Here is a 144,179-nt window from a genome sequence, read left to right on the forward strand (position 1 = left end):
GGAGAGCAGAAGAGAGGGGAGGAACAGAGTCAAGGAGAGTGGAGGAGAGTCGTCGGTCGGTTGGCGGAAAGGCTGACGGCAGGTCGCACGTCCGGTGAACCCAGTCTCCAGTGAGACCATGGTGGTATGGCTCCCCTACCTATGGCTCCGTGGATGTTCCTTTTTGGCCTCACCATATCCTGCGTTCTTGTGTGGGGAGCAGGAGCAGAGACCCCACAGGCCGCCCCGCCTGAAAAATGGCGCGGCGAGCAGGCCTCCGCGCACGACAAATGGCTCAGCGAGCAGGGTCTCCCGCACGACAACTATGTATAATAAACTTTGCTCACGTATAACCTAGAACATGTATATATCCAGTATATTGCCAATGACCTTCCTTTCAGCATAACCTAAGCCACATAGTCAATAGTAATTTTCATTTCAGTCACTGTAAGGCCATCATTAAGTGCATCATAAGGTCATTTACCAAGTACATTTGAACGTGAGATTTACCATGACTTACTCTGTCTGCAATGTTCTTTCATTACGATGAATAGCAAAGATTGGCATGGAGTAACTGGTGGTATAATAGTCACATACCTTTCTAGGAATTTATTCAATCAAGAGTATTTAGTAATACCTTGCCAGGATTTACAAAGGCCCCTGCAGATCTGGAAGGAAAAAATGATAAGGAGGACAAGTAAAACTATCATTTCAAATCTATAGAGACAGTCTTTGTTTGCCATATTTTCAATTCAAAAGCAAAGAACTTATCCAACCATGCTGAAGTCCTGAAATTCTTTTTGCTCACTGTTTGTGCATATCCACATATCCTGGCTAAGATAAGAAAACTCCAAGGTCCAGGCAAGTTTATTATGGAGTCAGACAGTTACTGATCCCTTAACCAAATTCCTTGCATTTATCTGGGCTCCAGGATAAGTAGCCTGTTTTAAAAGAGGCAATCAAGAGCTCCTGCCTTTGAACCGTGTGCACTCAGGACCATCAATCTTCTCGTTAAAGAGAAGCCCATGGTATTTCTGGAGCTTTGTGTAATCAAGACTTGATAACAAAGGTTAATTTTCACCAGATGAAATGGGCTGAGTTTGCTTGACATTAAACCTGAATTCAAAGAAATAATTGTGGGTATCTTGACTTCTTTTAGGGGTAAGCTCAATTTTGCGGGGGAAGCCTAGTTTTGTTCCTGACCAGGCTCCCCGCCTTTTAGCTCCCTCTTTTAGTGTTGAAACTAATGACACACTTGATGTGTCATAGGTGAATGGCAGTCTGTAAACGCCAAGGACAGAGGGACAGGTGGAAAAGAGTGCTCTTAGGGAGATTACTGGTAGGTTCAAGATCAACATAGCAGAGCTTAAAGCAACCCTCAGCCGAGGAGATTAAAGAAGTTTCTGTAAGAGGGAATTGGCATCTCAGCCAGTTTTAGTGCTGAGTAATCAAGATAATTCACACAAGTGTCTGTGGTTATAGGGAGCAGAAGCTATCTTCCCACTTATCTTCTTCCTACTCTAGTTTTCCAGGATGGAGTCATTGAAGACAAATTACTAGAAATGTAGATGGTTTTAAAATTAGTGCCAAAGATGACCTATTTATTTTTTAAAGCTCTCTTATGCAATGTTTCAGTTTTGATTGTGGCAACAGAAGAGGGTGTGAGAACTGCCTCAGGTCTTTCATTCCTGGGGCTGTCAAATGAGTTGTGGGTGGAAGTGCCCTTCCTCATGACCTCATGGTCACATGTGGCTCTGTCAGCCATCTGCCTTGGCATCTGCGCTGGAGAGAATGACTGACGTCCTGGGCTCCTCCACGGAATTACTGACCGGTTTTGTTGGCTGGGTTAACTGGGGTTCTCCCTAGCAGAAGGAGCTCGGATAATGAAGAGGGACGTCACTGGATATGGAATTCATACCTGAAGATGCCTTCCTGTTTAACAAGGGATCATTTTATGTGTAAATGTTTGATGTATGTTAACTATTTCTTCTCCTCTTTCTAAGAAATGTATTTGTTATCTTGTTGCCATCACATCATTATCAATGAGCCTCTCCCAACTTTGCTTCTTATCCACTCTGACTGGTCCCCTGGGTATCCTCTGCCGCCCTGGTATTCCTTGTCACCTGCCTGCACTCACTGAAGCTCCTCCCAACCGTGAGTGTCCTCCCCACATGCAATCTTTTCCTTCCCTGAATACCACCCATATCTGCGATCCTACCTTACAGCTCAGTAAGTAGTTGTTCTCCAGTCTAGAACACAAGTTTCTCGACACGGGGAACCAAGGGATACAGTTGGTAAAGAGACTAACTTTTATCCTTTTGTATTATTTGAGATTTCTTTATGTTGTACATGTATAACTTATCAAAATGATTTTTTAAAATACATGTCCCTTCCTGGTTGCATATATTGTAAAACATAAGCAAACAAGAAAAATTCATATAGATTCAGAATGGTAACAAATAAAAATCCATCTCACTTTGATAAGGGCTGTTTGTTCTGAAGGGAAGACACAAATAAATAATACTGATAACAGTTAGCAAAACAAAACAAAACTTTTCTGGCTGAATGCTAATAATAATGACTTTACTTCATGTAAGGGGCTTCCAGATCAACATAGAAAAAGCCTTACTGCATATTCAAACCAGTGCTATTTACTTAGCTATTCTCAAATGGGAACAAGCAGACATCAGCTATCAAGTTTCTAGCCTGGAAAAATCCACAAAGGCAACTGGACGCAGACACCATGGGGACATCATGCAGACAGTTCATAAAAATAACTTGTCCAACATTTTTGGAAACTGATGCAAGCCGTACTTGTGGTTCTGTTTCCTTCGCTTTATCCAGTAACAACTGAAAAGAGCCAGTTACCAGGGCTTAGAGAACTTGGATGCGACAGCACACACCCAGTATTCCCCATCAGGGGAGGACCAATCAGGTGTTATGTGAGTACACAGAGTAAAGAACCAGAACTCACTCTAATAACCAAGAAGAATGCATCAATCTACTCAGAAGTATTTATTGTGCACCTAATACAGGCTAAGCATTCTAGAGAATTCAAACATATACCAGTTATTACCTGGTTTGAAGGAATCTGAAGTCTACCATATTTCCTCAAAAATAAGACTGGGTCTTATATTAAATTTTGCTCCAAAAACGCATTAGGGCATATTTTCAGGGGATGTCTTATTTTTTCATGTACAACAATCTACATTTATTCAAATACAGTCATGTCATCTTCTTCTAGAACATCGTCATAGCATATTAAATGCGTCCGTCTGGCTGACGATCTTAACTGGGGCTTATTTTCTTTTCGGGGAAACACGGTAGTAGTGAAACAATACTGTTGAGAAAATAACACTGTATTAGTATCATACAATTTAACCATTCGGAGGGTGGAGAGATCTCTTGTAGTTGAATGATCAGAGAAGACTCTATTAGAGAAGAGGGCACTTGGAACAAATGTATGGCTAGAAAAAAAACCTTTTTATTAAAGTACAACACACATTATAAAAAAGTACATATCGTAAAGACTACAAGCTAATTGAATTTTCACAAACCGAACCCATCACTAGTTATGTCACCATACAGAATAAATAGTACGTACTCCAGAAGCCCCTTCTGCCCGTGTCCTCCTCCAGTCATTCTTGGGGGATGTAGGATTTTGTTAGATGAATGCAGACAGAGAGAGCATTCCTGCAGGAGGGCTCAGCATGCAAAAATATGTGGAAATGAAGAGGCAAGACCCGTGTTTGAGGGATGGGCTGAGGTGTCAGTCAGAGTGTCAGTCAGAGAACAGGGTTATTGTAGAGCCTCACAGGCCAGGTGAAGGAATTAGATTTCATTCCTTAGCCATCAAAGGTCTTTGAGTAAGAGAGGAATCATCTATAAGATTTTTGATGATGGTTGGTAATTTATTGGTAATGGGACAGGTGAGACTGGGTGGTTGGGTGACTGGTTAGGAAGCTTCTATAATATCAAGGTATGAGATCATTTTGGCTCTGCAGTGGCAGGTGATGACAGAAAGTAACCAACCATTCCCAGACACTAATGAGCCCAGAAAAACTGAATGGCTATGGATCTTGAGGAAGGAGATATCTAAGAAATTTCCTTCTATAGAACTAATCAAGAGAAAATTGTTATTTACTGTTTGTCAAGGGTTAACACACTCTTTGAATGCTGTCTCTTCAAGAGAGTTCTGAAAACTTTCTTAAAGTTAGGAGGTATGATAAAAAAAATACAGTGAATGTTTAAGTTAAAACATATATTACAGTAAAAGACACATTGTATTAATCCTCCTCAAAATACTCCCCCTCCCCCTCTTCGAACACACGTATACCTCATTCTTGCCACTTTCTGAAGCAGTTCTGGAAGTCCTCTTTCGTGAGTGTTTTTAGTTGTTCTGTTGTGGCTGCCGCAATGTCCTGAATCGATTGAAAATGTTTTCCTTTCATGGTCATTTTGACTTTAGGGAAGAGCCAGAAGTCGCATGGTGCCAGATTCAGTGAATAAGGTGGATGAGGACACACTGTAATGTTTTTATTTCACAGAAATTGCCCTACCAGAAGAAATTTGAGACACGGAGAATTGTCAAGATGGAGGACGAAGTAAAGACACTCACGAAAGAGGAATTCCAGAACTGCTTCAGAAAGTGGCAAGAACGATGACATACATGTGCTCAAAGAGAAGGGGGAAGTATTTTGAGGGGGTAATGGCAATGTGTCTTTTACTATAATAATTTTTTTTTTTTTAAACATTCGCTGTATCTTTTGACCACACCTTGTATTTGAATAAAGCCTTGAGTTACTCTAAGGGAACTCCAAAGAAAGCAACTGACCTTTCAGACAAAAAGAGTTCTTTGTTAGTTCTTTGCATGTTAGAATAAACATTTTGCTGGGAAAAATGGACTCCAGGGAAGACTTTTGAAGATGTCACATTAACAGCAAAATATTGAGCTTTGCTCACCTGCTTTCTCACCCTTCCCTTAAATTATTCTCATAATACAGATTTCTGAATAGCATAAATTAATTTCATTGTATAGTTTTACCTGTAATATTTCTACAAGAAACAAAAACTTTTGGAAGTAAAGGACATAGTATTTGTCTCTTTGACAGCTTCTCATATCACTTTGGCCATGTGGGTCTTTTTTTTATTGAAGGCAACCCCAGTCCCCCCATTCCATCTCTTTTCCTCCAAAACAGTGGGTTTTTGATTCAAGAAATAATTATTGAGCACCTAACCTGTGCTTTGATTTACTATAAGATCTTTCAAAGTCTGTTCTTAAGTCTTCGTTCTTCTGTACAACCAGCACCTTATTATTCCTACAGGCTGTTTGTTTCTGGAGTTATTGATATATGTGGTTGTTTCTCGTACAGGGATTTGTGTAGTAAAACATCAGCAGATGCAAGGGAAGTGGCTCTTGAAAGCCAGTGTGTGTGGAGGTAACCTGGAGTCCTCTCTGGGACCAGGTGGCAGGAAGGCAACTTTACTTGGGAAGGAGCACGTGGGTGGGAAGAGGAAGGGAGTCCTGGAAGACGAAAGCTGGCGTAGGCTGGACCCCGTGCTCTCTGCAGACCTGAGGCTCCACCATCCAGGTAGGCGGGTGCCGGTGGTTTGGAGCCTGGCTCTGGCGTCTTTCCATGCCGCTGGCCGCCCACCTCCGCCGCTCGCCCAGAAGTTCCAAACTTTTCCTCCAGCAGGGAGAGGAAGAGTGTTATTAAGTTAGAAAGGGAAGTCCCTCCCCCTTCCCGGATTCCGATTGGCCGAGTCCGACCCCGCCCCCGCCCGGGCCGCGGCCGTATTGGCTGCCAGGGTGGGGGCGCCCCGCCGCAGGCCCCAAGCCATCGGCCGCTGGGGGCCACCAGGTGGCAGGTGGGGCCGCGGTCGCCTGCGCAGCCGTCTGCTCCTCCCCGCGCGCTCGCAGTCCGCAGACTTTGAGGTTCGCGCGCGGGGCAGGCGCGTCGCGTCCGGCAGGATCGGGACTGCCCAGAGTTAACCATGAAGAGCCTCAAGTCCCGCCTGAGGAGGCAGGACGCGCCCGGCTCGGCGTCGTCCGGCGCCGCCGCCGCCGCCAGCGCGGTGAGTCCCGCGGCCCGTGCGCGTTCCGGGCTCCCTGCGCTCCCCTCCCGCGGAGTCCTCTCTGGCTCGGAAGCGCGCGCCCGTTCCTCGGCTTTCCCTCGGCGCGCCCGGCTCCGTCGGCCCCGGCGACTCCTCCCTCCGGCGGGCGCTCCGCGTTGGCCGGGAGACCCTGGGGACCCTCCTCGCCGCTGCCCCCGAGCCTCTCCGGGCCCTTTCCTGGCCCCTCTCGTCCAGGTCTCCCAGCTCCTACTGCTTCGGAATCAGATCGCACCCTCCTCCTCAGTCCGGTGTTTCTGGGTTGTCTCCAACCCCCGGCCCTTCCCCGGCGAACCCCGGGGCTTGCCCTGCTCCCCACTCTTGCTCTGTTCCCGCCCGGCTCCGCGGGGGCCGAGGGGCGCCCTTCCGTCCCCGGGGCTGCGGGCCGGGCAGGGGCTTCGCGCCCCGCAGGCATCCAGGTGGGCAGGACAGCGGACCCGGAGCCACCCGGCGGGGACTCCGGACCTCCTGTGAGTCCGAGACTCGGAGCGCTGGGCGTTACGGGGCTGGGTGGACGCCCTGTGCTGGCCGCTGACTCCCTGTCACTAGGAAAGTTTGATTTCTGAGTGAGGCAGATGGAATCGGGCATAGTTTTAAAGGCAGAACCCCAAATGGGTGGGTGGTCCTGGAAGTGGTGGTGAAATTGGGAAGGTGGTTGTCCTGTTGGGCCGCGTAAGTCTCACCTGTGGGACAGGCCCGTATCACAGGATCAAGTCTCACTAGTGGGACAGACCTCTCCATTCGGTGTTGATGTGCAGCGCGCCCTCAGTGTGCACGCTGAGAAGTACTCAGGGCCTCTCTCTAGTTGGCAGGAGAACAGAAATCTTGAGAAACAGCCTGACTGCAGATGTTGGGATTTAGATAATTTGGCAAATTAGAGGAATGGCCATATCATCAAAATTCTATATTATTGAAATAAACGTTATTCAAAAAGTCTGCAAGAGTCAGAAACGTAAAAGAAATGTAATGTTCGGGCTGCCTAGTTGCCCATTTAGAGTAATTAAAACGGACCTCTATACTTTTACATAGATTTTACCAAATGATTATATGCTTTTTATGAGAATATGAATTAATCTGCTTTTGCTTTTGAGTTATTTCAGAATTGTGCCTTTCTCTCCACCTATTTCTGGGATGTTTTTTCTTGGACTTAAAGGAAATTGTGTATTATCAGACGCCAGTTTGCATTTTATATATATGGAACGTGAAATGCATCTTTCTGATCTTTGATCTTTAGCACTTGCCAAACTGAGCATTTTATTATTTTTCTCAAAATAATGGCATAAAAATAAAGAGAAATACCTGGTATAAAAAAATAGAACCTATGTGCTTAGAAAAAGTGAACATCTTTCAGTGTAAGTTAAATATTAGAATACGTTTTGTAAAGTATTAAAGGAAAATAAAGGAGTGATGACTAATAAAACCAAACCAAGCATTGACAGAATAAAATAAATGTGCAGGAGGAATGGGTTCCTTCTGCTTTTCAATCTATAAACCACACGTGGCTTAAGATTTGAAAGGAACAAAAATATTTACCACAAATAGTCCTTCCCTAACCGTACCCTTCAGCTACCCTGTCCCCTTGCCTCAGAGGTCACTGGAGTAATCAGTTACTTGCATGTCCCTCCAGAGAAAGTTTAGCAAATACGAGCAAATATTTCTATATATTCTTTATAGAAGTGGTAGCATACTGTACTCACTGTCCCATGTCTTTTTTTTTTTTTTTTTTTGGCTGTAAATGTCTAGGCCTACTCAGCGCATCCCTCTTCGAGTCTTTTGCTATAAAATACGGTGCTGTAATGAATAAGCCTGTATGTATTTCAAGAGTGTGTATGAACATTTGTAGGATCAGTTCCTAAAAGTGAAATTGCTGGGTTAAAGGATACATGCATTTGTAATTTTGTAGAATGTTGTTAAATTTCCTTTCATGCGTCATGTACCCAATGTGTGAGAAATTTTTTTTTCATGCTTTTGTTTAAAGTCTGATTTAAAATCTGTAGGTGTTTTGATCTTTGCGAGCCTGATGGTAAATGTGGTATCTCAGGATGTTTTAAATTTGTATTTCTCTTATTATGAGTGAAGTTGAGCATCTTTTCATAGTTTTAAGAGTCTGTTGCATGTGTTTGTGAGCAATTTGTCCTTTCCATTTTTCTGTTGAGTTGTTGATTGTTTCCTATTTATTTGTATATGTATCAGGGAAGTTAGCCCTTTTACTATAGATAATGTTTTTCATTAATCGGTTATTTGTCATGACTTTGTTTATGGTGGCTTTCGCTATGCAGAAAGTGGTTATTTTTATACAGTTGAATTTATCACCTTGTTTATTTTGTGACGTTTAGGTTTACATTATATCTTGGCCTTTCCATTATGCAAAAAAAAAAAAAAAAAGTCCCCCTAGTTTCTTTTAGTTGTTTTTTCTTTTTCTCCATTTTTAAATCTTTGATCCATATAGAATTATCCTGATGTAAAGTAAGAGGTATACATCTTGGTTTCTTTTTTCTGCCCCCTTTCCCTCCTTGGCTACCTAATTTGAATCTTAAAGTGTTCATTTAATTGTCATGGAAATGATCACAATTTGTTTTCACAACTTTGATTTGGGGGAAAATTTTTTTTGAATGTCTATTTCATAAATTGTATTTATTTAAGCTTTTTATCTGGAGACAAATTAGAAATTGACTGAGGTATATGAATTTTTATGATGTTATAGTATGTGAAACATATTAGTTTAACATGCTAAATTATAATTATATGCAGATTATGTGCAGAAAAAACATCATTTAAAATATTTTGAATAATACCATAGTTATAAATACACCAATGAGTTTAGAGCTTACTAAGTGGATATGTGTTTATACACATAGAAATAAATAGTTCACAATTGCAAATTGTGGGTAAAACACGTTTGAAATTTTCTTACTAAGTCTGGAGATAGCTGCATCTTTTAATCATAAAATAAGACAATTTTTGTTATATTTATTTTTAATTTATTAATTAAATGTGTATTTAATTTATTTATATATTATATTATTTAATTATAGTTAATTATGTAATTATATATTATATATATTTAATAGTTAATAGCTATATTAATTATTAAATTGGAGCTTCAGATTTCTGAGATAATTAAATGACTATAAATGCTGTTTTAGATCTAGTCGATTACATGTACAATTACGTGTATAATTATACAGTGAGAATAGGCTTATTCCAGTTTCACCTACTTCAGATTAGGAAATGTGAGTAATTAAAATGAAGGGACTATAATTCCAGAACTGGTGGTAGCACTGCAAGCCAGTATTGTCTGCAGACATTTGGGAAGGGAGTTCCCCTTTGAACTGTACCTGTGCTCAACATTTGTAGCTGAGTAAATTCTTGCTTTAAAGTCATCTCTGACCTGGGATGTTCTGCAGTGATTACTTTTGCTGCCCTTTCTCTAGGGTACTCTTAAAATGGGGCAATGAATTTTACAAATCAGCAACTGAATGTGTTCTAAAGCACCTTATTAATGTCTCAGTACTCTGAGAAAATATTGGTATTTCTAAAAGAATTTAGAGTTACAGGTATAGCAACTGCAAAAAATCTTCAGAAAAACTTCTTGTGATTCCCACTAAGAACAAAGGTTTGAGATTATTAGAAAGCATAAAAGATTAAATATGATTTTGTTTTAGTTGTGATTTTTTGAATGAGATCTTGGTGTTTTCCACTCAGGGATATGGGTGTGTTTGAAAAGATGTTAATGTTTTATTGTTATTATAACAATGATTTGGGGGTAATGTGAATAATTAAGGTCATAAATTGTTATGTTTAGTTTAAGCTCATGATACCGAATTGAGCACTCTTTACTCATTTTCATGAAAGATGCCAACCTTTAATTAAAAATGCCTACTTGAATAAAAACTGTGTTCAGATTGTTTCCTAGGGTTATCCCTGCATTGTATTTCTTGTGGTTCTTGAAGGAAGATCACAGTAGAGGGGCCCTCTTTTTATGCTTTCGGATTTCAACCCAGCCGCAGTTTTGCTCAGGTCCTGGTGCTCATTTGAATTGCTCAGTTTTTGTCTTTTGCTATATAATGAGTCCTAGAACTTAAATGACGAGTAGTCAAGGATTTTAATCACTTCTTTTACTAAGAGTGGAGTAGTGATTGTATGTCGTTAGCCATTGTGCCTCTGCACAGGTTTCAAATTGAAAATTATTCAATTTTAAGTTTGCTCAGCAGTGGCCTTATTTATTAATAGTTTGAAAAACATTTAGGGAACGCATAAGTGGCCTAAGAATGAATTAATTATAAGGTCATCTTTGAAGAAATGGATACTTCTAAATTGGGAGCCGAAAATGTGCAAGATGAGCCTGGAATCCATTGTCACGCTAGAAAGCAAGGAGGCTCGCAGGAAGTCGGACTCGGGAGCCAGCTTGCAGCAGCTCCCAGCTGACCAATGATGGGACAGTGTGGTCACCAGTAAGGATAATACAGCAGTAGCCAGAAATCTTTAAATCTATGAGTTCATATAATGATTACAAAAAAAAAAAAAAGAAAGAAATTTGTCACTTTTGGGGGATGTTAGGTAACTGATGTATTCTTTGAAGATCCAGAAAATCAAGAAACGAATGAAACATCATGCTTTTTCTCAGGGTAATCAAATATTCGATAAAGGGAAGTTTCTCTTGTATGAAAACTATTTTATCCTAGCTAATAGATGAAGATGGGATGATAGAATTAGTATGTCACAATTTTGCAGCTCCTCATGAATTAATGGATCTGGAGTCTAGACAGTGAATATCATTCTAAGAAAGAAAGACAATCAGATCTCATTTATTTCCTGATGGAAATCTTCATTACTATTAACAGTCTTGTCTGAACAAGCAAACCGAATATGACAAGCCTCTAGATCTAAAAACCATTTCACAGAACATTCAGGAGACATAGGAATGTGGGCATGCAATGAGCAAAATTCTGATCGTGGGAAACTATAGAACAAATGGCCTGATTTCTTCCAAAATAATTATAAGAAGGAGAAAAAAATGGAGGACAAATCTAGAGATTAAAAGAGATTTAGAGGGTGGCCGGTTAGCTCAGTTGCTTAGAGCATGATGTTAATAACACCAAGGGTGCCAGTTTGATCCCCGCATGGGCCACTGTGAGCTGTGCCCTCCTTAAAAAGATTTAGGAAAGATATTAACCAATTGTAATGGTAGGCTTCATTTAGACCCTGATTAAATAACTGTAAAAAATGAAAGTTTATAAGGTAATTTAGGAAATGTAAGCACTAACTGGATACATGGTGATATTAAAGAATTATTATTTTAAAAGATTTAAATGTGACGATGGTAGTAATGTGCGTATGTTTATATAAAGTTTTTGCTTTTCAGAGAAACATTTAGAAGTATACTATTTACAGTTGAAATGGTATGAAGTCTGGAATTGGCTTCAGAATAATCTGTGATAGGTGGGTGGGAGAAGTGAGTGGGGAGTATAGTTAAAATAGAATTGGCCCTGAGTTCATTGTAGCTGGGTAGGTCATGATACCATTATTTACTTTTGTGCTACTGTTGTATTTTGTATATGTTCTGAAATTTCTATAAGAGAGATCAAGTCATAGGCTTAAATAATTTGAAGATTAACATCCATCATATCACTCATCAAATCTGTTTTTAATGAAAAAAATTTTTAAGAGCTAGACATAAAATAACAACAATACAGTATGTTAAGAGCCATCATAGAGGTGCATATAAATTGCTGTCGGAGCATGGGTGTGTAGGGTGGGGTAAGGGAAAAAGAAAGGCAAAGCCTGAGCAGAAAGACAGCTTGCAGGGCTTTCCAAGCAAAATCACAGCGAGTGCAGTGGTGTGGATCTATGACGTGACATGACCCACGGAGAGAGCACCACGTTTGGGAATGAACTTGGTTGGGTGTTATGGTAGGGGTGGTGCAGACAAGTGAAAGTAAGCAGTTGGGGAGGGCACCTTAGGGGATATAGTCAAAGGAAGGTTTCTTTTTTTGTTTTTTAACTTGAATTAAAAGTTTGAATTCCTTGACAAATTTAAACCATTGTTTAGAGAGATTTCTCACTGGAGCTGTGAACTTTCATCTTCAGAAATTATTCTATTCGTGAGTTAACAAATTCATCCTCCTTTTCCCTTTCCCACCAGAATTAGTTGATAGGCAGCAAAATTTTGTTCTCATCAGCCCTGTTTAACTTGCAGTTGTATCCTTGGTGAGGAAATCTAGATCAAGGATGTTAGATTTAAACATTGTTGACCCATGTATTCTTTCATCTCTATCACATGGAAGCCTTTACTGTCTTGTTACAGATTATGCAAATGTTTGTCTGTCCTGACACCTAAGGGATATATAGGAAATTGTTGAAAATTTCCACCTGCGTGAGCGTTTTCATCCAAGGGAAGTCAAATTGAGTTCTCTAGGGAATTTGCCTAAAAACGGGTGGTTGAAATGCACTTCCTGAAATTATGAATGGAATGGTAGGATAGTATATGAGTATTCCCTCATTTTCCTAAATCATAAAACAATTAAAAGTTTGTTTTGCTTTTCTCTTCTAGGCTAAAAAGTGTAGCACAAAAACACAAGAATAAATTCACGTGTTTGTAGTCACAAACAGTCTGTTGGACTCTTTATTATCAGGAATCCTACATGTTACTGAGAGTGACTAATTTGTTTGGAAGTGTTGTCGTCTCCAAGACAATATGCAAAAGACGAACTGATAGAGTTGAGTGACTGAAGCTCTGACAAATGATGGGATGAGATGAGCTCTAATTATGTAATTGAATCAGACCTGGCAAGTGCCCTTGAGAAAGAGTTGTGTATGACTGAGCCAGTTAGGATAAATGGCTATCTTGTTTTAAAAACCTTTCTCTTCCTCATAAAAGTCATACAGGTTCATTGCAGAAAACAAAATGTAGTTGAAGCTAAAGGATAAAACAAGTCACCCTTCATGTTATTCCCCATGCCACAGTCCCCTGCTTATGCTCTTTTTAAAGATTCCACACTGCGTGGTTGTTTTTCAGTTAGCATTTAATTACCTTGACGCCACAGTAAATGATATTACATATGTATAGAGAAATTACTGATACGAAATCCCAGTGCCTATAGCCAATATTTATTGAACATACATGCCTCAGACATTGTTTTAAGTGCTTTACATTAACTTAATGCTCACAGCACCCCTAAGAACTGGATACTATTGCCATCATTTTACAGATGAAGTTAAATCATTTACTTGCCCAGGTGCCATAGCTAATAAGTGGGGAGCCACATTGGCTGACTGGATCCCATTCCTTAACCACTGCAAACTAATATAATTTAAAGTTTAAAGCTATAGGGTTTATACTTTAAGCCATACACCAAAAAAATTGGAGGGAGGGGTATTTGGGGGGAAGGAAAGCCTTTTATTGTTAAGTCTGAAGACCAATTTGTGTTCATTCCAGATGTGTGTAAAATTGTTGTGTTCTCTACACCCTTAAAATAAAGGATACTACTATTTAAAATGTCTTTGTCAACCTGATAGAAAAGATTATTGCTTTAATATGTGGTTTTGATTTCTAAGGACTGTGAACCTATTTCTGTGCGTATTACCACTTTCACTTCTTGGTTTTGATATTATCTGTTCTTGTTTTTTGACCGTTTTTTCTATTGGATTGGGGGGCCTCGTTCATATTGATCTTTAAGAGCTTGACATCTTTAGTTTTGCTATTTGGCCAATTGTAGATTAGAGAGCAGTGTGTATCTCTCCCTATAGTTGTGTTCTGTGACCTTCCCTTATATTTCAGATAGTTTTTGTTTGATGTGCTTAATTTCATGATAGTTGAAACATTGAGGTTATGGCTACTTTGTGGTCATTTAACTAGCGGTGTAACTAGCTGTATAAAAGTCTCTGATTTGTCCCATGCTAACATTTGTCTTGAATTCTACATAATTTGTCATATTATTATCCCTTTTGCCTTTTTGTTTTTCTGTGTATGTGTCTGTTCTCCCAGTATATCATCTTGGGTTTTAGATTTTTAGGAAGATATTTAGGTGAAGTAAGTCCTGAAAATCCAAATCTACAAATTATTGGCTTAATTGGGAGGGAGGGAGGGTGTGTGTGTGTGTGTGTGTGTGTGTGTGTGTGTGTGTGTGTGTGTGTGTGTGTGTGTGTGTGTCTACAGGGGTATACACTTTTTTTGTGGGGTGATATGTTTTTAATATTGACCTTTTGATATGTTGTCAAAGTTTAACATTACTTCTGTAGTAAGGTTTACCCTTTCAGGTGCACAAATATCTCTATCTCTATCTCTGTATCTCACAAAGAATTTCGGTTAGTGTTTTTCTTACCAGATTGTGACATTATTAAAGAGAGTGGAAAGATGGGGAAGGACATACACATCGTACTGTCTGAACTAAAACAGGCGGGTGTGTAATAATTCTTCCAGCTTGCTTGTGTTATTCCATGGTTTTGTCACCTGCAGGGTACTTACCCTGTGCAAAGGTTGGGGTGCTATGGAACCGAGTCTCCAGTGGGGAAGCCTTGTGGGCGTGGTTCCAGTGAGGCCGCCAGCTCACTCCCATCTGTTCAGCTGAGCGAGGAATAGCCCACAGTCTCTTGCCAATTTCATGTTTCTAAGTGGGAGATCTTTTTTATGACTCATCTCTTTTTTAAAAAATTAACATTTTATATTTTAAAAAACATTTTATGATATAAACAGCATTCATAGCAATACAGAAGTGGACAAATGTGGAAAAAGGAGTATTTTCTCAGCCTTAGAAAAAGCAAATTGTGGGCCAAAGAACGTGCGTTCCTAGCTCTCGGGGCGTATGAAAGGGCAGGGGAGTAACGTGTGGTGTGACAGGGTCAAGCTCCGCAGACTAGGCGACTGTGGGTTTGAATTTTGCAGCTCCCAGTAACCAGCTTTGTGACCTTAGGCAAGTTTCTTCAATATATTTGTTTCCCCATTTGGAAAATGGGGAAGTAGTTAAGAACTCAATAAATGTGATCTTATTATTGCTGACTGAAAAGCCTCACCGGAAGTCATCTCATTTTTGTCCTTTATGACCAGATGAACAGCAGTCTTTCCCGATCTTTTCCTTTTCAATTACTATGTGCCGTCTTGGGCTTGTATGTCACCTGGAGCCTCCAAAGAGCATCTGCTCTAGCCTCCTGCCCCAAGGGAGGTAAGTGGGAGCTCTGTTTTTCATTTATTTAAAAAAAACATTTCTTGAGGGCCTAGGCTTAGTGAGCACCAGGGCATGAGACGACAAGGCCGGGAAGAGACGCAGAGTCTGTGGGCGAGCTCTGAAAGCTAAGGCAGCAGCTGCTGGGACAGGAACGTGCAGGTGCGGACTGAGTCTGCCACTCACGGGTCCGTGAAGGTGTTTTTGCTGGATGAGCTGTTGCTGCTTTCTTTTTTTTTTTTTTTTAATTGAGGTGAGATTCATATAAAATTAATCATTTGAAAGTGAGCAATTCAGTGGCACATAGTATAGTCACACTGCTGTGTAACCACCATCTCTGTCTAGTTCCAAAACATTTTCGTCACCCCACAAGGAAGCTGTGCCCATTAAGCAGTTGCTTCCCAGCTCCCCTTCCTCCAGCCCCTGGCAACCACCAGTCTGCAGGGCGAGTGTCTTAATCTGAGGCTGATGAGAAGTGGGTAGGAGTGATCCAGGAAAGGGTGCAGTTCCGTTGGGAGGGAACCGAAAGAACAAGGGCTTGCAGCTGAGAAATGGCACAGAGCTGGGGGAGGGAGGGAGCAGTTGGATTGTCAGCTCGGTTTCTGTGGATCCTAGAATAATAAGCAAGAGGATTGGATGGGAATGAGGCAGGATGGGAGGTTGGGACTAAACTTGGGGAGGGCTTAGCATCTGTCTTAAGAGTGTTGGACTTCGTCCTATGTATCCAGAAGTGAAGAATCACATAATCGGATGTGTTCGATTAGGTGTGTTACTATGACAGCTCCGTTCAGGATGGATTTGACTGGGTCAGGCCTGGAGGTGGGTTGATTGTTTACGAGGCTGCTGCAATAGTAGAGGCAAAAATTAGTGAGGGCCTGAATCATGACAATGCTGGAGCCATGGAGAGGAGGGCACGTGTTAGAGAAACGTGGGTCACCTGAGACCCGGAGAAGCTGTGACTGACAGTCACACACAGTCAGCAGACAAGTTGTCACAGCCCTTGCCTGCTAGCCCTGAGTGACTCCCACTGCGGCCTGGGCTTGATGTCGTGTATGGACGGCGCAGTCCTGACAGGAGGTAATTCCCATCTGAGTGAGAGAGCGAGAGCGCTGTCTCCATTTCCTGTACATACACCAGCAGTAAGTTGCTGCTTGTACAGTGATCGTCTAATTTCATTTTTTGGCACATGGCTTTCCAATTTTCCCAGTTTGTGAAGAGGCTTTTGAGGAGGCTTTGTTTTCTCCACTATATGTTTTTTGCTCCTTTGTTGAAATTTATCTGCCCCCGTGTGTGTTTATTTCTGGGTTCTCAATTCTGTTCCATTGGTCTGTGTGTCTGTTTTTCAGCCAATACCATGCTGTTTTGATTATTGTTGCTTTGCAGTATAATTTGAAGTCAGGGAGTGTGATACTCTGGCCTTGTTATTTTTTCTCAGGATTGCTTTGGCTATTTGGGGTCTTTTGTGACTCCATACAAATCTGATGATATTTTTTGTTCTATTTCTTTAAAAACTGCCATTGGGATTTTGATGGGGATTGCATTGAATCTGTATATTGTGTTGGGTAATATGGCCATTTTAACTATGCTGATTCTTCCAATCCATGAACACAGAATACCTTTCCATTTCTTTGTGTCTTCTTCAGTTTCTTTTAATAATACTGTGTTTTTCAGTGTGTAGGTCCCTCACATCCTTTGTTAAGTTTCTTCCTAAGTATTTTACTTTTTTTTCTTTTTTTTTAAGATTTTATTGGGGAAGGGGAACAGGACTTTATTGGGGAAGAGTGTGTACTTCCAGGACTTTCTTTTTCCAAGTCAAGTTGTCCTTTGAATCTTAGTTGTAGAGGGTGCTGTTTAGCTTCAAGTTGTTGTCCTTTCAGTCTTAGTTGTAGAGGGTGCAGCTCAGCTCTAGGTCCAGTTGCTGTTGCTAGTTGCAGGGGGCGCAGCCCACCATCCCTTGCGGGAGTCGAACTGGCAACCTTGTGGTTAAGAGGATGTGCTCCAACCAACTGAGCCATCCGGGAGCTCGCTGAGCTCAGCTCAAGGTGCCGTGTTCAGTCTTAGTTGCAGGGGGCGGAGCCCACCATCCCTTTCGGGGCTCGAGGAATTGAACTGGCGACCTTGTGGTTGAGAGCCCATTGGCCCATGTGGGAATCGAACCGGCAGCCCTCAGAGTTAGGAGCATGGAGCTCTAACCGCCTGAGCCACCACGGCCCCCAGTATTTTACTCTTTTTGTTGCAATTGAAAAAGGAATTTTTGTTTGTTTTTTCATTTTTCTGAAATTTCATTGTTGGTATATAGGAATGCAGTGGACTTTTGTATGCTGATTTTGTATTCTGCAACTTCACTGTATTTGTTTATTGTTTTGAACAGTTTTTTGGTGGAGTCTTTAGGGTTTTCTTTATAAAGAATCATGTCATCTGCATATCAAAATGGATCAAAGACCAAAATATAAGACTTGAAACAATAAATTGCATTAAAGAAAGCATAGGTACTGAACTTATGGACCTTGGGTTCAGAGGATTTTATGAATTTGACCTCAAAGGCAAAAGAAGTAAAAGCAAAATAAATGAATGAGACTGTATCAAACTAAAAAGCCTCTGCACAGCAAAAGAAACCATCAACAAAACAAAGAGGCAGCCAACAGAATGGGAGAAGATATTTGCAAACAATGCCTCTGATAAGGGGCTAATATCCAAAATATATAAATAACTCATACATTCAACAACAAAAAATAAACAAGCCATGAAAAAATTGGCAGAGGTCCTGAACATACACTTCTCCCAAGAAGGCATACAACTGCCAACAGATATATGAAAAGATAGTCAACTTCCGCTATTAGGGAAATGCAAATCAAAACCACAATGAGATACCACCTCACACTTGTCAGAATGGCTGTTATCAACAAGAAAAGTAATAATAAGTGTTGGCGAGGATGTGGAGAAAAGGGAACCCTCGTGCATTGTTGGTGGGAATGTAAATTGGTAGAGCCACTATGGAAAACAGTATGGAGGTTCTTCAAAAAATTAAGAATATAATTACCATACAACCCAGCAATCCCTCTTCTGGGTATCTACCAAAAAAATCTGAAAACATTTATCTTTAAAGATATATGTACCCCTATGTTCATTGCAGCATTTTTCATGGTGGCCAAGACATGAAAACAACCAGTGTCCTTCAGTAGATGATTGGATAAAGAAGATGTGGTACTTATATACAATGGAATACTCTTCTGCCATAAGAAAAGATGAAATAGTGCCATTTGTGACAACATGGATGGATCTTAAGATTATTATGCTAAGTTACTGAGATAAGTCAGATGGAAAAGTTAAGAACCATATGATTTCACTCATATGTGGGATATAAAACTGAAAGCAACTGCTGTTGCCTGTCAATACAGACAACAGCTTAGTAGTTACCAGAGGCTGAGGGGGTAGGGGGAATGGTAGAAGAGGGTAAAGGGGGTCAAATATATGGTGATAGAAGGAGAACTGACTCTGGGTGGTGAGCACACAATGTGATAAAAAGATGATGTATTATAGAATTGTACACTTGAAACTTATACAATTTTACTAAGCAATGTCACCCCAGTACATTTAATAAAAATAAAAAAAGAAAAGTGCACTTATAATCCATTTGGATGAATAGCTCAATGTTCTGATGATGGTTGAAAAGCACATTTGGAAGTTTAATTTACTGTGCTAATAATCATTACAGTCACAGATTTTTAGCAGATAACTACTTTGTTTTCTCCAACTTTTTATTATGAAAAATTGAAACATACATTACATGAGAAAGACTAGCACAGTGAACTGGGATCCACCTGCTCACTACTTGTATTCAGAAGTTAGTTTTCTGCTGCCTTTGCTCTACATATGTTCGTGTATGTATGTATAATACACACATGTTCACTGAACCTTTTGAAGGAAAGGTGCAGACATTATATTTTACCTTTAAGTACTACAGCATCCATCACTTAAGAATAAGACATCTTTCTTGTGTACACTATATTGTAGTAGTGATATTTTAAACTGTAGCTTGTATTTATAGGTGAGGAAACTTAAGCGTTACATGACTGATGAGGATGAAACAGAGTTGGAAGAAATTATGTTTTCCAGTTCCTCAGACTGCTGTATCTTACATTGTACATGATAACACTCTCTCTCAAACTTCAGGAATATGTGTATTACCTTAATGATTTTTGTCACATCCATAGAACACTCCTACTAACTTAATATTCTTTTGGAATGACTTACGTTAAAACACTTAAATATCATCATATTTATTTAGAAAGGAAACTATCTGAGAACAGGAAGCAGAGGGGGTGCTTAGGGGTCCTCTGAGCTACAGGAATTATCGGTGACGAGCGTCTGTCGGGAAGGAGCACAGTGAACAGGTGCTCCTTAGGGCGAACAGGTGGGAGGAGTCGTGTGCAGGCCTGGGCTGCAGGCTCCCGTGAGTACTTGCACTCCACTGGGGCTGACATTAGGTTCAACCAGGGACCAGGACTTTGCAGCTCCTGTTGGGCATTTTTCTTCTTTCAGTTCTCCCTTCATGTTCCAGCCCCACTGCTGGATGTGTCCCTGCCACAGGCTGATATTAAATGATTTGGAAGCTTAGAAGGAGCTGTCAGGAGACTGTGTCCCCCACACGGGTCCTTGTTCCGTTGAGGTAATGTACATCTGTGTAGTGGTGTACAGAATACACTCAGAGAGATGCTCAATTTCAGTGTTCTGCTGCTACCGCGTTTCCCCGAAAATCAGACCTCGCTGGACCATCAGCTCTAATGCGACTTTTGGAGCAAAAATTAATATAAGACCGGGTCTTAAGTTATACAAGACCCGGTCTTATATTATAGTAAAATAAAACGAGGTCTTATATTAATTTTTGCTCCAAAAGACGCATTAGAGCTGATGGTCCAGCGAGGTCTGATTTTCGGGGGAAAACACAGTAAGTAGATATGTTGTGGATCGATTTTTTTAAAGCTTTGCTTTATAGCTAAGAATTATAATTTATTGAAGTTCTTAATAAGTCATTATTATTTGGCTATTTAAATTGGAGAATGTACATTTTGAAAAGTCAGCAGATACTCTTTAGGTACTATATGCCAGGCAGTGTGTTACCTAGGGAATGGAAACAAAAATTCAGTGTGTATTCAAGGTTATTTGATGTTTATTTTTCTTCAGTTCCTTTTCTCTAAACTTAAAAATCACGGGGAATTATATTTAAGAATATAACAATACCATTTTTGAGGAGCATGTAAGTTAAATATTCAGTGGCTTATATGAGTGTGTAAATTATTAATGTCTCCAAAATTTTTATTTTACTGTTAAATATTCTTTATTTAGACTGTTAGATACATGGCCATTTTGTTTTTATTGGTTTATTTCATTAGGATTTTTATAAAACCAATTTATATGTTTTTCTTTAACATAAACTTTTCTTTTTCCTGTACAAATTGAAGGAAAAATGTAATGCAATTTTCAAAGTATCTTCTTTCATTTTAGTGTCAATACCATTTAAATAAGCAAAATAGGCAAAAAGATCAGGAATGACAAGATGTCAGAGAATCTGATTTGAGTCCAGGCTCTTCCTACTGCAGAGCTCTGTGACCTTGTGCAAATCACTTGATCTCAATAATTTTCAATTCTTCCTCCTGTAAGATGGGGATAATACCACTTGCCTTTCAACCCTACCAGAGATTTTAGGTACTTAGAATGAAAACCTTTTAGAAGCTGCAGAACCATAGAAATAGAAATTTAAGCAATGATTGTTATCTAGCGCGTAAACCATTAAAACAGTTTTTATTAGATGTGCCTGAAACTGTACTGAATCAGCTCGAAAAATATAGAAAATGTTGCTTACGTCCTTATGAGGTGAAGAATAAAGTTTATTGTTTATATGTAGAATGAAAAGATGTTCTGAATTGTAATTTGAATTGCTTTTCATATTGATTGCATGAGGGGAGAATTAGAAGAGTACAACTTTTGTTTTTGTACAAAGGAGTTTTGAGTTGGTTAGCTGAGTACAGCACAGTTGGGATGGAAAAATCCTTTGTAAGGTGACAAACTACATATTTTCCTCACTAAATTTTTATCATAGAAGAGAGCAATGAATGGGAAAGAATGTTTTGCAAGCTGTGGAAAACATTACGCTTGTGCATTTGATAAAGAGTTGAATCTGTTGTCAGTATTTTATATTTATGGCTGTTATGAGCTTCTCATTCCATGGTATCATTCACAGCTATCAATGTGCTCTTTCTGCTGGTTAATACCAGTAGGCAGAATCCTGGCTTATTTTGCTGGGAACGAGTTTTAGGCTTTGTGTGGAGGGACGCTGTATTTTCTTGTGCATTTGCCATTGTGTAAGTTGTAATTACTTCGAGACAAAAAAATTCAGAAAAATTCAGTTCACTAATATTTGGCAGACCTTTTTTTCTTTCTTTTTTTTTTTTTTTTTGGTGTGGTCTTAACACTTCTATTGTTTGCCTTCATTTTCTTCTGTCATTCCTTGGAATTGTCAGTTTCAGCCTGTTGGCAGGTTGTTGATTGTTTTTAGCCTATCAGTAGCTGAGCTTTAATATGAGTTCTCTTCTCTGTCCAGGGGGGTGAAGTTCCTGAAGGCTAACAAACATATTTATGGCCTATCACATTTTTACGTAACTTCAACAAATATTTATTTGGCACCTACTGTATGGCACTTTCTTTTCTTCACGAGAGGTTGTGACTAGACAATTGACCTCCCAAAAGGTGACAGTTCTGTAAAAACATGATATTTTGTGTTTTTCTTAACTAGGGGAAAGTTCAGCTCCCTTTCTGATTTAACTTATTTTAAAATTCACATTATTTTATATTCTTTCCAAGTTTTAAAATAACCTTCCATTTTATTTCTTTAACGTGTTTAAATATAGATTTATATTAGGTTGGTGCAAAAGTAATGGCGGTTTTTGCAATTATTTTTAACCTTTTAAACCACCATTACTTTTGCACCAACCTGATAGCATTTTAGGGTTGGAAAGGACCTTAAAGTTTTCTAGTTCAGTGGCTAGATAACTTTTTGAGTACAACCCATAGTTAGAATACATTTTCTCCTGTGATGCAGGGGTGTGATAGGCAGAATTCTAAAAATGCCCCCCCATGATTTCCCACGCTAATCTTTGGGATTTTCAATATAATGAGATAACATGTCCATGATTATGTTACGTTACGTGGTAAATGAGATTTGGTGGATGTAATTAAGGTTACAAATCACTTGGTTAACCAAAAGGGAAACTGTCCAGGTGGAACTGTTCTAATCACCGAACCCTTTAAAAGCAGATTTTTCTCTGGCTCGCAGCAGAATGGGAATCCAGGGAGTCCTGAAGGGCAGGAAGGACTTGTTATGTTGTTGCTGGCTTGAGGATGGACGGGGCCACGCGACAAAGAATGCCTGTGGCACAAAGAATGCCTGTGGCCTTAAAGAGCTGAGAATGAGACTCTGGGCTGGTTAGCAGGGAACAGGGACCCCAAGGAAACCGGGACCTCAGTCGTCCAGCTGCAGGGAGCCGCCAGCCACCTGCTGGGCCTGGGAGCGCATCCCTCCCCAGGGGAGACCAGCCGGGCTGGCACCTTGATTTTGGCTTTGAGAGGCCCTAAGAAAAGAACCTGTTAAAATAGATTTATATTAATATAATTTATAATAAACTTACTATGTAAAACTAAGAACTTAGTTTTATTTGAGAATTTATTACTGAGAGCATGCATGTTCGTAGTCCTAAAAGACTGTTGCTAGCAAGGGTTACACGTGAGAAACTTATGAACGTTTTCCCTAAAAGTGCTTACTCACTGAATATATCATTAAGATAATTGGTATCAAGAACCCGAAGGTCATAAAGCCCTGTATTCCTTATCATTCATTAATTTGTTGAGGAAATAGCTTTTGCTGTCCTGTGTTGAGGAGATTACACAGGCCTGTACTGTTTTTGAAAAGACATTTTGTGTAGAGCCCAGGAGGGGCCGAAAGGTAGATTTAAAGTTGCTTGTATATGGCCTGTGAAGATGTCAGACGACTTGTGCCTACCGTGTTTCCCTGAAAATAAGTCCCAGCCAGACCGTCAGCTCTAATGCGTCTTTTGGAGCAAAAATTCATATAAGACCCGGTATTATATTATAGTATAGTATAGTATATTAAAGACTTGGTCTTATATTAAAGTAAGACTAGGTCTTATGTGAATTTTTGCTCCAAAAGACGCATTAGAGCTGATGGTCCGGCTAGGTCTTATTTTCGGGAACACACGGTATTATGACTCATCTTCAAGACACTTTACATAATGAGCCTTCTTAAAGAGCTTTATTGCAAGGGGTCCTATAAGTTAAGCTTTATTAATTAGAGCTTTTTCTATACACACATTGAGGACATAGAACAGCAGTTTTCCTAATTGCTTAGATTTAATTGCATTCCTGCTGTGGAACTGTTTTGATGTCGTGGGAAAGGGTGAGTCACAGAAGAGGAAGGAACTACACTTAGGACCCACTATAAACACCTTTGGGTGTGGTGGTGTGTTTGGGTGTACTCTTAAGACAAATGAAGTGTCTCATTTAATGCAATGAAGCTGTCATGTAGGGGTGTTTTTGTTGTTGTTTCTAACGTATAGGATAAACCTGTGTCTGCTCCTGACTGCTCAGCACTGAGGATACTCCTTAAAGACGGCCATAAGCCGGGAAGGAGTAGTATTGCATGGTGAAGATGAAACCCTATTCTGTAGTTATTTTTGTATGAAACTGAATTATTAAAACTTACATTCCTGACATATGGTGTACTGTTGCTTTTCAGTGTTCCGGGTGATACGATTGATTCAGTTAAATAGCATTAATTGGAAAGATTGACTAAAATGATAATATTTCTATTGAAAGGGTGAATGCACACAAGGCCAACTTTATACAGGGCAGAGTTTTGGAGTTCCTAGAATGCCACTTTCACAATTTAAAAGCTTAAGTGGTCCAAAGGTATACGTTCGTGACTTTCCTGTTGGGCTCCCCATTCTGTTTGGTGCCATCACTCTTTGGCAGGCGCTGTGGTTCTTGGAGGGGACATGGAGATGATGACGAGTAAAGGTGTAAGTGCCCAGGCTTAGTACAGGACAGACCTTGGGGATACGGAAATCCGGGTGCTGTTTTCTGCTAAGTGAGGTTCCTGCTGGACTGCGGGTGGGAATAAAACAGATGGCGCTTGCCTCATATGTTGGCTCATTGCCCAGCCCTGCGAGTGAGACTTTCCTTAAATTTGGTGCCTTAAGCACTTAAGTCCTCTCACCATGGTCCCAGCTCCGCTCATTGGTGCATCACTGGGTAGCAAATTACCCTGTTTTCTTTTAAGGAGAAGCTATTATTTTTCAGCCAGAGAATCCAGAATGAGGGTCTTTCAGTGGGTTCTTGCGTATATGACTTCATTTGGCCAATTCTATCACAAATTTGTACCTCAGTGTAAGCTAGAAAATATTTCGTTTACAAAGATTACAAGATTTCCTGTGCATTTGTAGTGGTTTGATTTATAGCTAGCTTGCATTTCAGGTACATGAGCATTACGAGAACAGTTTAGATCAATCAGTATTTCATAACTATGACTGCTAGATTTTCCAGTATGTTTCCTATTTTTTTAAATTGTCCAGGGAATATTCTGATTTGTTGTTTTTCTTCTTTCTGAAGAATGCGTTCTACTCCTGTAATTTATTGTAGAGGCTTTCTGTGTGTGTTTCACATCTATAGTTGGTGTTAGAGTGAGAGGTGGAACTGGAAGGTAAATTGCCATTGTGATGAAATGGGAAGAGAGGTGGATTGGACATGAACTGTAGTTTTGAGCCAGAGTTTTATACTTGGAAGTTGAGAGAGAAACAACACTGCTTTTATGTATTTATTCATTCAAAAATAAAGCTGGGGCTTATATGTGCACCACATACGAAATTCTAGAGCCAGTAGTATTAATTTAGTTTAACTTCTGACAGAATTATCTTCTTTTATATTGACTTCAAAATATGGTAATATTTTTGGTTAAATTTTATAATTATATATATTTAGGAAGCAACATTGGTGTCCATCAATAGGTGAGTGGATAAAGAAGCTATGGTATATATGTACACCCCCCCCCCCCCCCCCACACACACACGAGTATTACTCAACAGGAAAAAAAATGAAATCTTTCCATTTGCTACAACATGGATAGACCTAGAGGGTATTATGCTAAGTGAAATAAGTCAGACAGAGAAAGACACATTGAATGATTTCACTTACTTACATGTGGAATCTAAAGAAATCCAAAACAAATGAATAAACAAAACAGAAACAGACCCATAGATACAGAGAATAAGCTGGTGGTTGCTGGAGGGTAGGGAGGTGAAAAGAAAAAAAGACATTTCATTTAATATTCATTGTTGATTGATTAACAAAACATATAAATTATCAGGAATCTAAGTCTTGTCAATGAATTTTTGAATTTTTAATGTGTAAACTGCTAAGAATTTGGTATCCATCTTACATATCTATAAGTAAAGTTTCCATTTTAGAATCATTTGAACAGCCTTTTAAAGTAATTTAGTTTATATTGGCAGGAATGAGACCAAGTTGTCTTTACCTTAATTCATTCCTTTATAGCAGTGGTTCTCAACCATGGGCGATTTTGTTCTCTAAAGGACATTTGGCAATGTGTGGAGACACTTGTAGTTGTCACAACTTGCGGGGTACTCCTGGCATCTAGTGGGTAGAGGCGAGGGAAGCTGCTAAACATCCTACAATGCCCAGGGCAGCCCCACAACAAAGATTTATCTGGCCCAACATGTAACTAGTGCTGAGGTGAGAAACCCTGTCTTATACAATTCATAACAAGGTATAGTTTATGTCGTCCTTTGTATTTTTCATCTTTCCCTCATCTTAGATAAATCAGCGTTTTAAAATAGTGCTCTTGCCATGTTATGTGGCAGATTGATCACCAGAAGGCCCCATTCTCCACGCTTGTCTGCATCCATAGTCTTTGCAATGTGACTGTTTTCCTGGCTCTTGAGTAGGTTGTACTTGTGCCTTGCTTTGGACGAGAGAATGTGTTAGAAATGATGTTCAGCCGAGATCTTCAAAGGTCTTTCATGCTTCTGTTCTTGCCTATGAACAGGTCCATGCTCGCCTGGCTGGCCTGCTGGTTACTGGTGCCCCTATTGCCCCACCTGCCAGCTCGCCGATCACTGGGAAGGAGGCCGTCCTAGACCAGCCAGCCCCAACCATCTTGGCCATTTCACTGTAGACGCACGCATGGCTTTAGCCACCGTGACTCAGTCTGGCCCAGCACAGCAGAATTGCCTGGTGGACCTATATGCGCATGGCCAATAATAAACTATGGCTGTTTTAAGTCAGTATGTTTTGGTTTTGCAGCAATAGAAAATGGGTATGTTGATATAGTAGTGCTTTGCGGAGGAAAAAGCCCTATTCAAATTGTCTACCCACGCAGAACAGTAATCATTTTAAATCACCAAACTGTTCTGGATCTCAGATCTGCACGTGTTAAACATTTTCCACATCCTTGAAATTCAGAAAAATAATGTAGTGGATAAGAGACGCACCCATACCTAAGGGTATTACTAGTCAACATTTGAGAAGCAGTGAGTGGAACCTCTTGTTTCCCCCAATGCCTCCCGCTGCCGTTAGCAGTCGTCAGTGCTGCCACTCGGCCAAGAGGTGCAAGCAGAAGCTTTTGTTAGCTATGATTGGAAGAAGTACCTCAATACAGATAACTGCAGTCCTCTGTTAAGGTGATTATGAAGATAGTGAATGTTAAGCTCCATAAATTCTCAAGTGCGGAAAGTATTGTTTGAAAGCATGTTGAATATGTCAGCATTCTATTAAAATCAAAACAAAATATTTTAATTCCAATTGTATAGTAAAATATAATTTGCTATAAATAGGAATTTGACTATAAAAATAAAATACAGAAAGCATACTAATTAATATGGAAACAACTTATTACACCATGCCAAATTCAATTATTCAGATACATCTATTTGATGTAAAATGTAATGTGAAACATTCAAAATTGCTTTTAAGATTTATAAAATATTTCTAAAACATGAAAACTAATTTAATTAACCAGTTTAGAAATCTGACAGTTAACTTCCAAACTCAAACCAAGGGTATTTCTCCTAGGGTATCTGCCAGTATATTAATATTATAATCCCCAGCATTAAATTCTAAATTCAATTCAAAGTACTTGAAATAATAATAGCAAAACTGAAACATTTGTTATTCATTCCTTTAAAAAAAATCTATTTTCTCTGTAAATCTTTATAAATTATTACTTAGAATGTGAGAACTTTCCGTATTTACTTATATGTGACATGTCAAGATATCCAAGAAATATTTATTCTGTGAAAAGAGGGAGCTGGAAGACAGTTTATTAGCATACTTCTAGTTTGGTTAGTGGAGAAAGTGTTTTTAGTTGGAAAAATTTACACCAAATTCTTCACCAGCCTCTTAGAAACAGTTTTCTGTATTTAAGGGGTATAGGAATATGGGGTCCTCAAACACATTCCTAGACAAGATGGGTTTAGAGGATGAAGAGTGGGGTCGGGCTTTGACTAAACACACACGCCAGGTCATTCTGATGCAAATGGACAAATGGACTGCCCACTGCAGTGGCTGAGCTGCTCTGTGTAGTGTCTCAGACAATGCAAGGACAGGGGAGAGAACAGCCAGGAAAGGGCCCTGGCTTTTAAACGGAGCAACTCCTCTTTCTTTGTTTATTTCAAAGAAAGTAGTGATTTCTTTGAGGAAAATTTCTGAAATTAAAAAGATACTAAAACCATCATCTGAGGTAACCGTCCATATCAAGAGGAAGGTGCAGGGCAGTTTGAAGGTATACAGTAATGAAAGTCTTAAACATCAATACCTTATGTATGATTGGTGGTTTTAGTTTTTGAGAACACTTGCTCAGTTATTTTCCTTTTAGCCAATTTAACCTGTACAGGACAAATGAAAAGTGTAACAGGAATTAAAATATTTCTACCATGATGCAGTATTTCAAATAATTTTTAAATAGCTTGCCAATCTAAATTTATCTGCTCTGTGGACCGTAAAGTTCAGAAAAATATCAATTTAAAATAGAACCAACCAATTAGAGTGCTTCATATTGTTTCTATGTGATAATGTCACATAATTTTAAAGTAATGTATTTGTTTTGGTTATGTGCATTTTCTAGTTGTCATACAATAATTGTTTTTTTAATAATAAAATGAAGAAAATACTTTATAGATATTGTGCTTCGTGAAGTAATATATTTATGAGTTTTAGAAACATAAATGTAAATTTTCCTTTTGTAGATTACCCCCCTCCCCAACATGTCAGGGAAGAGGAGGGAGACTTCTTTTTATCAACCCTTCTCTGTAGTTAGATCTTTCTAAAAACCGTGCACACATATTCAATTCATAATCTAAAAAAGTAAAATTCAGTCCTTAAGCAAAAGCTACCTGTTTTCCTAAGCTTCTTGTACCTCAACCACAGCCTGATACTTAAAATGAAAGAAATTTGGCATTTAAGGTGGAAGCAGAGAAAGAACGTTCACAGCCGATGGGGAGGGGAGAATGTCAGCGGACTGGAGGTGAGTAGTGTGTGGCACAGAGCACTGATGGGGAGGCACTTACACTGTCTTCGTGAGGTTCTCAGGACAGAATTGATGCCCTGCCACCCTCTAGCTCCAGACTTGTCGACGGTGGTCCCCATTATTGGTTTTCTGTTAGAGTTCCCTTGTAGCCCTTAATATATCTTTATGAAAAATCCTATTTTTCTTAAGGCAGCTGAATGCGTGTTTCTTACATGTAAAAAAGCCTGCCTGAACAGAACAATACTCATTGTAGGAAATTTAGAAAAACGGGAAAAATAAAGAATTCAGATCTCCTTTAATCCCACATTCCGTGGCTGTTAACTGATTATTTCCTCCCATTGTTTTTCTGAATGTTTATTTCTTAAAATTGTCATCTTACAACCTTGATTAATATTTGCATATCTTTTCGATGTACGGAGCTCTGTGATCTTAGCTCTAGTTCAGGTGACAATTAAAGCTAAGTGAAACGAGAATAATTGAGAAACTAGCGGATATGTACTTTTAAAACCTGAATTTTGGAGAGACTTCGATTCATTATGAAAAGAACAGCAACGGACATGCTTCTAATCTAATGAGAAAATCAATGCTGTTTACAGTTTTTATAATTCCTCTGTGCTGCTCATATGATACATATCTTTAAAAGTTATAATTGAAAGTTTTGTTAGGGGAGAGTCAAGTTCCTGTTGGCCAGGGAAGGCCTTCTGTCGCCCTGATCAATTCACTTTAGGCTTGTTTAAGACGAAACTCCATCTTGATTGGATTCCAAGATGCTGAGTTACACTGAACGTTCACGGAGGTATTAAGTGTCATCTTATGAATGTGTAATGAGAACTAAATAGCTGACTAGTGGGCGGGATACTTCATCCAGTCTCTCCCTATCGGGAAGCAAGTTTATCAGAAGCTTGCTTGATGAAGGTAGTAGCATCAGAAGAGTGGGAAAGAATGATAAGATTCCAGTGTTTGAAACCGTGGTGTTTTGGTGATTTGGTGTCCTGTCATCTTCCTTGGATTGTCCCTGCATGGTCAGTGTCAGAATTCCTGACATGCACCTCTGCTCTCATTCAGGTTCATTCATAGGTACTCCAGTTGCGTTCCACTCTTGGGTCCTGTTTCTTGGTCCAATGATAATGTAGGAAATATATTACTAAGTCCGATCACAGGCCATCCACCTCCTTGAAGACTGGCGAATTTAAGAGCTCTGTCACCAGCAGTCCTTAAGGTTGGAAGGACATTGTGAAAGTTGAAAGATTTCCTTTTCAAACAGGGAGAAGGAGTGTTTACCATTTGTTGGCTACCTCCATTCACCGCCATTTGCAGCAAACGTTCCCTGTGACAGTTAAAATGACGGTGCTTTTCTTAACATTGTTGACTGTGCCTGATTGTCAGGGACCAGGGGTCTGTGAACATACTTCTTGGTCAAAAGGCAAGAGTTCTGCTGCTGGCCTGGTGGCTCAGGCGGTTAGAGCTCCGTGCTCCTAACTCCGAAGGCTGCCGGTTCGATTCCCACATGGGCCAGTGGGCTCTCAACCACAAGGTTGCCAGTTCAATTCCTCGAATCCCGCAAGGGATGGTGGGCAGCGCCCCCTGCAACTAAGATTGAACATGGCACCATGAGCTGAGCTGCCGCTGAGCTCCCAGATGGCTCAGTTGGTTGGAGCGCGTCCTCTCAACCACAAGGTTGCCAGTTCGACTCCCGCAAGGGATGGTGGGCTGTGCCCCCCACAACTAGCAACGGCAACTGGACCTGGAGCTAAGCTGCGCCCTCCACAACTAAGACTGAAAGGACAACTTGACTTGGAAAAACAGTCCTGGAAGTACACACTGTTCCCCAATAAAGTCCTGTTCCCCTTCCCCAATCAAATCTTTGAAAAAAAGGCAAGAGTTCTAAGATTGATTTCTCCATGTTCCCCATGGGAGCGGCCACATGTAATGCTAAGTATTTACCATTTCTGGACTGGGTGACCTCCCCCTCCAAGCACTTGATTCTATTATATGTGAGATGTATTTTAAAATTTAATTTCCTTTAACATAAGAAAGGAAGAAATTAATTTTTAGATTTTCTATACATAATAATGCAGCTTGTGGGGAAAATGACAGTTGCTGTTTCAGAGTCATAGAATTTGCTAAAAATCTCAAATAAAGATCAAAATCTATCCAAAAAAACTGTCAAATATTCTATCTAAGATCTGAATATAAGAAATGTATTGCAAATCTTGTTGCCTTTTTTTTTTTGGTTGAGTGGGGCTTTCCAGATCTTTTTCTGGTTTAAATGAATAGATGAAAAACCATTTAGGAACAAAATTCACTATGTACTTGGGAATGCTACTATGTATAGAATGAGTTTAATCTATAAAAAGTTCACACTCTTTAAGGCAATCACAGGTAGACCTTGGTTTTAAATAGTGAGGTACGCATAGTCCCCAAAGGAATCATGAAGCATACCGTTTAGCTGGTTACTGTTAGCTCTACTAATTTATTTACCACAGATTTCCTTGAAAAGTAACACCTACACTACAGTATAAAATACTCAGTTTCTGACAAATTTTCAGTTGAATATTTATTATAAAAACAAACCACATACATAGTAAAATTTTAAAAAATTTAAATCAGAAGTGTTAAAGGGAATATCGTATATTTAGGCTTCTGCCCTCTTAAAAATTCTTCTCTTTGAAGGGCACGCCTTTTTCTGTGAGTGTATGTGTTAAAGACATTTCTATGTATGATCTTCTGTCAAACTTGATAAACACCCATTAGCCTGAGAAACAGTACCAAGCAAAATATTTGTAATGTTATTTTACACTTGTATGGCCACCTTTTATCTGAAGTAGTCAGGTGTAGAAAAAGTTCTTTAATTTCAGTACTTGTTCTTTTCAGTTTGTTCACTCACTCAACAGATACTTAAGTGCCTGTTCCATGCAGACAAGTGGCTAGGCTGTGAGCACACAGTGTGTTCCTGGTCTTGAGGAATGTGTAGACAAGCCAATGGGAGGAGACGGTATGAGAGCGCCAACACACTTACAGATAGAGCCACAGCTCTGAGCCACAGCTCTATGTGGTGAGATGTGTGAAGGAGAGCCTTACTCGGATGTATCCTAGGGAAGGCCTGACGTGGTCTGGGAAATCAGAGTCTCCCTGAAAAAGTTGAGCTGAGAACTAAAAAAATGAGTCCCCGTTAAGGAGCGTAGGAGAAGGGACTGCTCTTCCCCGGTACCCTGTGAGGGAATTTGGTACTTTTGAAGAACTTCACAATGAAAAGGGATTGGAGGGCTGGAGTGAAAGTATCCAACTTCAAGTTTCCACTTCAGAGGTCAACAGGGGCCAGACTCTGAAGAATCTTAGAGTCATGTTAAAGATTTTGATCTTGAGAACAATAGGAAGTTACTAAAAGAGTAAGTACAGTAAGTTTATATTTTAAAAGTTAATCTGTTTGGATTTGATAGCTGTACGAGTCTAGTAATTCTTTAATAGTTACGCTACCTAACCAAACTCAGCATCTTGATGGTTGTGTGGTGGTAGCAGTAACACTTCTTCACTGCCATTTATTTTGCACTTACCCTGGGCCAGTACTCAAAGTGGAATATAGGAACTCTAATTCTTATAACTAATGAGGTAGTTGATATTAGCTTCTTTTACAGAGGAGGAAACTGCAGCTCAGAAGGATTAAGTAATTTAATCCAGGGTCCTTAGCAAGTAAGTGACCACGCTGGGAACTCAGTCCAGGTTTTTCCGATGATCCCTGCTAGTTCATAGGAATTCACTAAAAATTGTCCATCGTACACTTCCTGGCCAAACTGTACATTCAGACAGGTTCTTAAAGATGTTTTTAGTAATGATAAATCAGTGCTTCTCTGACTTTGATTTTTCAAACTGAATTGAATTTAAAAAAGCTTCTCTCAGTTGCCAGCAGAGGGAGCCAGAAAGATTATTTTAATAAGCTTTGGAATTCTCTTAAGTTAGGAATATTCATTCATAAGCAATTCTGTTAAAATCATATTAAGAATAATTGTTTACATGGAATATATGTTTAATATGTTCTCATTTTGATTTAAAAGTATATGTGTATGTAGGTATTGTGAAGAAGTCTGGAAAGATGTATAACAAATTGTAAAGTTATTGTTAGTCTCTTAATGGTGGTTCTGCTAAGTTGTCTTTTCCTCTCCCTCCCTTTTTTTGGAATACGTATTAGACTTGTCTAATTTTTTTGCTATGCATATGTATTATGTAATAAAAAAAATAACTTTTATTTGTAGCTTACACGAGTAGTGTAAGTGCTATTAAATGGTTTATAAAGTGTTTGTTCTTTTAGTCTAAAATGTATCACCCATCATTTTAATGCGTTATTAATTTGCTTGGGAAATCTTTTTCATATTGACAAGGTAAATTTAAGCCATCACTTATCTGAATCTTCAAAATTCTGAATCACTATAGTCAAAATTTAAGAAAATTTTATAGAGTAGAAATAGAAGATGTATTCTTTTAGCTTCTTAGTTGTCACATTAATAAGAAAATTTTAGAGTTTAAAAGAAAAAATCATTATGAATACTATATTTAATAGGATTCAGACTTAGAACTGAGTTCATAGTATCAGGTTTTTCTTGCATCTTATAGAATTGGTAAATAGTATAAACTTATCACTTTTATGGAGTGATTACTAAATAATCTGGCCTTTTGTGATAGCATGGTGTAGAAAAAAGCTGAAGTTTAGAATTAGATCATCCTGAATTTGAATTTGAATCCTGTCACTTGGTAACTATTTAATTTTGGCAAGTTTCTGAACTTCTCTAAGTTTCTTTTTACATAGAAAATGAAGATGGTAATATAAGTCTTTTTTGATTATAGTTGAGGACTATGTGAAGTCTATGCGAAGTGTATATTATTAGCAATAAATATTAAAATATCAGTTTGCAACCTTAGTTTTATTTTCGCCACAGCACCACTTCCAATGACTAAACTGAACTGACTTGTTCTTTATAGAATCTATATTTGCCCAAACCCAAAGTCTCTTTAGAAATGTAATCCTTCCCTAACTGTACTCATCTACAACCAGAGGCATCTGACACTATATTCAGCAACTAAACAATAGCTATGCATCACATAATTCCTCCCTTTTTTACCTTTTGTGTCATTTGATTTCTGTATTAGTCAACTTTGCTGCAGAAACAAATAACCCCGAGGTCTTGGTGGCTTATAACAATGTTACATTAATGGAGACTCTGAGCTGCCTGTGCAGCGTAGCTCTGTAGCTCTCTATTCCACACGTTTTCATTCCAGGACCCAGGCTGAAGGAGCAGCCCCTATCTGGACCTGCCGTTTGCACGGTAGTGAGAACTCAGAGGGCTGGCTGGCTGAAGCTTGTGATGCCTCTTAAAGCTTCTGCTCAGGTGTGGGGTGCTTCATGACTGCCGAAGCATGTCACACGGCTAGGCTCAAAGTCAGGGAGGCAAGTATTCTTCCCACTGGGGGAATCTGGGCGGGGATGTGTAAGCCTCTTTCAAGGATGGAGTGGTAAATAGAGAACAATAATGTAACCGGCTACAATCTGTCCCCTTGATCACAACTATTATAGGAACTTTCTTTCCTTCTGCATACAAAATGTATCCATCCTTTCCTCAAGGAAGAAAATACCTCAAGAATTTCTTTCAATCACATGATTCTTGAAGTCTAGACCCTCATTAGACTTTCTGCATCGTTTACATATGTACATTTTCTTTATCCAAAGACCAGTATCTCCTACCTTTCAGGTCTCCAACATACCGTAGTGGAGCAGGGAGAGGCTATCCACAGGAGACATTCCTGCTAGGAATGGGGAGGAATGGAGGCACACAGCAGTCACTGGTCCCTGGCCATTCTAAAAATCCCACTGGGTACATGTAAGGAGGGCGCCTTTCCTTGGCACTAGGGGGTGCTCCTTGGCGAGGCCCTGGTTTTGCTCCTGTGTGTAGCTCCCTAGTCCATTGCTTTCCATGGCCCTTGGCTGTGCCCTCCCTGGGGTGTTGCCTGCTTCTTGCCAGTAGAAAGCTGGGGGTCCAAAGGTGATTTCAAAGAGGAGCAGCCATTCACTCAGGCGGGGGGTGATGTGGGAAGATTTTTGTCTTTATCTGATTTGAGTCAGACCCACGTGCAGGCTGAAAACTACCTCCTCTATTCTTTGAGGTGTGCATTTTTCTCTAGACGTCTGTACAGTTATCTTGAGCGTATTGGGCTTCTGTGGGTCCACATCCGTAGTCCCTTCCTGTGGGGACTTCCCCTCCAAATCTGTGTGTACCACCTGAAAGAGGAACGTGTTTCCTTTGCTCAGTACTCACCGAGTGCTTTCGTACTCCAAGTGTGTGTGGGTTTCTCCACACCAGGCAATTCTCCAGTCCTCAGTGGGCACCGACCTCGTGTTCTCCAACTTAACTCAATTCTGGCACCAGCTACAGAGAGTTAGCTCAGACCCCACAGGTAAGGACTCGGTCCCTCCGACTGCCCCCATTCCACTTCAGACGCCAATCACAAGTCCGATCTTTTCACCAAGGTCTGATTTTTCACGCGTAACAGTTTTAAGTAGCACGACGTTGTGTGGTTTGCCATTTTTCAATCTCCAGTGACAGTTTTCTTGCTGTCTGCCTTCTGACTCCAAAGCTTACACCACCAAAATTTTTCATTTTTTTGGTGGTGGTGGTTGTAAAGGTGGCACCCTACTTACGGCACCAATTTCTGCCGTGTTCAGCTTTGCGGTAGTAGTTGCTTTGAATTGTAGTGGCTTCTCAAAATAACAGAATTGTATTTCCCACTAACTGTATATCGTAAACTGTAGGTCAGCTCTGTAGAAACAGCCTGTGGCTCCCCTCCGGAACCAAGGCTGAAGGAACGGTCCTTACATGAGATACGCCAATCTTGATAAGGTATTGAAGCCAGAAGGCCGGTCCAAACCCAGACTGCTGTTTTAAGATTTTGCTTAGATGTGATGGATGTCACCTTTGTTCACATTTTGTTGGCCCAAACGTATCACACGAATGATCCCGAAATGGATAACCTAGGGATGATTTCTTATATATATATGATTATATTATATATAGAAAATGATTATATTAATGTAATGTATATGTATATAATCATCTTGCAAGGAAGCAAGGAGTGAATAATGTCAGATAATAATTCTCACAGTTTTGGATGATACACAAAAAATCAGAGCATATCCTTTTTAAAATTTAAGGTCATATTACATTAAATGACCATACACACACACACACACACACACACACACCTATGAGAGATATATTTAAGGAAGTGGCTTATGCAATTGTGGGAGCTGGGAAATCTGAGATCTGTAAGGCAAATCGTTATAGTCACAAGACAGAATTGTTTATTCTCTGGGAATCTTCAGTTTTTGCTCTTACGGACTTTAGGTGATTCAATGAAGCACCGTTATCAAGGGTAATCTTTACTTCAAGCCAGTGGAATTTAGATGTTAATCATACCTACAAAATACCTTCAGAGCAACATCTAAACTCATGTTTGACTAATAACGGCACCATAGCTGAGCCAAGTTGACACTAAAATTTACCATCATATTTGCATAGTGTTAGTTTGCAGATCGTAGAGTATGAATACAGACAGTACTTTCTAATAGCTCTCATCGTAAGGCAGCAAACAGATTTGCTGATCACAGCTAGTGAACGAAGTGTGTTTTGGCTAAAGATCATTGGACACCTAAAATAAAGGTTGCCAAACTATGGCCCACTTCCTGTTTTTATAAAGAAAGCTTTATTGGAACACAGCCATGCTTGTTCTTTATCCATTGTTTATGGCGGTTGTCATTCTGCAGTGGCACCGTTGAGTTGTTACCAGCAGAGATTGTATGACATGCATATCCTAAGATATTTACTGTCTGGTCCTTTGCATAAAATGTTGCCAGTTCTTAAAGAATACACAGAAAAGGTGCTGTGGTTTTTGCTCTGCTATGGGCCCCTCCTCATTCAGTGTTTCCATTCAAATATGAATGTATATTCATCAAACATCACAGTAACAATGTTTTATTCTTTAAAGCCACACATTTTATTAGTCATAAAAATTAACAATTTCTTATTTTTTTATTGCACAGCCATTCAGATTTTCTTTTAGATTCCACGGGGAGTTCAGTTTTTGTGGCTAAAATGCATATATATGAATGTTATTAGTTTTTAAATGAATACTTGCGTATCTTTGGGGATGAAAAAGTACTTTTTCTATAGAATTTTATCAGCTTCAGGTTATTACAATTACAAATTTCAATGTTTGGATCTGTTTTCCTTTTAAGGCAGTGAAAAGATATATTCCTGTTTTTAGATAATGGATATAAAAATGTTTCTCAATTTGATTGTTCTTGTCTAATAGCTGTCAGTTGAATTAGATTACAAAATGTATATGTTTCCATACCAAAGAGTAAATTGCAGCTTTAATTATTGGAGACAGTGTAGGCTCTGAATTCAGAGAGTCCTAGGTTTCAGTGCAGTGGCTTAAAACAACAGCTATTTTATTTGCGCTACTAGCTCCAGGGGCCAGCGATTTGGACAGGGCTGTGCTGCACGGTTGTTCCACTGGTCTCGTCTGGGTTCCTCATGTGGCTGCTGTCATCTGGAAGCCCGTCTAGCACTGTGTGGTCTATCTGGCACTTTCTGCTAGCTGGCACGACTGGATGGCTGGGCTCTTCTGTCTCATGATCTTTCGTGCCCTCGGAAGCTAGCTTGTTCACTTTATGCCAGCAGCGTCCCAAGAGAGGAAGTCGCAAGGTCTTGAGACAGCTTCGGAAGTCCTACAAGGTCACTTCTGCCGCATTACGGGATGAGGGAATAAATGCCATCTTGATGAGAAGCATGGCAGAGTCACATTGCAAAGGGATGGTCTTACAGGAGTGAAAGGAATTATTGGCGGCTGCACAATCTACCACTGAAAATTGCTTAGTTTCTTGATGCTGCATTTGGAAAGTAGAAATAACGATGTGACTTGAAGAGTTCTTTATGTATAGTAAGCACTTAGAAGTATTTCTTAATTCTGAAATTGAATCCTAATTTTAATTGCTGTGTTTTTTTATTAAAGCCCTAAATATCATGAGAGTGTGAATTCTTCCTTGTTATTAACTTGGCCATGTATTTTTAATATGGGAGACTTATATATTAAGACCCACTGGAAGGAAATCCTGTATAAAATAGCTGTGTGCATAGAGTTATAAATTTGTGTAGAACTATTATTCTTTAATAAATAAAAAGAAAAAGCAATTATCTTCTTTTTTTATTAAAGTTTATTGGGGTGACAGTTGTTAGTAAAGTTACATAGATTTCAGGTGTACAATTCTGTAATACATCATCTGTAAATCCCATTGTGTGTTCACCACCCAGAGTCAGTTCTCCTTCCATCACCATATATTTGATCCCCTTTACCCTCATCTCCCACCCCCCACCCCCCTTACCCTCTGGTAACCACTAAACTATTGTGTGTGTCTATGAGTTTCTGTTTCTCATTTGTCTTGTTCTTTTGTTGTTTTTGGTTTATATACCACATATCAGTGAAATCACATGGTTCTCTGCTTTTTCTGTCTGACTTGTTTCGCTCAGCATTACTCTCTCAAGATCCATCCATGTTGTCACAAATGTTCCTATATCATCTTTTCTTACCGCCGAATAGTATTCCATTGTGTGTATATACCACAACTTCTTTATCCATTCATCTATCGAAGGACACTGGTTGTTTCCATGTCTTGGCCACTGTGAATAAAGCTGCAATGAACATTGGAGCACACGTGTCTTTATGTACAAATGTTTTCAGATTTTTGGGTAGATACCCAGGAGAGGGATTGCTGGGTCATACGGTAATTCTATTCGTAATTTTTTGAGGAACCTCCACACTGCCTTCCGTAGCGGCTGCACCAGATGCATTCCCACCAACAGTGTATCAGGGTTCCTTTTTCTCCACAGCCTCTCCAACACTTGTTCTTCTAATGTGTTTACAAAAAAAAAACATACATTTTCCTATAACCCTCTGTTTTTATATACTTATCTATTTCCCATTTCAGATTTTGAAAATATTGGCTTGTAGTGTAAAGTTTATTATCAGTTTAATTCTTGAAGAGTCTTTTGAGTTCTAACAAACATTTTTATTTAGTTAATGTTTCTTTGCAAAGCCAAGAAGAGATAGAAAGCCCAAGGAACAAAAATATCTCTTATTTTTTGCAGGCAAAGGCCATCAGAGGCTCTTTTATAAATATATCTGTTTTGTTTGTCAGGAACATAAAATGCTTCCTAAATCTGTCCTGTTTTGAGATATATATATAGCAGACAGTGGCAAAAATGTTAAAACTCAGCAGAAGTATTCTGTTTGTTGGTATGTGTAGGGTGGGGTGGGAAGCATAATAGACCCTCCTTCGTTATTTACCTTTATATTTAAAAAATTTCACTCATGACATTTAAGCATTTAAAGAACTCTAATTTGAATACATTTTTCTATAAAATTTTCTAAGGACAAAGTTTATATTTATTGTTCCCGAATAACCAATTGCTTAACCTTTTAAAGGGGATACTAAATACAATCTTACATATCCAGCCTGAGAGTTCTATTCTTCTGTGACACAAATTACGATTTGTTGTGTGTAAAATATATGTATATATTTACTTTGGAATTTAGTGCTTTAGTGAGGAAGGGTGAAATGAGTAATATAAAACAAATGACACTTATTAAAATTAGGGAGACAATTTTCTGTCTATGTTTTTAATAAACTCTTTTGGGCGTCTAGACATTTCTAATAAAGGAACAAATACCTGAACTAGGAAGGGTAGACAGTCTGGTTATTTATACAACAGACTAGAATAGAATCAAACTGGGTGGTTAGGAAGTCTTATCAAAACAGTGCTTTCTGAGCCTTTCCAACTCCAGTTCTTTACAGTTTTTTTTTCAGATTTCACAGCCACCTTCAGTCCTGAAGATGTTAGATTTATTATTGAACCAATGATAATAGTCACTATTATTATTTTTTGTCCTTGACATTTTTATGTAGAGAAATCCAATCAAGCAGGATTAAGCCTGTTACTGGCTTGGTCAGAAAAATGATTGATAGGCTATGATATTCCCTTTCCTCCCTTTGTTTCATCAACTCCTAACTATATCCTTTCAGGTCATACAGTGGAAGTCTTGAGAGGGTAGGAGAAGTGGATGGGGCATAATTAAACAAGATATGGAAAAAACAGAAAGGGAAGAGTCGGGAGGTCAGGGAGAAAAGGCTGGGTGCATAGCTTTTGTTTTCCCGGTTTATTTTAACACTTTTTCTATTATGTAAGCTCTAATTTTCCATTATACAAGAGGGAGGAATAAATAACCTTTGGACTAAATGGAATGGGGGAAGGATTGCTAATCATCATCAATCCAATGAACTGTTGAACAGTTAGTTCTTAATTGTGCAGCCTACTCTTCAAGGAATGTTTATGCTTCATGAGTTTTGCTTTCTGCAGTGTTTAGTTGTGGCAGAGCTTGTTTTGGGTTTAGTAACAGGGAATGTTGATAATTGTAGCGTACTACAGAAGCCTGTTGTACTTGGTTTCAATTAGATATTTAGGGGAATTTGCCTAAATGTACATGTTGTTTAGGTTTTATTTAGGACTTTTTTTCCCCCTTGGAAAAGACTTTATTTAGTTGTTTCTGTGTTCTTTTCTTGAAGAGCCTCATCTTGAGGGTGTGATGGTGACATTCTAATTTTTGGGGTGCTGTTTTTCTTTTGTGGTGGATTTTTAAGTGGACTTTATTCCAAAGTTTGTTTAGTTTTCTAGGTCTGTGATGGGTGACAGAGATTACGCTATCTATTAGTACATTAAGATAATTGATGAATTTTATAAAACATTTCAAGGCAAGTTAAGGTTCAACTGGTTATTGTTCAATATACATTTTTGGAAGTGAAAAAAATAGTATGTTAGGATGAACTATTTTTTTACACTTGATTTAAAGTGGCCAGAGAACAAGAGTTATGTTCTCAGTGGTATGAACATAACATAAAGTGGTATGAACAAGAGTTGCCTTCGTCCCTGAAGAAGTCTCTTTTGAAAGCATTTGTGACAAAACTGGGGAATCCCACACTGTAGCCGGCCCTGTCCTATGCCCTCCTCGCCGCCTCTGCTCCCTTTCTCCTTATGCGTCAGCTGTGCTGGCTTCCTGCAGACATGCCGCGCTCCTTTCGCTAGTTGTTTCCTCTGAAATATAACTTCTCACAGACTGGCTCTTCCTTTGTATTCAAGGCCCATCGTCAGTATCACCTTCTCAGAACTTTCCAAGTGACCTAACCTAAAAGTCTATCTCCATCATTCCCATCACATCTCCTTCCCCACTTCCATCTCAGAGTTTCTTGTTTTCCTTAGTTATTTACCCTACCTTTTCGCATTAGAACATCAAATTCTATTAGAAGATAGATTTTGGTATATTTATGGACTGGATGGTGGTGATGGTTTCACAGGTGTATATTTATTTATCCTCAGACTCATCGAGTTGTGTACATTAAGTATGTACAGCTTTTTACATGTCAATCATATCTCACTAAAGTGGTTTTAAAAAAAAGAGACTTTGGCTGTCTTATTCTCTGCTATGCCCTCAATGCCATCCATATAGTAGGTGTTTCATAAAAGTTTACTTGTGCAAATGTGAAGTTTTCATCCTTTTTTTTTTTTTTGCTATAAAGGAGGACTCAACCAAACCCAACTACGAAAAATCTTAGCATACTCCTCAATTGCCCATATACATCTAAGTTTATGATGTTTAAAATTTTTAAAGATACTTGCATTTTTACATCAAAGATTTATTTTCAGATGATTAGAGAAATGGAAATAGCTTCACTAAATGGAAAGCACGGGACAAGACGTCATGGCAATAGCATTCTCTAGTCATTCTCCAACTAACTGCAATTGCCTTGTAGTGGACAGAATCCCATAGTATCCTACCCTGTTGCCCCGAAAGTAAGACCTAGCCGGACAATCAGCTCTAATGCATCTTTTGGAGCAAAAGTTAATATAAGACCTGGTCTTATTTTACTATAATATAAGACCGGGTATAATATTATGTAATGTATTACATAATATATGATATGATATAATATATGATATAATATATGATGATATGGTATAATATATACAGGGTCTTATATTAAGTTTTGCTCCAAAAGACGCATTAGTGCTGATTGTCCAGCGAGGTCTTTATTTTTGGGGAAACAGCGTAACTCAATTTCTGCACATATAACGTGTTAATGTTTCATGTGATAAGGCTGAGGAGGTAGTAGGGGCACCACTGGGACGTGGGTTCTCTTAAGGAATTTGGTCTTTATGCTGCAAGAATAGGAAACTGCTGAAGGATTTGAAGTGAGGTGGGTGGGACGGTAGGTGGCAGGGAGTGGTAGTGGTGGTGGTGGGATTAGGTTTCCGTTCTGGAAGAACCACTGTGGCTACAGTGTGGAGAACACAAGGGAAGGGGCTGGAATGCATGCGGACAGACACTTTAGGAGACGGATGCCGTCATCCTGGTGGGCGGTGCCAACTTGAAGTAGGGTGATGGTGGGCGTGGAGCTGAGCAGGTGATGTGAGCAACAGTGGGCAGGTGAAATCGCCAGGACTTAGCGATGGAGGAACAAGCAGAAGAAAGACTGACGTGTAGGTTTCGGTCTTGTACAACTACATGGGTCGTGGTACCATTTGTGGTGTTAACGAGACTTGGGAGAGGAGCAGATGTCCGGGGGAAGAACGTGTTTTTAGTTTGGGACATGGAGGTACTTTGAAGACACTAAAGACTTGTCAGGAAATCACTGAATACATGGTCCTGGGTTGCAGATGTGTGTGTGTCATTCCTGTGTAGATTCTCAGTGACATGTCGTGACTCTGAAGTGCTTTGTGAACCTGAAGGACTACAGGTTGTGTTTGTAGTTTCCTGATTTGTGGTGTGATTTCAAAGCTGGTGATTTCCTACTCATCTTTAGTAGATGCTTTAGGCATTTTTTTCTACAAAACTTTTCTGATTTTCCCCCTTTTGAATTACCTTTATGCCTTACATGTAATTACTGTTACAGGGTATTATTGCAGTGCGTTATGAGTCTGTGTATGTCCATATAGACGCCTTTTTATACTGTGAGATCAGGTGAAGAAAGTGACTGGGATTTGTTCCTGTGAATGCCTGAGGTCGGGTCTCGTGTCTGCTTTTCCTGTCGTCTGTCCAGCACCCAGCATGTGGTGAGGCACATATCAAGTACATGTTTGAATGTTGAGTGAGGTACTTATATTCCTTTACACATAGATGCTCAGTAAATTTTTATTGAACAAATAAATGATATAATCGTCTGGCAGTTATTCAGTACTGATTTTATAAAATTATATAAAAGGCAAAGCTCTCTTACGACTCCTTTTTATATTAAGGGTCTTTTATCTTGGGGTTCATTCGTGGACTACATATTTGTAGAAAAATCAGTGAACCCCCTGAAAATAAATGTAAAGTTGCCTGAATATATGCTCATATAGTTTTTAAGAGAGGGTCCATTGCTCTCCTCAGAAAGGCTCCATGGCGTCCAGTGATTAAGATCCGTGAATCAGATACCTTCGTTCAACATAACTCCTCTGGGTTGGAAGCAATTTTCTGTGCAAGTTTGGCTGTCATCTTGTGTATTTTGCTTTTGGATAACGTATCAAAAATTGGTTTTGGGCTAAAACTGGTCATCAAATCACTTTAGCTGTGATTTGTTGAGTCCACTCTTTAAATACACGTATTTTATATGGATTTGCATGTATTTTAAAGTCTGGTTGCTTATTTGCATCTGTAAATTCTTCTCAGGAGACCTTTGATCCTAAATATTGACTAAATTAAGCAACTGTTGGACTCATTCACGTTAGAAAAAAATATTGATTAGACCATTTAACAGAAAAAAGATTAGAAGTTCGTGTACAGATTTTTTTAATAATGGTCTTTTCTGCATGGTGGAATTATAGGTCATCTCTCTTTTCATGTATAAACTTAACTATGGTATATAACAAATCTTCTACACTGAACATGCCTTTTAAAATTTAAAAACAAATTCATTATTTCTGAAAAAGTTATGAATTTGCACTTGATATTAATATGAGGGAGTCACTGTTAAAACTTTGAAGTAATTTTCTTTATGTTGATTTAGAATTTAAAGTTATCATCCAGTTAGGTCTACCTAGCGAATAACTGCTTTGTGTTAGAATGTTACATTTATTCTCTAGAAACATCTGTATTTTGACTTTTACCATACTTTGACTTGCCGCCTTCTGATTTTGATGAATATCTCTCATTTTCAAACCAATGCACTGCCCGAGTATATAAACATATTTATTATAATATATGGTAAACACTGATCCTCCTTAAAAAACTTCCTGCTTCTTTTTGGCATGCTTTCATCTGATACCATGGAGCTTACCTTGTAAGTATATGGCTGTGTACTCATTGACATGTGTTGAAATGTCAATAGCTGCATTGTAATCCAGAGAGGATTGAGTGGAAAAGACGTGCTGCATTTCCTGCCATACTAATGAGTCAGCGAAGGGCCTTGGTGATAAGCTTACACGTAATTAAGCTTACACGTAAAGTACTGTAAAATTTTATGCATCAACCACATTTATTGGACAATGTATCAGAAGTACACGGAATATTCAGAAGATGAGAGAATAGTTTAGTATGATAACAATTATGAACATGTGGCGAATCTTATTTCATCTATACCCTCACCCATTCGATTGTTTTTTAAAAAAAATTGTTAATATTAAGCATGCTAATAATACTCTTTGAGAGATTGCATTTTTTATTTTATTATTGTTTATTTTTAACTGTGGTAAAAAAACATATAATTTACCATCTTAACCATTTTTAAGTATACAGTTCACTAGTGTTAACTATATTGTTGTGCAACTAATCACAATAATTTTTTCATCTTGCAGATTTGAAATGCTGTACCCATTAAACAACAACTCCCCTTTTCTTTCTTCCCCCAGCCCCTGGTAACCACCATAGTACTTCTTGTTTTCTATTAATTTGGCTTCTTTAAATACCTCTATAAGTAGAATTATACAGTATTTGTCTTTTGGGGACAGGTTTATTTCCCTTCACAAAATGTCCTTGAATTTCATCCATGTTGTAGCACATGACAGAATTTCCTTCCTTTTTATGATTGAATAATATTCTATTGCATGTATAAACCACTTTTTGTTTATCCATTCATCTGTTGATGAACATTTAGATTGCTTTCACTTCATGGTTAGTTTGTAGTTTTGAGTAATGCTGCTGTGCGCATGGGTGTGCAAATATGAGGTATGATCAAACAATATGGTGAATGTTTAAATTAAAAAAAATTATTATGGTAAAAGACACATTGCCATTAATCCCCCTTAGAACACTCCCCCTCGCTTTGAACACACTTATCCCATCATTCTTGTCACTTTCTGAAGCAGTTCTGGAAGTCCTCTTTTGTGAGTGTCTAGTTGCGCTGTCGTGGCTGCCTCCATGTCCTGAATCATTTTGACTTCGGGGAAGAGCCAGAAGTCGCATGGTGCCAGATCCAGTGAGTAAGGTGGATGAGGACACACTGTAATGTTTTTATTTGACAGAAATTGCCATATACCAGAAGCTATGTGTGACACATAGCGTTATGATAGAGGCTGAGGTAAAGACACTCATGAAAGAGGACGTCCAGAACTGCTTCAGAAAGTGGCAGGAATGATGGGATGAGTGTATTTGAAGTGAGGGGGAGTATTTTGAGGAGGATTAATAGCAATGTGTCTTTTAATGTAATAAATTTTTTTTTAATTTAAACATTCACCGTATTTTTTTTTATCACACCCTCATACCTCTCTGAGACCCTGCTTTCAGTTCTTTCAGATATACATATACCTAAAAGAGGGATTGCTGGATAATATGGTAGATCTATTTTTAAATTTTTTGAGGAACTGCCATCCTGTTTTCCATAGTGTTTGTACCATTTTTCATTCCCACCAACATTGTATAAGTGTTCTAATTTCTCCACATCCTTGCCAACACATTATTTTCTGGTCTTTTTTGTTTGTTTTTGGTAGTAGCTATCCTAATGGGTGTGACATGATCGTGATTTTAATTTGCATTTCTCTAATAGTTAATGATGTTGAGCATCTTTTTATATGCTTTTTCATCATTTTGATATCATCTTTGGAGAAACGTCTATTCAAGCCCTTTGTCAATTTTTTAATTGGGATATGTTTCTTTGTTATTGAGTTGTAGTTCTTTATATATTCTGCATATTAGCCCTTTATCAGATATATGATTTGCAAATATTTTCTCCCATTCCATAGTTTGCCTTTTCACTGTTAATTGTAATCCTTTGATGTACAGAAACTTTTCAGTTTGATATAGTTCCATTTGTTTATTTTTCCTTTTGCTGCCTGTAATTTTGGGGTCAGATCCAAGAAATTGTTAAATCTAATGTCATTAAGCTTTTCCCTCTATTTTCTTTTATGAATTTTGTAATTGGATCTTAAATTTGGTGTTTTTATTCATTTTTAATTAATTTTTGTAATATGGCATAAAGTAACTTCACACTTTTGCATGTGGATATCCAGTTTCCCCAGCACCATATGTTGAAGATACTGTCCTTTCCCCCTTGAGTAGTCTTAGCACTTTTGTCAAAGATCATTTGACCATTATTATGAGGGTTTACCTCTGGGCTCTCTATTCTATTTCGTTGGTCTGTGTATCTGTCTTTATTCCAATACCACACTGTCTTGATTACTGTGGCTTTGTAATATGTTTTGAAATCAGAAAGTGTGAAACCTCCAACTTTGTTTTTCTTTTTCAAGATTATTAGACTATTTGGGTTCCCTTGAGATTCAGTATGGATTTTGGATAGGTTTTTCTATTTCTACAAAAACAAATGGAAAATGGAGTTTTGATAGAGTTTGTGTAGAATCTGTAGATCTCTTTGGGTACTATTGACATCTTAACGATATTAAGTCTTCCAATCCAAGAACACAGATGTCTCCATTTATTATATCTGTGTCTTCTCCAATTTCTTTCAGCATTGTTTTATAGGTTTTGGTATACAAACCTAACCTTTTTGGTTAGGTTTATTCTTAACTATTATATTCTTTTTGATGTTGCTATAAGTGAAATTGTTTTCTTAATTTTGTTTTTGGATTGTTCATTGTTAGTGTATAGAAACATAATTATTTTGTATGTTGATTTTGTATCCTACAACTTTGCTGAATTGATTATTCTAACAAATTTTTTTTCTTGTGGAATTTTTAGGGTTTTCTACATATAAGAGCAGGTTATCTGCAAACATAATTTTTACCTCCTTTTCAATGTGGATGCCTTTTATTTCCTTTTTTTGGCCTAATTGCTCTGGCGAGGACTTACAGTACTTTGATGAACACAAGTGGTGAGAGTGGGCGTCCTTATCTTGTTCCTGATTTTAAATGAAAAATTTTCAGTCTTTCACTATTGAGCACAATTTTAGCTGTATGCTTTTTATATATGGCCTTAGTATGTTGAAGTAGTTTTCTTCTATTTCTAGTTTTTGAGTGTTTTTATCATGAAAGATGTTGAATCTTGTCTAATGCTTTGTCTGTATCAATTGAGATGGTCGTGTGATTTTTGTCCTTAATTCTCTGTTAATGTGGTACATTACATTGCAGTTTTCATATGTTGAACATCCCTGCATTCCAGTAATAAATCTCACTTGGTCATGGTGTCTAATGCTTTTAATGTGTTGTGGAATTCATTAGTTTAAACTAATGAAATTATTTTTTGAAGCAAATATCAGACATAGGCAGTAAGCTAATAAAGTTGTACTTGTTAGTACAAGTATGTTAAATATATTCCATAGTGGCAGATACTGATCAGTATTATGAAGAAAAGTAAAACCGGGCAGGAAAATAAAGAATGGCGAGTGCAAAGTGGGGCTGAGGCTGTTTAGATACAGAGGTTTGAGAAGCCTTCTGAGGAAGTGACATTTGAGAAGAACCTGAAAGAAGGTGAGGGAAGGGGGCTGGCCCGGTGGCTCAGGCGGTTGGAGCTCCGTGCTCCTAACTCCTAAGGCTGCCAGTTCGATTCCTTCCCGCAAGGGATGGTGGGCTGTGCCCCCTGCAACTGGCAATGGCAACTGGACCTGGAGCTGAGCTGCGCCCTCCACAACTAAGACTGAAAGGACAACAACTTGAAACTGAATGGCACCCTCCACAACTAAGATTGAAAGGACAACAACTTGACGTGGAAAAAAGTCCTGGAAGTACACACTGTTCCCCAATAAAGTCCTGTTCCCCTTCCCCAATAAAATCTTTAAAAAAAAAAAAAGGTGAGGGAAGAACCTTTCAGTGACAGGGGACAGCAAAGGTGGGGATTTACCTAGAGCTCTTGGGAAATACCTGGGAAGGAAGGTGAGAGAGTAGGAATGGAGATGAAGTCACAGACCCATGCTGGGAGGCTCAGGACACCTGCAGTACAGGAGGACATGTAAATCCTGTCCCCTGAGCCTTCCTTAGCACAGACAGCTCCTTATATGGCTTTTCATACTCATAACAGGTTTTCCCCTTTCTTTTTATTTCCTTTGCCTTTGCTGTCCTATTTCTAGAAAGAATGTGCTTTCTTTGTTAACCAAGAGCCTGAATTCTAGCCCAGATTTCCTCTGAAGAAGGGTGAAATATACTGGGTGGAGTCTCTGGGTCCAGCCAAGAAGCCTATTGTGATGTCTCATGTGATTTGAGAAAAAGCAAATCATTGTTTCAGAAATAATGCATTGTGGTGTACGACCGTATATGTTTTATAATTAGAGTTATCTGTCTAATATTTTACAGTTAAATCGTAGAAGTGGAGTTCTTGCTGAACTTCATCACTGGCAGGACGCTCTGTAGTATAGCAGTCACCTCCTTCCTGCAAACACTTATGTTGGAGTAGTTTGCATTCCATGAAACTCTTTTCCCAAATCTGCCTTTTTTGGAGGACGTGTAAACTACTCTCGTGTTGTTGTGGTAACTGGACGGTAAAACACATCTCGGAGCTTGCAGATGTTTGTTACCATCCTTGATAATGTTAAACAGAGCGAATGTAGAGAAATTAAGGTGACTGCTTGGTCCCCAAATGGAGTTTTATTTACAGTCTAGCTCAGTGTTGAATATACATTTGCCTCCTTTAGGATTTCGTCAGTTTGTATTTTAATCCCTGAACCCTCACAATTTGATTTTCCACTGATAAAATATTTACTTGTCATATCAGGCAGGGCACTAAACTTGGAAACGAAGAGTACTGGGTTAAATTTAAAATTGGTGGGAAAGTGGTGATTGTAATGCAGTCTATTTAATGTCTTGGCAGTGCCCCTGGTGCTTCTCATTTAACATGTGAGGAGACAGACTGGCAGCAGCTGTAAACTGACGCCTGGTTGTGCAGAAGGAGACTGATGCGGGAGGGAGGAGAACGGAGAAAACGTGAAAGTGTGTCTGTGTGTGTTTCCTTAAATTAAAGTGTGACACATTTGCTTAAAAAAGAATTTTATATTCCGTGAATCAAAGCTATTATTATAAGTTCATGCTAGATGATCCCAAGACTGAAACTGGTTTTAAACATTGTTTTGTGGAGTCACCGAATGTGTCTCTTAACAATATTGCCCTACTGTCACCCAAGTTGTTTTGATATAAGTAGCACGTTTTCCAGTATGTTTAAGGCAGTGGCCCCCAACCCAGCAGACCTGAAGTTGATTACTCAGAGGAGAAGCATGCGTTTGCAGTATATTCTTAGCTTCTGCTTTCTATCACTCAGCTGTCAAGTCCTATGGAATCTAAAATAGAACCCGACCAATGGGAGACAGCGTCCACGCTGTCCACAGAGGATTTGGAGGTGGCCAGTGTTACCGTGCACTGCAGCGTCCGTGTCGCAGTGTTGAGGCAGCGGGATGCCCAGTGCACTTCACGTTGCCCAGGGGGAGCCCCGGAGAGGGACAGCTTTGAAAGACAGCTTCTAAAGAATAACAAATAGGAGTTACGGTACCTGCCTCGGAGGAGCTGCTCTCCAGCAGGTTCTGCACAGCCAGGAGGATCATTTTGGAGCGTTATGAAGGCGGAGAAGGATCCCGAAGACGAGGAAAACATCGTTAGAGATCCGAGCTAAGTGCAGCCCAGCATGCGGACCGCAGCACGGGAAGAGCTGTAACGCAGGGCAGGGCCCGAGTCGCGGAGGAGCGCGGCTGCGGGCTCCCTGCGTGAGCTGCAGAGATTTGTAACTCAATGCGAAGCAGTTTGCTGGTAGCAACAAGAAACTCAATCCCATCTATGATGAACTGTTGGTTTTCTTGTGCTGCTAAGAACAGAGTAGGTATCCCTGGCGTCCAGGGTAACGAGATTCTGTTAGGCTTTCTGAACTGTGTTCTTTGAAACTGTACTACGCTTTTAGTAAGTTTGGTTTCTTTGTCTTAGATTCTTTCTGATTTATCTGATTAACAGGTTGGGGTTAGTGACAGAAAACAAACGTTCTTGTTTCTTTTTTTTTTTTTTAGGTTTAAAAAGCACATAATAGAATCTTAATAATTAAGCAGTATTTCTGTTAACTGACAGCGGAGCAAAATGGAAAACCGTGTGTGCTTGGTTGAGAAGAGGTGAAAATCATACGATAATATGAGACTTTAAACACATTTAATTATCTTTTTAAATCCTTACTTTAAGATTTTAACATTTTTAGTGTTTTAAATGGCTCCTTCCTCCACCAGAGAGTTTACTTGGAAATAAAGTAGATTGTTTTATTGCAAGGATAAATTAATCAATGCAGAGCAAGTATTTGTGTCCTAAACATGACTTAATCCCTTAGGTATCTGAAAACGGTCTCCTAAGCCTACATACATCTTCAACCACTCTCCAATTTAGTCAGTCAACTGTTTTGTTTTAAAGCTAAGGAAAGGGTATGCCTAAAATGTACTTTAGACTTTCAGCCAATAAGTAGGGCTATCTCTACTCATAGTTGTCAGTTTGAACTTTTGAAGTTACAGGAAGTGGGTTCATCTCCAAATCTGATGAATTTAGAGACAATTCTGAAGTTTGTTGTAGGCACTTGAACCAGATTAAATTGAAAGATTACATTTCAGAAGTGGGTTAACATTTTAATGTTTTTATTTTCGTGTTTATTTTTCACTTCAAGTATTTAATGAATACATTGTTTATTTAGCTAGAAAAATGGTGATTTTTTGTTGTTGGATTGGAGAGGATAGTAGATAAAAACTAATCATACTGATCAAACATTTAGAGGATATGCATCGTATAAATGATTCATTTCCCCTCCCCCAGAGATTTCTTATGGTGTTTGTGGACATAGGAATTGCTTTGTAAGTTAAGTGAAAAATGTGTGCATCTTTTTTTGTTCTAGAAATAATATAGGCCTTAACACAGAATTTAGCAATAAGTTTGCTGCATAATATTTTGAAAGGTTGAAACCTTACTTGTTTAAATATTGTATGTTTTAGTGCTGGGTGCTACATTTCTGCTTACTAAGAGGAGATCCAAATGACTGGCTTCAGAATGTCTTGAATATTTTCTCCAATCAAAGCTGAAGATAACCTTGATATAATTACAACTTTTTTTAATTGTCTTTGCTCTTCCTTTTAAAACATGCACTGAGTTCTTGTTAAAATTAAAAAATCGTTTTTTACGAAAAATAATATATTTGAATGTAAAAAAGAAGAAAGAAAATGAAAGTCACCTGTAATTCTATTATTTTAGGATTTTTAAGTAGTTAATAGTTTAGAGTCCTTTTTAAAGTTTTTTCTATGTAGAAATTTATTTTTATCCAAATATATATGCATAATGAATTGCTTTTTCTATTGAGTGGTGTGTGTGTGTGTGTGTGTGTGTGTGTAATTTTTCTCCATCAATATATTTCCAACAGTACTTTGAAACAAGTTTTTAAAATGTGTACAGGAGAGGTTTTTAAAATGTGTACAGAATTCCACTGCATCTGAGAATTTTGGGAAATATGTAATCAGAGACTAATCTGAAAGTTAGAGGTTAGGAAAAGCACATTGATTTTGAAAATCATGAGAAGTTATGGTTGGGTTTGGCCACTTAAGTCTTTTCATGTTCCTGGAGCCTTGACTTCTCGAATCTGTGAAATGGGGATGATAATTTTAGTTTACTAGGGTTGTTTGAGTAAATCATGCTTGACACAGAGTAGGGGTTCAACAGTTATTAATTTACTTTCGTTGTTTCTGAAAAGAACAGCAGAGAATATGAGAAGCATCCTTTTTCTTCAAAGTGTAATTTAAAATATTTCTTACATAACCTGTTTTGGAAAGGTTCTTTTTGTGAAGTCAGCACAGCAGAGAGAAGGAAGTTTGGGATGCACTTGAAAACTGAGTGATGTATTATGTTGTACTGCTTTTCCTTCCTTCTTTAGAAAGTCTTACTAGTATAGAATATAGAGGATGCATGTTTACTTCTTTTTCATTTTTGTAGCATGTGGCAGATTGGAACAAATATGATGACCGACTGATGAAAGCAGCAGAAAGGGGAGATGTAGAAAAAGTGTCCTCAATCCTTGCCAAAAAGGGCGTCAATCCAAGCAAACTAGATGTGGAAGGCAGATCTGCGTGAGTATGACTGATCATTTCCTAAAGGGAGTTGGGGAGACCCTTGGGGTCCACATGAAGTTGGTGAATTGTGGTTATCAACTTTTGAATTTAAGTAGTCTTTATCAAAACCCACACTATGAAATCTTTCAGACATCGCTTTCAGGCATTCTGGAATAATAATTGTTCTCAATTTGAAAGATTTCCAAGCTAAAGAAAGAATATTAATGTACTACCAGTGGTCTAGTTCTTTAGGCCCCGTGGCAAACCACATTCTGTGGTGTTTGGTGCATCTCGTTGATCAGATTTCTCATCTTCCCTATCATGTTTAATCTTCGCAGTGGCCCTCAGAAAGAAGTGGGGAAAGGTTTACAGAGATTAAGTAACTTGGTCTAAACTCAAAAGTCACAGAGCTGGTATGTGAACCCAAGTTTTCTGTCTTGGAAGAGTTCAGTAAATTACACTCTTTCTCTCTCAGTTCCCAATCTATTTGTATACCTGGGTAAATGAGAAAGACATTTAGTTTACATGAGAATGTTGAGAGCAGAAAGGGGAGCAGAATCACTTTTGTGGTTTAGGGAGACACGTGCCCCTTCCCTTTTGTTTTTGTGTTGCCCAGGCGGCCTCCTGGCTTGTTCCCATGCTTATCTTTTCCCCCAGCCCTCCCGGCCTTCACTGCTTCCTGTGCAGGACGGGGAGCAGCTGGGTTAAAGGGTTAGTTAGTAAGATCCAGGTTCCGTCACCACCATCTGTACTTATAGCAGTTAAAACCATATCTGGGAAACCTTCCAAAGTTCGAGGTGAAAAGTCATTTCCTAAAATTCCTCTCCGTCTTACGCTTGCATGAGTTTATTTCGAATATTGTAACTGGAAGCCAGACACGGAATGTAGAGAGGAATATTAAGAAGTGAATAGTTACTGTTTCATGTGGGTCGCTACCTTAGAATGCTTCGATACTCAAGAATAGTAAAAATAGCAAAGCATGACTTAAAAATTAAGTTGTTTTTAAGCACAATATGTTTGAAAGCTGCCAATTTTTATATACTTTCAATTTTATCACGTAGGCAATTTGATCGCTACAGAAACATTGGTTATTTTGAGTCCTGCTCCTATTTTTGCTCAATTTTAAGCTGTAGATAGAGCTCACAGTGAAAACTGTGAAAATTTAATATCTAAAAGTGACTTTGTTTTTCGTGTTTCTTTTTTCCCAAACGCCAAGATACTAAAAGATGAAGGGAGTCTGCTTTGGGATGAAAATCTTCAGTCAAACCTTCTTTCTTCCATTCTGCCCATCCACGCTTAGAATGTTTTGAGTGAATGGTTACTTGAGTTTTTGTTTAGAATTTCTTGATCTAAAGTTCAATTTTGAGTGAAATTGTCTTACTAGTCAGAGTTACAAAAATGTGGTGTAATTTGGTAAACTGTGAACTTTAGTTTGTGAAATATTTGAGTAGTTTTAGTCTTTGAGGGTTTCACCATAGGAGGTAGAATTCTTTCCGGGATTTATAGGATAAAGTATTTTCCTTTTGTTGCTCACACACACCCTGTACTCTTCCTTAATTAAAGCATGTCATATGCAGTCAAATATACAATGTGTTACAAATATATTTTCTGTATTATCTGTGATGATACAAATAATTGTATTTTGGGTGACTTTTGAATGTGTGTCGGGGGCGGGGGGTTAATTTTGAAAGTTAAGACAAAAGCAGCGTGTGCTCCTTAAGCTCAGTCCAATTTCAGAAATGAAGTATTTGAAGCCTGGCCATAGTCACCGCAAGGATCTGTTTCCTTCCTCTTCACCTCTTCTGGGGTGTAGTCCTTCGCCAATGCAAAATGGGGCAGATTCACCAAGAAACCCCACTGCCCCTGGAGAGCTGTGGATTCCAATTCCTGCCTCCCCATCCCCTCAGCCTGTCAGAAGTGCTGTTCAGCCTCCCAGCTGTTTTCTCTGGAATCAGCAATTGCTCTGGCCCAAAATGGCCTCAAACACCAAGCTCACCTCGTCTGTCCTTCCCTGCAGCCTGGCCTCGTACCTTCTTACTATCTCGTTAGCTCACTGATGCCTTCAAACATACGTCTTATATTCTATGCAGCTTTTCTAGTCGTGCTCAGAGGTAGGGAGTATCCATATTGCCTGGGTTTCCTATTACAGAAGCCGAAATCCGTGGCTTGTTTAAAAAAAGGAAACGTATTGATTTTTTTAATTGCAGAAGAGTTTCCATAAAGCAGTTTTTCCAATTTCCTTTACAACTCTATGCATACAATGTAATGATTCATATAGCTTCTTTCTGAAGCACATCTGCTATTTATAGCACACCAGCATTGGGAGTGCACTGCAGATTTGTTGTGATTTCTGCCCTTTCGTACTTCATTAGTATAATTTGATTTATTTTGAAGAAAGACATCTTCCTAATTCTGTGAGCTAAGAAATGGGAACATGCAAACATAAAATGATCTCTCCAAGATTGTTGGGAGACTAAAAACCTTTGCTTGAAGGAAATCACTTCAGAAGGTTGTCATGCTGTATTGCATAGTGTAACCCCTTCAGTGTTACAGAGATTAATTGATACCCTCAGGCTTACAGCAATTTAATTCTGTAAGGAGAACTTATCTGACCCTTGCAAATGCTATACCCCTTTTATCAGAAACATCTGTTTCTCTTTAGTTCCAACTGTACACAAATCTGCCTTACTTTACTTAATTGTGCTTGGTCTCTACTTTCCATTTATATCAGTTATAATGCTAATAGAGAGACTGAGTGTTGTACTATCTGGAAATAAGTTTGTAAACTCTCTCCAGATTTGGTCTCCCAGCAGTCAGTTAATTCAAATATTTGAGGGCCCATATCTCACTAGTACTTAAGCTGGTCCTGGGAATATAATAGGAGACAAACCAGACCAAAATCCTTGCTTTCATGGAGTTTATAGTTGAGTGGGAAGAGATTGGTAGACAATAAAGAAAAGCAACCCTCAATGTATATATGGTTCTATATAGAATAATAAAGGCCAGGGTGGGGGGATTAGAAATACTAATCCAGGGAGTGGGGAAACGTAAAATGTTTAAGTGGTGAGGTCAGGGAGACAGAGTTGGACACACAGTGTGTCAGTATCCAGGCAGCCGGCGGGGCACGTGCACACGCTTTGTCTGCTGGCACCTTCACAGAGGTTACAGTATTTGTTGAAGCCTCCGTTCTATTTCAGCCTGAGTTCAGCGTCCTCGCCTGCTGTATTTACATAGTAGTTTGGTTTTGGTGGAGTGCACTCACTGTCAGTTCTCACTGCACACGAAGTGTTTCTGTCAGTGTTTGTTGATGGATAAAGTGTTAGATGATCAAAGAAACAATGGGATATTCTGTCTTACAGCTGGAATACTTGACGCTCAAAGTTACTTTTTAAGTAGGCTTTACTCGTCTTGTTGGGGAACTTGTTCAATTATGCCTGTTTATGTGAAACTTCAACCAGTCATACAAGTCCAGGAGCAAAAGGAAGAATTAGGTGGTACTTGTTGATGTTTTTGGGGAAGAAGGTGATGCCAGTTCTTTTATGGCTTTCAAGTGTAGCTTAGTTTGTTGTTCTGAACTATGCCAGCTTTTAATCTGATAATCCCAAAGAGAAGGGATAGTGTTTTGATCTGTCGTTGGCCTTAGCAGTCAGCTGTCACTTCTTTGTTTTGCAGTTTCAGTATATTTGAAAGTAAACAAAATAGATATTCTATTTTATTGATATTGCCGGTGGATAGAAATACTTCAGGGCGTTTATGAAGCTCCAAGCACCAGTGCCTTTACTGTTGAAGCAATAATCTATAGAGTTAATGATAATATAGTATAAATTTCCTGTTACTGAGACTATTGAATATTGGGATAGTCCATTGATTCTCAGGAGGTATTTCTAGAAACTATTGGCCCCTTACATACATTTGTATCAAAATGAGTTTTCTAGTCATATGGAATAGGTTTCTTTTTTCTTGTATTAAATATATAGGCGTGCCAGCCTTTAAAATGTGTGGTGTGTATGAGTGTGTGTGTGTGTCTGCTGACGAAAGGGTGACATTAGGGTAACATTAAGGTGACCTTTGGTGGTTTCTATGGCATAACAGGTATTTTCTTCTCGTTCAGCTTCCATGTCGTGGCCTCAAAGGGGAATCTTGAGTGTTTGAATGCCATCCTCATACACGGAGTTGACATCACAGCCAGTGATACCGCAGGTACGTTTGCCTCCACAGTCAGTTACAAGACAGAAGGAGGACGCAAGCAGTGCTCACTGCTCATATTCTTCCTCAGACCCAAATGTGATTTAAAAAGAGAAGTCCTGCCTTTTCTGTCTTTTAAGTAGCTGAGAAAAGGTTTGCTTCTGAGCTACTGTTGGGGAGAGGTCAAGTACAGGAAATTTAGTAGAAAGGACTACTGAACTGAGCAGCAGGTGGAGACCTGAAGTCTAATGCTGGTCTTGCTAGTGTTCCGGGCTCCTGAAATCTCGGATTTTGAAGAACTGTGAGGGGCCATTTAGCTGTGCTCATACACTGTCCAGTATGTGAACCGTATATGTTGTGAGGTCATTCGGCATTTGGTTGGACACGTCTTGTGATGGGACTGACTGCCTTAAACAACAACAACATTACCGGTAATGACAGTCACAAAACAGCTCATACATATGTAACGTGCAAGCGCTTTCCACGTACTGACTCCTTTTGTCCCTGCATCACCGCAGAGGTTGTGAGGCCCAGGGTCGTCGAGGGGGTGAGTCCCAGGCTGTGTGTGTCCTTAACCATCAGGCCTCACAAAGAAACCTCTTCCTGTTTGGTGAGCTGTATTTATAAAAAATTATTTCTTGTACATGGTTTAAGTCCATCTCTGACCACATCTTCTGCTTGAACTTGAACATAATACCCATGTCTGTCTTTTAAATTCTTGCGGCGCAAGTTTGTGTGCCCATCCCAGGAGAGACCTTTACGTATTTGACTATAGCTGCTGGTTTTCTTCAGTGAGTGTGTTGCCTTTCCAGTCATTAGGAAAACCCCTCAGTTCTCTGGGACTCGTGACAGCTTATGTCTCTGCAGTGCTACTGTGTTATTCAGTTAGATAGGAGGTGATCATGAACAGAGAATTTCTTTAACAATTTTAGTATTTTGTCCTATGACTCCATGGGTGGACAAATAAATATCGCTGTTAACCAGCACCGCGTTTAGAAGTGGAAGGGAGGGAGAGGGAGAGAGAGATTACAACTGAGTTAATGAGGAAACTACCTAAGATATGTCAAATTCTGAATTAAAGTCCAAACTACTTTTCAGTCCCCTTTGAAGGAACAAAAGAATGAGTCTGTTACTTATATATGCTTTCACTGTTGCAGAGGAGTATTTATTTTTAGAAATTTTGGACTAACCATACCTCTTAGAACTCTTAAGACTTTTTAAATTGATTGTGCTGATTCTAATTCAAACAAGCATCCTTCTTGCTTTTGTCTGTGTCCTCTCTGCTCTGGACATTTTTGCAGAGGGGCCAGTCTAGTGAGTTTTGCCCTCCCTCCTTCAGAGCAGATCAAGCTCAAATGCTTCCCAAGCCCAGCAGACAGCGTTTCATATACCGCATTCTGACATACGCTGCTTACCTCTGGCTTTTGTTTTAGTGGTTGTTTAGTCATGTTTTTATTTGCCTTGTTTAATTACATTTGTCCTTACAGTTGTCCTTTCCCGAGGATAAGGCCCTTGTCTCACTGTTATTATCCTGTCTGTTATAATCCAGATGTGGCTATTTGATAAAAAGTTGATTTAAAAAACTATGTATTTTTATCTTAATTCCTTTATTTGCTAGAAATATGAAAGTATATTGTAAATAACCAGATATCAAGTTAGTGTGGTTTTGACATATTTGTGACCAGGTCTTGCCAGATAGACACCTTTGGTATAATTCACGGTGGGTAAGCTTTAGAGCTCCTGTTTCCCTGACTTTTACTGCTCTATCACAAGAGGCTCGATTTGAATTTGAGTAAGGAAATACCTGACCCTACATTTTTATGTGACCAAGTTTTTGTGGCATTTTGCTGAACACCGGGTTCTGTCACTCCTGCGCCTACTCCCACCATCCCACTTCCTGCTCTCGCTTACTTCCCGTGCAAATGCCAGTTATTCTAGCCGCTGTTCACCATGTAAAATGTTTCCCGGAAACTTGTGCATGAACAGCAGCACATTGAACTTTGAAATCATCGCTCTGACTTATTTGTAACCAGAGGGTTTTAGGCATGGATGAGTGTCTTGTGTCTGTACCTATTCAAAGACCCAGACTCACTGCCTTTGGTTCCGGGAGCTGCTTAGTCAGCTACACAGAAGTGATCAGACTCAGAAAAACTTATCCACTGATCTGAACTCATGTAAAGCTGAATGATCGTTGGAAATCAATTTACTCACTTATCCAGGAGGAACAGAACTTAAACAACTTCTTTTCTAACAGAAATATCTACTTGTGAAGTCAAATCATTATTTAAGAAGTTTGTGAAGTTAGAGGGAAATTAAGAGCATTAAACATCAGAAGCTGGAATAGCCTGGTGAAACCTTTACATCTTTCACCATCCAAGAGAGATGTATGTGTAAAGAAATGTAACTAGGAGAAATAGTTCTTGAGATAGAATGTTCTCTGTGAGCGTACCTTTTTCAGTGTTCAGAGTTAATCTTGCAGATTATCTGGTAACCTTCTCTCTGCACGGCTCCTTGTCATTTCCTTTAAAGTTGCACGTTTTAATACACACAGTCAAGCAAGTCTGAGTTTCAGAGACACGGCCTCTTAATGAACTTAGAATTTTAGTTGAAGCACAGAAATTAGAGAACACCTTACTTAACTTCCTCCATTTTAGTGTCCACACTGCCTATTTGGGAATGTTATAAGAACTCGAGCCATCTCTCTCTCCCTTCTTTCCCCATTTTCTTTTTCTCTTCCTCTTTTTTTCTCTTCCTCCCTTTGCTCTGCCAAAATTTAGTTACCTTACTCTGTCTCAAGTACTACTCTAGGTATTGGAAATACAGGACGAATGAGACAAAGTTCTTGCTCTTTGTGCATTTGTATGAGTACGTTAAATTTTTCTTCCCACTGTCATTGTTTCGGAAGTGTGTACATTATATCTTATTAAAATATCAACCCAGGTGAAACATCTTAGAAACTAAGAGCGTGCTCACAAATTAAGTATAATTTTGAAACAGTGCATGACATTTCTACGAAAGTTCACATCTATTTTAAATTATTTTCTTTCACAGGAAGAAATGCTCTTCACCTGGCTGCAAAGTATGGACATGCATTGTGCCTACAGAAACTCCTGCAGGTAACAGAAACGGTTCATGTTTTGGCTTTATTATTTCGACAGCAAATAATAGATGTGTTTTTGGAATTTGAGATCAAAGAAAATAGTGGGCTAACTTTGACTCAGCTTACATAATACTTTTTTCCATCATTTGTGAAAGAATGTGAACAATAAAGAGCAAAAACTCTGAGGGAAGTGAGTTGCATAACTCAGTGTATTAAAAATAAATAACAAAGACGTGACCTTCCTGTTGACATTAGATGGAGATTGGAATTTTCTGTTGTCTGTTAGACAACGTAAGATAAAGTGATACAGCACAGGATCTAGGTAGCTCTGTAACCAGTAACTTACACTACCTAATGTTAACCGTTAGTTAAACTTGTAATCAGGTAACCACAAAAGCCTATGAATGAGTGGGCAGAATTTTCAATGTAAGGGTCCAGTGATACATTTCTGTAAACATTTTTGACATTACATTTAATAGCAGAACTCATTTGGTTTTCTGATTCAGTTGTTAAAGCTTTAACTCCTGCTGATAAAAAACAAAACTCAAACAAACAATAACATAGTTTCAATATCCCAGGCTATTGTAATGTACCACATGTTTTCCTGTTTGGAGAAATATTGTTAAATTTACAGTATAACATTATTATATTTGTTTCACGTCAAAATATTTAGTGGCTTGTCTAGCAGTCTTTGTGGACTTTTTTTTTTGATAAATGGAATATTTTGAGATGAAATAACAGCTGTTCATTTGAATTTAGAGATTTAATTTTAAAGTAACACTCTTTAGGATGACTACATTTCTTGGTTTTAACAGTACAATTGTCCCACTGAACATGTGGACCAGCAGGGAAGAACCGCACTCCACGATGCTGGTAAGCAAAGGCTTCACTTGGACAGGAACGAAAGTTTGGTAAAATGGCTAGGCATTTAAATTAATTTCAAAGTTTTAACAGGCATACATTCGTATAATTCACGGAGAAACAGAATAGTATGGATTTTTTTACCTAAATTTGAAATATATTAGATTGTGCAGCTTTAAAAGATTCATTCAGCCAATATTTACAGGCCAGTTTAGTAGATACTCAAAGTCTGCAGATGAGTAAATCACAATCCTGCTCTCAAGGAGCTCCAAGCAAAGAGGGAAGGGGAAGTGAGGGGAGGGGAGGGGAGGGGAAGGGAGGGGAGGGGAGGGGAGCGTAGGGGAGGACAGGAAGGGGAGGGGGAGAGAGAGGGAATTGGCAGGAGAATTGGGAGGGAGGAAGACTTCTCTTTCTTGAAAACTACATTTACCTAATTAATACCTCTGAATCTCATTTCTCTCATCTTCAAAGTGAAGTTAATACTACTGCAATAAGTGGTTGTAATTAAATCATAAATAGTGCCTGGCATGTAGTAACTTCTTAATTAAGGGTGATGGTGACTATTTGGTTTAGAGGTGTCAGTGCTGAATTTCATATCACTGTAATGTGCTATATTTTTTAAAAGATTTATACTAATAATTTCACAGATTTTATTACTCATACTTGTGTATTGTTTATTTATCTGTATTGTTCTTTATTTGTATTGTTCTTTAGGTGTCTTAAAATACTTAAAGTTAGATATTAAGTATTTTTGGAATGTAATACAGCCTGACCTTTGGCCACTCTTCTAAGTCTGACATTCCTGCGGTTTACTAGAAGGCCAAAGGAAAGAAAAAATATTGACCCTCTCTTTTCACATATGTGGAATATCTGCAGTAGATTAAAGTGGTCTGCATTAAAAATGCATTATAGTTGAAATGCCCTTCAAACTTTCATACCTTAATTTTCTTTGTTTTTTTCGTTTTACATTTCATGTGCTTTTATGATGGTGTAATTTTTTTACACAATGCATTCTTTATTTTTGTGTAGAATGTTATTATTTTCAAAGCATTTTCACATACGTTATCATTTGAACCTCACAGTGACCCCTGTGAGTCAGTATAGATTTTATTTTTTATGATAACTTTGTAGTGAGTGCTACTTAAATAACAACATACGCCTAGATTCATAAGTGCTGTCCTTATCAAGTTTGTACAGTTGCGGAATCATCAAGACAGATTCAAATTAAATTTAAAATCATTAAAAATACATATTTGTAATGCTTATTGGCTGTGCTTCATGGAATCTTAAAAATGATTTTGTTACTTGCTGAAATATGAATATGTGTCACGTGATATTTTTGTTCTCCTACCATCTTTGCTAGTTTTTAGAAAATTAATCCAACATTAATAATGATTTTTAATAATTATTTTTAATTATTTATTATGAAAAATTTCAAACATACATAAAATTAGAGCGTTTATTATATTAAAACACCTATACCCTTCACCCAGCTTAAACAGTTGTCAACATATGGCCAACTTTGATTCATCCATACCATCACCCACGCCACTGGCATATATTAAATCCAATCTAAGACATCACATAATTTGATCCATAAACAGTTCAATTTGTATCTCTAAAAGATAATGATTCTATTTTGTAACTTAAGTGTGATACCATTATTACATTTAATGCATTTGAAATGTTTTCAATGTTGTCTAGTCAATGTTCAGTTTTCCCGTCTTTATTTTTATGCTTTTTTGAGGTGTAATTATATACAAAATTGCACATAATTAATACATAATTAATGTGCACTTTAAAATATAATAAGAGGATACATCTCATGTTAAGTGTTCTTATCACACATAGAAAAAGCTACCAAAAACAAAATAAACACACACATATACTCGCAACGAAATTTTTGGAAGTGATAAGTATGTGTAGTCCCTTGTTTGTGGTGATGGTATCACAATATATGTATCTGTCCAAATTCATCAAAATGTATACATTAAACATATGCAATTTTTAGTATGCTATAAATTTTATTATTCCTATATTTAAAACTGATACAACTTAATCAACTGAAATCTTAGTATTTGTTCAATAGGTGTAGGGGTGAAGTTAGAATGAAGACTAAGTTTATGTGATAAAAGATCTCCAGTGTCAGCTGCTTATAAAAAAAATGTTAAGTGGTAGTGGCTCACCAGTGACTCAAGGTCATTCATGAACTGAATTCTTTCTGTCTCTGAGTATTTTCATCAACTGCATGGTTGAAGCAGGGTTGCAGTCACATCCACGTTCCACCTAGTAGGAAGGGGAAAGAGAGCATGGAGAAGCACATGCCCGAAGTCTAAGACCCAGATTTGGAAGTGTAGATAGCCCTCTACTCATATTCCATCCACTAGAGCAAACTCAACTGGCTGTATTGACCTGCAGGGGAGCCTCAGAAATGCAGTCTCTAGGTGACCAGTCATGGCCAGGCTGCTACACTGTAGAAAAAGGGAAGAACAGAGTTTTGGTAACAAATTGTATTTTCTGCCACGGTCCAACCCTCTGGCCTTCCAGATATTACCGAAGGCCCTACTTCCCATACATAGAACTCTGCACCCCCTCCCAAAGAGAGGATATATAAGCCAACCCAGTTGGCTTAGTAGGATTCCTGGACAATGTGCAGTTTTGTCTTTTGGGCTCTGATTTGTTATAGCAGCACCTGACAGCAGTCTTTGTCTTAGGCTAAGGCTAGGCTGCTGTGACAAAGACACTATAAAATAACATTGGCTTAAAAACAAAACTACAGAATTTATTTCTTTCATGTCATAGTCCTGATGTTCAGATTGGCTTGTGCCTCTGCTCCACATGGTCATTCAGGGATCCAGATTTCTTCCATTTTGCAGTTCTGCCATTGCCTAGGGTGTTGTCCTCATCTTTAAGGCTGAAGCTGATAGCACGCACCTCTGAATGTATAACCAGTTTTTGAACCCTAGACTCAGAAGGTAGCACAGGTTCCTTTGGCATGGTCTAACTCACAGGGTCACACCTACATGCAAGGGACCTTGGGAACTGTGGTCTCTAGGTGAGCCACCATGTGCCCAGACAAGTTTACTACCATGGAGAAAAGAGTGATCAGAGTTTGGTAAACAGCTGACACTCTCCATCATAGCACCTTTAATAGTGGTTGTACTTGTTCAATATATCATAACTCTGGAATTTGTTATGCTTTACATGTTTTCATTCTTATTTTTAATTGGAATTGAATGGTTATTAATTTTCTACTTCCTGAATGAATGTATTCAGTTTATCTTTTTTTAAGATTGATTATGTATTTTATATGAAAGACTTGCTGAATTAAAGACATCAAATGAGCATTTACTTGAATTTCTTACGTGTGTTTGGTTTCATTCTATTAAATTTCACATGCACAAAAAGAATGCTGACTTTGTCAGTACCTTTTGTGCTAATAATTTCGTATCAACTCAGTCTTTAAAAAAAAACCAACACATGGGGAGTCTAAACCCCATCCTATTTTATGAATTTAACAATAATTTTTTTCCTAACACAAATATAACTCTAGTGTTCGTTAGAGAAGAAGCGTCCTGCAATTTTATAATTTTTTGCAAAATGACCCTATTTTGCATCATTAAGGGCAGGCATTGCTATCTCTGCTTTTAAAAGGAAATATGAATTGTATGAGTCTCAATTTATTTAATGTGGCTCCTCTATAAAAAAAGAATGTGATTTTTAAAAAAGACCTGAGCTAACACTCCAAGGACCCAGTCAGTTATAACCATGTTTAAAAACATACTATAAATAGAAAATTTAAGTTTGATTTTTATCTGTGTTTACTTCTAGAATAGCAGTATATTTTTGTCACCTACAAAGATGATAGTATTTGTTGGTCCTAACAATTATACAAAATGTATGAAGTGATCTTGTCTAATCCATTTTCAGATAGAAAATTGATGCTTATAATGGTAAACTGAGAGTGAAGCGTATGAAGCTTGATAGTTTAGAAATGGAAGAACTTAGACCTTGTGTGGACCTAGCAAAACACGTGTCTTACCCACAGATGTTCACCATTCATCATTTTCCTTTGTTCCTCAAAGCTATGGCAGACTGTCCTTCCAGCATACAGCTGCTTTGTGATCATGGCTCCTTGGTGAATGCCAAAGATGTAGTAAGTCAGTTTATATTTATTCTCATTTCAACGCATGTATTCTGACTTTTATGTTTTGGGAGATTTGTTGTCTTGATGCTTTTTTCTTGTTGCGTAGGATGGACGGACACCGCTTGTTCTGGCTACTCAGATGTGTAGGCCAACAATATGTCAACTGCTGATAGATAAAGGAGCGGACATTAATTCCAGAGACAAACAAAACAGGTAATTCTTTTATCACAGCTCCCCACTCGCCAGATGGATGCACAGTGATTCTGAAACTCTGCTGTTGTGACTTGGCTTTTCCACCCTTTTGATTCTCCCCTTGTAATTAGCACCACTTCTTTTTTTTCTTCAGAGTCTGCTGCAGAAGGAAGGAGAGGGCCATAGGGGAAGATCACAGGGTAAATGCAGAATCCAGGCAATGATTAGGGCCTGTGTTTGGGTCAGAGACTTGAAGAAAGAGGAATTATATCCTAGTTCATTTAAGCTTTAAAAAAGTCTTTAATGAAGTGGGCTCAAATAAGATACAAGGGAGAAGAAGACAAAATTACATCGACAGCCCACTTCGTTGTTAGCGAGTCTTTTGAAAGTAAAGTGGTTCTTCGGGGTCCTAGAGCTTGAATGTTTCAGTAGACTCGCCCCGGGTGTGTTCTGACCTTACCCTGCCTGGGCAAAATGCTACCTTCTTCTGTGAAACCGAGTTCATTCTCTACTCAGATTCCCTCAGTTTATGTTTGCATCTGTATCTGATGTTATTTTAGTTGGTGTGCAGTCATGATTTCTATCTGTAATTCTCCCTTTCCCGTTTTCTAGGTGGAGAATACCACGGTGCTTGCTATATTATAATTCTGATATTTATGGTCACAAAGCTTCTGACAACCAAGTATCTGAAATAGATCCCCTCCACTATTGAAGTATTATGATAGATTATAACAAGTTTCTGGGATTTTATAGATGATTCTGAGTGAAGTTGTTGGTTTCTTTTGACTTAGTTTTATTTTTCTAAACATGTAGCCTGTTGTTTGTGCTTTACTGGAAGTAGAGAAGTATAATAAATTAATCTTTAGGTGTCAGGTTTTATAGCTCTAATTGTTTTCATTATTCTGGCATCTCAAAGGAGGAAATTCTTAAGCAATTAAATCATTGATATGATTATTAAGAAAGTGGCTTTTTTGGTATTACTTTGTTTTTGCAGCTACTCTAATTTGGTTCCGAGCATGACTGAGAAACTTTGATTTAAAAATAAATTTTAGTATCAGGGATGATCTGGTTGATCCACGTATAATGCCTTACTTTTTTTTATAGATCTTGTATTTTTCCAAGCATGTATGTCTCTGTTTTTTCATTGGAACTTAACAACAAAGCTGATGAGGTAGGGCAATGTGTATTACATAGACTAGATAGCCAATGGTTTTAAGAATAAAAATCTTAGGTTCTGACACTCTGTATTCAGGTTTCTTTATTTTCCTGTCCAACCTATAGCCTTTTTTCCCCTAGTAACCAAAGCATTGTTAATGCCTTTTGTGTATAAAGTTGTATACCAGGAACTATTGTGGAGTATAAAAGAGAAATAGAACATACACCACAAAGGCAGGAATCCATTTCCTTATGAAATCCAATCTTCACAATTGGAAGACAAGAGTTGGATTAAGTCACTTCATTTCATTAGGTCTTGATTTCCTCAGCAGTAAAAATAAAGAATTGAACCAAGTAATTTCTAAGATCTTTCTCAATTTCTGTGATGATTTGTTTTGTTACGTTACTACCGTACTATTTGCCGGTATTCTATTTAATGTTTACGTGCTGATGATTCTGTCATGGAGGAATAATCCCATGGTCCATGATAAATCGAGGAAGGTATATTTGAGTAGGCAAGTTTTAAAATGAAGTGCGAAGATGTGAAGGTCTCCAGGGAGGAGTAGCAAGGCTCTTCTAAGCAGAGAAATCAGGAACAGGAGTCCGATTCTTTCGTGCGGAGTAGCAGGGATTGTTCGGGGAGGTTTGTATGATGTGGTTCAGTTCATGAAGGGGCTTCAGTAGTTTGGGTTTATTTTTGTAGGTTTTGAGCAGATGGGGTGACAATATCAGTTGTGGAAGGCTTTTGTGGTAATTTACTTGTAGGACATAGTAGGACTGGAAGAACGGAAGTGGTTTGGTAGTTAGTAGAAGTTACAAATATATATAAAGTGCTAAAAGATTTTAGCTCTGCCAACTAAAGCACAAAGCAAATGTTTTTATGAATGTGGTGAAGTTAAAATATAAGATCAAAATATAGAGTAAAATCTGACTCTGTAACAAGTATGGGTTTTTAAAGTAACATTTGTTCTTTTTAAAGTAACATTTGCTCTGGAAGATTTCTGGAGTATTTTCCTGGATCTTTCTCAAGGTCTTTTAATCTTCCCTCTTCCCTTTAGAACTGCTCTGATGCTGGGTTGCGAGTATGGTTGCAAAGACGCTGTAGAAGTCTTGATTAAAAACGGTGCTGACGTAAGCTTGCTGGATGCCCTGGGCCACGATAGTTCCTACTATGCTAGAATTGGTGACAATCTGGACATTCTAACCTTACTAAAGACGGCATCGGAAAATGCCACCAAAGGTACCAGCAGTTTTCTGTAACTAGAAAAGTCCAGGTTAATAAGGAGTAGCTTTTAAAGATTTAGATGGTGGAACTACAGTTTGCAAGAAGCAGAACAGCCTGTATACCACCGACACAGTGTTGGTTCACCTTTCTCCTCGGCTCTGCGTACTTACATTGTAGTCACATGCCTTACATTTTGAGGCAATGTGTTTGGCATAGGAGGTCAGACAATTAAGTTCGCAAACTCATCCTAGAGAAAGTGCTACAAACCTCGTTGTTGAATAGCACTACGACCACCTTCAAAGTACTCCCCTTGGGAACCTATGCACTGAAGCCAGTGCCCAGTCCACCCTTCAAAGAGATTTTGGAACTCTTTTTCTGGAATGGCCATCAGAGCTGTCGTATTACCTTTGATGTCCTGAATGTCATCAAAATGTCTTCCTTTCAATATTTCCTTTATCTTTGGATAAAGAAAGAAGTCATTGGGAGGGCAGATCAGGTGAGTAGGGAGGGTGTTCCAAAAAGAGGTATTTGTTTGCTGGCTAAAAACTCCCTCACAGACAAGTGCTGTGTGAGCTGGTGCATTGTCGTGATGCAAGAGCCATGAATTGTTGGTGAAAAGTTCAGGTCGTCTAACTTTTTCACGCAGCCTTTTCAGCACTTCCAAATAGTAGATTTGGTTAACTGTTTGTCCAGTTGGTACAAATTCATAATAAATATTCCCACTGATACTAAGAAAAGGTTAGCAACATTGTTGCAACAAGTTCGCAAACTTAATTGTCAGGACTCATGTATTCTCTGGTTTATCAGTACACGCTACTATGCTGTGGAGTTATTTAAGAACTGAGTAGAAAGAGTCAAAGCAATTGTTTGATTAATACCATGTTTCCCCAAAAATAAGACCTAACCAGAAAATAAGCCCTAGCATGATTTTTCAGGATGACATTCCCTGAACATAAGCCTTAAAGCGTCTTTTGGAGCAAAAATTAATATAAGACCCGATCTTATTTTCGGGGAAACGTGGTATATATTGTTTTTGATGAGGAGGGTGAAGCTCCCCTTCCTAGCACTGGATGTTGTCCACCTGGGTGTTGTCATAGCAAAAAAAAAACAAAACTTTGCAGAAATGAATATTTCACTATTGTTTTAACTGTAAAGTAGTAAGTTTTAGAGGAAACTTGAACGTTTGTTTCTTGAATATTGACTCACTTGTATAGTTAGGGAATTCTTATCCACCCAAGTTAACCTGCTGTTTCCGTGTCCCTCCTCTCTTTAAATCTTTAGGGAGAGAACTTTGGAAGAAAGGACCATCTTTACAACAGGTAGAGTTTAATTTTAATTAAAAAATGATACATTATTCAATTTAAAGTGCTTAGTAAAAGTGGTTAACGATTTTACGTAACTGTTTTGAGTTTAAATGCATGCTCTTCCCTCTCGTCAGTGAGTCATACCCATGCAGAACCTAGGTGTTAAGATCAGGAGGCTTTACCTAGATATTCTCACTCAGCTTGAGACAATGGATCTTAATTATAATAAATGTATCCAATGGGACATAAACAGCTTCCTGGTGCTGGCCTTGTTGAGATTGTTACATAATGAATTTTAGCCTAACAAATCATGGATAGTTTTTTTCTCTATTCTCCCAAATGACAAAGCCAAATACTTACTATCATGGGGAGATTCTTCCAATGCAACATGAAGAAAACCGAATTCAAAACTGATTACATATTGTGATTTCAATACCACTATTAACATTTTGATTTCTTTACTTTTTTTTTGCTCTGTTTATTTGATGAGGACTTTTCTTTAACAAAAAGCATACTATATTGCATTAATTTTATTATCAAATTGCTATTTAAACCTGGTTTTGTGTCCCAGTCTCAGTAAATGTCTTACCATTTTTTCCAATCTCTTCGAGTTATAAGCGGGGTTGGTTGACGGCACTCTACCCATCTTGTTCAAAAGCTAGCGTAGGCGCTTTCCTCTTCTGCTGGCTGTTTCCTTCCAGGCTCCCAGCTTTTCTCTAGTGAGGGGAACCTGAGCACTGCCAAACCCCGAAGAAAAAGGTACCTTCTGAGCAATTCTGATCATCATTCTGCATCATTCCCATGCCTCTCACCTGAATCTGAAAGCTATATGAAAGCATATTTTCCTTTTGAATCCATCAGAATGAAGTAATACATTCATGCATGGGCCATGTCTGCTGTCACTTTTCTTTTCCATCTGACACAACTCTTTCAAGCCATTTCTCAGATAAACTAAGTGGGGGTAGAGGGAGATAAAATGTACTCTGTTATGTCTGTACCAGCCATCTCACATGGAATCATAGAAAAATGATTTCTGAAATACAGAGATATTTTAAAAATTATTGAATATTAATATGGAAATGGTATTCTGCTTAATGTTCTAGGAGTTATCGAAAAGAATACATGGAGTTACAATTCTGCTAGGAACAATAAAACTCATTTGTTTTTTATTATTTATTGAATACATTAAAAATATATTCTGTAAAGAGGATTTTTTCCAGTACCAAAGGACATATAACCCCTTTTTTCAAGAAGACTACAACATAGTTTAAAAAATAAGACTTATTCAATTAGCTTAACAGATATCTGCAGAGTACCTACTACATGCCAGTTACCGTTCAGTTTCTAACTCCCAGCCTAGTGAGAGCGAGGACCAACAGGCAGGTGAGCAGTATCATAGCAGATGCTTTGGGGAACAGCAGAACAGGATGAGGAGACAAAGAGGGAGAGGGCGGAAAGTTGTTTTAGGTTGTGCGGTCAGCAGAGGCCTCTCCCAGGAAGTGACATTGGAGCAGAGGTCTGAGGGAAACGAGGGAGCTAGGCAGCTCTGTGGGAGATGCCTCCCGGAGGGAGGGACAAGCCCTGGAGGAGAGAGCCTGTCTGTCATGTCCAGGGCGGTCGGCCAGACTGACAGGAGTGGTGTGCAGGTGATGGAGCGGGAGAAGCCACGAGCAGGAAGCCAGGCGCTAGGGTATACAGGGCCCTCTAAGGGAAGGCCTGGGGTGGGTGGGTGGGGCTGAGCGTGGCACGATGAGACTGGGCGGATTCCACGTGAGGAGCAGTCCTTTGGTGGAAGGAATGTGGCGAAAAATGTAGTGTGGGCCAAAGGGTAGATACAGAATGAGTGTCTTCTTAATGCGAACTTGTCCCTCTAATTCTAAATCCGAACATCTAATTAATTCTAAACCTCATAGTTTAAACAAAATTCAACAAATAAGACAAAACATGAAAAGTATTATTTTGAAGAATTAAAGCATTAGCTTTTTTTAGCTCTCAGAAAGGAAGAAATAACTTTCTAAATTATTGTGTAGCTTTGAAGGTCAATTTGCATTAAAAAAGGTTATTTGCTCTCTTGTTTAATAATTGTGTTTTTGTTAAAGCAAGTCACTAAGATGGAATAACGTTTCAAAGCAGGAAGTGTACAAAAACAGGACATGGATCCAACCAAGTCATTTAGGGATTTTTTATACAGCTCTGGTCAGAGGATTATCTGTCTCTTTCTTACCACACCCTTTGATGTTTTATTTCATCTGTGCTAAAAGAAAGAAATAATTTCCATATTTTCTTTCAACATGAATGTAATTCCCTCTCCTTTTTTTAAATTCTTCCCTTGGGAATGGTTGATGATGCTTTATAGCGCAGCTTTAGTTTTGTGTCTAGTGCCAATCCTCTTTTTCAAAATTTGGTGACTTTGGTTAAAATAGATCCTTAACAATAAGGATTTTAAATTGTGTTATTTTTTAGTATTTCAAAATAAATTAGTATACTTGATTTATTTAAAACCTGTATCCTTAAAGATGCTTTCAATTTGGAGTTTTGAGTGGAAACACTGCCACCTTGTGGTGTGTACAGCAAAATTTGATGTTGGATAAGCTGAAAGTCACTAGTGGGACTTACTGCCTATTGAGGAAAATGTATGTTTCTGTGTTCTCATACTGGCTAACTTCTGTTCTCTTTTGTTTTACTAAAGCGAAATTTGACGCACATGTTAGATGAAGTAAATATGAAGTCAAATCAGAGGGAGCATCAAAACTTTCAGGTAAAAAGACAAAAAAAAAATGGTATCTTCCTTTGCAAAGAATTCCAGTGTTGTTTGTAGTGGGGTTGGGGGAAAAGAAAGGGAATGAAAATGTGGGGGAAGTGAGCGGGGGAAGGAAGGCTGGCTTGTTATGTTTTGTGATTCTATTTCCTTGTCCAACCCATTCTAAAAGAAATGACTTTTGATATGAATGTTTAGGTCAGTATTATCTTCCAGAAAGTATTGTTTTAATATATATTAGGAAGCAAATAATTTAACAACTTTATGTAACTTTTTGTTGACTTAAAGATATCCTTTTTGGGCTGTAAGTCATAAATTTCTGTTCATTTTAGATAATTATAGGGATAAAATGGTGGTTATTAATGTAAATAAAATACAATATGAACTTCTTCACGAAGTACTTTTTATTTTGATTAAAAAAAATAGTGTTGTTAACCACTTAGCACTTTTTATCTTTTATGTTTATCAAAGTGTTCAAAAAATAATTATTATGTGGATTATGTCAGAGAAAGAGCTCATAATTAAATGGTTTATTTTATGACTGAAATACCCTTAAAGTATAAATTGAATAGCTGTTTTCCATATGCTAAAACAGAAGTATTTTATTTGGGTTTTCATAGTTTACTATGTAGTGGTAAGAAAGTGAACTATGTAGCCTTAAATTGGATCATTAAATGTTTTTTTCAGAGCATTGAAATGATGATTAGTTTAATCAAAGCATTAGAACAGTCTCATCAACTTGAGAAGTGTTAAGCAACATTTAACATGGCATTTTCTTCTGCTAGTTTCTATGTCCAGATGACTTTTTACTTTCGATTAGAATCACGATGGTTTGCTGTCTTGTATATACATGTATTCATTAGATATCATAATACTGTAATTTTCAATATTATTTCTCATGTATGGATTTAAATCACTTTTATGTCATTGAAATTATTGTATCTTTGTATTTAAAGCTTTTTTATGTATGTACTTATCTGTATGTGATAACAAACTGCCTTTTAAATTTTCTTCCATAAGAATTGCTCTTTTAAGTTTGGTCTAGCCCCTGTTATCTTTACTATTTAAGGATCTAGAGATTGAAAATGAAGAATTGAAAGAGCGGTTGAGAAAAACTCAGCAAGAACAGAGAATATTATTGGATAAAGTCAATGGTTTACAACTACAGCTGAATGAGGTAAATCATCTTCATAATAAAAAAAAAATCCACAACTATTGTACCACCAGTAATCACCATTGGTAGCAAACTGTTAACAGTCACCTGTCATGTCAGGTCATGTTGCTAAAGGAGGTAAAATTGGGTCATTGCCCTTGAGGAAAGTTACCTTACTCGGACCTTAACACGAAACTTTTTTTTTTTTTAAACAAGTCATTTCTTTTTTTTTTTAATTGGGGAAGGGGAACAGGACTTTATTGGGGAACAGTGTGTACTTCCAGGACTCTTTTCCAAGTCAAGTTATTGTCCTTTCAATCTTAGTTGTGGAGGGTGCTGTTCAGCTTCAAGTTGTTGTTCTTTCAGTCTTAGTTGTGGAGGGCACAGCTCAGCTCCAGGTCCAGTTGTTGTTGCTAGTTGCAGGGGGCACAGCCCACCATCCCTTGCGGGAGTCGAACGGCAACCTTGTGGTTGACAGGATGCGCTCCAACCAACTGAGCCATCTGGGAGCTCAGCGGCAGCTCAGCTCAAGGTGCCGTGCTCAATTTTAGTTGCAGGGGGCAGAGCCCACCATCCCTTGCGGGACTCGAGGAATTGAACTGGCAACCTTGTGGTTGAGAGCCCACTGGCCCATGTGGGAATCGAACCGGCAGCCTTCGGAGTTAGGAGCATGGAGCTCTAACCGCCTGAGCCACCGGGCCGGCCCCAACACGAAACTTTTAATGTTCTCTATGAGAACAGAGAATACTGTTGGTATGAGGTGATACCAAAGGACTGAACTAGTTGGGGCTATGGGATTGGAGAGGAAGGAGTGGACGAAAGACGTGAGGAGGAAGAAGAGCTAGGAGTTGATCGTGGATGGGTTTTCAGAAGAATTAAAAGTGCTTCTTAACCTCGTGAGAATAATAAATGACAACTTAGAAACAGAATCGCTAGTAGACATAAACATTTTCTTATACCCTCGTCCCCAATGTTAAAGACACGTGCCAGTCTTTCTAAAAGATATTTTCCCAGCTCAAGTCTTTTAAAATAAACTTTCAAGAATGAAAATCCATTTCTTTTTCTTTTAAATTTAGGAAGTAATGGTTGCTGATGATCTGGAAAGTGAGGTAGGATGATACATTTTACTTTAAAGCTGTGAAGTATTATGTAGATGGAATATAGTACTGCAGTAGAGGTTTAAGGCCTGAGTCAAGATGGAGACCAGGATTCTGTTTCTGGTCATCGCTCAAAGGGGAAAACAAAACCTACATGTGACTGGAAAAGGATGTTTTGAGTATAGTGGTACGGGTTATCGTAGGCATTTTGTTGTTATTGTGTCTGAATGTTTTCTGTGAAGCTTTTCATGAAAAGATATGAAATTCTAAACATTTAAAAAATGAAAATAATAAGATTTAAAACAAACAGAAATTTGAATTTTTCGTAATATTAGTTGTATATATTACATATTTTATTAGTGTATTTGTATAAATTTTCAACTCTACTAATAGTTAAAAATCCACCACGCTGGAGAATTCATTAACTGCAGTCCTCAAAATAATTGTAATTCATATTTTCTAAAATATTTTAACCCAATTTCAAGCACAGCATGATTTTGTTCTGCATTTATTCCCTTCCATTTCAGAAGGAAAAGCTGAAATCACTTTTGGCGGCTAAAGACAAGCAATATGAAGAAAGCTTAAGAACTATTGAGGCTCTGAAAAATAGATATAAATATTTTGAGGTATAGAAAGCTTAAATAAATTATTTCATATAACTGATAATGGGTAGTGTTCAAGGGCTTGGAGTCAGACTTGAATTTTTGTTATCACTCTTTTCTTTATAGTTTAAATAAATTGACGCTGGACAGTTTATTCAGAATTTCTATGCTTGTTGCCTTTTTTGGCAAAACTGGAGTGATTGTCCCTTTTTCTACAGAGTTGTTAGAAAGGTTAAAAGAGATCATTGAAATTGACTAGCATGTAACTGACATTTTAATGTCTTCTCCTCAATTTTCCTCTTTGTTCATCCTTACCTTTTAAAAACTTTATATTTTTACTCGTAAATTTGCAGTGATTGTGATGGCCGTAATGCCAACACATCATATCAATGAGTTGTGGCATTTCCAGGATGGTCTCAGAAAGGATTTTGTGCGTATGTGTATTAAGTAGTACACATTGGTGAAGAGTTGTGTGTTAATAAGGCTCAGGTCATATACTCACCTTTGGTTGGATCAATTAGCTTTTAGTTTTTCCAAGGCCATGCTTTTGATATACAGTGTACATTAAAAAGTATACATGCTGAAGTGTGTGAATTAAAGAATATTCACAAATTGGACATACCCAGATCAAGCAACATTATCAGTGCCCAGAAGCCTCCTCACACTTGCTTCCTGTCACTACCCACGCTCTGTGCACCAACGGTGACAGCTCGCCTGACTTTTAACTGCGTGGATTCACTTTGCAGGGCCATAGTATGTGTTTTATAAATGTTGTTCATCACTGGGCATCACGGAAGATGGTGGCTTATTCCACAGGAGTCTTTTTACTGGGGAGTATAACTCCAAAGTACATTGCAAAAGTATTTTTCTTTGTAAATAAAAATTATGTAGGTAGCTATGAAAAAGAATGTAAAGACGTGGATGAATTTCACAGACAGAATGTTGCATGAAAGAAACCAGACACAAAGAATATGGTATATACTGCATGATTCATGTCTGTGAAGTTCAGAGTCAGACAAAACTAACACCTGGTGATGGAGGTCAGAATAGAGCCCACCCTGTAGGGAGAGTTTCCTGACCAGGGTGGGGCAGAAGAAGCTTCTGATGGTGCTGGAAATGTATGTTTTGAGCTGGGTTGTGATTACATAGGTGTACATATGCAAAAATTAATTGCACTGTACACTTAACATTTATGTACTTTATTGCAGGTGAGTTATGCCTTTGCTGCATGTAAAAAAAATCAAATGAAAGAAAAATTTTTTTAATTAAGGTTTATTGGGGTGACAATGGTTAGTAAAGTTACATAAGTTTCAAGTGTACAGTTCTGTAACACATCATCTATATATCTGTAATACATCATCTAATCAAACGAAAGAAAAATTTTTTTAATTAAGGTTTATTGGGGTGATAATGGTTAGTAAAGTTACATAAGTTTCAAGTGTACAGTTCTGTAATACATCATTGTGTGTTCACCACCACAAAAATTTTTATCTGACTGCATTCTGAAGGTTATTCAGGAACACAGCTAAAGAATGATGTAATATGGTGGCTTCTGTTTTTTTTACATTTGAAGGTTAATAGTGAACCTACTAATAGCTAACATTTTTGTAGTACCCGCCATGTGCCAGAAACCTCTCTGTGCACTTTTCGTGCGTTTAATAAACACATAATTCTATGTGGTAGGTTTAATTATTATACTGTTTTATAAGTGAGGAGACTGAGGCACAGAGTGGTCATGGTCTACCCATGGGTGTTACAAATAGTAAGCAGCAGAGCTAGAACTTGAACCCAGGTAGTCTGGCTCCTTTGTGCTCTTAACTACAATACTAGTTTTACACTCAGAATAGCTTGAATGAGAAAACACAGCTGTGTATATGGGTCCTTTGAAGGATCATCAAAGTTTGGCTCTTATAATTGGGTACTATTTATGTATTACTTTTTTTCTAATAGTAGACTCAGGTGTTAAGAATAAAATGTTTTCCTATAGCTTTAAACAAACTTAGGTCAAGTCTGTAATTTTCAATGAGGTTATAATAAACTATAGAAAAATAACTTTTTCTTCTTATAAGACCAGTACATATTTATTTTAGAAAAATTAGAAAATATAGTTAAACTAAAAGCAGAAAATAAGCATGCCTGTAATCCCAGCACTCTTAGCACCTGCTTGATACCCTTTCAGACCTTTGCTTTGTGCATAACTTGTGTTATATACGCAGTCAACAAGTGGGACTATCATACATCCTGTTTTGTAACTTTTCACTCAATATAATGGGGATATTTTGCCCAGGTGGTACATAATCATTATGGTGAACTTTTATACTAGAAATGATTTTTACTTTAAAAGAAAATTACAGGGCCCACTTTATAGGTGGCCCAGTATTTATGAGAGCAGCCATTAAAAACTAAGAATTCGGCATTTGCAAATATTGAATATCCACTACTGTATCATCTCACATGCTTAATAAAACTGCATAAGTTGCCAACAGAATTGCTGTTACATGTAATACTTAATATATAGGCATATTGCTTGTATTTATAGAAAAAATATGGGAAACTGGATATTTTAGGATAAGGCTAATTTTATTATAACTAAAGCATTTATTTTCATTTGCATAATCAAGGAAAGGTAATAAACCCAAACTAAGTTTTTTGAAACCCCTATGTGCATAGGGCTCCCCCACCCATATATGTGTCCATGTAGTAGCTATTGTAAACTCTGGTATGAAATATTACATAGAACAAAGAGTTTAACTAAGTTTACAGACATTTTTCCATACCTTTGGGGCAGTAAGGATTAGTGGCCGTGGCATTAATTTAGTTACAGAAACATGGACCGTTTTTCTTGTGGTCACCCATGTCAGAGTTTGACATATACCTAATAGTACTAATATACACAAATATACAAACATGAACAACATCTATATACCTTTACTCTTGAGGGTCTAATATTGGAATTTATGTTAGATTCTTTGTATTTGGCTTACTTGAAAAAAGGAGCAATCCAGATATGTGCTGATTCAGAGTATCTAAAGTTTCTTTATTATTCTCCTTTTCCTGACTGATGCCTTGATGGGTTATTACTAAGTGTAGGTCTTTGCCTCAGTTTCATTTCCTGATCGCTGTCTCCTTTTGCCTTCAAAAATAATGGGTATTCTATAAATTTTGAATGAAGTTACACTAATATTTCATAGTCAATGAAGTAGGGTTCTCGCTCCCAACAGTAGTAAAGTAAAATGATGCAAATGTGGCATTTCCTTCTTTGTGAAGCAAAGAAGCAGCAAAGAGTATACACTGAACATTTGGAGCTCACTTTTCTTTTTTCTTTTGAAAAATAAAGCTTTTCTTTGAAACACTTGGCTGCTTTTATTAAAATGCTTGGTGAAATAGTTGATTCTCAAGTGATCTAATTGCTGCTAGTGCTGTGTCTTTTTGTGGGTTCCAGTAGAATAATTAGCACTCAGGAGAAATAAGGAATGTTGAAAATGTGGTTTTAATGACTGAATCCTTTAGAACTAAAAGAAATGCAAAACATAACAAAATGAAGCAGTATTCCCCTAAAATGGTTTAATTTATACTTCTACTTTCAGAGTGATCATTTAGGAGCAGGAAGTCATTTCAGTAACCGTAAGTATAAAGTACAGATTGTCACTATAGTTCACCCAGTTTAAGCAAAGAAGGATGTTTGTGCCTATTTATTTTGTCTATATGATAATCCTGCCACTTCATCCTACTACTTGTGTGTTATAACTCGGCATGTGGAACTAGGAGGACGCTAAGGTGACTACTAGAGTCTCTAACATGAAGTCTGGTAATCACCAAGGCTCTGATTTTTCTTAGCACCTATTTTTTAAATTGTATATCGTATGAATTACCAAATTTGCTTTGTTGGTTAATAGACATTTATCTTGTGATATTTGGGGCTTGTTTTTATGGAAAGACACAGAAATATAGTTTTATGATTTGGAGAAATCTTTGGATATAGTCTCAATGCAGGTAAGCATTTTAAAATTAGAAGTTCCATAGCAATTACTTATTTTAAGACTATTCATAATTAATCATCCCTTTTATTGTCTTCATTTTTAAACAGTTTCTCTAGGAAATTTATTTTTTTGCTTCCCACTGAATATTAAACTGCCCTCTAGCTAAGTACAGTAATAACATTTATCCTGTAAATGGCAAAGAAGACCATTTTATTTTGACTAATGATAAGATATGTATTTTAGAATCATGTAGCTTATTTTAGTCTAACAGTCTCATATATTTCTAAAAATGCACTTACCCAGAAGAATCTAGATACTTCCCTAATATATATAGAAACGACAATGAAAATATGGATATTTTAGAACAAGGGTAATTTTATGTTACAATACACGCTTCTCTTGTGTGAATAATAAAGGAGAGACAATAATAGCAAATTAACACTCAGCCTCCTTGGGTATGGATATTTAAGTTGACATCATTTATTTGCATTTACTTAGGAAAAGAAGATATGCTTCTTAAACAAGGTCAAATGTACATGACAGACACACAGGTAATATTATTTTTTAATAAAACGTTTATAAAAAATATTTGTGCCTTTTTAAGAACAATAACATTGTATATTTATCAATATACATTGAATATGGTTTTCGTTATCAAAGAAAAGTTGGTCTTGAGTTAATAAAAGCAGATAATGCTGTTTCTGGTGCCGCTTAGTGTTTTTGATGACAGTGGCTTAAGTAAGAGATTTGAATTACAATTTCATGGTCTTTCTAGTAAGCCTCTATTACAGCACACGGTCAACACTTCATATTGACCCATAAAAAGGGGAAGATAGGTATGAGAAATTAAAAAGCCATTTGTTTTATCTTTGAAATATGTTTTTCCTTGCTTTCATATATCCTATGTTTTAGAAATTCACCTCAAAATAAAGAAAGCTTCCAAGAGGTCTGATTTTCTTACATGTTTATCGGCTCCTCACTTTTAGTTTCCAGTAGAAACAAGGTTTACATTTCTGGTACCTCCTGTGGATTGCAGAGCTGATAAATATTTGGGCTGTAAAGGCCTTTTTACATACCTTCATCTGTAGGCAGAGTGAATTAGTGTGCATGACGTCTAAGATCATTTTCAGCTGGAAACTTCTAAGATTCTAAGTTGAGAAAATGGGTATCAATCAACTGAATAATATTTAAAAAGATTGACCGTAATAAAACACGTATGTAAATGGTGTTGCTGTGTAAGTAATTTGCTGGTAAATTATAGTAGTCTTAGTTAGTCTAAAGATAATTAGAAACAGACTGAGGCTGAAAAATTATTCCATGTTGTTAATTTTCTTCTTGATTTGATGGAAGACAGTATAGATTTAACTGAACAATACTAAAACCTGCCCATTAAAGTAGTGGGCGTTTATCAATTAATTAGTACTTGTGAAGAGCCCTTATTGTAACAGGCTGTATGGGGGAAAATAAAAATAGTTAAATTTAGTCTTTCATGATTACACATTCTGATTTTTGTGAACCATTTCACTGAGAAGTTTAATTATCCTTTTTTTGTCAGCACTTGATAGAGAGAACAAGATGTCAATCAAATTTTGTAGTAAGATTATATGTTAAGTTCTAATTCATCTTTTTATTTGAGAGAAGAAAACGATTCTTTTTTGCAAGTTGATTAACATCATTCTCATGACTATTCTCATCCTAGCTAGCCTTGTTTTGTAATATTTTTGTAATTTAAAGAACATTACATTGGCATTAACTATGAGGGTACTCAGAAGTCATATATTTTATTAGAAATTAAATAATATATCATTCTGTGAAACTATTTGCAGTTTTAAAAACAGTAATACTATTTTTTCAAGGGTTCCGATGGCTTTCTTCAGAATTTGAAGTTCTAAGCACATTATGCGCCATAAAACATAGAGATAGTAAATCTGTTTTGATTGAGTTGATATTCATATGTGAGGTAGGTATTGTAAATGGGGAAAGAAAAAGAAAATACCGTGTTTCCCCAAAAATACGACCTAGCCAGACAATCAGCTCTAATGCGTCTTTTGGAGCAAAAATTAATATAAGACCTGGTCTTATTATAAGACCTATGTTAATTTTTGCTCCAAAAGACGCATTAGAGCTGATTGTCCGGCTAGGTCGTATTTTCGAGGAAGCAGGGTAGTCTCCAGAGACCGTAACTATTTTCTTTTTTCTTCCAGAAATACATTTAAGTGAGCAGACTTCAAAATGTCACCACTTAAGGGTGTATTAAGGAAATTGTACCATGAACTGTTTTCCTTACCTCAAAAATCAGTACTATATTTTCCAAAATACTAGAATGAAAACCCTCTGACTACTGATGATGTGGAAATTTTATAAGTTTGATAAATAAGTACCTTCTTTAGGCTTTTGTGATTGATAACCTTTCTTCCCTCCTTTTCAGTGTACTTCCTCAGGTATGCCAGCTCATATGCAAAGCAGATCTATGTTAAGGCCACTGGAGCTATCTTTACCCAACCAAACCTCATATTCTGAAAACGAAATTTTAAAGAAGGAGTTAGAGGCAATGAGAACTTTCTGCGAGTCAGCAAAACAAGACCGCCTTAAACTCCAGAACGAACTGGCTCATAAGGTGGCCGAGTGCAAAGCTTTAGCACTAGAATGTGAGAGGGTGAAGGAGGACTCAGATGAACAGATAAAGCAGTTGGAAGACGCACTAAAAGATGTGCAGAAGAGAATGTACGAGTCGGAAGGCAAAGTGAAGCAAATGCAGACACATTTTCTTGCCCTCAAAGAGCATCTGACAAGTGAAGCAGCTACAGGGAGCCACAGACTCACGGAGGAACTGAAGGACCAGCTGAAAGACATGAGAGCGAAATACGAAGGCGCGTCAGCAGAAGTGGGAAAGCTACGAAACCAGCTGAAACAAAATGAGATGTTAGTGGAAGAGTGTAAGCGCGATGAAGGCAAGCTGATAGAAGAAAACAAGCGACTGCAGAAGGAGTTCAGTATGTGTGAAATGGAGCGAGAGAAGAAAGGGAGAAAGGTCACAGAGATGGAAGGCCAGCTGAAAGAATTGTTAGCAAAGTTAGCCCTTTCCATTCCAGCAGAAAAATTTGAAAACATGAAGAGCGTGTTATCAAATGAAGTAAATGAGAAGGCAAAAAGACTTGTTGAGATGGAAAGGGAATATGAAAAATCACTTAGTGAAATTAGACAGTTAAAGAGAGAAGTTGAGAATTTTAAGGCCAAGCTTGCTCAGCATATCAAACCAGAGGAACATGAGCAGCTCAAGAGCAGATTAGAGCAAAAATCAGGAGAACTTGGGAAGAAGATCACTGAGTTAACATTGCAAAATCAGTCATTACAAAAGGAAATCGAAAAGGTTTATCTGGATAATAAACTCCTCAACCAGCAAGTACATAACTTAACAATTGAAATGAAAAATCATTATGTTCCTCTAAAAGCAAGTGAAGAAATGAAAAGGTCACATGACGTAATTGTTGATGATTTGAATAAAAAGCTTTTAGATGTAACACAAAAGTATACAGAAAAGAAATCGGAAGCGGAGAAATTGCTGATGGACAATGATAGTTTAAGTAAGAATGTTAGCCACCTGGAAACTGTGTTCGTATCTCCTGAGAAACATGAAAAAGAGATACTGGCCCTGAAATCCAATATTGTTGAACTTAAAAAACAGCTGTCTGAACTTAATAAAAAATGTGGAGGAGACCAAGAGAAAATATACTCACTGATGTCTGAAAACACTAACTTGAAAAAGACGATGAGTCACCAGTATGTGCCAGTTAAAACCCATGAAGAGATTAAAGCAGCACTGAGTAGCACGTTAGATAAAACGAACAGAGAATTACTAGATGCGAAGAAAAAAATTGAAGACGTAAATCAAGAATGTGTAAAAATCAAAGATGAGAATGACACATTAAAAAGAAACCTGGAGAACACTCAGAACCAGCTAAAAGCTGAGTACATCAGCCTGCGGGAGCACGAGGAGAAGATGAGGGCCGTTGGGAAGAGCATGCAGAAGGTGCAGGAGAGCAGTGCTGAGGTGTTGGCCAACTACCAGAAAGGCCAACAAGAGATTGTGACGCTGCATGCTGAAATTGAAGCCCAGAAAAAGGAACTCGACACAATCCAAGAATGCATTAAACTGAAATATGCTCCCATTGCCAGCTTCGAAGAGTGTGAGAAAAAGTTCAAAGCAATAGAGAAAGAACTAAAAGAACAGTTATCAGAGCAGGCACAAAAGTCTAATGTCAGGGAAGAAGAGGCCAAAAAGTGCAAACAAGAGAATGACAGGTTGAAGAAGGAGGTTTTCACTCTTCAGAAGGATTTAAAGGATAAGAACGTTCTCATTGAGAATTCTCATGAGAAGGAAAGATCCTTAAGCAGAAAAACAGAGGAGCTGAACAGACAGTTAAAAGACCTGTTACAGAAATACGCAGAGGTAAAGAACGAGAAGGAGAAGCTAGTAGCAGAAAATGCCAAACAGACTTCTGACATCCTTACAGCTCAAACACTCTTGCAAAAGCAGTACGTCCCATCAGACCAGGTCGAGGCCCTGAGACAGTCTCTTCACAGCACGATTGAGAACCTGCAGGAAGAGCTGAAGAGTCAGCAGAGGCGCTACCAGAAAGAGCAACAGGCAGTGACCAAACTGCACCAGATGCTGGAGAACCAGAAGAACTCGTCTGTGCTCCTCGCAGAGCATTTGCAGATGAAGGAAGCATTTGAGAAAGAAATCAGAATCATAAAAGCTAGCTTGAGAGCGAAGGAAGAAGAAAGCCAGCAGAAAGCTGAGGAAGTCTCCAAACTCCAGTCGGAAGTTCAGAGCACTAAACAAGCCTTAAAAAAATTAGAGATGAGAGAGGTGGTTGATTTGTCTAAATACAAAGCCACAAAGAGTGAGTTGGAGACAGAGATTTCCACCTTAAATGAAAAATTGGCCAATCTGAATAGAAAGTATGAAGAAGTATGTGAGGAGGTTTTGCATGCCAAGAAGAAGGAACTGTCTGCAAAAGATGAGAAGGAATTACTGCATTTCAGCATCGAGCAAGAAATCAAGGACCAGCAGGAGCGATGTGATAAGTCCTTATCCACAATCACAGAGTTGCAGAAAAGAATACAGGACTCCGCTAAGCAGATCGAAGCCAAAGATAATAAGGTAGGCCCCGGGCGTCTGCGTGGCTTTGTCTTAGGGAAACGGAGCAGAACAGCCCTCTTTACAGTAGTTGCATCATGCAGGCAGGCTTACAAAAGCATTATGTGGTGACCCTTAAATGCCGCCTTTCCGTTTGACTACTACCGGTAGTGGGTAGAAAAAAAAAATTGCGATTGAAAAAGAAGTATAGTCACACAAAAATCTAAAGCATTCTGCATTTTGTTTCCTCCATTAGTACAGCCTAGAATTGAGGGAAGGTGGGGAGATGGAAGGTTCACTTACCTTATACGCGAATGGTCCAGAGCGGTGGATTTTAGGGTCCCTGAAGAATGGTGAGGGAGGGGAGGAAAAAAGCTGTTTCTGGGCCGCAAGAAACCAAGAATGCAAGGGAGCACCCCAAACTTGACCGTGGCACTCACCCGTACAGCACACCGAGCCCTCCCATTCACTGTCCATTGTGTCCCCATATATTTCTACAGGCTGGTCCCCTCACCCAGAATGTCCTGCCCTCCTTTCCACTGAGTTAAGTCCTGCACGTGCCGTAATGCCCACGCTAGCACGTGTCCTCCTGCCTGAGCCTTCATTGTCCAGTCTAGTCCACAGCAAACTGCTCCTCTCTCAAAATGCATGTTTTCTTCTGGCTTTGCCATCCATTTCTCTCTCTCTCTCTCTCACACACACACACACACACTCACACACTCACAGACACGCTTTACAGTGCCAGAATTTTGTGGATGATCTTCCCAACCATGATTTAAGAGATGATTTAAGAGAAAAATCATAACTTATCTTTTCTCCTTGTCATTCATTCTCGCTGTACGCTTATAATGTACAGAGTAGGTGCTCAGCAGTATTTTCAGAACTGGGAGTTGTGTAAAGTGAAGATGAGAAGTCAGGGAGATGGAGTTGTCTCAGTTCCACAAGTAACGGTGACATGCCTCTGCGTGCCAGGTGCTGTGCTCAGTGCTGAGGACGCGGCAAGGAGGAAAGCAGGCCCAGCCCAGCCCCTCCGTGGGCGGGCGGTACGAGGCCTCACCTGACTCTGCTCAGCTGAGCCGGCGTTTACATGCTCTCAGCTTGTTCGGAAGGTGGTTATGAATGTAACAGTAGATCATTATAATAACAAGTTATTAATATCTACTTATAATTATTGCCATTAATTGGGCATGTACTTGTTGCCAGGCATATCTTTATGATTGCATTTGATTTCCTCAGCGATGAAAGAGTTCTCCCTTTCATTGATAATGAAATTAATGCTTAGAAAAACAAAAGAAATCCGCCAAGGTCATACAGCTACTCCACGTCAGCTGTGTCTTATTTGACTCTTTCACTGCATTAATTGATTTCGAGATTTTTTTCAAAATGTGTCAAATCCACAAAAAATAAAAAGCTGCATTGCACATAAATGACATTTTTATTCGAAACCTTTGTTGTATGGGAATAAATTTACCATTACATTGAATGGTAGCAAAAAATACTCAAAACAGACTAAGTGGCATCAATTAGATTTAAGTCTAGCAAATTAGAATCTAATGGCATTGTGGACATTAAAAATTTATTATAAAATATTACACAATATGGCAAACAAAGCATCTTTGTTGTTGACAGTGCAAGCCACAGGAAAACATATCCGAAATTTGCAGCAAAACAGTTTAAAGCCTGTGCTCTTTCCACTGCTCTAAGCAGCCTCCCTATTTTTTTTTCCCCTCTTTAAGACAAAATAGTCTAAAATCATACATTCCTGAAACGAACAGGCACCTAAGTTAATTCTGGATGTGCATGAGCCATGCTCTTTTACTTTTCCAACTTTGTTGGAGGGAATCCCCGCTACCTGGAAGATAGTCTGCATAACCTCATACGTACTGACGTCTCACCTAAAACTAGGAAGATGGGGGTCATACTCACATGTTCGGATATGCACCATGTTCGTTCTTAATTCGATAATTCTTCTGTAAGGGATTTACTGAGGAATGTGATGCATGAAATTAATATGTATTGTATATACTGTGTAAAGATGTTCATTGTAAATGAATAAGTGGGGCGTATGTGATCCTCCCGTAACTTTTTTTCTTGTTTTATAAGATAACTGAGCTGCTGAACGATGTAGAGAGACTGAAACAGGCGCTCAATGGCCTTTCCCAGCTCACCTACACAAGTGGGAGTCCCAGCAAGAGACAGAGCCAGCTGATTGACACCCTGCAGCAGCAAGTGAGGTCCCTGCAGCACCAGCTGGCTGTGAGTGCCGGGCCTGCGGGTTGCGGGCTGCGGGTGGGGTGCGGAGCTGCGGGTTGTGGGGTGCGGGGCTGTGGGGTGCGGGCTGCGTGTGGGGGTGTGGGCCTGCGAGCTGCGGGCTGCATGCGGGGTGCGGGGATGCCGGGGTGCCATCACGTCCCTGCGTGTTCATCAAACTCCTTTAGGAGTCAGATGGATTGTAGCTGTGTTCAGATCCAAGAGCATAGTCATCGTTGCTCAAAGTTGTGGACACTGCTGGGAGGGTATCGTTTATTTGGTGCCTACTCTATGCCAGGCCCTACACCACTCATTTCACATACTTTAAATTTTATCTTCATCACAATCCTAAAAGGTTTTTATTCCCCCCAGTTAACATTCCATGTTAAGGAAACAAAGACAAAAATACCTGATGCCTAGGGTCAGACAGCTGGGTTTAACCCTGGGACTGGCTGGCTCCAAATCTGGTATCTTTCTAACTAACTGCAGCACACTCTCTAAAATATTGGTCAGCTAAACTAACGGGTTTTTTTACATATATAATCTCTTATCTTTATGACTAAAGCTAGTCATTCCTATGGTTTTAGACCTTATATCATTACACATTAAAAGAAAACATCTGGATATATAAATCCATATAGGTACCACTAGATCTCCTTTACATATTGAAGAAAGCACCTGGATTTACAGGCTAAACATGGAAGCTCAGTTCTAAGTCCTGCCGCTTAAAAGCAAGGACATGGAACCTTCTCCTAACGCTCGGCTTCTTCATCCATAAAATAGCATAGTAAGAATGGATTCCTTGTTTGTTTGCTTTTTTAATTGAATGAGCTAGCATGATGTGCGTGGACATGCTAAGTGAAACACAGCACAATCAAATGTAAATTGTTGCCAATATTTTCATATTCTGTAGGAACTGGTTATGAGTTATTTTGGATAAAGTTATTTTTTAAGTCTTCATTTGATATTACTGTTGGCCTACCGATTAATAATGACAAATTGCTGAGTTGGATCTTATCAAAAGGGTATGCTTATCCCTCCAATAATCGGAAATATTTGTGTATCATTTATTATGTTCACGACTGTCTAAGTGCTGTCAGGAACGAAGAGAGTATGCAGTTCTTGTTCCCAGGTAGTCCTGGGTAGTTAGAGAGGCAGAATCTAGATCTATCAGAAGTAAAACAAGACAAAAAAATACCAAATATAGAATTGCAAATACAGTCCCAGATTCTAAGTGACATTAATTCCCAGGAAGGGAAGATTACTGATAGGGCCGAATCTCGTTTCAGAGAGGAAGGGAGGACCTGGCAAGCACTTGTAAGATCGACGGTATTTTGCTAAGTGAAAGGAAAACAGACTCTGCCAGGCCCAGGCAACAGGGTGAAGCAGGGCATGGAGGTGGAACAGGCTGATGAGTTGGGATTCTCTTTTATATGTAACAAGGTGTCACCCCCGGTTTTTCAGCCAAAAGTGATAGGAGGGGAAGAGCTGCCTTAGTCTTGGAAGCATGACAGGGAATAAAGTCCAGAGACGGGACAAGATGGGAAGCTTTTGCCACAATCCAAAGCCTAAGTTAAATGTCTGGATAATTTTGTGGCATTAAATGTGAACTAAGGCAGTCATTTCATGTGACCTAGGATAAGTAGAATTGCTTTTATTTTGAATGTTCTCACACGCCCATGAGAAAAATTCATACTGTTGTGATGCTGTGGAATTTTGCACCTGTTGGGTCCATGGTGGTTTGTTACAAGGAGCAACAGGAGCCCTTTCCTCATCCCGTTGTTTTATAGCCTCAGGCCCAAGGACAGAAGTGTCATGAGGCTCCATGTGTCTGGAAAGCTGAGTCCTGATGTTCTAACCTGTCCATCTTTTCACATATCTAGGATGCTGACAGACAGCACCAGGAAGTAATTGCAATTTATCGGACACACCTTCTCAGTGCTGCACAGGTAAAGAGCCATTTCTCCCTTGCAAAGGCTATTGTTTTAGAGAAAATCATTTTTCGTGTTCAGGTACATTTATGTGGAAGTCATGTTTAAAGTAGTTGTACCCCATATGCTTATTTAAATATAATTGTGTTTCTTTTAATCACGGCCTGTGTATCTCCCGCAGAAATTTTCAAAGCTGTATAGCAACACAGCATCTTAAAGTTAGTATTCTCTCCACCTGCTTGTCACTCATTTTATAGATAGTTTGTCAGCATATGGCAGCACACAGTAATGTATTGCTAGCTAGAGAGAATGCCTTGGCAGCCACCGGGGCCGGCAGCTAAAAGAGGGGAGTGGAAGCTCAGGAGTGTTTCTTTGAAATGTAGAGAATACTGTATAAGTACAAAAATGAAAAGTAAGGTGTGTGGAATTGTAATAGTTTCAGGAAAAAAATTGGTTCTGTTAGGAACGTATCAATAATATTTATATATTGAGCCCTACACTCAGTGAAGCATAAGAATTCCCTTCTTTGGGGGTATAAGAGAAAGCTATTTTTTTAAAAAGATAAATCACACCGAGAAAATGTTTAACACACACAGATAAAGGATACCATACTTAGTGCCCTGTGGAAACCCTGCGATCAGCATCTCCAAAATTCTCAGAATAGATTTTTCAGGAAGATGTACTAAAAGATACAATGTTAGACTGGCAGGTGAGCTATAATAGAATTGTTTAAGATTTGAAGTTTGTCAGGTCACATGATTAGAAAACAAAACAAAACATAGATGTGGAGAGAAAATGTCAATCAAAGAGAAGTCATTAAAAAAAGAACTAGGTAAAATAATAAAAAGGAAGAAACGACGATGTCAAATTCTTAAAATCAAAAGCCTGCCTGTTCTGTAAGAGATGAAGGGGAAACCAATGGAAAAGAATGAACGGTGTGATCAAAGGAAGTACCTTCAGCACTTTTTTTTGAGTAGGTAGAAGATAAGCTGGGATTTGAAAGCATGTTGCAGTTACTAGAGAAGACTGTGGAAGGACAGCGGGATGGGAGGTTTAGGAGGGGAAGCAGTGACAAAGTGTAGCTCTGTATTCGAGGGCCTGAGGAACTCACTCACATCTGATACTGGCGAAGGGAGGAAAGCCGTGCTCGCGCTGGAAGACTGTAAACTAGCAAGCCTTTCAGCTTTGTCTAATGTGTGCTTCTGAAATCTGAAATTATTTTCTACTGACTCCTAATGAAACACAGCAGAAGCAGTTTGGCGTCTGAAATAGTCTTGCCTTCTGGCATCACCAAGTTAGCTAAGAAATTCAGTTTAGTCAACTACGGCTAATGTTTGATATTTAAACATCCTGTTATTATAGAAACAGATTTTGGAAGCCAAACTTTCTTATATTAATACAAGGCATTATGCTGAAATCTATTCAAGTGCTCCAGCAAAGAAACGGGGTAATGCGGTCACGGGGTGCTGCAATAAGCCCACCATGTTGACGTGCATGTAATCAACCCCTTGCCATCTTTTTAAGTTTAAAGTGTTTCTTTCTAAATGTAAAGGGCTAATATTCATGTAAAAAGATCCCAACCTCACTAGTAATGGGAGAAATGCAAATAAACAAGGAGGTACCGTTTTTCACTGAAGGGATTGGTGACTATTAAACAAGATGGTGGTTGTAGTGTTACCCAGGGCATTGTGGGAAAATGGGCATTTATACCCTGTTGGTGGGAGCGTGAATTGTTATAATCTGTATAGAGGGAAATGTTGTAGTACTTAGCAAAATTAGAAATTGAGCCTGCTTTTTGACCCATCAGTTTGTTTTCTGGGAATCTGCTTATAAAGATTGAAAACACCTTAAAATGCCTATCACTGGGGGAATGGATAAAGAAATTACGATGCATCCATACAGTGGGATATTATACAATCATTTAAAATAATTAGGGAAATAACTTAGGGAAAATTTGTAGGACACTGGGTGAAAAGGCAAGTTGCAAAATAATATATATAATTCTATTTATATAAAATACCTAAATATGGGGATTTTTTTCATTAATTGCTGTTTTAATTTTAAAAAATCTCAGCAGGAGCAAAATGTCCTTGTAGTTTACTTGGTTCATTTCTAACTTATGCTGCCTCTTACCATCCGAGCTGTTATTATGAGAGAGAGAGAGAGAGAGAGAGAGAGGTTTGTTTATCTGATTTCTTATAAGAGGTGTTAATAGCAACTGGTGTGCACTACTTTTAAATGGACTTTCTTTGTTTCCGCCGTAGAGCTCTACTCGCTTTTCCAACAAATCCTGTGGAATAGAACCGAGGTAGTGAGGATTTAGCATTTGGTTAATCGCAGCTGGTTAGACCCTACTGTACAGTCTTGTCTTTAGAGTTCTGGTGTAGGTGCGGATGACGTAAAGGATGTCGCCCCTTCCTCCTCTGTCCCCAGGGCCACATGGATGAAGATGTGCAGGCGGCCTTGCTCCAGATCATACAGATGCGACAGGGGCTCGTGTGCTAGCAGGCGGCCCCGCCTGTCACCTCACCTGCTGGTGCCGAGTGCTGGGCTCCAACGCAACAGCCTTTCTGAGCCTTCCCGTGCGAGTGTAATGGAAATAAAATATTTTTTGTCCCATCAGTAGGTTTTTTTTAATTAGATGAGTATGTGATGGAGTTGTTCACTATCAGTTCAAATCTTACACTCTGTATATGTTAATTTAACAGTTAGGCAAACAGCGTAACACTCTGCTTTGGATTGGCCACATGTTTTTTAAACCGTGGAGTCCCTAATAAAACATGAGCCATCTGAGTGGGGTTGAAGAGGGGTTAGGCTGAACAAATTGTTTAAAGATTTCTTTCAGAGAAATTAATTTGGTTGGTGGCCACTTTTAAGTGGATCAAAAGATCTTTCAGCTTCATCCTGAGCCCTCAGACCTCACGCAGTTTTAAGGAATGCGTTGGAACTTGGCTGGCCAAGTTCCGTTTTTACTGATGTCACTTAATGAGTGCCTTGAACTTCTTTGGGAGGTACAGATTTGTTTCTTCTTACACTAATAACCTTTATGCCTTTTTAAGTATGTTTCTTGAAAATAGTTTGCATGCTAAATTACATTTAGATTGAGAACAGGCCAGGGTGGACTATATCAGGAATTTATAATAAAGTTGCCTCCACAACAGTATCTTAATTTTCCCTTGTGGTGACTTTTCTTGCCACAGGATTTAGAGAAGTATGATAAATGGTATGCTAGATTTTTCAACGTGTCAAAATTTTAGACTTTCTTAGCAATTACTTTGACATTTGCTACTATAGTAACCAAGTACTCATTATATATGCATCCTCCAAATGTTTTGTATTTATTTATAGGAAAATTGCACTAATGAGGTTAATAATGTGAAACGCAGTTTTCTTGCAAAATGAGCATGAGAGAATTGGTTTTAGAAAACAGATTTTTAAGGTTTTAGACAAAAGTGCAATAATATAGGAAACTAAGAATATAGGTAGCAAGAAAATAAAATTGGACATGTTTATAGTAAATACTCTATTGTAACCATTTTTATTAACTACATCTCATTAAGAAAAGTTGATGTGTTTTGTTATTTTTATTAATATTTTTTTACCATTCAATTTGACAATTACTAATTTGACTGTTAGCAAATAAACTGAACAAATGAGTTATTTCCACCAAGTTCTTTTTTAATTGCAATATGTGCCTTAGCAGTAATCTTGGAGCATCTTGAACCAGACTTTTGATCCCATTTTTTATAATAACAAGGACACAGGACATCAAAATAGCTTTTTCCACTGAAAAAGAAGTATTTCTTCAGTGTAGAAACAACAGTGAAAAGGCAGAATTGGATTTATTCTTAATTCTTTAGGTGGATATACACAGTTTACATAAGCAGTATTTGGATTCTTTAATTTTTATATTTAATGTTTTACAGCATGACTTCTGTTTCATGAGCCACCTGCTAAAACCCTGGAGTAGGAAAAGTCCTTAACTGAATACTCACATTTCAATGCTGTATTTTCCATGAGTAGGAAGGGAACCTTATGTGTATTTTATTTTGCCCTCAACCATCAATAAAATGTTTTCTGTGGTATATTGTTTTGAATATCCTTGTAAAAGATTCACAAGGTAAACGTCCATTTGTTGCCTTGGAGAATTTGATGTACAGAACCATGGGGTCCAAAATACAGATGGTGACATCCATTTTCTGTTACTGTGTAGAGTGAAAGATCAAGTAACCTTGAATGTATCCCATTGTCTCATTCACTCACCTTTTGATATCAAAGGCAGAAACTTCATTTAAGACACTGAAGGTTAAAGCTTTTAGATGGTAAACAGGAGGAACATAAATGATGGGCCATGCTGGTCTCTGCAGTCCTGTGTTCACAAAGGCTGTGAGGTCTGAACTTTGGCCGAGAGGAAGGAAGATGGGTTGTTGTACAGGTGCTCTGAGTGCTCGCTGAGAATCGCTGACTCCTTCCTGTGGGAGGGCAGGCCTTGGCGGAAGCTTTATTATTAATCCATTGTTTAGTCTTTCTCTCATCACTCCTGCATCGTCAGAAAAGCTTGTTCCTTTTGACAGAGGGTCCCTGTTCCCAAGAGCTATTAACGTAAAATCAAATACTCACGCGATGAACATCTTAAGTTTTCATATTACAGTGACTCATCACTCGCTATACCTGCGCTGCTCTAAAACTCCAGATGAATTTTAATCTTTCTGATGGCTTGTTTTTCATTTAAACTTTTTCTCTTGATCCCAACCAAATGTTACACAGTTTAAAATGTCCTCTTATTCTAAACGCATTGGATCATTGCTGCTGAAAAACTCTTGCATCTTTAGAACGTGAGCACTTTCCCCCTAGTGTTACCAGTTGCCCTCTCACGAGGACCTAAAACTGTTCCCCTGCACGTGCTTCTTACCTACCTGAAGGGTTCATGTTCTCAGTTCACTCGTTTCAGAGTCAGCAAGGGAAGGGTTTCAAATGAATTGTCGCCATCCCTGGTGGATACGTGTCTCACTCAGTGCCTGCTTACCTGACGCCAAACATTGGCAGTGGTTACAAGCCTCTCTTGCCGCCTGCGTCACCACGGTTGGGTTGAAGAAAACTACTTCTCGCTGCCTCTTTAGTTTCCTGGTCACTGGATGCTGCAACCCCATGGTGACCTTTTTGCCTCTTGCGTGTTCTGTGCGTCCAAGTCGTGGCAGGCCCCAAAATGAGGATGGAAAGAGGAGGGCCTGTGATGAGCATGTCAAGTACGGTTGCACACGTCTGGCAGAGAAAAAGAGCCTGGACCTTACTCCTGGCTGCTAAATGCTGTGAATAATTTTCAGAGAGAGGGAAGAACCATTACAAGTTTCAGAGAGGAAAGAAAAAACAAATGGCACCATAAAATACATCGAACGCAAAATACCGAATGGAAAATAGGCATCTCTGCCCTCGTCTTGTTCATTCAGTGATGTCCCCGACTATGGACGTGAGACTTTGGTGTTGGAAATTCTTCCATGTTTGCTGGGGCCTTGATTATGTGAAACAAGGCTGTCTAGAGCAGCCCCTCAAGGTAAATATTAACCTGCTTCTTAGCATGGTGTCTGTTTCTTAATGCGTGTAAGGCCTTTAGCTCACAAGAGTCGTAAATGCAGAGATTTTAAAAAAACTCGAAAAACTGCAGCAGAGATGGCATTCCAGGAAGAGTCCCTAGGCGATCAGAGCACTTGCGTTTAGCATAATTGGACATGTGGCATCGCTCATGCATTAGCGGGCATTTCCGTTATTTATGCTGGCATGAGCAAACATGGGTGATGAGTGAATTCAACCAAAGAGGGAAGGTTACAAAAATGTCATATGTAAATGAAAAAGAGCCAAGACTGGGAGGGTTGCTTCCCACTTCCCCAGTGTGTGTGTGTGTGTGTGTGTGTGTGTGTGTGTGTGTGTTCCATTCAGTGCAATAGAAGAGACATCAATAAAAACAAAGCCCCTTATAACTGATATTTGGCATCAAATTATTATTCTTAATGGACCCAATATTTATATTTTAAACAGGTTTGCAGGTTGAATTTTTTTTAATTTTTTTTTTTTAGATAATAGTCCTGGGAAATACCATGAATTCAGGAAAAGAGTTTAGAGAGGTTATTGCCTTCTTAATAATTTAGAGCTTCTATTTCTCTGCCAAGTCAGGAGATTAACATTTAATAGAAAAAAAATTATATATCTATAATTCAGTCACGGCTATTAGATCAGATGGATTTTACATTAAGTGAAAAAGATGTCAAGCATTTAAGGACCATTAAACTACAGGACTCTTTTATTGGGTTTTAAGGCCTCTGAGCCCGGGTCCTGCTGCGAAGAGTATTTATTTTACATACACAGAATGCATTAAGGGTGGGAAAAGGGCATACATTTTAAAAGAAAATAGGCCATGAAAAAGCGTGATTTTCCACACTGTGAACAGCTATCATACAGATTCCGTCTTATTTTATAATAATCAGTTGTATGCATCATTAAGTAGCTTTCTTAGTAGCTAGAAGAATGTGGTGAAGGCCATTTTGAAAGTGGTACCTGCAGGAAGTCCAAGGAGCCGGGTACCCTCTGTTGATACTTCGTTTCGAGAAACTGCATTGCTAATAGTTTCCAGGTTGCTCTATATTGTAAAGAATTTGAGTTTAAAAATGTCTTATCCAGTGATAAAGACCAGAGTGGAGGAGGGAGCGGGGGCCGGGGAAGACTTAGAGAGGAGAAGGTACTGCTGATAAGTCTGCGTTTTTCTGGTGTTTCCCAAATGATCAAGAAAGGACTGAGATTGTGAGGACAACACATGCACCATCCTGTTTATTAAGTGCTTGTAACACTCTCTGTTCCAGTGAAAACATGACAAGCAATATCTAATTACGATAAACTTGTCTTACTATTTATACCATACCTCCTGGCCCATTCTCAGCTCCAAACACTGGGCGTGAGTTTTTCTGTAGGAATATAAAAGCAAATAGATTCAGGGAGCACGTCAGAAGGGACGGAGTTAAAAGGATTTGTAACTTTATTTTTTCCTTACAGTGTCCAAATAAATTTTGTGATTTTTCTTTCTTGCTATTCTAGGCGTTTTTTTTAATTGCCTGCGACTTAAGTGGCACCTTATGGGCTGCTTCAGAAATTCTCTTCAGGGTGTAAAAATGAAGCCGGTTCCTATTCAGAGGATTCCTGCTAAAAATCTGTTGGGCCGAAATTAGAATGACTGCTACTTAAATTGTTTTCCTCTTTGTTGTTGCTACAAATACTGTGTCACTTCCAGGAGTTGCAAGTTTCCATGCGTGCACAATTACAAACTTCTTTGTAGATGAGCAGAGAGGCCATGACAGGGCCGCTGGTCCTGAGGCTTGAAATGGATCAGCGTCACATAAGGGGAAGCTGCTCCCTTGAGCTCGGAGGCTTTTTGATTTTTTTAAAGTGAATTGTTCCAGTTGGCCTTAACCCCGAAGCAATATAGCTCTTTTAAAACCATCTTTATTCATTCACACCAATCGACACTTGAAAGAATCCTCCCCTCCCCCCCAGCTACTGTTCGTCTAAGTCTAAATATATCCATTAGAGTCAAAAGCCTTTAAGAGGATTTGCAATCTGATTATCCAAAATACTATTATTCATTGTAAATATGTTTGGTGTGCTATAGCCAGTCTTGTTATTGTCGTGTACACAGCCTCGTCACAGCAGCAAAGCCCAAATGCATTGCAGCAACTGGGGTAACCCACAGGAGGGCGTTTCTCCGTGCCACTGTGCCGCCACGGCTTGTGTGGTAGGAAGCAGAAAACCTTCCTTAATAAGCTTTTGCTCTGCTTCCAGACCCTTTTGAGCAATCGCGCCCTCCATGTTTTCTAAGTAGAGAGCAGTTACCAGGACAACAGAATCTGAGAAAGCTTCCCTTGTGATCCGATGTCTAACGAGAATGAACAGCTAGTGCCTTGATTTGACACTCTAGGTCCCCAAGCAAATGTCAATATGCATATTTAGTATTTTCACCCCCACCTCATTGCAAAAAGGATTGTAAGGTGGCTCGCAGTGTTTTCCTTTAATACGGGACAGGAGAAGGGGAAGTAAACACAAAAAGGATGGGGACAGGAAAAACAAGCGGGAGCTTGGCATGCAGAAAACATGCCATGAGCATCATAATATCCTGCTTGCTTTTCTGCAGCTGACCTCAATTTGACTCAACTTGTAGCAGTCAGTGCAAGGAAGAGAACATCACAGGGCGTTCTGTGTCCCTTCAGGCCTCCTGTGCTCTTACCCCAAGTCCCCCAGTTTTGCACCCCCTTATCCAGGCCTGCCCTACGTTCTTGTTTTCCCTCATCTCCCTCACCTCCAATCCAAGACAGGAAATGCTGTAGCTTTCTGAGGCAGGAACTAAAAAGCACTTGACCCAATTCATTCACACCAGTTGTAAATTATAACATGTTAACTATTACGAACGAATTTTCACTTTAAAGCATGTGTAACCTTCAATAATGTATTAATCAACAGAGAATTGTAGGGAGAATACTAAAATTGAGGGAAAAATATATTTTAAGGGGAAGAAAGATAATTTGCAACAAGTAGAGGCATCATTTCTGCCTGAATTATGCTCATTCTGTCTTCATAGTTCCCTCTAAATTGTTGCTGCTTTTCAAAATTTCCTCCTTCCCTCTATAGTTTTGATGAAATCCCTTGTTTTAAATGTTTATAGTGGACATTTACCATTCTCTTGACCATCCAGTATATTGAACCACGTTTTTCAGGTTTGGGAATTACCTGCGTTATGAGCCTTAATGAGATGAAAAGATACCCACCCTCTATAAACGCTGAAAATGCCCAATGTTTGCTTTCCCTGGCATCCTGGGATGTAGGCACATGACCCAGGTCAGGTCATTTTGCCAACTGTGCCCTTGGCTTTGACTAAGGGGCTAAGTGACAGTAAGAGGCAGAGGTTGTACTGACCTCCCTCTGGTAGCAGGGACAGTTGGGTTTGCTCCAAGATCAAGTTCCTGGTGAAGAGACGGAGGTGGCCCAAAGATTAGCATCGAGTGTTTGATGGGATAACTGCTGTTTCCCCCCCCCCCCCCCCAGACCACCTTTAAGTAGGATTTGGAAGCAAGATTTGGTTCTGGCTCCTCGGCACACTTCTGATGATTGGTGTGACCACAGATAATAACTCTGGTATCTAGACCTGAACAGAAAGATGCTTTGATTATTACAAAAGTCCTTCTTACCACAAACGTTTTATGAGGTTCTATTCCTGGATTGACTGTTGTTTTGTGTTGGCATTTGGACCAATCATGTTCTTACTGTTTTTTTCTGACTTATAATTCAGGGTTGCTTTTTCGGACACTAAGTTGGCTTGAGATGTACATGTGCTTGCATGGATGTCCACGAGCCCGTCACCACTGGTGTGGGGCAGTCAGTACTTGCTTATGTGCTTTAGCAAAGCTAGGAAAAACTGCAGGGGACGCTCAGCTGCTACAGGTATAAGAGCTCCTGTCCTGCCTCTGCAGTAGTGGCTGGAAGACAAGCCATAAGAAAGAGGAGAGATTACAGGCAGAGCATTCAAAGAGCTTCATAAGGAAGTGTCAGATTGATGCTGGAAGCAGAGTCATTCAAAAGGACTGCATCGTTGCTCAAAGTGACTCCATTTCATTTCACCCCACTGTGTGCCCAGAACTCTTAGTGGGTGGCCCTACTTGTCAGTAGCTAACCCAGAAGTGAGAATGAAACTCTGCTACCTCTCCTGAGAAATGATTTACAGAGTATCCACCAAAGATTTTAGTTACAAGAGTAGTTGTCTGATTTAAGAAGAAAAGTAGTTTATTGAAAAAAAATATTAGGGAGCTCATTGGAAAGGCAAAGTGTGAAAGCCCTGCAGCCAAACCATGTTGCCGAACCGGCGCGGTGAAGACGCCGTGATTGCATCACTGAGTGCCAGGTCCCAAGCACGTCTGCATCTTGGCTGCACCTAACGGTGCTAACCACAGGGAGGCTGGCAAGGGAGGATTGGCTGTCATCTGCACTGCTGCACCCTAAGACTCATAAGGGGGATTTCCCAGTCATAGATATGGACTGAAATTCAAAGCCCCAAATCAAACAAACAACATACAAACAGCCACTAACTTCCCTTTGGTGTCCAGTACCATAAAACTCTGCTATAGTGCAATAAATATATTTCCCCCCCACATCCCAAATTCAAGTCTTGTAACATGTGGATGTGTTATTGGGAAACATAACTGGGTGAGGCAGCACAGCCAGCTGAATGGCAGTTCTGAGAGTCCCACTGCATGACCCACTGGGGTAAATGTCCCAGCTGCCATATGGTGCCCTTTGGGCAGCTGTCAGCTCCAGCTTAAATATCAAGAGAATGATTCTGGATTCTGCAGTGGGAAGGGGTTCCAGGACAGTTGCAGTGATTCTAAAGCTCTCATATGCTTGGTTCCCATTTCGTTATCCTGACCTGGGGAGGGGAGTACCAGTGATGTAGGAGAACTTCTCTACTTGACGATACGGAGTTGCCCGCTCTTCTCTGCTCAGCTTCATCCTCCTCCCATAGTTCATCCTGCTGCAGAAGCAGGAGATGACAAATTAAGGCTGCCTCCATTTGAGAATGGAGCTTGGGCAGAGGACGGAGGCAATTATGAACCGTGCTATATCCAGGTTTGCATTATGGGGTGGTGTGTTATGGCGGGGAATTTACCATATCAAGAATATTCCTTCTTTCCACATTTTTGCTTCAAAAACAAAACACAACATAACCCTCTGTCCTAGCACTCACATAAAAAAAAAAAAAAAAATGCACCCACCCACGACTCAGTGTCTCGTAAGAACTGGAACCAGTTCCAAGCCCAAGTCCAGGGACTCTGAGGTCCCTCTTCCTTCAGGGCTGTCACATTCTTTCTCACAATTCTGTGATCTGACCTAGAGACAAAATTGTAAAGTTAGCTACCTCAAGAAGGGGGAGAGCAATGACAGGAAAGATAAGGAAAATTAGTTAAAATCCATAAATCTATACATGAAATGAAAGGAAATGTGGGTAGCTGCTCTAGTCTTTGATTTTAAAATTAGACCCAAAGGCAAAATTGGTATTTGTGGCTTTTAGCCTCCACAATATTGAAGATTCCCTTTCCCTTCAGTCATAACCTCAACAGGATTATTTAGCCAGGAAACGTGACCCAAACCTTCATTTCTGAGGGATCTGAGCCCTTGACCCCTATCTATGGAACTGTGGCTCCGTGGTGTGCTGGATCTATCTTGCACTGGCTTGTGAGAATAGATTAATAAATTTTCAGCAATGCTGTGGGCCATTTGTTTTTTTTTAAAAAACAGCCAATTATTAAAAATCAAATGATATAAACTCACAGTTAAATAAATTATATTAAAAACAATGCAATAAATGCCTCAAATGCATTATTTCCTAATTATTTGACTATTTATCTTTTTGAGATTATTTATGTCCCTGAAACTTATGGGAGAAATACCATATAACAGTAAGCTACTGTTCGTCTTATCCCACTGCACGTCCATAGGCAGTAATGTTGTATTGATAGCTTGAAATTGGCTACTGCAGGAGTTTTTACTCTAAGGAAACTGGCAAACACTGTCATTAAGCACACTGGCTACGGTTTCCATTCATTTTTATCACTGAGCATGTAGTGTCAAGAGAAGTCCTAGGGGGCCTTCCGGGTTCCATCTACCCTTTTCTCTTCTTGCGTTCTGTAGCGGCTGTCACAGCATCACAGCAGCATGAAGAGATAACAAGGCCAAGTTTCTGAAACAATTCTTCTGATAGAAGAAGTCTTCTCTCAAGACTAAAATCTTTAAACCCAAAGAGCCCTGAGTTGTAGGGATGGGAAGCAACAATGTTGCGAGTAGGTTGTTCAGTGTGGTGACAAACAAGCACGTCCTGATCCCCTGGAGGCATGCGTTGTATAGGGCAGGTCAGCAGTCTGATCTCACAGGTGCTGTCTCTCCAGTGGTGCCACAACTTGAGTTTTCGATAGGTGAATACACGCTTCTAGAAGGCCAGCTCTCTGTGTGATTTGGTACATGGTCAAAACTAAGGAATGAAGGCCATCCACCATTTTTCTAATATTGCAGAAAAAGGGGTTCCTTAGCAGCAAGGTTATCTTTGATACCAAGTCTGTGTAGAAGGTGAGTCCCCAGAGGGTTAGGCGGGCAGAAGCATCATGGGAGTGGAGAGCAAATCCCAATGTGTTTCAGTGAGAACAAAACACCACCTCTCCACATGGTGCTGTATGAAGTCTCAGGGTGTCACTGCTGGCAAGTGGACCCCACGAGATCAAGAATTTGGGGGGCAGAGCTGTTTTCACTCTTCCTTTCAGTTGGTCATTGCCCTTAGAAGGACTCACTCAGCTGTAGTCCTTGAATTCGTCATGCTCTTCATACTGTTCTCTGGCAGTGGCTCCCGCTGGCCTTCAGACTGAAACCCAAGTTCCCTTGGTTATGGCTGTTCTGATTTGGAGCCACATCTGCCTCCAGCTTCACAGGCCGCTCACCCTTCTTTACAGCCCCTCAGCCAGACCAAGCCACTCACCATAGTAAACGCTTTCTTCCCCAAGTCCCTGCCCCAGGCCCAAGTTTTGCACGTAATCTTCCTTTGTCTGCAGACACAGAATTTCACATATCCCACCTTGGCCCTGTAAGACTTGGTCTCACGACCTCTCTCCCCAAAGGAAATGGAGACTTTTTCTTAGGCACTTGTGTACCACCCATGCAGACCACCCCATACAACAGGCCTAAAGGAAGGCATAGTGTGCGGAATGAATAACAGGCAAGTGTCTGTTGGAGTTACTGTGGCTTATTAGAGCAGCTAGTGCAGTGACAGCAGCAAAGCATCATGGGGCCAGTGAGGAGGTGGGGTGGGGTCTATGGGCTCTGCCTGCGGGGGTCAGGGAGAGTGGAGGACACTGTGCCCCCTGGGCTTTTTCCTAGTGAATGAGAACGGATGCTGCCTCCCTCTGCCCTAGCGCAGCCACTAGTGACAAGCCCGCCTTAGGGCCTGTGCAGAACCCGCCTCAGGGAGCAACCACACGCCACACTTGGCCTTTGACGGCCTCTGATCCGCGGTTACTCCAGGCCATCGGCTGCATCATGAAGGTTCACCTGTAAACCCAGAGCTCACACTTCCCACGCACGGTGTGGGTGTCCTCTCTCTGCAGTCACGTAAGAAATGTGAGTACTAAAAGTAATAAGTTTGTGTGGGCAGCAGTAGAATCTTGGAGATATAAAGGAACCCATCTTTTTTTAATGTTGCCAGGGGTGGGCAACTCTCTGCCATTCTGTTTCCGTGGACAAAGCTTTTTACTTATTTCGACCAGAAATCTGCCTTCCTGTGACTTCCCTCTATTGGTTCTGAGCCTAAAAACAGTACATAAAAGTAGCTAGAAATGGTATTACCCTTTTTCCCCCTCTTTTTTCATTTTCTTTTTATTATTTTGTCTAGCAAAGTTTTAATGTACAATTAGGCCCGCGGGAATGCAGACCTCCCCTCGGCATCTCACCTTCCCCACACAGCCCACGTAAGCAAATTGCCTCCAGGCGCTGGAACCCTCAATGGCTTCCCTCTCTCCACGCCCAATGCCACCAGCTCAGGCCTTCTTCGTCTCCAGCCTGAACAAACACCATCGTCTCCCAGCTGGTCCCCTGGCTTCTCAGTTCTTCCTTCTCCTACTCAACTTTCAATCTAGAACGAGCATCGTTTTCTAAATAGACCTCTGACTGGAACGTCATTTGCCAATAAAAAGGAATAAAGTGCCGATTCGTGCTTCCACATGATGAACCTCAAAACAGTGGTGAGTGAGAGAAGCTGGAGGCAAAAGACCACGTGTTTTATGATTCCATTCATATGAAGTGTCTAGAAATGGCAAATATACAGAGACAGAAAGCAGGTTAGCAGTGGCCTGTGGCTGGGGGTAAGAATGGGGATTGACTATAAATGCACACACGGGACACTGTGGGGTGAGGGAAATGTTCTCAAACTGGATTATGGTAATGGTTATACAACTCTGTAACTTTACTAAAAATTATTGTATTGAACACTTTAAAAAAGCTGACACATACGGGGACTGACAATTAAGTTTGCAATCTTGCCACCGTGCACTTACATTGGCAGCACCGTACAAACAGCTGATAAGGTGTCATAACCTTGTACGTTACTGTCTCTCAGCTGTGTTCATGTCAACATGTAGTGGCGTCTTGCTGAGTGGCATTCATTACTGTTGTAGCGTTTCTGTGTGCCGTCGTGACAATGTCTGAGCTTGAATTAGAGCAATGAATAAACATTAAATTTCTTGTTAAACTTAGCAAGAGTGGAAGTGAAATCAGGGACATGTTAGTCCAAGTTTATGGGGATAATGCCATGAAGAAAATGGCAGTGTGCAAATGGATTAAACGTTTTTCTGAGGGGAGACAATGTGTCACTGATGAAGAGAGGTCAGGGCAGCCAATAATGAGCAGAACTGAGAAAAACATGCAAAAATTTGTCAAATTGTGCGTCAAAATCGTTGGCTGACTGTGAGAAGCATAGCAGACCAAGTAAACATCGTTAGAGAAACAGTTAGGAAAATCTGAACTGAAAATCTTGGCATGAGAAAGGTGTGTGCAAAAATGGTCCCGAAGGAGCTCTTGCATCACGACAATGCACCAGCCCCCACAGCTCTGTCTGTGAGGGAGTTTTTAGCCAGTAAACAAATAACTGTATTGGAACACCCTCCCTACTCACCTGATCTGGCCCCCAATTACTTCTGTCTTTACCCGAAGGTAAAGGAAATTTGAAAAGAAGACATTTTCATGACATTCAGGACATTAAGGGTAATATGCAACAGGTCTGATGGCCATTCCAGAAAAAGAGTTCCAAAATTGCTTTGAAGGGTGGACTAGGCCCTGGCGTCAGTGCATAGCTTCCCAAGGGGAGTACTTAGAAGGTGACCGTAGTGAGTCAGTAATGAGGTACGTAGAGCACTTTTTCTAGGATGACTTTGCGAACTTAATTGTGAGACCTGGGACAAAAGGAGGGGTTGATAAGTATGGATGTGCAGAGTGTTTTGGTGTGCTCTAGAAGGTTCCAGTACATTCCACTGTGTTTTGGTATGATGTCATCATGGTGAACTTATGAATGAGATTAACATTATATTCATTCTTTACATGAGGGCAGAATTTTTTTAACCAAAGAGATAGTAAATATATTCTTATTTTAAAGAGATCGATCAGACCATGTTACCATCTGCTTAACGACTTTCTTGAAGTCTGTGTATGACTGTCGAGGGCCTTCCCGAGGCGCATGGCGCCCTCCCACCCTGTCTACAGTTGTTCCTCCTTCAGAACCCAGCACTCCAGTCGCACGGCTTGTGACATCCCCAGCACAGGGACACATTTAATGCCTCCACTCGCCCTTCATGTACATGGTGTGTCCCGACCAAACATCCATTCAGCTTTCAAAGCCCAGCTCACATGGCTTAGTGGGATCGTGGTACTTTTATCTCTGTACTCATAGCTCCTGCATTAGGTCACATTTCATCCTCTAGTATGACCACTTGACTCTGTCCCTTGTACTGGAGTAGGAGCTCTTGAGTGGAGAGACTGTGTCTTTTTTGTCTGTGCATTCCCCAGGCACAGAGTGGGTGCCCAATAGCTCAGTCATTCCATCCGTTTAGAGCTGGGTTTCTCAACCTTGGCGCTATAGACATGCAGGAACACATAACTCTTTGTTGTGGGGGAATGTCCTGTGCGTTGCAGGAAGTTAAGCTCTACCGCTGGCCTCCACACATGCCCCAGTTGTGATCACCAGAAAGGGTCTCCAGACCCTGCCAAATGTCCTGAGGACAGACATGGTTTAGAGCCTTCTCTGGGCTTAGATCTCCATTATGTTCCTTCAAAAACATATTGGGACCAAGGACAAAGCCCTGTGGTCCACTCCTAGTTACTGCCTGCCCGCTGCCCCCACGACTGAGCCTGCTGATGGCCACAGAGCCCAAACCCAGGCTCACTGGCTCACAGGCGTCTACCAGCCGAGTAACCCTGTCAAGCCCCAAAGCCTGCCCGGGCATAGGTGAGTGTTGACTTCTCTTAACTCTGTTTTCACCTTTTATGTTCTAAAACTTTCACTTGACAGGAAAGACAGGAGTAAATGGGAGTTCAGCAGTTCTGCTTGCTCCCTGTCACCTGTGAGTAGCCCTCTCTGCCACAAGCACTGGCTTGTCCATTCCTCCTTCCCTGCTTCATTAACAAAGCCCTTTGTGTTGTTTGTGGGATATTCACAAGCTGCACTTCATTCTGGGGTTAGGCTGGGATGGGAGCCTTCCTTCTCTGCCTTGCCCACACTACTCCCTCTGCTCCTGTCCTTTGAAACACCTGCCCTCTTCCGCCTCCCGGAAGTGCATCCTGGGAAGCCCCAGTGTCTCTGGAGTTGCTTCCAAGGAACTAATTATTTGTATATTCGCAGAACTGTTTAAAGCCTCCGGTCCGTCTTGAGCCGTCTTCTTCCTTAGGGTTTCCAGCTCTGCCTACCTTGAAATCGACTTCCTAACAATAAACAATACTCCTTTTAATATTAAATATTTATATGCTTGTAGAGGCAGGCTGAAGCACAGACTGTCTGACTCCAAAGCCTGTAGAATGATCCACTCTACTACTGTGTCTCCAGGTTTCCAGATTTACTTTCTTGGTTACCACATTATCTTAGCTTGAGTCGCTCCAGACACAGGGCCTGGAAGAAAGATTTGAGTGTAAGTTGCTTTTTTATTTTTTGGAAAGCCGTCCTGGAAATGTTGGTATGGAAGTGTAGAAACAAGGCAAGAAAGGAAGCAGCACGCCCAGGGAATGTATGTTGTCATTTGAGTTACCACTGTGGGCAAAAAAAGCTAGATCCCGTAGGGAGCCCGGAAGGCCGTAGAGAGCACACCACAGAAGGGGAAAAAAGCTGGGTGTCGATTCACCAAACCCCCCTCCTTGGTGCGGGCTGCTTCTGGAATCATCAGTGCTGCCTCCCTGGGGCCTTGCGCAGTCTCTGGGCTCACAGAAGACAGGAGGATACGGGCTCCTAGTCCACATGCATCTTCTGAGCTGACAGTCACGTGCTTAGTCTCCTTTCTCTTCCATTTCAGCAGCCAGTTCTTTGCTGACCAGAATTAAGAGCACGGAAGCAGTTGTTTTTCTTCCTGTACTTTCGGACTAATTAAATGGTCAACAAGGGTTGGCCTCGGTACTTAGGGGAATGGAGAATGGGGAGCTCCCTTAGATATCAAGGGATTCTCAGAGGCCCGGCGCCTGCTTCTGTGCGACAGCAGTGATGTTTGTTAGCAAAGCCTCACCATGTCTTCCCTCTGGGCTGGGTTACGGCAGGGACAGGGTTAGACATGGGCATCCTGCTGCTCCCTGCTCTGCACTTCAGAGGGATGGAGAGGCACCCGGGATCCTTTGCCCTGCACGGAAGTACCCTGCAGAGAACGCACACTTCCACGTGGGCCCTGTTGGCCAGTCTGCACTCACCCCCCTGCTCCCTGGAATGAGGTCCACTGGGCCCCACCCCCATGGCCGCTGCCCCTATGACCCACACTGCTGTCCCAGCCTGGGAGGACTCTGAGGCCCTGTGTAGACATCCACTGTTTGTCTTCACAAAGACTCTTCATTGTAGAATAAAGTGGGAGTGTCCCTTCCCCATTCCATCTGTTCCCTGCAGGGAAGTAAAGAATGTCCCCACTCACCTTGGGCGAGCCACTTAACTTCTGTGTGCCTCAGTTTTCTAACCTGAGAAGCAAGGATAATAATCTTCCTGGAGTGCATTGGACAGGGCTTGGCTCATAGCAAGAACTCACGACGTGATGGGCAGTTCTCTCGCTTTGCGGGTTGGCAGCGTTTTTCTGGGGCGAGAGGGAGGAAGATGGACTGTGCATTTCATCCCACGGCAGGAACGCTGAGACCTCTGCCAATGTGGGGGAGCCCAGGAGGGAGCAGAGATCTGGATACTGTGTTAAAGGGAAGTGGGGCCCTCCAGGACTCCTGGGCGCCAGCTGGGTGTGCTCCAGGCTCCCAGGGCCCCAGGTCATCCTCACATCTGAGACAGGGCACTGGCCACACTGGGCTGGGGCTGGGCAGTCTGCAGGCCAGGCCCTTTTTCCAGAGCAGCTCTCCCCTGCCCCCAAGAGCACTCATTTCCTGAGGCTTGTCTCATTCAGGACCTCAGGCCTCTTTTCCTTTCCTCTTGTTGCCTCTCCAGTTCTCAGTTTAGCGACGTAGCCCAGAGGACATGTGACTGAGTCACTGTGATGTGTTGTGCCCAGCGCGTGGCTCTGTGTGATGCTGTGCTCTCCTCTCTGTGTGCAGTGGGCCTGCGCCCGGCCTAGTGGAGACAGGCAGACACCTATGCCTGTGAACAGAGCGCGGGGATCGGGGAGCAGAGGTGCCACGGGAATGTGAGGGAGCCTCCTGACACCCTTGGGGTGGGCTCTGGGGCTCTGGAAGGCTCCAGGAGCAAATTGTCAGCTGAAGAGTCAGCAGAGGGGAATGAGAGAGAGAGGAAAGAGAGATACACAGGACGGAGTGTAAAGCAGATGGAACAGCTTGTGTGGCAGCCCAGGGGCAAGAGAGCACACGAAGCTCCCAAGGGTCAGGGAGGAAAGTGAAGGAATAAGTGGCCAGGTCACGTGCTGGGGCAAAGCTGTGCTCGGCCTGGGAACCCATGTCAAGAGGCCGGGGTTTGGTGTTGAGGTGGTGGAGCTCAAGGCAGCGCATTAAGCAGGGGAGTCTCAGGGGCAGGTTTCTGTTTTAGACAAGGAGCCGGGGCTGCTGTGGACACACTGGTTTTCCGGTGGAAGAGGCAGAAGGGGGGAAACCTGGTCATGAGGCTATCGTGGTCATCTAGATAAAATCTGCACCAGGATGGGGCAGGGAGGGAGGGGCTGGAGAGATGGGGATGCAAACGCCAAGGACGTACCCCGGGAGAGGGAGGTGTCCATGCGTCTTGCTTTATCTACTCAGTGATAGGGCACTTGGAAGGAAACTCGATTCTTGGAGAAGGCAGGCATGGTTAAGCATTGGTGGACCTCATGAGAACCACCTAGATCCCCTTCAGTGAAAGGCTGTTCTCAGCTGCAGGGAGCGCTGCCCGCAGGCGGCCTTCAGGGCTATGACATCTCAGCCCCCTTCAGGACTTCACGGAAGGGCCGTTCTGGCTCCTGCGCTCCTGTGGCTCAGGCTGAGGCTCTCTTTGGACCTATCATGGCTCGACATCTCCCTCTGCCTCCTCCTGCTTCCTTCCCTTCTCTTCCACTGGTGTCCATTCTCCTTAATAAAGTTCCTGCTCACTAAAGTCCATCTGCAGTCTGCCTGCCAGTGGCCCCCAATAGATCACACTCGTTTGCAGTGACATGCAAAGAGTCAGTCTAGTTATCCACCCTTTGACTCTGAGCTGGGCGCAGTTCTTGTCTTGCTTTCACCAAGAGAATATTTAGAAATGACTTTCTGGGACTTCTGAGTCCAGGCCCTAATGGACTTGCGGTTTCACTTTTGCCCTCAGAACCCAGCTGCCATGTAAACACATCCAGGCTGTCGTGCTGGAGGAAGGCTGTGTGGGCGAGAACTGAGTCCCCCTCCCCCCCACTGCTGACAGGCAGCAACGTGGCACCAGACATATGAGTAACTTGGATCCTCCAGCCCCAGTCGGGCCACCCCAGCCAACACAGTGTAGAGCAGAGAGAAGCTTTCTCCACTGAGACACGCAAATTCTGTCCCATGGAATTGTGGGTAAAAACATGATTGTTTCAAGCCCGTAAGTTTTGCGGGTGGTTTGTGATTCAGCAATAGATAAGCAAAACAGCATCTCTGAACCGCCAGGAAGGTGCCGTGGATTGTGGGGTGGCTACTGAATGCACTGAAAACCCGTGGAAGGGTACCTTCCTGCTACCACAGGGTTAAATGCAGCTCTTGTGCCCCTAGGATGCGGTTCTGTTTTGTCCCCCCTGAGCCCATCAATGCTCGTCTCATCTTCATTCCTGGAACAGGGAGCTGCCAGCGCTATTACCTCTCAAGCCCATGTCTGTCGAGAGAAGTGACTCGCTGCCAAAGGAGCAAACGAGGCACAGCCGTCTGCAGAAGACACCCACCGTCCTGGGCTGCCCAGCCAGCAACCCAGCACATAACTCCCTCCTGTGAGAGCTGGCTCAACGTGCTCCCTCTTCATAAGCTTGTTACTCACTTTCGTGCCATCCCAGTGGGGAATAAAAGCCATCGATAAATCACACAGTGGCTGTAGATTCTACCCGATTAACTTGGGCAGAGTACTGGCTGTGCTGTTTTCTGTGACCACGAGGGCCAGGGCCACTCGTAGGCAGCGCTCTTCCAGGGCTGAGGAACGAGTGCCCTGCTGTCCCCCGGACGTGGGTCCATCTCACCATTACCCTTGAGGTCCTCACTGTGTTTAAAATCCATGAGCACAGGAGTCCTGGACTTGTCAGAAGACCTGGGTCTGGCCTCTGCATTAGCTATGTGATATCGGGCTGGCTGTTTGGCCTCTTTGAAGCTTTGGGCTCCTCACCTGTAAAATGTCCAGAAATCCTTGTCATGAAAACTACATGAGAAAATGGATGTGAGATGTACACACCAAGAAGTGCCACATATGCACACTGGTGGCATCATTAGGGTCATTATTTCAGAGTAACCACAACACGTCCAGAGCACCCTGGGAGAGATGTACTAGATGGGATGCCGAAGTGCCTGAGCTGTCGTATATGATTTCTTAAATTTAGTGCCTCATATTTCAAATGGACCCAGTAGTATTTGCCCCATCAATTTCATGGAGCGATTGTGAGGCTCAAGTTAAGTAACAGTTGGGAGAGCCTTTCAGCAAAGCATTAAGTTGTACAGATGTAGGTAGGACGCTTTACTGAATCACTTTCTTTCTAATGCTGTTGTTTGCAGGGTTTTTTGTTTGTTTGTTTATTTGCTAACCTTCCTATTTCCCTGGTTTTGAATACTAAATGAGAATCTTCCCCAACACTTCCTAAAATAATCAAGAAAATGTGGGCCACTTGGTTTTTTGGAAGGAAAAAGAAAAGAAAAAAACATTTCCTTTTTTTCCACTGCATTTCAGGCTTTCCAATATGTTAGCTCATTTAACAGCCTTTAAGGTGAAAGTCATTTGTCTATTTTCACAGGGGAGGGAACTGGGACTCAGAGGGGACAAGTATCTGCTCAAAGTCGCTGAGCTGGAATTTGAGCTCAGATCTGTCTGTCACACCACAATGGAGACTCAACCCGACCACTGTTTTTCTCTCATTAGAGATGCTTTCAACTTACCCACATTTTCACTGCCCCCGTCCTATTTTTTACCTTTCTCATCATAATTAAGACACCTTTAGTTAAGATTAATTTATGGATTCAAGTGTCATGAAGTTACTGTTAGTCCAAGCAGTCAATGGTGACAAAACATATGATGAGCTGACTCATGAGGTGGAAAAGCTTTCCCATGGATGCATTATCTCCATATTCCTCTGCACCATGGAACCACTCAGGAGAGCCACAGCTTCTCTATGGAATGTTTGAGAACATGAGAATGTTTTCTTTTTAAACAAAGGATGGAATGATCACGTCAGGAAGATAATTGGTTTGCGTATCTACTGGGCTCAAGGGAGGCTAGTAAGTAGTACCCTCTTACTCTACCCTAGTTTCTGAATGTGCTGAGAAATAAGGCAAGAGAATAAGGCAGATAAACACCAAAATGCCTCCTCTTTTATTAATGGTGAATTTGACATTTTGGTATTTTTCATCCTGAATTTCAGATTTTGATAGATGTAACCACCCGGAAATATTGGCTAGGGAATTTGTGCTCCTGGAGGAGGGCAACACAAGGTGTGCTTCCTTAGGTCAACCTGTTGCCAGGAGAAAGGGCAGTGGGTCTGGACTGCCCTTGCCCAGTTTTCCTTTTCTCCTTCTGACTCACCCATCTGAATGAGGCCAAAATTGTTACAAAGAATTTGCCCCTCCGTGTATTATAGCATGAGGTGTGAATGGGGAACAAGCTTTCCCTCCTAACAATGACATTGGGGTTTGAGGAAAACTGCAAGACTAGCTAGAGCATTGTAGAAATCTCCAGAAAATATTAGATTGTTGAAGAGGAAGGCAGTCCAAAATGAATCTCTTAGGTTGATAAAACAGGGATCAAGGAATAGAAGAAGAGTGAAATTAATAAATAGAGAGAAGACAAAGAACCAATGTCAAGAATAAACGCACAGACATCAGCAGCATGGCAGCATGAGAGGACTTCCAGGTCTCTACCCTCAAAGTTACAAGTTGGACAGCTGTAATTCAACATAGGATTCCCTGCTCAACACACAAACATGCCTGAAAGATACACACATTGCGACATCTGAAGGTGGGTGTATCAGAGCAAACAGGGGAGATGAGATGGAAGTGAAGAACAGAGACCAAAGCCATGCACAGTTGGGTGCTTACCATGGCCCCAGGATGCAATAGCAGTGAAGGGTTGGGATGCGACACTCACTGAGCAAACCAGAGGGTTGGAGACAGCAATTGGGCCTGAGTGACCGGCACACATTGAGGGTCAGGGACAGAGAAGCAATGCAAAGGGTTGCAGCATTCCACAGACCACCAACATCGTCCAAAGTATTCCACAGATGTGGGAACCAGCCCATCACGTCACCCTGTGGCCCACCAGCAGGAAAATCCTCAGTTGGCAGATGGCAACAGGGCTGAGAAAAACTTTCCAGCCTAGGTGGTCTGTACACATTGCAGCTAAGGCCACTGGAGAGAACAGAGCCATGGAAGGATGAACCTGCCCCGCCCACCCCTTCCCCACTTATCCCAGTGCAGCCTGGGTAGAGATGCATCTGGGTGAACTCAGACAGAACCGGTCTGTCAGCAGCTTCTGGCTATAGGAAGGCAGGGCCAGGAACACATAGGCCAGGAGACCTAAAGCGCACCACTTCCAATCCAAGGGAGTGGTGCCCTGAGACTGAGGCAACTAGTTTTAATGGGGATGCCCACCTCCTCAGGAAATATGGAGCATTTTCTACAACGAAGGAGACACCATCACACAGATATCCCAGAAGCCTTAGCAATGCAGGTAAGAGAAATAAAAACGTGTGCTTCAGCACCACCTACTGAAACACAAAAGAAAGGCCTCTACTTAGGAAGCTGCTAAACAGTGGTCAAATATTTAAAACAAAATAAAAATAAATTTCATTCCCACAAATGCCCAGGCAGAGAAATATTTCATCAAGCACAGAATAACCAAGGTAACAAGGGAATTCAGAAAGAAAATAAAAGATCTCTGGAAAATAAACTTAAAGACATGGAAAACTATACTTTAAATGACAGAATTCAAGATTACAGTTCTGAAAAAACTCAACATGATACAAGAAATCTCAGAAAAGCAATTCAACGAGATTGGAAATAAAATCAATGAACAAAAGGAGTGATTTGCCAAAGATATTGAAATATAGAAACTATAAAAAAGAACTGAACACACGGTGCATCAAGTTTTCACCTTAATAAACCTTTCTCTCTGGGGGAAAAAAACCCAGAAATTTTGGAGGTGAAGAACTCAATAAATGAGATGAAGAATGAACTAGTGAGATTAAAAAAATAGAGCTGACCACATGGAGCAAAGAATTAGTGATAATGAAGACAGAAATCAAGAAATTACTCAGGTAGAAGAAGAGAGAATTAAGAGTAAAAAAAAAAAAGAAAAGAAAAGAAAGAAATAACTCTATGAGAACTATCTGACTCTATTAGGAAGAGCAATATAAGAATAATGGGCATACCAGAAGGAGAAGAGAGGGAGAAGAACACAGAGAGCTTATTCAAACAAATAATTGATGAGAACTTCCCAAACCTATGGAAATAACTAGATCCTTGAGTCCAAGAAGCTAACAGAACACCCGATTATCCCAAACCAAAAAGGCCTTCTTCAAGGCACATTATATTAAAACTGTCAAATATTAATCACTAAGAAAGAATTCTCAAGGCATTCAGGGAAAACAACATGATAACCTATAAAGGAAACCCCATTAGATTATCATCGGATTTTTCAGCAGAAACCATACAAGCCAGGAGAGAGTGGAATCAAATATTCAAATTATTGAGAAAGGGAAATCACCAGCCACGAATAATATATTCAGCAAAGTTATCCTTTAGATATGAAGGAGAAATAAAGGCTTTTCCAGACATACAGAAGCTAACGGCATTCACCACAAGACCTGCGTTACAAGAAATGCTATAAGGTCTCTTCTACCTGAAACAAAAAGACAAAAGGATACAAAACTGTGAGTAAGATAACTAACAGAAAGAAGCAGGACATTGCAACCCTTGTTCAGAGGAGGGTATTAAACACTTAAATATAACATAAAGATTAGAGGAGGTAAAAGCATTTTTTTAAAAAGAAGACCATAGCTACTGCAATTTGGAAATGAACACACAGCATAAAAAAAGGATAATTTCAGACAACAAAAGCATAAAAGAAGAGGGAAAAAAGGACTGAACTTGCACTTGTAAGTGGAGATAAGATGCAATCAGAAGGAAAAGGACTATTGTACATATGAAACTTTCTTTTGAATAGACCTTATGGCAAACACACACACACACACACACACACACACACACACACACACACACAGAGCATTAAAACAGAGGAAAGGGAGGGGGAACAATCATAGAATACCACCAAGCTAAAATAATAGAAAGAAACACAAGGGAAAAGAAGGCACACAGTGTGCTCTTCCCTGGGGAAATGAAGGTCAAAATTGTGAACTTTGGACTAAACACTCCACTCAAGGGCAGTCCATTGAACACATTCTGTGGCAGCCCCTCGTATGCAGCCCGAGAACTCTTCCTGGGGCGATCTTATGATGGCCCTGCAGTAGACGTAGGGAGTCTGGGAGTGTTGCTGTATAAGTTGGTCACAAAGGACTTGAGGCAGCTGGGGGAGTGGATATTGAGTGAAAAGTACACTGTGCCATCTCATTTTCCTTTCCAACTGCCAAACTTCCTAAATAAATTAATAACTCCCAATCCCCAGGAGAGAAGCAGGTTAAGAGACATCATGCCAGACCGGTGGCTAAACATGGGCCAGGAGGAGGAACTCAAACCTCACTGATGCCACCCACTGATGATGACGTGGACCCCTGTGTGACACAAGAGATGGTCAGCATGGGCTTTCTGAGGGACCAGATCGAGGATGCATTAAAAAAGAAGACATACAACAAGGTGATGGCCACATACCTCATTCTGAACACAAAATAGCCCAAAGTGCAGTGTCGCAAGATCCTTGTAAGGCCCGTCCACTCCTGTGACCTCTGCAGCGGTTGTCCCTCCCCAGCTCAGGAGGTTGAGCCAGAGCGCTTCGGGCTCCCGCAGGCAGAGCAGCAGCCGAAAGACCAGGAGTCAGGGCAGAAGGCGGAGGAGTCTGCTGGTCCTTCAGCCCGAAGTCCAGGAACACCACTCCGGGACCCAGCCCCAGGCGGGGACCCAGCCCCAGGCGGGGACCCAGCCCCAGGCGGGGACCCAGCCCCAGGCGGGGACCCAGCCCCAGGTGGGGACCCACCACTCCCCGACTCAGCCGGAGGCAGAGGACGGCTCCTCCCCCACCCAGCCTGGAGTCCGAGTCAGAATCGGGAACTGCCACTTCGCCCCCAAGCCAGAGCTGAGGAATGCCACTCCTAGCCCACCCTCCCAGTGTGGCCCTGGGGACTCCACCTGCACCCACAGCACCGGAAGCCCCAGCAGCAGTGGAACCTCAAAGGGAACCAGCCAGGGCCAGTGTGGGGTGGTCAGGAGGTGCTTGGCCTTTTTAAGAAAGCTCTGCCTTAGGCCATCCAAGAAAGGGCTCTGCAAACACAACAGGGTGAAGCGCATTTAGACTGTGGACGGCCAAGGCAGGGCTGCAACCAGACTCCCACCTTACACACACCTTGTAGAAGGGGTGACACTGAGCTGATTGAAAATAAGTTTCCACCACTCAGTGTGTGTGGGGTGAGGGGCAAAAATAAAACTTTTTTTTTTTTTTTTAACAAAGGAAGAGGCATTCTTGCATCTCTGACAATGTGGATTACCTTTTATCGCAACCTCTTTTTCAGGGAGCAACATCTATGTCTCTGTAGGACGTTTTCCCTTGTTCTACCTGTTAGGGCCATTCAGATTAAATCGTTTCCTGTTTCCTCCTGCCAACAGAAGATAGAGCTGGTCTATTTTTCTTCCCAAACTAAACATTCTCAATTCCACCATACTTCATTTGGCATAGCTAGGTACAACGTAATTTCTACACATTTTCCATAAAATGGGTGACTGAATTATCATCCTTTATTACCCAAACATGGGCCAAACTATTATTTTTCGCAAAGCACAGTTTGATTAATGCAGCTTGGAGCATCAGCTGTTCTAATAGTAATTTTGAAGGAAATATATTAATAAAACAATAAATCATAATTTTAAACACTTACTATGTGCATGGCCTGTTCTAGATATTTTAGAAGATAATAGTGGAGATAGAGATGTTATTCTGTGACATCACTAACTGTATAAGGCATACAGAAAACAAATAGCAAATGACAGAAGTTCCTCCCTACAATTAATTACTTTAAGTGTAAAGGGATTAAACTCTCTAATCAAAAGATAGAAATTGGAAGAATGGATTTAAAAACATGATGCCACTATAAGTTGTCTACAAGAGACTCACTTTAGATCCAAAGATTATTAAGCTTTACAAAGGAACAAAATTCTGACACCTGCTACAACATGTTTGAACCTTAGAGACATTATGCTTTGCGAAATAAACCATCACAAAAGGACAAATACTATGTTGATTCCATTCATGTGAGGTACCCAGAGTAGTCAAATTCATAAAAATAGAAAGTTGAGTGGTGGTCGTCAGGGGCTCTGAGGAGGGCAGAATGGGGAGTTAATGTTTAATGGGTGCAGAATTTCAGTTTTGCAAGATGAAAAGCGTTCTGAAGATGCGTGGTGATGATAGTTGCACAACAATGTGAATGTACTTAATACCACTGAACTGTACACGCAAAAATGGTTACGATGGGAACTGATGTCAGAAACATGGGAGCATGAGGGGTCCCCCTTGATCTCTCCCCTTGAAGTTACAGTAAGGTGAACAGCTACAATTCAATAAAGGAATCCCTAGACAACACACAAACATGTCTGAGAAATCTGTGCATCGAAACATCTGAAGGTGAGAGAATGAGGGCGAACAGGGAAGGAGGGAAGGGAGAAGAGCAGAGACGGGCCACAGATGCAGCTCTGAGCTCACTGCCCTGGATGCAGCTCTGAGCTCACTGCCCTGGATGCAGCCCGGAGCTCACTACAGTCCCATGAGATGGGGGAATCAGGCTGCAGGTGTACTCTTCATGGCCGCGAGCATTGCTGTCTGAGTGACCAGCATAAAATATGTTGAACCCAGTGATCAGGGCAGAAATCAAATACACATATGTGACAGCTATGGTCTTCCTGCCAGGCAGAAAACAAAGCCACGGAGCTTGGACACCTCCCCTAACCCTCCCAGCGCTCACCTCCCTGGCACCCTCCCAGTGCTAGCAGCAGGCCACAGAAGAAATTAGCAGTGTTGGGTTAAAGAGCAGAATATCTACGGCCCTGAAAACAGGAGAGACAGTTCCTGAGCGGCAGACACACACTGCAGCTAATCCCATGACAAGGGTGGAGATAGAGGGATGAGGCAGCTGTGTTTTGATAGTTGTCATTATTTGGAGGAAACAAAGCCACAAACACACCAGTGGCCTTTCCAGCCCACCCATCCCCAGTTTTTGCAGCTGATCCCAGTGGGGGCCTCTGGGACAGCTCAGCCAGTGCGGTTCTGCATCTGCCTGCAGGGCCAGCACTGGGATTTCAGGGGCTCAGAAACCCATGGTTCACCACATTCTTCCATGGGGGTGGTGCCCTGAGACCAAGGTGACCTGGTAACAGAGGAGATGTCCACCTGCCCGGGGAATCTTCCACTGCAAGAAGCGAGAACAGGGCAAGAAAAAAATAAAATGCTCCAGTGCAACGTACTGGAAGACAAAAGAAAGACCTCTTCATATCAACCTGCTGCAGACTTCACTCCCATAGATGCCCAGGAAGAGAAATAATCCATCAATTATCATGAACAACCAAGGTAACAAAGCAAGCTCAGAAAGAAAATTTAAAAGTCCCAAGAAAATAAACTTAAAGACATGGAAATATGTGACTTAAATGACAGAGAATTCAAGATTGCAGTTCTGAAAGGACTCAACAAGCTGCAAGAAAACTCAGATAGGCAGTTTCACGAACTCAGAAATAAAATCAACGACAAAATGAAGACTTGACCAAAATGAATGAAATTTTAAAAAAGAACCAAATAGAAATTCTGGAGCTGAAGAACTCAGTAAAAGAGATGAAGAATGAAATAGTGAGCTTAGGAAATAGAGCTGACTAGATGGAGGAAAGAATTAGTGATATCGAAGACAGAAATCTGCAAATGATGCTGATGGAACCCTATGAATATTGTAGAATGCAGGAATTGCGAGAGGAATTAGACCATATGTCATTGTGGGAGAAGCTGGAAGAGTAGGAATGCAGAAAGGGGAGTTGAAGGGGACAGAAAATCTACGAATCAAACCCGTGAGCTACTGTTTGGCTGAGGGTGGACATTAAGAGCTTTCCAGGAGATCCAGAAACCAGGATTGCTGGAGTCTCTGAATAGCTGCCATGTCTGGATTTGCAGCTGAATGCCTGGTTGTGAGCTGGGGTGGCTGTTGATCCTACAGGCAGGGAGAAGTGACAATAAGTTGGAATCCACAGAGACCTCTGCACCTGTCTCCCACCACATCTAAGATTACATTCAGAAAGTCATTACTTTCTGCTGTTTCACTTTTGCCTTCCAAATCTTGCACAAGAAAAAAAAATTTGGAAGGGGAGGGGACAACACTGAGTTACTCTGTGTGTAACGTAGGGAGCCTACAAAGCCTAATTTTAGTTCAGCCAAACTGGCATAGTCCAGACCCCACAGTCAGCAAGGTGGTGACATTGGTGTGGCAGGTTAATGTTAGTAATATTAGGAGGCAAATGGAGACCTCCGGGGAGGTGGGGGTGGTGGGAGGGGGGAGCTGGCGACATTCTAGTTCTTGCCCTGGTTCTTACATGGTTGCACCCTTTGTAGCTGCACATCTTTGTTTTGTGACCTAAATGTATGTAACATTACAAAATCAGAATGTTCATTTTACAAAAAAAGCAGCTATGACGCATCTCTTTCCCACTCCACCTTCTACTTTGAAGCAACTAGGCCATTCTGTGCTGATTCTTTCTGGAGAGGAAATGACAGCAAAAATGCAAAGGAAGCAAAAAAGAAAGAATTTCCACCCCCCTGACTTTTTGCATTTCAAAACTTAAGCCTGCACAACCACTCTGCTATATAGACAAATGTCAATAGTGGACTTGGATTAAAGGCAAACCCAGACACAGGCAGGATGTGGGTAAATCAAACAGTTTTACTCACATAGAGTAGAAGGAAGCCATGCAGTCAGGACGCAGAGATGAGCAGCATTATTTGGAACAGGTAGAAGGGTCCACACAAATGACACACTTGTGTGTGATAATGTGTGAGCGAAGGTCACATCACAGCTTTGTGAAGCTTGGTGCCCCCCATTTGGGACAGCTTTATGTACTGAAGATGCGTGCAGTTCTATCTACTAAGGCTGGTGCTGTGGTCTTTACCTACTCAATCAAGGAAGGTACTTCTGAGTTTAGAACCAGCGCAGTGTTGCACATCGGGGAGTGTGATTATGCCCCAGGGACCACCTCATCTGAGCCAGACGCCCCCGTCAGTCTCAGGGTTGCACAACGTGTAAGGTGGTGAGCAAGGGCATACAGTGCTGCAGTCCCATTAGGCACAAACGCAGTTCTCTTGCCATCCTTTGCCTCCCCGCAACAGCCCAGTCTCCATGCCCAGTTGCCTTTAGGCATCATGCTAACTGCTCCTAGACACAGGTAGAGGACACATTACAAAAATACTTGCAACAGAGACAAATGATTTAGAGGAAACATCATGGATCGGAGCAAGACTTCTGCCATCCCTGCCCTCCAACCTCCAGCTAAAAAGTGTCTTCCCCTGGGCAGGGGTTATGCAGAGGGAGTTGGTAGACGTGGTGTTATAAAGCTATCATCGTTCAGCTCCTAAGTCTTCTATATGTGACTCCACTGTGGTGAGGATGTAACTTTGCAACTGAATTTCCTTCTTGCCCTTCGAGGTCATGCCAACAGGGAGCCCTACACGCAGACGGGAGGATGGAGAAGGGACATAGTCCTGTGTGCCTGCTGGTTCTGGCAGCATTATTCTGGCAGCAGAGCTGGTCAGTTTCCAGCCTTTCTTTATGATGCCACAATCAACTCGCCCATCACACCCCACCAAGGTAACTTAGACCTTTCCTCTGAGCTCGGGTGGTACAATAGCATTTACCTCATGCCCCTTCCTCAGAGATCCAAGTCCCAGCTCTGTGAGATCCCTTCCCAGGGTCCTGGGTTCTGATAACCCCAACCTCTTTCCTCTGTTCTCCAAGTCCTAGACGTACGTTTGCATGACATCACTGTTCCTTTTCTGCCTTTAGTCCTTTGATACTTATCCAGCCACTTCCCTGTATTAAATCTTCTTGTTGATTACTAATGGACATGGGTTTTCTTTTTGGAGTGATGAAAATGTTCTGGAATTAGGTGGTGGTGATGGTTGCACAGCCTTGTGAATATAATAAAAACCACTGGACGGTACACTTTAAAAGGGTGAATTTAATGATCTGTGAATTATACCGCATTAAAAATATCAATCCTCTATGTTGAATTACTTGACTGGATCCTGACTGATGTAGCATTCATCAAGGCGAGTGCAGTGGCTAATTTTGTGTGTCAAATTGGCCGGGCCACACTGCCCAGGTGTTTGGTCAGACGTTATTCTGAGTATTTCTGTAAGGGTGTTTTGGATGAGATGAACCTTTAAGTCAACGGACTGTGAGTAAAGCAGATTACCCTCCATAAAGTGGGTGGGCTTCATTCAATCCGTTGAAGACCTGAATAGAATAAAAAGAGCAGTCTCCCCAAGCAAAAGAGAATCTTCCAGCAGACTGCCTTTGGATTTCATCTGTAACATCTCTTCCTCGTTCTAGAGCGGACTGCCTTCAGCCTTGAATTGGAACATCAGCTCTGTCGGTTGCCCACCCTGCAAATTTTGGTTTTGCCAACCTCCATAATCATGGGAGCCAATTCCTTATAATCAATCAATCAATCAATCAATCATACACACACACACACACGCACACACACACACATGCACACACACGCACACACACACCCCGTTGGTTCTATTTCTCTGGAAAACCCTAATACAGAGGTAGCTATTGGTGGTCCCAGGGAAAGGAGAATGAAACCTGCTGAGACCGTAACAGATGAGTGGGATCTGAGAGTACCGGGCATCTGTGCCCAGTTTTCCTGGGAGAGTTTTAAGAGGTGGCAAGAGAACCAAAGGTTGTGTGGAGCATCTAGGCAGATGGGGTCTCACGGTGTTTCTCAATCCCCTTCATGAAACCACTGGATGACTGCCAGGAGAGAAACAGGGGAAGAGAGAGACCGTGGGGGACCACCGCCTGAGGTCTAGAGGGGACAATGCACATCTAACATGCCTGCCTGTCTCAATGATACTGGACTTAACAGACCCCCGCCCCCGCCCCCTAAAGCCTTGGTTTTCTGTAAGTCCTTTAGAACTCAAATACCACCCCGGGGAAAGTGGGAAGAGTCTCCAAATGAACGGAAGCTAAGTTTCTGCTACCCCAGCAGAACAGAGGCTCCAAAAAGAAATTCAGTTCAGTTTTTGAGATATTAGCAAAAATGTTCTTCCTTGCACATCTGAACTTGTGAAATGGGATTCACAACCACTTCACAAATATTTGCTCTGTCTATTTTCAAGATAAATTTTGGCATTTTTCTGGTATATGAAATGATTTTTCGGGAATAGAACTTTCATTTATAACTTTGCTACTTAGTGTCAGGGCAGCTATGCATCAAGACTATTACAGTGGCTGGCTATGGACAGAATAAGGAACTTAAAAAATACAATCTAAAGTTGATATAGAAGGATAAAATCCCCCAAACAGCTGTCAAGTTTGAAAATAAGAGCAAAAGAGAGAGAACTTAATTTATGTGAAAACATGTGGCAAAGCCCCTGGTTGTTTCTGTGCAAGACATACGTGGGTACAGACCTACATGGACAGAAGCGGGAGCCTGGGAACAAACCCCTGTACGTGGGGACCTGGTGTATAACAGAGTGCCACCAACAACTAGGAAAATAACAGATTATTTATTAGATGGCGTTGGAAAAACTGGCTCATTCTGTGAAAAAAAAATTGAGTCACACTCTTACCCTATACAAAGGTAAAGCCCACTTAGATTTAAGACCTAAATTTAAAAGCTGAAACTATAAAGCTAACAGGAGAAATTGTTGGAAGATATCTTTGCTATCTTGGGATAGCCGAAAACTTCTTAAATGAGACCATCCAAACCTGTCTCCTTAGGGTGAAAAATTAATGTATTTGGTGATATCAAAATTAAAGATTTTGTTAAATGGCTTTCATAGATGACATTAGTAAGTCAATGACATTAATAAATCTGTTTGGGAGATTTATTGGGAGGTACTTCTTTACAATGTTAAAAATTATTGGGACAAGTGGAAAATGAACCTTAAATCAGATATTAGTGTTGTATAAATGTTAAATTTACTGAGTGAGAGAATTGTATTATGGCTTATGTAGGAAATGTCTTCTTTCTTAGGAGATTCACACAAATATTTAGTGGTGAAGTGTCTGAATGTCACAACTTACTTTCAATAGTTTCAATAACATATATTTATATATCTATATACTTAAATCATCGAGAGATAAATGAAGCAGCTGTGGGACAATATTAACAGCTGTTAAGTCTATTATGATATTCACATAACTTTTTTGTTCATTTGAAGTTTTTCAAAATAAAAAGTTGGAGAAAATCCATAAAGCAACCGTCAGAATATACAAGGAACTCTTGGAAACCAGCATTAAAAAGATCGAGAACAATTTAGGAAAACGGGCAAAGGATAGGAACAGGCAACTCACAGGAGGGAAGCTGATTATAACGAGTACACGAAGAAATGCTGACCGTTACTGCTAATCACAGAAAGGAAAAACCAGAGCCAAAATGAGATAGACACACATTACACTCATCAGGCTGACACACATCGGAAAGCCAAGGAATGCCAAATGGGAGGCCGTGAGGAACCGGAACGCTGCTTAGGCTAGCCCAGCGGCCTCAGAGAGCAGCCTGGCAGTGCAGCGTGAAACTGGGCAGACATGTGCCCTAAGACCCAGCAGCCATCTACTCTGGAATGCCACATGTACACCACGATGGTCCCCATGCATTGTTTCTCTTAGGGAGGATGTGACACCATCTAGGGCCTGTCACCCAGGGACTGGATCAGGCCAACACGGTAGACACCTACCAGTTGGCGCCCACTTCCTACCCAAGTCTTATGGGAAGAAGAAGCCAGAACTTCAGCAAGACCCCGAGAGAGGGGCAGGAATCAGGAGAATGGGGGACGGAGGAAGCTCTGGAAGGATTCAGGGCTCAGGGGTCTGGAATGAGTTTCAACTGAGGAAAAGAAACACAAGTGTATGTTTTACATGTTAAAGTATTGCACGTGGATATTTATTCCTGCTACCTTATCATTAGCAGCTATTAGGCTTCCTAACTCCCCAAGAGCCAAATCAAAGATAATCCTTAAGCCAAAGTATTGGATCCATAACGGAAGAATTTTAGGCAGAGGACAGTCTAAAGGGGGGATACTTTTGCATCGGGGTGGTGTGCAACAGGGTGGGGAACCCACAGTGGGGGGCATATGAGATTTTATGTATGGTCTAAAAAGATTTCAATAAATTCTGGAACTTCTTTTTCTTAAGAGAAAAGTATAATTGTGTCCTAAAAATAAATATCTGCTGTTGGAATGGATGCAAGCAAGGTCTGAGCAGTGTATGTGGTGGTCTTTTCAGGGAAGAAAATCAATATGTATTCGTTTACTGTGTAGAAAAAAAACAACCCTTAAGTTTTTAAAGATTAATGTATCAGTTCTTTTTGCGGGTATAATTGTTGCCTTTTAGCGCTCAAAGGAACTGAAATTCCAATGCCTTTGTTTCTCTTGCTGTAAGGTAAGAGGCTCATATTGAAATTGCTACAACCAAAGGTGAGGACAGAAATTTTCTCTGTTGAGCATCAAAGGAGTCTTTGCTGATTGAATTTATGCAGGGACAAAACCTTGGGAGGAGAGTTCTTCTGAGCAGTGAGTGTCCTCTGAGAAGAACCTGTTCTGACCCCTCTCAGCTCCTAGGAATAGGGTGGGAGGAAGGAGTGAAGTTGGGTTGAGTGGCCACCACGTGTCAGGAGCTGGGTGAGGCATCCTACATGGTCTGTTTTGTATTTTTCATACTTCCCCTCATAAAGCAGGCCTCATGCTCACCCAACTTACAGATGAGAATGCTGAGGTCCAGAGGTCATACAGCTAGATCGTGAGTGTGCTAGGATTCCAACCCCAGGTGGAATTTCTACCACCCTGGGCGGCCACACTCAAAGAAAACTGAAAAGATAGTTTGAAACTTTATACCAGGCCTCCATTAGGGGTACAGCGAGTTTGTCTGAGCTCATCTGAAAAGTGTCCCCACTCATCTTAAGATGCTTCGGCCTCCTGACACAGTTGGCAGAAAATACCTGCAGGTACAGTCATTCTTCCAAATCGAGTCTGTAAATTTCAGGTCATTCAGATCTCCATTCCATATGCAGAGTTTATTAATACCCCAGCTTCAGGTTCAAAATGTCATGTTCACTGGAGAATAGAAAAAAAAAGAAAGAAAGAAAAAGTCCCCCATAGCCATTGGGACCAGCGTGGAGCGGAGCTTGGCTTGGCTGCCAGGGGACATGATTGCCCAGATAGATGAAGCAGGAGAGACAGTCTGGCTTCCCAACCCTTAAGAGGATGTGATTCTGAGGCTGTTTGCCTCTAACCTTTCAAAATTCCTGCTCCACAGGGAGGAAGAGGCGTTGTCAACGGGAGATCAAGGTTGATGAAAAGTTGAATATTCAAACTGACATTCACCAAGAATGATGAGGCAAGAAGCTTTAATAACATAACAAACGATTCTCCTGAAATAAAATGTCAGGCAGGCTATTTTTTTCTTGGACTTTCTTTCCTCATCAATCCCACGCTCCCTCCCCCTCTCACACACAGTTAAATTTTGGCTTATTTAAACTTAAGGAGAGTTGCCAGCCAGGCAGGAAGAAGTGAAATTAGGATGGTTCCAAAGGCTTTGTTTTCAGACACTAATAAATTAGGCGAATGATAAGGCATTGGTGAAAACCTGCACGGGGCCAATTTTAAAGTGATTCTTCCTGCCTGAGTCAGCATTGGCTTTGGTGGGATTTGGATCTTGGCGGTGAATCTATCCTGGTGTGTGCGCTCTGAGTTTTGGCCTATCTTGGGGTGGAGTGGTGAAACCGGATCCTGAAGTGGATTCAATGGAATGAGGTCCAACAGAATTGTTCTGCTTTCAGAGGAAATGTTTGTTTCAAACATGTCAGCTTTGCAAGGATGTTGTTGAAAACCCTGACTGTCCTAATAGGAGATAACAAGTCTGTGTGCGTTAATCTGTAGCTCCTCTGGCGTTGCCCGGCTTTCCATTCTGGGTGATGATGGGGCCCTCCCTTGGTTTCTTTCTCCAAGGAGGGAAATGACTCATTCACTGTGGCTTTGTTATTTACAGCAGGGTGGGGAGGTCTCATAAAGAAGGTTCTGAACTTTAATGCTCCAAATTGAGACTGTACGTTTTTACAGCCAGTTCTATCTACCTATCTGTTTTCTTTTTCTTTCCTTCCTTCCTTCCTTCTTTCCTTCCTTCCTCCTCCCTTTACCTCTCTCTCTCTGTCTCTGTCTCATCTATCATTGATCTATCACGGTCTCAATATTGGTGTCCCCACCCCTAAATCCTATGTTGAAATCCTAACCCCCAAAGGTGATGGGGGTTTAAGTCAGAAAAGTGGATTCCTCATAAATGGGATCAGTGCCTTCTAAAAGAGGCTTCAGAGAGATCCTCAGCCCCTTTCCCATGTGAGGACTCAAGATGCCAGCTCTGAACTCCAGAGAGGGATCTTACCCAACCATGCTGGTGCCTTGATCTTGGACCCCAAGACTCCAGAACTGTGAGAAATAAATTTCTGTTGTTTATATGCACCAGTCTGAGGTATCTTTTTTTTTTTTTTAACTTTTATTTATTTTAAGTGTGTCTTTCCAGGACCGATCAGCTCTGAGTCAAGCAGTTGTTTCAAACGAGTTGTGGAGGGCGCAGCTCACAATGGCCCATGTGGGGATCAAACTGGCCACCCTGGTTTTACGAGCATCGTGCTCTAACCAACTGAGCTAACCGGCTGCCCTGCGGTTTCTTGTTATAGCAGCCTGTATGGACTAATACACTATTTTTCTTTTCCTTCTTCCCCTACCTATCTATCTAATCATTCAACACGTATTGAGCACCTATCAAGTCATGTTTTTTTAAAGGCCCTAGGGACTAACACTTGAATCACCTCCTAGAGCTTAATAAAAATGTGGACCCCAGGCCCCTCTTCCAGAAATTCTGACTCAGTACCTACTATTAATTAAGCACTTACTATTTACTAGGCAAGGTATGCAATCTCATCTATTCTTTACAACATCCATTCCAAGGGGAATGAATATTCTTCCCACTTTGCAGAGGAGGCTCAGAAAGTTGAATAATTTCCCCTAAGTCTCACATCTATTTAGCAGCAGGATTCCAACCCACATCCATCTGAATCCCAAACCTGGACTCTATCCATCATTTTCCTCTTTCCTCCGTCCAAAACTCTACCCCCGTTCTAATGCCAGCCCAACAACCGGCAATGCACCGGTTGTTATGCTGGGAATGGTTTTTTTCTTCTTGTAGACTTGATTTGGGTCTCCCTCCAATATTTGCTCTTGTGTAATCCTCTGGCTGGAAACATATGCCCCCAAAACCAGTGTCTGCAGGTGGAAGTCTAAATTCCTTGGGTTGGCATTCAAAGCTTTATACAATTTGGCTCCCTCTTGTTTTATCCCTCACAATTTGCTGACAAAGCCCTAGGGCCCAGTTGGTCTGCTCTCTTTTGAATGCCAAGAAGGTGTTATAATGGAGGAAGTTTCCCCCAATCTTTTGAAGACCTGACCTTCCACCTTCCCTGAATCCTATTTCCTTACATTCAAGGACTTTTCTCCTTGAGTTATCCTCTTTTTTCTCTATATGATTAATCTCTCTCTCTTTCTATAGCATTCCTTCAGCAGGTGAAATGCTCTCAAGTCTCCCATCTTTAAATAGGATTAGACTCAGGTTGGGTGATTTCTGAAGGCTGCAGATTCATGCCCTGAGACTCGGAGGAACAGCCCCTTGGAGAGAAAGACCTCTTTTTTCTCAGCTATACCCCCAGTGCTGACAACAGTATTCGGTACGTAGTAGGTGCTCAATAAATACCAGTTGAACACATGAGTCCCCCAACCCCTCTCTTCATCTCGGCAGGGTAGGTATGACGGAGCGAGTAATCAGACTTCTCCACCTTGCAAGTAAAGGAAAAACTGCCCAGAGGAATGTGCTGGGTTCCAGATGGGCTCCATATCCAGGAGACTGCTGAGGCCTTGGGAAGAGTGGCAGCCACCAGCCAGGCCACCTTTCCCTACCTGAATGAGCTGTTACCAAAGGCAAGGAATAAAGACCTTCTGCCATCCTCTGTCTTCATTTCTGATCACTGCAGAAAACCCTTCCGGGGCTCCTGGCCACCAGCTCTGGCTCAACCTCTAGTGCCATCCACTCAACATGATCAAGGAGAAGCTGTTTGGCAGGGTGTGTGGCTTTCATTTTGAGGTTGAGTCCAGAAGCTCTAAATATATGTGACCCTGAGATCATAAGGTAGGATCGAAGGTTTCCTGGCAGGCTGGGCTGATGGCTGCCTTCGAGTTCCTGCACCTGGGCAACCAGTAAGGCAGAAGGAGGTAGGAGTGGCCTTCTAACTCAGCCTGCAGTCTGAGCCCTCCCCACTGAGGCCTTACTGTGCGATTGGCCACCTTCCTTGGGAGCCTACCAGCCCCTGGGGCACCAGGGGATCCAGCGTCTAGTAGACCAGCAAACTACCCCATATGGCTGCCTCCCTGCTGAGGACACAGCACCAGCAAAGGCTGGGCAAAGCTTCTAGCGCTGCTCTTCATGCAAACAGCAAAATGAGAATTTACAAGCAGAGTTCCGTCTGGGCCTGGTTGAGCTCCCTGGGAAGCCCTGGCATATCCACCAAGAGGCTCCGCCCTTGGTTCCTCTCTCTCCTCCCCTTTACTTCCTCTCTCTCTCCCAGCCTTCTCTTCTTTGGCCTTTGACTGTGCTTTTCTTTGAAGGAAGAAATTATTTTGCCCCAGGAAACTCATTTATAGCAAAATAAGTGAAAGGTCTGGGCATCTGGTCCCACGTGGGGCCCGTTTTCGGGTAATTGCTTTCCGGCGCCTTCATCTGGCCTGCTGGAGCTTGGAACTTCTCCCTACCGCCATCACACCTGGTTTCAGCTGGAAGGAGAAGGGCTTCAGCTTTTCATCTTCTGGGCCTCTTTGTTATTATTAGAGCCAAGGTTTGGCCTGGGATCAGAGAAGGGGTGCGGTTTGGGAACTGAATCTGGAAACGGTCCCAGAAGCCGGGGAAGAGAAAGCCTGGGACTGGCTACCCCTCCCGCTGGTGCTGGCCAACCTGCAGCCAGACCAGCCAGGTGAAGGATGGAGCCTCTGGCCTTCAGGTCGTTGCTGGTGTTAGATCCAGGAGAAAAGGCTTTCTGAGGCCCCTTGTGATAAGGGATTTATGTGATTTGGCTTAAGTGAGAGATGTATAAAGATGTGAAAAAGCAGAAGGGTTAAGCTCGGAGAAACCATATGCTAAATTTCCTGAGGAGGGAGACTGCTTTTTGGGATAGTTTATAGGCTAGCGGTTAATATTTCCTTAAAAGCTGGCTTATTTCTATCCCTTGTTTTTTTTCTTTTTTTTTTAACTTAGCTTTGAGAAAAACCAAATTATCCCTTAGCATGCCTAAGAGGATTTCATCTATCGTATGTTTCAGGGTCTTTATGGTGTGCATATCTCGTGAAAACCATTTCCTATAAAAATACCAAGGGAGGGCATTTCAATGGGATTTTAAGCTTATTTAAAATTAATTGCAGATTCATTTCACTGCACATTCATTGAAGGTTTTTCTTTTTTCATTATTAGTATGAAGAAATGCTGCGGGCTCTGCCAAAAGCCTGAGAGGAGAAAGTGGCTGCTGTAAATGTTTCCTCGAGGCAGCAGACATCTGCCTAGGGTGTGCGTTCTCGGGCTAAACAGGCTCTGGCCTGTCTCTGCCTAAATCCACAGCCTGGATTGAGAGCATGACTCTTGGGGCCTCCAGCTCCCTTCCTGCCTGGCCCGCAAAAGGCATCACAAAGAGGACACAGAGGGCATGTTGGGTCTCTGAAGAAATAAATAATGGCTGAGGACAGACTGCTTGGAAGAAGATCAGTGTGCCTGGGGGGAAATGGATAGTCCACAGATTGTCCCAAGGCAAACGTCATGTACAGGCTGTGTGAACCTGGGAACTTCGCAGGTACCTACCCACAGAAACAAGTTGGTCATTTGTGTCAGATAAATAGTCGCTTTGAACGTCTTTGGGAGAGGACAGTTATAACTAGGTTGAGTTTCTTTGAACTGCTCAGCCCCAAAAATGTGTTCACTGGGATTAGGTCTCGGTGAGTCTATGGGTTCTGGAGATGAAAAAGGCTTTGGGGGGCATGCAGTCCACCCACTCATGTTACCCTGGGAACCTGGATGGGGTGCGATGGACTTTCCCAAGGTCACATAGCAGGATAAGGGACCCGGCTCCTGATCCCTAGTCAAGCGTGCTGCATTCCAAGCTGAGGCTTTGGGAAAACTACCTCTTATATTGGATAGCAGAATAGGGTGCTTGTCTAGAGCTGGGAGACCCTGGGAAAGGCTGAGAATAAAGCACGGCCCCTTCCCCTGGGGAACTTGGGGTGTGGAGGTGGTGCCCAGGTCTGGTCAGGTGAGATGATTGTATCTTCAGTACTTATTTTCTGGTTTTCCAATTATTGGTATAGGGACCAGCTTTCTTATTACTAAGCTATAAAGTAAATGGACATTTATCACTGTCCGAGATGACTATGTGGTCTTTTCCCATAAGCATCTCATTTAGTTGTCTCAGTTGGAAGCTGGTGCTATCGTGATTGCTTTTGCAGAGGAGACCAGGGGCATGATCTGCGAGGGTCCAGTCCTACTACCATCCTGGGTTTCCTCTTCCCCGTGCGCCCCCACTCTACCTGGACAACCACATGGCGTTTCAGCTCCCGCCCCATCACTGCCTGCTCAGACCCATGTCCAGAATTCCTTGAAAAGTCTGGGTGCTTTCCTTTACCAGTGCACAGTTACCATAGTAACTGCATGCAGGACTCTTGAGAAGGGCATCAGGAAATGGTTTATCATATATACTTGTGATGGCTTTACAGGCTCCTTTCTTGAGGAGAGCTGGTCTCTTCTTCAACTGATAGGTCCCAGGCCTGTGAGCTGATTTAGATCTGAAACTATACAGACTCATCGCGTTCTAACGTGGCAACTGATAGCAGCTCCCACTGGCTAGCTTTCGGTGTTATTTATTTATTTATTTGGTTATCTATCGTGCCCCCCAGAACAGCATGCAATTAACAGTTATGAAGCTCCCCGTAGATGAGGGCAGCCTGATTGCCACTCCAGACCCGCTGCCTATTATAGTAATTATCTACCTCGCTGCTGCTGATTAAATGCTCTCCTTAGCATCAGCCTTTCAGGAATCCCATTATCCCCACAAGAGATTCTGGGGATTTCAGTTCCATGGCAACATCTGTTCCTTTCAACTCTGCCCTTCAGAGAATAGCTACGACCACCAACGAGCTTCTAAAAGATAGTGGTGGCCCCCCTTTCTGTGCCATCTTCATTGCCTTATCATGAGAATGGGCTCTGGTTGCTTTGAGGAAACAAAGTGAGGTCTGTGCTTTTACATAATACATCCATTCTAACATTCCCACCTTCCTGAGAATTCCACCCCTTCCTCAATATCATGCCAAACATTCCAGCATCCCCACCTCCTGACCATACTCCTCCCTGGAGTCCAACCTTGAAGAAGGTATCAGCAGCATCTTAGAGCTGGCTCCAACGGTCCTTGCCAAGACACTGGACCCTGAGTTATGACACGTTCCCATGTCAATAAATATAAAAGATATTTAATTTTATCCTTGGCCAACTGTAGTGAGCCCAAACTCAAGACCCACTCCCATGGTTCTCACAGGTGTTCACCTGCCAGGCACGGCCTGCCATTCCTCTGACATGTAAGCAGTTTCCTCCCAGGGAAGGGACTGTGTTTCTCTGGTTGGGCTGTGCTGCTTCCTAACCTCGTTCATAAGCCTAAGACAACAAGTGATGGAGGGAGAAGACCTTGAGGAGGCCCAGAATCATTCTGGGAGGTGCCTGTGTCAGGTGAGGTTTGTGCATGGTCTGTAGGCCTAGTAAAGAGGAGGGAGCTTCTTCTAGCCCTGGGACTCAGGGCATCTGAGGGTTCAAGATTCTCAGGTTTGTTCACCTAGTGTCCCGGTTCCACTCAGGATCTCACTCTTCCTACGAAGACTTTGAGTTTGAGATGGGAGACTTGTCCTCTTAGCATTGCCACCTTCATGTAGGGCCTGAGGTTTAGCCCAGGAGCCTGTGGGGAAAAGAGATGAGAGTCTCCACAGAGGCCTTTTGTTTTCATAGTTGATCGCTACCTGATCTGGGCCTGTCATTTTCTTCCCTTTCTTTTTTGAAATAGACTAATTTTAGAGCAGTTTGAGTCACAGCAAAACTGAGCAGTAAGTACAGAGAGTTCCCAGATACTGTCTACACCTCACCCCCCTCACACACTCAGCCTCCCCCACTATCAACATACAGCAGCACATTGTTATTATCAATGAACCTATGTTAACACATTGTCACCCAAAGTCTATAGTTTACATTAGGTTCATGCTTGGTGTTGTACTTTCTATGGGTTCTGACAAATGTATAAGGATGTGTATCCATCATTATATCACACAGAATAGTTCCACTGCCCTAAAAATCCTCTGTCCTCCATCTACTTAGCCCTCTCCCCACACTTCCGGCAACCACTGATCTTTTTACTGTCTCCACAGTTTTGCCTCTTGTAGAATGTCATATGGTTGGAATCATACAGCGTGGAGACTTTGTAGATTGGCTTCGTTCACTTAGTCATATGCATTTAAGCTTCTTCCATGTCTTTTGATGGCTTGATTGCTCATTTCTTTTTAGGACTGAATCAAATTCCATTGTCTAGATGTTCCACAGTTTATTATCCACTCACCTACTGAAGGACATCCTGGTTGCTTCCAAGTTTTGGCCATTATGAATAAAGCTGCTATAAACACCTGTGTGCAGGTTTTTGTGTGGACATAGGCTTTCAACTTCTTTGGGTAAATACCAAGGAGTGTGATTGCTAGAGTCTATGATAAGAGTATATTTAGTTTTTTAAGAAACCGCCAAACTGTCTTCCAAAGTGGCTGCACCATTTTGCACTCCCAGCAATGAATGCGAGTTCCTATTGCTGCACGTTCTGACAAGAATTTGCTGTTGTCAGTGTTCTCGATATTGGCCATTCTAGTAGGGGTTTGGGGTGTCTCATTGTTTTAATTTCCATTTCCCTGATGACATATGACATGGAGCATCTTTTCATATGCTTATCTACCATCTGTATGTCTTCTTTGGTGAGGTGTCCGTTAAGGTCTTTTGCTCATTTTTTAATCAGGTTGCTCATTTTCTTATTAAGCAGTTTTAAGAATTCTTTGTAAAATTTGAGTAACAGTCTTTTATCAGATGTGTCTTTTGTAAATACTTTCTCCCAGTCTGTGGCTGGTCTTCTCATTCTCCTGACAGTATCTTTAGCAGAACAGAAAATTTTAATTTAATGTAGTCCAGCTTATCAATTATGTCTTTCATGGACTGTGCCTTGGGTGTTGTAACTAAAAAGTCATCAGCAAACCCAAGGTATTCAAATATTTTTCCTGTTATCTTTTAGGAATTTTGTAGTTTTGTGTTTTACATTTAGGCCTGTAATCAATTTTGAGTTAATTTTTGTGAAAGTTGGAAGGTCTGTGTCGAGATACATTTTTTTTTTTTTTTTTTGGCATATGGATGTCCAGTTGTTCTAGACTCATTTGTTAAAAAGATTATCTTTTCTTCACTGGATTGCCTTTGCTCTTTTGTCAAAGATTAGTTGACTATATTTATGTGAGTCTATTTCTCAACTCTCTATTCTGTTCCACTGATGTATTTGTTTGTTCGTTTAGTTATTTATGTATTTATTTTTTGCCAGTATCACACTCCCTTGATTACTATTAGCTTTACAGAAAAATCTTGAAGTCGGGTAGTGTCAGTCCTTCAACTTTGTTCTTTTCCTTCAATACTGTGTTGACTATCCTGGATCTTTTGCTTCTCCATATAAATTTCCAAATTAGTTTGTCGATAGCCATGATGTAACTTGCTGGGATTTTGATTGGAATTGCATCAAATCTATAGATCAAATTAGGAAGAACTGACATCTTGAAAATATTGAGTCTTCCTCTCCATTAACATGGAATATTGCTCCATTTATTTAGTTTTTCTTTGATTTCTTTCATCAGAGTTTTGTAGATCATTGCCTTTTTAAAGTTTCTGGAGCAGCTGACAAAAGCCATATCACTAATGCAATCTCTATAGTAACAATTGTCTCATATTGTTTAAGTGCCAGAGCTGCTATATAACTCAGGACTTCACTGTCCACTATAGGTGAGAGTCTTAGAAACTGTAATATACTAATTTCGAGAGGTTATCAACACCTCATTTACCACCAGCCCCAGGTACTTACTGCTGTGGTACTTGGAAGGGACCCCAAATCCCATTCAGGGGGTCAGAGTGCCAATTTCCTTATTGCCAGGATGGCAGGGTGAGGAAACTCCAGTCACACAGTTCCTCTAGATAAGCCTGGTCCTTGGCAAAAGTGTCTTTCTTTCCCTGTCAATATGTACTTTGGGGGCACTGGCTGATCCTCTGTGACTGTGTTGCCTGGTCTCTCTGATTTTCTCTTCTCTCACAGGACTTCAAGGCTAGTGCCTCACTCCATCGGTTCACCATCTCCAGTATTATGTAGAAGACAGACCATGGGCTTGAAATCAGGCACTTCTGGATCTGAATCCCATGCCCACTCAGGGTAAGTCATTTAACTTCTCAGAGCTTCAGTTGCTCCATCTGCCAAATATGGTGAGAATATCCATTTTACAGGTTTGATGTGCAAGCACCCATCTCAGTGTCTGGAACATAATAGACGCTACATACCGTGTTTCTCCCAAAATCAGACCGAGTCTTATATTAATTTTTTGCTCCAAAAGACGCATTAGGGCTTATGTTCAGGGGATGCTATCCTGAAAAATCATACTAGGGCTTATTTTCTGGTTAGATCTTATTTTGAGGAAAACACGGTATGTGATAATTTTCTTTTCTTCTTGTATTTTCGGCCATTCTGCACTGCCGTTACCAGAAATAAAGGGTTAATGACATCATGCTTTCACCTAATGGGATGAATCTCTAGCTTTAAGGGCTTTTGAGGGCTGAAAGTGCTCTGGGATGGATACACTTTGGGTCCCCTTAGCCATGCATCCCTACCTGTATTAGGGAAGCAAGGTAGGTAAGCTAGCACAGAAGCCCGTTCACCCTGAAGGTATTTGCCAAGAACTGATGACTTTGAGCTTCAGTTTTTGAAAGCTAGATGTTGTGTGGAGAGATAAAATATTGGGCCCACCCAAGCTGGTAAATCTAAAGGAGGCCCTCACATAAAGCTGGGACTCAAAAGGTCTGTATCCCTAGTGTAAGAAGAATGGGAAATAATCCACCAGGTGGGGTGATGGTAGGGAACAACAAATAAGCTTGTTCTTGCCTGACAAGGCTATACTGAGTAGAGAGAAAATATATCCTTTGAGAAATCATATTTACTAACTGGCCCTAATGTTAAATAGAGAATTTAACTTAAAGTAGTCTTAGGTTTGCAGTGCCCCAGACACTAGCAGAAGCAAATATAAATTATCCAGAGAAATACAACTTTATCCCAAGACTCAAAGAATTCCTACAAATAAAATTCTAAGGAATTTGTGCTCGTAGTCAAAAGCCACAAAACAGGCACACACACAAACACACAAAAAGGCACCATGAGGAAGAACCAGCAGAAAGAAAGAAAGAGAAAAAAAAAGAACAGACAGTAGAATTAAATCTGAAAAGACTTTAATGTCAGAATTAATAAATATAGCATATTAAAAAGTATGTTTAATACATTTAAAGAAACTGAAGAGATACTTGAAAATAAGCAAAGAAAAAGAGAGTATTAAAAGAAAACAAAGACCAGTAAGAATTGCAAAAGAACCAAATAAAACTTCTGGGAAGAAATGCAGCAACTGAAACTTAAAATCTCAGTAGATGGTACATACTGCAGATTAGAAGCAATTGAAGAGAGAATCATGAACCAGAAGATAGGTCTGAAGTCATTAATTAGAATGTAAACCAGAAAGAAAAGGCAATGGAAAAACATGAAGGAAAAGTTAACAACTTCGGTGGTAGAGTGATCTCTAATCAGAGTTTCATGATGAATAGACAGAGAAATTTTGCCTAAGAATTTTCCAGAACTGTTAAAAGATGCTAAACCTTTGAACTAGGATGCTCTAAATATCAAGAAGGATAAGAAATTCACCCCTAGCCAAATCAGTGAAAATGCAGAACACGAAAGATGAAGAAAAGATTACGAAAGCCAGAAAGTAGGTTGGCTACAAAGTAATCACATTTATGAGCAGAATAGAAACAAGAAGACAGGAGAAAAATGTGCTGAGAGAAAATAACTGTTAACCTAAAATTGTATACTCAGCAAAAGCATTTTTTAAATGGAAGAACAATGAAAGTCATTTTTAGACAAACAAAAAATGAGGGAGTTCAAACCAACAAATGTTCATTAAAGGAAATTCTAAAATCATGTACTTCCTTCCCACAAGAGGAATGTAATCCCAGATCCCAGATATTACACACAGAAACGAATGAAGAGCCAAGAAAGTGGTAAATATAAGTAAATATTGGTAAGTATAAATAAGAATAATGCCTATTTTTTTTTATTAAAGGGAAACATAGGATAAAGTATAACCCAATAACTTGCAAGTGGAGAGGAGTGATTTGAATTAAATATTTGAAAATCCATGGATTGTTCAGAAGATGGATAAGGATAATGATTAGTTTTAGAGATTGTTAAATATGCACATAAAACTTTCCAGAGTAACTGTTAAAATAATAGAGATACAAAACTGAATGAGAAAAAAAAATCAACCCCCCTACCCCCCCAAAAAAAAAAAGACAAGTAAAAAAGAACTAAATTAGAGAAAGAGGAAAAGTGGGATGGATGGACAGTACAAAATAAAATAGCAAAAATAAATCAAAATATGCCAATAATCATGATAAGTATAAAGTAGCTAAAATCTCTTGGTAAAAGACAAATACTTTCAGAGTTGATTATTTTTTAAATAAGCAAAATTCAGCTTATATGCTGTTTACAAGAGATATACCTAAAACAAGGATACACAAAAGCTGAATGTAAGAGCATGCAAAAATATATGTCAGGCAAATACTAAGTCAAAGAAAAGAAATGGTGTGGTGATATCAATATCAGACAAATTAATATTTAAGGAAAAAGCATAACTACAGAAGCAGAGTCACACTACCTAATGATAAACATTTTCACCAGAAAGATGTATACGAACCTAAAAAAAAAAAAAGCCTTAAATATATATAACGCAAAAATTGACAGAATTATAAGGAGAAATCAATAAATTCATGATCTAGGTAGATTTTAACATTCTTCTTTTAGCAACTGATTTTTCTAGGAAATAAAAATTTAACAAACATATAGAATATTTGAACAACACAAAGTTTGACCTAAAAGCAATTTACAGATTTTGCACACAAATACAGAACACACTTTCTTTTCAAGCACACATGGAACATGTATGAAAATTGATCCTGGGAATGGCCATGAAGCAAGCCTCAAAATTTCAAAAGGATTATTGTCATACAGACTACATTATCTAATTACAGTGTAATTAGTTAGCAATCAACAACCACAATTCCCCTTTATTTTGGAAGTTAAGAAAAATACTTTTCAAGAACTTATGGGTTAAAGAAATTAATGAGAATATATTTAGAATTAAACCCTAATGAAAATATTACACCTCAAAACATGATGATGCAGCCAAAGCAGTATGTATAGGGGCATTGATAGCCTTAAATATGTATATTGGAAATTTTTAAAGCCTAAAAATTAATGAGCCAGGCATCAAACTTCAGAAGAATAAATGCAGAAAGTAAAGAAAAGTGATAATAAATATAAGAGAAGAAAAGTAATATACAGTAGAAGTAATTTTTTAAAATCCCAAATTCAGTGTTTGAAAAGATTAATAAAATAAACATTTTCCAAAATTGATCAAGAAGAAACGGTACAGTCTAAGGAATGCAAACACATTCCCAATTTACAAAGGTATCTCATATTATTCTTAGCTTCTATTTTAATGATGAGATTTAAAATTCCTTCCAACATCAGTCTAAGCTCTTTGTGAAAAACCTTGGTCCAGAGACTGAATGTGGCTTACACATAAACAGAGAGTTGATGGGCCGTCTGCCTCATGCCCTGCACTTGTCTGCCCTTAGGACCAACCTTCCCTCTTTTTTGGCCTGACATTTCTGGTAGGAGAATTATTCCTTTCAATCAGAAGCCATGGCACCTCTTAAAATAGATGGGTGAATATCAGGATTGTATGTATCTCAGGGTTCCCTTCTGGCCAAGTCAATTCAACCCATCTTCGTGGAGCTACATTGCAGGGAATGTGGTGGGAAGAATAATGTAGTGAGAGTGAAAAATTAATGATCTTAAGCTCTAGTAACAGAATTCCTCTAAGGGAGGAAAAATAGCTTTGGAATAATAGTTTGTTCAGCCACTGGGACAGAAGGTGATGGTGCTCAGAGGAGTCCAAGTCATAGATGTGATGGTTAACATACAGTAGAGGTAATAAAAAACAGTGAGTGAGAACATGAAAATAATTTGGTTTTCGCTTCTTCGAGGATTGGGGAGAGATCAGAGGAGAGGAAAAGAGGAGGGAGGAAGGAAGAGGGCATGAGGCTAAAGAGCACATGGACAGATATGGCCAGAATATATTCCCCCAGCGAGCAGAGGAGTGGCTGAAGGACTTCTGAGAATAAGGTTTGCTACTCTTTAGTGTGAATAAATGTGAGATGTTGCTGTGCAGCATGTGTATGTCTTTACTGTAAAATATTTACAGTTAACCTACTTTCCACTGTGAAATTGTGAAAATGGAAGGCTGGTGGTCTGTCACTTCATTCTCCAGTATGAAAGAGAAAAATGAACAGGAGCTTAATGTCAGTGGTAACCATGAGCCTGTGAGCCCAATGGAAATTGGCAGATATCTTGTAGGGGAGGACTTTGAACTTCTCCTGGGTGATGAAATGGTGTTTACATCAGTTATGATTACATTCGGCTGCAAGTAAGAGGGAAACCTCCAAAAAAGTGGTTTAAACAAGCTAGGGGTTGGTGCAGTGTTGCAAGGTTGTCACCAGAGACCCAGGTTCATTCTATCTTACTGCTCTACCTATGGAGGTAGAGCTTCTGCCTTCATGGTTGCATGATAGGTGCTGCTCCTGCAGACACCTTGCCTATATTCCAGGAAAGGAAAAAAGGAAGAAAGAAAGGCCAGATGCATGAATCTGTCTTCTTTTGAAAAGTTTTCCCAGAAGCCCCATCCAGTGACTTCTGCCAGGTGTGGGTCACATGGTCATACTTAGCTGCAAGAGAGTCTGGGAAGTAGACTGTTTTAGCTCTAGACATATTGCCTCCCTGAACAAAATCCGGGTTCTATCATTAAGGAGGACTCAGAAATGGCTGTTGGATAGGCAATTAGCTGTGTCTGCCACAAAGCTCATCTAAACTAGAGCTAAGTGGGCTGGGAGATCCCAGGAGCCATCTGGGTTATTTGGAGATGAATAAGACAGCCCTTGAGGAGTTCACAATTTAGAGGGGAAGACAGACACCTAATTGGAATAACAAGAACGCTGAATTACATTTTAATATAATGTGGTTAGGGGAGGCAATAAAAGTAAGCACAGGGGGCTCTGAAGCACAGAGGCAAGACAGCTGGCTGGAGAGGGGGAGATGCAGCAGAGCAGTAGTCACATGATAGTATTCTGTGGGTGTGGTGAGGGAGGGGGCTTCCTTGGCAAAGGGGACCCTGTAAGTGAAGTGCACCAGTGCCAGTCCGTGTGGTGTGTGTGGAATCACAAGCAGGTTCATACATGGGGACTCTCAAGTTTAAGGTGGGAAGGGATAGGACATGCCATTGGAGATGTCAACAGGAGCAGAGTGTCAAGGGCTCGCTGCTAGGGTATGGGCCTTGGCCTGCATCCTAAAGGCTCTGGGGAGCCATCGGAGAGTGTTAAGCAGGGGAGTGACCTGGTCAGAACTGTGTTCTGAATGGCCATCTGGCAGCCACGTGGGGGTGGCTTTGCTCAAGCAGGAGGCAGAGGCAGGGAGGATGGAGAGGAGGTGAGGGCTGCACTGGGGGAGAGATGGAGAGAAGAGGTGACCACCTGAAGACTCTCAGATGTAAGAAAGAGTCTATGTTGTCCCCTCACCTGGTATGTCTTCTGGGAGATGGGCTTGTGCTGGTGCCTTACTAATTCAATCCAGGAGAGGGGTAGGGAGGTGGAGGCAGCATTGGGGGGAGGGAGTCAAAATGAGCTCCTCCCAGAATGTTTTGATTTTGGAAAAAGAAATTTAATCAAGGAGTGTCAGATCTAAACAGATCCTGTCCTTTTTTTAAAGTTGAGGAAACGGCTCTAAGAGGGGCAAGTGAATTATCCAAGGTCACACATCTGGTTGGCTGAACTGACTGGAGTCCAGTCTTCTGACTCCCAGATCAGTGTTCTTCAGCTCAGGGACGGTGTCTTTCTGTCTATCTTGGCTGTCACCTAGGAAAGAAGAGGGATCCTGGTCCTGGGAAGATAGCATTCAGGGATGTCGAGGGAGGCATTGAGTCTTAGCTGCAACTAGACTTTGTTGCACAAGTCAGGGTTTGGGGGAGAGTGCTGGGAGAGGTCAGAGGTGGCTCCAGAGAGGGAGGCGTGGGGCCACCTGCACATCAAAGCAGGGTGTGGAGAGATGGCGGGAGAGAAGACACTGCCAAAGACCTTGCCTCAATTGCTTGTGGTCTTCACAGCAGCTTGGGAGTTTGGGGGTCCACCATCTGTGGACCGAGTGGCATTCACAGTGGCCAGCGTGTTCCAGCCACCCAGGTTCAAGTTGTCCAGGCTGGCCTCGAACCCAAAACTCCTTGACGCTGAACCCTGTGTTTGCTGGACCTATTGACATCAGGGTCATCACCAGTCTGGTTCAGCCTCTCGTGCCCTGATGGACCGCACTCCTCAGCTAGAAGGGGACCCGCGATCGGCCCACAGGTGGCGCTGCGCACCCGAACAAAGGCGCGAGGCGGCCGGAGCGCCTGGGGGTGGGGCTGTCTAGTCCGCCCGAGACCCGCTCGCCGACCCGCATTGCTTGGGCAGGAATTACTGGGAAAGGGCGTCAGTAGGAAAGGGCGTCAGTAGGAAAGGGCTTTCAGACTTCAGAGGAAATTCCCAGAATTTCGACAGCGGCGAGGAGATGGGGGCGCATGCTTTCAGGGCCGCGGAGGAGACCAGGGCGCCTGGGCAGGGAAGGGAGGCCGCCTGGGGCGAGCGGCCCGGGGGCGTGGAGACCCGGGGGACCTTCATAGGCGTCTCTCCCAGCTTTCCGGAGTATGTGATGCTGGGGGGTGGGGGGCGGAGGGCTGCGGGACTCTGCCAGGCGTCACCTCCCTCTGACCCCAGCTGCCTTGCAAGTCCTTATTTCACAAGGAATCTGCCCAGGTGATTCTCATCAAAGGCCCAGCCGCAAGGGATTTCACTTAGGAAAGAATTGCGAATGGGTTTATGACCAAGATTTGCTGAAAAGCATGACGCGGGTATTCAGGCAGAGTTTATTTTGCTGGGAGGTGGGGCACGAGAGTCAAGAGGCTCGTGGACCTTTACTAGTTTGTGATTTAGGCGCATGCCTCCCCTCTTGGGACTCAGTTTTCTCTCTGCAAAGAGAAGGGCCTAGGGTTTGGCTGTTGAGCTCTGATCTTCTGAAATTCTAGGAGTGACTTAATCACACACTGCTGGCCACACTGTTGAGCTGAGGCCAGTGGTTTCAGCAGGAGATTGGGGACACTTCTGAGTTGTTCTGGAGGTTTTTCTAGTGTAAGGGAGGTAGTGAAGACGGTTGTCTCAGGCTTTAGTAGAGGCAACACAATTGAGGTGTGAGGGCTCATGGAGGAGGAAAGGGGGAATATGGCTTCTGGGGGTGCTGGCTCAGAATCGCCAGAATTACAAACAACCAAAGGCGGGGCCACAAAGGCTCTCCCCTCTTGCCTGGCCCACCATCCTGAGGTTTCCTTGGAACCCCCAGATGCAAGTCCCTGAGCCACCTCGGGAAGTCACCCCTATTGCTATAGCAAATGTTGGGCAGTAAACGAGGTGTGACCATGAGATGGGGTCAGCATGTCACTAGCCCTGTCCGTCCTGTGACTCCTTGCCCACCGTGTGCTGAGTCCAGGGTGGAGGTGACTAAGTTACGCTGAGCTGGTCTGTGACAGAGCCTGTCACACAAGGTCACATGACTTTGGGAGGACTGAGATAAAGTTGATGGGTGGAGGCCTGGAGAGCCAGCAGCTTGTGTACCTCTTATCGGAAAAACTGAGTCAAGAACCTGGAATCTCATCAGGGTCAGCTGCCCTTCGCTTTGGTCAGCTGGAGGCTCCGTCCTCACAGAGACACTAGGGACACACCCCAGACTCTAGTGCTCACAGTCTTCATTACACATAATTATTATTTCAATGATTATTAGCACCTCCCTCTTATTGGGTGCTTCCTGCAGCATCTTCATCAATCTTCATAACAATCTATGAAGTAGAGACTGTTGATATTCCCATTTTATGGATAAGAAAACTGAGGCTTAGTGTAGAGTTACTTTACTGGCTCCTCTACCCCATGCCCATCTGGACACACAGCAGGGCTCATGTTGAGCTGGCAGTGGCCCTGGGAGGTAGGCAGGGCATTGCTGGGCTCCCATTTATGGAATGGGGAAAGTGTGCTCCTGAAAGGATAGGTCACTCGCCTGGGACTCCGTGTAAGGATCAAAGCCAGGACTCGACCTGGAGAAAAAGTGACAGCCCAGACCAGGCATCTCCTTGTGTCTCTCTCTGTGTGGGTCTTCACCCCGCTTCTGTGATAATCCCAATGCTGCCCAGCTCATCCACCTGGGGTTACTGGGTGCTGAGTAGCTTAGTCCTACCAGGTGGTTGAATTTCAGGGTAGTGGGGTTGCAGGATCATTTAGTTTTGAAAAAGAGGATGAAGGAGAAGGCTTTGAGCAGGCACTGGAATGGTAGTGTGGAACTTCAGGCATCATCAGGATGAGAGTGTGGTGACCACCCCCCTGCCTCCCTGTAGGGCCAGCCAAGAGCCCCTGTTTGTCTTATAGAATCTAGCCTGGGCTGAGTCATCCAAACCTGGGTATGATCTGAAGGGACCCAATCTAGAATCCACTGCAATCAAACAAGCCCCCCCACTCTCCACGAAGCAAGTGGGATGTGTGTTTATGGGCGAGGAGACAGGTCAGCCGTGGTGTGATGAAGACATTTACAGAAACGATTGTCTCCTCTTCACCTCCGTCTTCCCTTCTGCCAACATGTTCCAAAGAGCTCTCTCTGACTCTCTCTGGTTGAGCTCAGAGACCAGGTTGGGCCCCCGTATATGGCTGGAATTCCACCCCACGGAAGGCTAAGAGAACCTTCTTTTACCACCTCAGCTGTGTTTGGTGTGGGTTAAGCGACATGAACAGTTTCTCTGGAAGCAGTTTCTCTGCCCAGCTTCTCACCCACAGCAACTGTTTTTCAATCAGTCATTTGAGCCATTCCCCAAATGTGGTCTGACTGCTGAAGGTGAAGACTTATTCCAGATTCCTCTGGAATGAGCCTCAGATCTCTCCTGACACCACCAGTCCTGACCTTTTTGGAGATACTTCTATTTGGGGGCCGTACTACCCTTAAAGGATAAGGTGTTTGGATTTTTCTACCCATTGAAGTTTCCTTTGTGGGGGAATGGCCAAATTCACCACAGTAATATAAATACTGTGCTCCTGTTAGGAAGGGTGGGAACCCCCGTGGGCAGGTCTCCAGACATTTGAATGAGAAAGGCAGATGCTAGTTAGAGGACACAGCAACAACACACAGCAACAATAAGCGAGCAAACAGAATTCCACAGAACAACATTACATGCTTGCTTTGGGCACCTTATATGCACAGGTAAATAGATAGGTTTGGAAGCATACTCAGGAAGCTGCCGGCGGTCACTTCTGGGAACAGGAGAGGAAGGGGCTAGAACTAGAGACTGGTGCAGCGGGTCTTCAGCTTTATCTGTAATGTTTTAATTTTTTATGAGAATTAGCTATCTAATTAAAAATTAATATTTAAAAACTTAGTTCTTTCTTGTAGTTGTCCCAAACTACCTGTGTTAAGCTCTGCACCACCGGGGGTGGTGGGGGGTAGTGCTGGCGGTGCTGTGCTGTCAGTCCTGGAACCCTGGGCATGTGCAGAACACCTGACATACTAGGCGCCTTACCTGCGTGAGCTCATTTGTCATCAGCCTGCCTTGGGGGCCTGCGGCATGCCTTTCGAGCCTTTGATCTGGTCCCTCCTAGCACATGCCTTTCCAGACTCTGGACCTGATTTCTTTAGCCTGTCCACAGATGGCAAACCCCCAGCCTTGGCGTAGTTTGTGTTCTGCCTGACGTTCCTGCCCTCTCTTTCTGTCTCTCTTTTTGTCGGCACAGGTTGTGTTTGCCCACGGGGGAGGACCATGTAGGGAGGAAGGCATTTTCTGTTTTGTTTCTAATCAGCTTCCTGAAACTGCCTCAGGGCTGCATGCTGCAGGAATTTGCCAGGAGCCCCTCTGAGGGTGAAACCCGATCCCCAACGACCTGACCGTGGCATCTCGTTCACTTGTTCCTCAGATGGTCAGGAGTCACCTGCAGTGCTGAGAGCCCTGCTAGTCACAGATTCTACTGCTCTGTGGACTTGGAGCCCATCCACCTCTTCCCATTCCCGCGGTTTCTCCTTAGGCCAGGCCACTGTCACCGCTCACTGGGAGGGACACTGCAGCAGGGTGCAGCTTTTTCTCTCCAATCATTTCTCCCCTCTCCAGCCAGGGTGAGGTTTCTAAAGCAAACCTGCCCACGCCACTCCTTTGCTGAAAACTCTCAATGGCTTCACATTGCTCTGGGGTCACGTCCAATGCCTTGACATGGCTGGTAGGACTGACGGGTGTGACCCCAGCTTCCATCTCCAGCATCCCTGCTCCAGCCACACTGACCTCCCTCAGGTGCCCCACCCCCACGCTCTGGCCTCTTACACATGCCTTTCCCTCTACGTCACACTCACCCACTACCTCTTTTTTTTTCTGGCTAAATTCTGGTGAAGCTTCAGGTCTTAACTTAGGAGCACCCCTTTCTGGAAGAAGCATCCGGGACCCTCATTCTCCTACCCTCGCCCCCTAAGGAGCTCTGTGCAGCTGTCTCTCAGGTCACTTACCACATTTTATACAATTACATGTTAAATTTGTGAGTCTCTCCCACCATATTAATTTCTTGAGTAACAATTATGACAGCCTTCCAATAGGCTTTCTTACCTTAACAGAAGCCAGGCCGTGCTAAAACATGCTTAATGTTTCAGCCTTCTATTATGTAGTTCTCACCTCTTTTCGTGGTGGGAGCCACCGTTTTCGCCATTTCACAGGTGCGGAATTGAGCCTTAGAGAGGTGTAGACAGTGAAGCCAGGATTCAAAGCCCCGCCGTCTGGCTTCAGAGCCTTTCCCTTCCCCACTGGGCAGGGCAGGCCTGTGTGTGTCTCATTCGCAGTTAGGTCCCTGCCCCAAACGCAGTGCCTGCCACCTAGAAGGCACTCGATAACTATTTGTTGAATGAATTAATAAATCAAAAGATGTTCGGCGATGGGCAGCAAATGTAATCCCTGCTTGGATGAGTTCCCTTTAAAAATGCAGTGAGGGGAAGCCGAGCTGCGTTATTGACCCACACGAGAAACCGCAGGCGTACATTCATGAGGCAGTCGGAAGAAACCCTCGCCAGGCAGTACCAGTGTGGCTGTCCACCGGCTGGGCTGGGCTGCCTGGCCAATGGGATTTGATTAGAGGGGGCTAGACACACAGAGAAGGCCCTGGATCTGGGGAGGGGCTGGGAGCCCCCAGCACCAGGTCACCAGAGAGCTGTCTGGCAGTTTCAGGTTAGCAGAGACCCAGTAAGACCTGAAAGCAACACTTACTGTGGGGAGATTGATGGGGAGAGAAACAATCCATAGAACTTGAATTTATTTTATTGTACCTAAAGTGGGATTTCTGCTGATGATTTAAATCAGTGGTTTTTCAACCAGGAAGATTTTGTCCCTTAGGGGACATTTGGCAACATCTAGACATTTTCAGTCGTCACAACTGGGGGTGAGGAGCGCTACTGGCACCTGGTGGGTAGAGACCGAGGATGCTACTAAACATCCTGCAACACACAGGACAGCACCCCTCCAACCCCCACAAAGAACTGTCAGGCTCAAAATGTCATGAGTGCCAAGGCTGAGAAGCCTGGATTTTAAACAATGGAATGAGTGAAACCGGGGAATAAATGATATCTGCGAGACTGCCTTCTCTGACTCCTCCTTAGCGACGCAGCTTGTGACGGAGGAGGGACTGGAGGTGACAGATGCCCTCTCTGCTCCCCCACTTCTCCCCTACCCTGGAAAACATTACTAGGGACTTGGCCCCTCTCTGTGGTTTCTCTTCCCTCCTCTCCATTCCTCACAGTCTGTTATCGCTTCAGGATCAAAAGTTGGAAACATTTGGTGCCCATATTTGAGAAACGTGGATGTGAGCATGTTTGACTCACTTTCTCCAGGGGATTCTGGCACACACTGCTCGCAACGTTGGCGGTCACTCCTGGAGGGCGGGATAAGGATGGGGTGGGAGAGGCAGTTAGGCCATCACCGGCATTTGCCCAGGCAAAGCGCGACACTTGCCTTTCCCAGGCCCCCACTCTTGGTAGCCTGATCCCCTCTTTGTGCCTATGCACACTCATGCTATAAACGTCCGGGGCACTTTCTATGTTCCACAGACTTTGTCAGGGGCTGTTTAGGTCATGGGGACGCCTCAAGCCTGGAGGAGTATATATATAATCTCTTCGGAGAGAATAGAATTCTCTATCTCTTACTATGTTATTTCGGGTCCTATAGAAAGCAGATCCCAAGATAGCATC

At 41.0% G+C, this 144,179-nt stretch overlaps 1 protein-coding gene across 6 annotated transcripts; it reads left to right on the plus strand.

Moving 5' to 3' along the window:
• The first annotated feature begins 5,785 nt into the window (after positions 1 to 5,785).
• UACA (uveal autoantigen with coiled-coil domains and ankyrin repeats) lies at positions 5,786 to 91,594 on the plus strand. 6 transcript variants are annotated; one of them, XM_019736005.3, is made up of 19 exons: positions 5,786 to 6,054; positions 52,311 to 52,444; positions 56,538 to 56,626; positions 59,663 to 59,727; positions 60,527 to 60,584; positions 64,658 to 64,728; positions 64,826 to 64,932; positions 67,125 to 67,306; positions 68,573 to 68,610; positions 71,285 to 71,353; positions 72,423 to 72,530; positions 73,583 to 73,615; positions 74,131 to 74,229; positions 77,793 to 77,829; positions 78,684 to 78,736; positions 80,614 to 83,352; positions 85,432 to 85,584; positions 87,462 to 87,527; positions 89,943 to 91,594. In XM_019736005.3, exons 1-19 carry the CDS (start codon positions 5,974 to 5,976, stop codon positions 90,012 to 90,014), a joined length of 4,254 nt encoding a protein of 1,417 aa, XP_019591564.3. In that variant the 5' UTR covers positions 5,786 to 5,973; the 3' UTR covers positions 90,015 to 91,594. The 6 variants fall into 6 exon arrangements, with proteins under 6 accessions (XP_019591564.3, XP_088652986.1, XP_074184305.2 ...); XM_019736004.3 differs by lacking the exon at positions 5,786 to 6,054 and adding an exon at positions 49,633 to 50,180; XM_074328204.2 differs by lacking the exon at positions 74,131 to 74,229 and having other exon boundaries at positions 5,819 to 6,054.
• The last annotated feature ends 52,585 nt before the right edge of the window (positions 91,595 to 144,179 follow it).

Source organism: Rhinolophus sinicus, chromosome 3 (assembly GCF_057876585.1).
Source record: "Rhinolophus sinicus isolate RSI-liver-muscle chromosome 3, RSI-T2T, whole genome shotgun sequence".
In the NCBI taxonomy this organism is placed as follows: Eukaryota; Metazoa; Chordata; class Mammalia; order Chiroptera; family Rhinolophidae; genus Rhinolophus; species Rhinolophus sinicus.

Bases quoted from the DNA above. Each gene is read 5' to 3' on its own strand.
- UACA (XM_019736004.3), top strand. From the start codon at position 50,097: ATGCGAAGCAGTTTGCTGGTAGCAACAAGAAACTCAATCCCATCTATG. The intron at 59,728-60,526 runs GTAACAGAAACG...TGGTTTTAACAG, and splicing joins GCCTACAGAAACTCCTGCAG to TACAATTGTCCCACTGAACA. The intron at 68,611-71,284 runs GTAGAGTTTAAT...GTTTTACTAAAG, and splicing joins AAGGACCATCTTTACAACAG to CGAAATTTGACGCACATGTT.